The 133,422-nt window shown below is 43.1% G+C and overlaps 2 protein-coding genes across 4 annotated transcripts; one reads left to right on the top strand and one right to left on the bottom strand.

The window, feature by feature from the left end:
• The first annotated feature begins 16,442 nt into the window (after positions 1 to 16,442).
• Positions 16,443 to 27,119, top strand: LOC125686722 (protein NipSnap homolog 3A-like). Its single transcript, XM_048931075.1, has 6 exons — positions 16,443 to 16,591; positions 17,631 to 17,838; positions 21,807 to 21,968; positions 22,725 to 22,874; positions 23,266 to 23,352; positions 23,463 to 27,119. Exons 1-6 carry the CDS (start codon positions 16,523 to 16,525, stop codon positions 23,537 to 23,539), a joined length of 753 nt encoding a protein of 250 aa, XP_048787032.1. The 5' UTR covers positions 16,443 to 16,522; the 3' UTR covers positions 23,540 to 27,119.
• On the bottom strand, positions 24,976 to 116,847 carry ABCA1 (ATP binding cassette subfamily A member 1). Of its 3 annotated transcripts, none has more exons than XM_048931043.1 (50): positions 116,654 to 116,847; positions 101,338 to 101,478; positions 95,882 to 95,975; positions 92,108 to 92,249; positions 91,243 to 91,364; positions 73,380 to 73,501; positions 70,174 to 70,365; positions 63,232 to 63,318; positions 58,525 to 58,765; positions 57,791 to 57,930; positions 56,999 to 57,115; positions 53,884 to 54,072; positions 52,850 to 53,055; positions 52,591 to 52,767; positions 51,896 to 52,118; positions 51,447 to 51,668; positions 50,642 to 50,846; positions 49,995 to 50,108; positions 49,375 to 49,546; positions 48,705 to 48,836; positions 48,054 to 48,193; positions 46,586 to 46,723; positions 45,821 to 46,041; positions 45,288 to 45,360; positions 44,597 to 44,799; positions 43,836 to 43,884; positions 42,851 to 42,964; positions 42,352 to 42,503; positions 41,550 to 41,674; positions 41,036 to 41,134; positions 39,796 to 39,982; positions 39,547 to 39,641; positions 39,094 to 39,126; positions 38,418 to 38,523; positions 37,587 to 37,661; positions 36,974 to 37,143; positions 35,582 to 35,759; positions 34,913 to 35,028; positions 34,681 to 34,825; positions 33,329 to 33,452; positions 32,625 to 32,754; positions 32,378 to 32,498; positions 32,142 to 32,204; positions 31,569 to 31,675; positions 31,030 to 31,171; positions 29,782 to 29,916; positions 29,075 to 29,178; positions 28,843 to 28,935; positions 28,413 to 28,656; positions 24,976 to 28,207 (listed from the first exon to the last, which is right to left on the bottom strand). In XM_048931043.1, the coding sequence occupies exons 2-50, from the start codon at positions 101,404 to 101,406 to the stop codon at positions 28,067 to 28,069; spliced, it is 6,789 nt and encodes a 2,262-aa protein (XP_048787000.1). In that variant the 5' UTR covers positions 101,407 to 101,478; positions 116,654 to 116,847; the 3' UTR covers positions 24,976 to 28,066. The 3 variants fall into 3 exon arrangements, with proteins under 3 accessions (XP_048787000.1, XP_048787003.1, XP_048787002.1); XM_048931046.1 differs by having other exon boundaries at positions 42,352 to 42,500; positions 116,654 to 116,846; XM_048931045.1 differs by lacking the exon at positions 116,654 to 116,847 and adding an exon at positions 107,186 to 107,314.
• Positions 116,848 to 133,422: the final 16,575 nt, after the last annotated feature.

Below are 133,422 nucleotides of genomic sequence, written 5' to 3'. Positions count from 1 at the left end.
GAAGTTGTCTCAAAGCTTCGGGTTTCTGAGCATACAATTGCGTGCTGGGGCTCTCCAACCAGAAACTACAACCCGTCCCTTCAGTGAGAGCTGAGTTTCCCCATGAGAAGCTGCATTATAAAATATGCACAGATGTCATGGGCTTTGTGGCAGAAGCTAGGCAAGAGGCTAGCAGAGTGGAGGAAGGAGGATGCTCATTTCCTCACTTACATTTTGTTCTGCAGCATTTGAAAGCTTCCATTTCTTTAACCCAACAGAACTTCTCTGGGCTTTCTACTGGGCATCTGCAGGGTTTGATGGAGGTGGAAATATGATTGAAAGTTCTTTCCAACTCGTAGTCAGCATATGCAGCTCTGCTAGGATATCTTCACAGCTAGTGACACCTTACCTATCATCTACAGTTCTGGGATTGTCGTGGGCTGTGGGCAGAGTGGTGGTGCAGTATCAGAGAATCATAGAATCATTAGGGCTGGAAAAGACCTCTAAGGTCATCACATCCAACCACCAGCCCGTCCCCACTACACCCACCAACAGTGACACATCCACATGGTTCTTGAACACCTCCAGGGACAGTGGGTAGCCTGCTCCAATGCCTCAGCACTCTTTCTGAGAAGTTTTTCCTTCTATCCAAGCTGAGCCTCCCTTGGCACAACTTGAGGCCATTTGAGCTTGTCCTGTTGCTGTCACCTGGGAGAAGAAGCCAACACTCATCTCGCCACAACCTCCTGTCAGGGAGTTGTAGAAAGTGATAAGGTTTCTCCTAAGCCTTCTCCAGACTGAACAATCCCAGTTTTCTCAGCGTAAGACTTGTGCTCCAGACCTTTCACAGCTTTGTTGCCCTTCTCTGGACATGCTTCATGGTCACAATGCCTTGTAGTGAGGGGCTCTGCCTTTGGGGACATACCTGCATGTGCAGGACATAGGGCATCCCAGCATGGACAGCCATCACAGCTTTGGCACTTGGTCGCATCTGTGGGCATTGTGCTTTGCAGATCAGGCCATGGTCTGTGTATACCATCCCTTTGCTCTTCCACCCAGTCTGGAAGCTCCATCCACAGCATGGCCCTGCGCTTCTCCCATCATGGCCACATGGCTTGCAGTGCTCTTCTAAGCCCAAAACCCTCTTCCAACCACCTTCAGCTCTGTATCCACCCGGACACTGCCATGTTTGCTTCCTACCTGTGCCACCTGAAGAAGGCAGGCCACCTGGTGCCTTTGCTGCCTGGTCCCTCAGACCAGAGGTAACTTATAGCCATCTCTCTTCTCTACGAACAGCCAGCTGTAAACATGGCTTTCCCATCCTCTGAGTGGCTGGCATGGATCCTGAGGGTGTGATGTGTTGTGCTGGAGCTGCAGCCTGCAGCTGAGCCCTGTGCCCAAAGGAGTAAGGAGGTAAGACCCTCACCCACTCATCCATGGTTGGCAGGGAGCAGAGCTGTCGGCCTTCACCCCTCTCCCAGCCAAGTCTAAGGATCCACACGCCTTTCTACCCTGGTGCCATTTTGTCCCATCTGCTGTGTGTTCCCCAGAGGTCCTGAGACCTTCAGGCCACAGATCCCCATCTGTGCCACATCTGAGCTGGCTGACGCAGCAGAAAAAAAAAACAAAAAACACCCAGTATCTGGATCTCTGAGAAGGCGATTTGCTCCATCTGGCTTCTCTCTGGCCAGGCTGAGGTAATGTTGGTGCTGGCCAGGAGGCAGCTGGAAGCAAAAGATGCTTTTTTGAGGGGTTTGGTGTGTTGGCACTACTCTGTGCAACACAGCTGGCCATGGCCCAGCCCTAGATGCATAGGTGGCCGCTGCACTTTGATTTGCTTTTTTTCCTATTTGTGTTCCGTTGATAAGAATTTGACCCTTTCTCTCTGGCCATGGCACCTGGCCTGAGTCACTCAGACATGGGCTGCTGGGAATATGCTGTCTGCCATTGGGCTAGGAGATGAGAATATTTACTGGCTTGGAAAAGGATGATCCACAGGCCTCTGTCATGCTGACATCTGGGTAAGTTTACTTCAGTGCGAAGGAGGATGATAGGTTCTGGCATCAACCACCCTGAGATTTGCACAGGGAAAGGTGATATTTCTTACACTACTGATCATCGCTTATGGCATGAAGGCAATAATAAATCCCAAAACATTGCTATAGACAAGCAGTTCTCAGGGAAGTTGGATGGGTTTAGTGCATTCATGAGGAAAATCTTAGTATTTTTTTTCCAAAAACTTGATTTCAGTTGGTTATATCAAAAAATTATTTCAGCAAAAGGCTTGCACAAAAACTGGTTGCTTGCTAAGCACTTATGAAGGCCATCCTATCTACAGAGTGCTCTGAATTGCCACCTGACTGAGTGGCATGTTGTATAACCAAGATGTTATAATCACAATACAATTGTGTATAATCAATAGATATCAAGATGTTATAATTGCAATATAATCAAAAGAGTAAGGCAAAGCAAACAAGGATCACAAAAGAGAATAAGTAGAAGAGCTTACCCTTGGGTTGAGCTCACTAGAAGATACCAAAAAGGAGGATCTCCAGAAGAGATCCTTCCCCTCTGGTAGCCAGCTCTTAAATAGGTCCAGGAGGGGTGCAGCCAGGCTCCACCCCTTCCAGCAGCACAGGTGAATTGCCTTCACCTGTGCTCCTCTGGCTGACTCATGGCTCACCTCAGGTGATCAATCAGAGGTTCAGGCCGTGACTCAGCAGTTCCCATACACATGTATTTTAACACAGCCCAATGTAGGTTTAAAAAAAAAAAAAAAGAGAGAAGGAGAGGAGAGGAGAGGAGAGGAGAGGAGAGGAGAGGAGAGGAAGAAAAAAAGGGTGGCAGAAATCCAGTAGTCAACTTTGGTGAAAGTAGCAAGCTCAGCAGGAATGTCCAGCCTGTTCCAGAGACTAAGGTGCTGCAGATCTCAGAGTCAAGGTCACTGCCAGCACCATGGATTCCACAGCAGCACAGGTGAGTTGGAACTGATAGTAAGCATGGTTTGAGGACAAAAGGCAGGTGATCTGGTTGTCAGCAGGAGCAAGCAGGATGCAGGGAACTGGAGGTGATACCGGGAACTACTGGACACGACAAGCAGTTGTGAGAGGCAGGGAAAGGCAACAGAAGGGACAGATATAATATTTTGGCTATAAACATGCTCTCTTACTCATTATTCTCTAACAAGGAGATGAGAGGAGTACAGGAAACTAACTTCCAATTTATTCCTCTTCATTCAAAGGTGGAAGGAACACATCATCCAGGTGTTTGCCAGAAAACAGCTCAGGACACTGCACTTCAAATCAAACAGAAAATGCCTCTTTCCATGGGGGAAAGAAAAGGCTAACAATAAACAAAACAAAACAACAACAAAAACCACAAAAACACCAGAGACACTATTATCCGCAGATGGAAAGACTGAGTTAATCATTTATTGGATTTTCTTCTGCGTGTCTGGTCTTTTCTGGAAACAGCTGCAAAAACATTTTTTTTCTTATTTTACTCAGAAAAACAGAGTAACTGTCAGAACCCTTTCACTCTTACGTAAGAGTGGAAAAGTTGCTCTACCAGCACACGGGGAACAGTAGATATAGAGGTAAGGTCCACAAGCTGGGCATGTGTAAAGAGAGCATAACCTTTCTGTTATTTCTTAAGCGACAGTAATAATAAATCATTACAGTAAAGCCCTGAGTGACAGTGGAGCCATGGCAAGGGATGGGTTGGTGTGCCTATGAGCTGGCTAGCAGGCATTACTATGGCAGTGATACTGCAAGCCATGCCAGGGCCACTGAACTTCCTCTAGTGCTTTCCTTGCAGATTCTCTTACCTGTACTGGCATTTCACACCAGACTGCTGGAAATCTCTTTCAGGGGTTAACTGATTCTTGTTTTGCTTCTTCCTCTGTTGACAACTCCCTAGAGTCTTGCCATACTCAGGACTCTGGGAAACATAATTTTTCCAGATTCTCCATCTCTTCTCTACTCTAGAGATTTCACTTTGCTTCCTCCTCCATCTCATCTGTTCCTTGGGAAGAAATGGAATGACAGACATTCCCTGCCTGTGGAGACAAATAATGGTATTTGCCCTGTAGCTGGCCAAAATTAAAACATTTGATGGAAATCTCATCAGTCCTCTTTACAGATCTCCAACCTGACATTTATCTCTGAAACATCTGAAATCTTCAGAACATAGGTATCTCCCCTTTTGTTACTCTCTCTGTCCTTTAGTAATCTCTTTCATAGCCACATTCAAATGGGACAATTTTTCAGGAAATCCTGATGAATGCCTCTGCTCTGTAAGACCTCTCCTGGATCTCTTGATAAGAGGAATAATCTCTATTATTCCTCTCTAAATCATTTCCCTTCCTCATCTCTTTCTGGCCTTCTCTGTAGCAGATTCTGCAGAGTCCCAAAATCAGCTGATTTGCAGCATGTCTGTGCTTCTGATCATGTCACCAATGACAGACAAGAGCTTCCTTTACTTCCCTAGCAAACTGCCAGGAGCCTCTAAGGACCACAGATCCTGGCAATTTATGTGGAACAATGAGACCACAACAGAGGCAGATCACTAAGTCCTTCCCTCGCAGCACCATCTACAAGTGGCAGTCCCATGCATGCTGGTGACCAAGGAAACCCTTCTGAATGATCTGCAGGGTGCAGAATCCAGGGATCAGTCCTAGTCAGACTGAGGTTTTCAGTGTTCTTTCCAGACAGCTCTGGAAGTGATAGAGAAGTGGTTGGTTACCCCTGGCTTCCAGGTCCTCCTCAGCTCTGCTCTGGCTGTTTCCCGGGGCTGAGAGTGCAAGGTAGCCATCCCTCGGAGTAGAGAAATCCTTCCATCTTGCTTCTGAGCAGGAAGCAAGGAGCCAGGTCCATGAGTCCAGCATACTTCAGCAACAGGAACGCCAACACTGGGGACAGGGAAAAGCAAATTTCAGCTATTTCCTAGGATCTCAGTATTATATCCACGGCTGGATCTGTGTTAATGAGGGAGATTTCTAAAATCACTAAAAGCCCTTCCCTTCCTCAAACCTGTTATATAATGGGTAAAAGAAAGAATCACAGGTTGGTTTATTTGCTCTGTCATCCATACGGCAAGGGGAGGCTTCAACCTGGAGAGGTTATGGGGGAAGGGTCTTTTCACCTGCCATCTAGTACAGATCATGCATCACCCCATATATCTGAAACATACATCCTGAGCTCTGTCCCAAAGGAAACACGAGCTGGCAGCAGAAAAGCAAAGGAAGGATGTAAGGAAGAAGAAACCTTTCACAGAATCACAGAAACACCAAGGTTGGAAAAGACCTACAAGATCATCCAGTCCAACCATCCACCTAGCACCAATAGTACTCACTAGAGCATATCCCTCAACACAAAATCCAAATGTTCCTTGAACACTTCCAGGGTCGGTGACTCCACCACTTCCCTGTGCAGCCCATTCCAGTGCCTGACCACTCTTTCAGAAAAATAGTATTTCCTAATATCTAGTCTAAATCTCCCCTGGCGCAGCTTGAAACCAGTCCCTCTAGCCATTCCCTTTCGTCCTCAGATTGTAGCACCCAGGCAGATGTTCATCATGTCAGTGCATTGTCTATATGCTTTATTTAATCTAACCTACCAATCGCAGACCATCTCAAAATAATTCTGGAAGAACTTTGCTAAGCATGATTACTCTAAAGGGCCTTCTACTCAGAATCCCATCTATCCTAGATCCCTCTGGTTTCCCTGCCTTGTATCTGAGTATGGTAATGCTGAACGTTTGCTCAGAGGCAAAGCAAAGTAGCATATCTGGACTAACAACCAAGAGAAGAAAAAGTTTTGCATGAACAACAGTAGCACATTAAACAAATCTTTGGCACTAAGGAAAGTACAGAGGTGTTCAAAAGTGCAATCAGTGCAATGCACAGGGGAGGAGACCAAACTGCATTCGAACAGAAGAGAAACGCTCCAGGTGGTATTTTCACAGGCTGTTCTTTTCCCTCCAGAGTAGCATATTGGATTCTACAAAATGGCATCCTTTCCAGGGAAACCTTAGTCAGTCTTACGTAAATCATTCTGGTCTTGACCTCCAAAAAAGGATGCTAAATACTGCAACTGTGTAGTATGCTGTGATCAAAGGAAACTTACATTTCAAGCCAAGATACTGTGGCTTTGTGTTTTTGGCTTCCTGAGACACTGGAATTCTCCAAAATCCCCCTGTGTGGTTTTCCCCATGTGCCTTTTTCTTTCCTGCCACAGATTATTCAGACTGGACTGAGACTGTACTTCAGATGCCAAGCTACAGAGCTACAGAGAGCTGAGGGAATGAGTGTGACGTGCTTAATGGCATCTTTTTTTTTTTTGGTAGAATAAGTAGTACCTTCTAACAGTGCTACCAGTGTATGGAAAACCAGAGTCAGAGGAACAGAGGAAGATTGCTGCAGTTATAGCTATGACTTCATTGGTATGCAGCAAACAGCCTTCAGAGTCAGGTAAACATAACACTTTACTGTCTTCCAAAAAATAGGATCATTATGGCTTGCAACGCTGGGACATTCATGCAGCAGCTTAGTAAATGAAATGCTGCAGCTGCAGAGGAAATTAACACCATTAAGAATAAAACTACTAAACCCAACTAAATAAAGCAACCTCACTACGTTGGAAAGGTAGTCAGAAGAAATGGGGTTAGCCATCTACACTGCATTTCACTGTCTGTTCTCAACATAAGTAGCAGGACTGTACTTGGCATGAGAAATTCTTCCATGTGCAGGTTTTTCCTCTCATTTTGCTTCTTTGGTCCAGTGAGCACAATGGAGCCCCTTAGGCAAGTGAGATGTCAAGCAGCCATGCTCAGCTTTCCAGTGAGGGACATAGTGTTTCCTTGTGTCTGCCTGCATACTTAGGAGAACAGCATTGGCTTAGGTCCCAACAATGTGTACGATAAAGACCACGTTTACAGCATTTTCAGTCTCCTACACAGTTCACATCCATTCTCCACTTCCTAAATCTCTCCCCTCCTCACATCTGATATTGTAAAATCTTTCCAGGAATGCAGTTTCCATGCTGGAAGACATGCAGTCACAGGAACAAAATCTGCTTCCTTACACAAAATGGTAGTGGATGTAGGTAACATATGGCTAGAAAAGACTGCATACGTTGATATCTCCCCTCTGATCTTTCAGTTTATTGAACACATGAGACACAAACAATAGATGCAAGTTCACATGCAGAAAACAGCACATTTCACTCAGACAGAGCAAGCTCATCCAATGTGAGCAAACTGGTAATGACTTCATCTGAAAGTGAAAGGTTTCTGCAGCCAGTATTCTTGACATGTTTTCTCAACAAAGACACAGTTCCCACAGCAGAGAACAGGAGCCAAAACCAAAAAAGATCTGAGCTGAGGATATCATGTGTCCTGTCAGAGAGTGACACCAGAGACACATCAGTCTTCAGGTACAACACTATGGCAACAGATTCCAGCTTGCATCTTAGAAGGTTCTGTTGTCAGCTTGGGGGGAAGGAGAGGTCAAAATATTTTCTTCACTCTAAGGCTGGTTTTCTGGAAGCAGCTTGACAAACAAGGGCCTGCAGAGCCTCATGGACTAACGTCAACCTTAAAGAGTCTCATAAAGAGATGGAAAGCTTGTCCAACAAGATCATTCTTGGGAGGATGTAGTAAGAAGGAAGGCAATATCTTTGTATCAGATAACTGGGAGTATATGTCTAGAGTTACTGCATGTAGAAAAAGAGGTTCTAGTAGAAGGCATGTACCCTGCCCTGCCCACTCTTCTCGTATAAGTCTCCTATAACAAACCAAGACCTAGATCGCCTTTTAAACTCTTCCACACTCTTTCTTCCCTCCCCATGTATCAAGTTCAGCAAACATCCTCTAAATGTTTAGCCTCTCTTGTACCTCCCCATTTTCTCAATAGAAATCTCATCTCTTGCTCCTCACAGCCCTGGTCTCCTAACAGCACCCAACAGCAGATGCCAGCACAAGAGCTTCAGTTCCCCTGTCCTTCTGCTGTTTACCACTGCTGCCTCCTTAAAGAAAGGTCCCAGTTCCGTAGACATATGTTCACAGTCTCCCATCCCCTATCTCTCAAGCAACCATTTATACGCTTTTTACTGCTTCCTCCCCAGAAAGTTGTTTATTCCCAGCCTGCCCCTGCCAGCAATCAACCCTGCATCAGTGGGATGGGTATACAGTCTTGACATTCAACATCACTTGCAGTGTGAGCAGCAGGAAAGCTGGAGGAAGTCCCCACCCACACTATTCTCAATCCTGCCTACCATCTGGAAGTTGTGCCCAATGCCAGATCTTGTGAGGCCAACTCTGTGCAAACAGAATGCTCTAGCCAAGAAGCATCACTTTCCATTAGCTTTTCTTCTACATTTTTCATCAAATGAACTGCTATTATCTTTACGCTTACCCTACTATCTTGTACCAATAACCTTAATTTTTCATTAGTAACTGGATAAAACACTTCCTGCCTTTTCTTCTGCTAGCTCTCAGGATTAGTTTTCATGATTTTCATACATATTCCTCCACACCATAGGTGGCTGCACTGAAATCAAGGCTAGTAGGCCATATAGCATCTATCTCTTTTAATCCTCTTACTTTCAGGAAGTTCTTACCTGGAATTCAGAAGGCATGAGATTAATTACATAAACATTTCTCTAGCATAGAGATCTGATTTCCCATAAAGCAGGTTTTATCTCTACAGCTGAGTGTGTTGGTAGACACTGTCTGTCATTTCCGAATCCATATGGATGGAGTCACCATCTCCATGTGGATCCAGAATCTGTAGATGAAACTGATGTGCTGCTCCTGGCTCCCTTGAATCCAAAAATCCTTCTTTACTCCATTTTTTGAGAGTTTGAATTTTTCTCCTTCAACATCATGCTGAGTTTTTACAGCTCCATAAAACCAGCTTTACAATTCTGTAACTATCTCAGGACCAAATCCAATTCCAAATTCAGCCCCAGGGAAAAAGCCACTCAATCCCATAAGTATGTGTCCCATTCCTTCAGAATTCTTTTCCATTTAAATTTTTAATTAGGATACTACATTTTTTGATAGCTGATGCAAAAGCAACATTCTGTTTTCCTCCTTTTCTGCTGCAAGAGAGAGAGACTTGCCTCTTGGCGAGAAGAGCACATTGGATTCCTGTTTTCTGAGCAAAGTAGAAGATGAAGAGGTAGACTTGGTGATGAGAAGTACCTGAGTCAGTTGCGGAAGGTAGAAAATTAGGTTCAAAGCCTGTTGGAGTCAATGGAAAGCTATCACTGACTGCACTGGCCTCTGAAGTCTACTGTGGTTCTAAAAATGTTAGGTTCTTCCCAAATGTTGGATTTCCACTGTCAGTCTTAAGTTTTCAGTCTGACTCCAATCCTGCTGAGCACAGTGAATTGCCTTCAGCAGTAGCAGCAGTCAGCTCTGCTCAGGATCTGGGTGCTGTGCAAGTGCTTTCAAGTGCAAGACAAACAATTCTGAGTTATACTTTTTCATACTGACAGACTCCTCTGAAGTCCATGGCACACACTTACAAATTAGTCTTCCTACATTACCTGGTAAAAGGTCAAGCTCCAGCATTCTTCTCAGATGAAACAACTGAGGTAAAGCAGTTAAATGACACGATCAGAGCACAGATGCAAATAAATGTTAGAGTCAACATGAAAGATCTCTTCTTTACATAGTAATAAACCAGATGTCTTTCACAGCACCTCTCAATCCCAATGTGCTGAAGATGATTAAATGCAGGATATTCACCAAGCATGTAAGTGCATTATAATACTGGAACCCAAATATCCCAGATTTATATTCACATTTTCAGACATTGTTCAAGCAGAATGCTAAGGCAAGAGCTGCAGCATGTTTACCCATTCGTAGTCCCTACAAAATTGTCAGCTAGAACGAGTATCTCAGGAGTAAGCCTTGCTCAGCTGAGCCTTCAAGGAGAGCTTAGGTTTCCCTATGTTCTTGAGTCTGAACTGTTGGAACTGCATGGAGAAAGGAGATATATGTCGCAATATACTGCATCACTCAGGCTTGTCCTTCCTCCCTCACTGCCTGAGTAAGGAACACTTTTCCATCAGTAACCTCAAACTAAAAATCTAACTCACATCTTGGAATTGAATTTGAAGTGATTATCTGAGTTGGATGGGAGCTCTTAACCTCTTTACGTAAGTCAGTACTTGTTGATATGTTAGCTGCTCTCTTGAAACAAAGATCAGTTTCCTATATGTCAAATAAAAAAGTACATCTTTTCCAAAGAACTTGTCATGCAACAACTCTTTAGACATACCTATGATATACAGCCAGGTTTATACTGGAGGCTAGAAATGGCCAAGAAAACAAAGGAAAATCCTTCTCCTTTACATATTGGGAAAGTCGTTATTGATAAAGTGACTTGCTTAAATGAAGGACTAGTTTAATTAATGTTTTTATATCCAAAGAAAACAAATACTACAGGCTTGTGATGATGCAAAATGACTGTACCACATAGTGGCATGACAAGAATCCTTTTCCCTCCAGGAAATGCAGGTAATATGTTTTGAAATGTAAAATGAACATTGCTAGAGGCAATCTTTATATCAAAGCTATGGGCCTCAAGCCATGCAGTGGTACCTCATGAAGCCTAAGGAATTTCAATTACCTCACCAAGTATGTCTTCTGAATTGAAAGACATTAAAAGAAGAATTATGGTATATACAAGGTTACATTGCAAAAAGAGGTTGCCAAAGACTCTGTTTTCATCTCCTTTGCCTAAAGGCTGCTGATGCAGTAGTGACAGCAGTACTGAACTTTGGGCAGAGGCTATTCCCTCAGACCAACCAGATCAATTGGGTTGGGCTTTAATATTCACTGTGTGTGCCTGGGCTTGTACTGGATTAGACCTCCTGGTTGTTGTTTCTTTTTTGAAGTTAAGACTTTCTCTTGAGTGTCAGACTTCACTAATACACAGGCAGCAACAGCCTCATAAAGGAGCACTCTTTTTAGTTCAGTTGTCTAAGAAATTGGAGCTTATGAGATTATGCCACCCATTATCTGTTTGTTCATCTGCCTGTCTCCTGAAGTACCTTTTGAATTGGATAGCTAATTTCAAACAGAAGTAGGATAGAGGTCTCAGGGAAAATTAGGTTAATGGAAATCAGAACTAGATTAATGCTTGTTTTGAGACATGGAAAAGCACATCCCTTATGCAGCAGTCAGGACTAGCAAGTGGTGTATACAAATTCAGGCACTTTTTGGCTTGCTAGAGCTATCCAATAGAACACAAATGGGAAATATTGATAGAATTGCATAGGGCAGAGGCAAAAGAGCAAATCAACAGGAAATGAGATTTTGCAAAATATCACACTTTTTGTTACCATTGGTGGAAGTTCCACATTATTGACGTGCGCTGTTAGCACGGACTCATTATTGGTCACTGAACACCAGCACACAGTGGGTCTTTTTGAAACACTACTGGTGCTAACTAGAGGACTCCATTTTCTTCTCTGGCTAACTGGCCTGACAATCAAAGCACAACACATTAACAGTTAAACAAGTTGCTGCCCCAAAGCTTGATGGTGCTTAGGAAGGTTGGCCATAAGTGAATACATTACTTACAAAAGGGTTGAACAAACGGTTACCATTTTACAGAAAGGTATCTTTACTGTTAATGCTCCCCAGTTTTTGGAGTAATTCCTCAGAGCAGAGGGAAGAGATCTGTCATATCCCTGTTGTCACTGCCTGGGAGTGTGAGCGCTGCACATCTCATGGACTGTTACTCTGTGTCGACAGTTCAGTTTAAAATGCTAATCTGACCCATACCAGCTATGCAAATGCATGAACGCCATGTAACCATCCCCAACATTTCCAAACCTGGGTATCCTACTTTGTCCCAGGCAATCTTTGCAAATGTTTCACCGTCTTAAGAAGTGGAAAACATCTAATTGAAATTTCCCTTCCTGTAATTTCATCCTGTGGTTCTTATCTTATCCACCATGGACAGAGAGAACAGATTACACTGCCTTGAAGCACTCTTGTAATTACCTGCAGAAGGATCACGTGATCTCTCAGTAGTATCTTCTCTAACTTAAAACAGTGCTGGCTTTTGCTCAGCCTTTCCCGTAAGTCCTGCTGCCTGTGTCAAGACGGGTCTACCTGCTGGATAAAGCAAAACCACAGAAGTCTATGTCCTCACTAGAGGTGAGCAGTGATTACTGGAGCTGCCTGTCACCAGTATGAGGAAAATGTTCTAGTTTCACAGACCATGTATTTGAACAGAAATTGAACTAGAAATACTTAGTTTCAAAAACCCAAGTTCTTCTTTTGCCTCTGTCTGGTCCTAGGCAAACCAAATTGCAGTCCACAGCTCTTTCACTTGACAGACAAGTCTGTTTAACTTGTTTATCTTATCATATTGTGACCAATGTAATATGAAGTTAGAGACTGGGCAGATGTTGTAAAGTGTGATGGATGACAGGCTTCCACGTGGATAGATATTCTGTCTTTTTTATAACTGCATTAGAGGTCTACATGGAATCACTGAAATATGTACTGCCATTCAAGACTTGCCCTTCAGAGTGAAACTTTGCGTATTATCAATTTTCTTTAGCAATATTGGTCAACAGACTTTTAAACAAAGATTCCCAAAGAATTTTATCCACTTCCTAACTTAAAAGAAGACTTAGTTTACCACAGTTTTAAAGCACTAAATTGTTAGAGATACCTATCTACAGTAACAATCACAGAGGCTGTCATTTCAGAGCATTTTCTGAAATATTAGTGAAGGTATATATTAAAAGACTGCAGCACTTCTTGGTTTTTCTGTTTTTTGAAAGAATGAGTCTCACATGGGTTAGCTGATAAAAAGAAGTCAGTACTTTTTTGTAAACAGAGTGGGTGCTGATGTACTTCAGAGTACCCAGGTAAGCCAAGCCTACTTGTAAATGTTCTTCACACTGTGTTTTCACTCAGTTCATACCTGCCTACCTATAGTTTATTCAGGCTACCACAGTTGCTCCTGCAATACCAGGAATGCTGTGATGTGTCTCAGAGCCCTTGTTGTCTAATACTATAGGGATTGCTTTGAGGAGAACAGCAGCAGAACTTGTCTGCTCTGTTCCTGGTTTTCATCTTCTTAGACTATCAATTTATTTAACCAAGTTACATCCTGCTCAGCACGTTCAACCTGCGTTCACCATAGCTCTCTCAGAGGTAGATGAAGTCATCCAGGTTTCAGCTGCATCTCAGGATGCAGTTGGAAGGAGTGATGTGGTAAAGAGACCAAGCTGGCCACATGCGGAGGTAGCAAACAACTACTGCAACAGCTGCAGATTTCCAATGTGCAATTAATAGACCTACAACTTATTACCATAAACAACAGCAGTGCCTACTGAATTTTGGCAAAAAACATTGTAATACAGGGGTGTTTCTCATCCTGCAGTACCAAGATAAGCAAGTTTTCTAGGGTGTCAGGTAAGAGCAATGAGGGCAGAAAAAGAAGTCTATAATCAGTACTCATTTCAAAGCAACTACAGGCAAAGGAAACTTTGAAAGAAGTTATTTTGTGCAGACTGAAAGAAGGAACTACCTTTACAGGTATGTGAAACAAGACTTTTTCTACAGGAAACAGATCTTTATCTAAGCATTGCATTAAGAAAAGTAGAAGGGAGAGTTGAGTTGTTGGAGTAGTTGATTCAGCCTTGCTCATAACTCTCATCCATTATTTTGGGGTCTTTTTGTAGATTAAAAACTCTCCAGGACTTACTTCCAAACTCAGGATATGAATTAGGGCAGAGGAGTTTGCTTACAAGAAAACAACTGGCTGTCTTTAAACCCAGGGAAGCCAAACAGGCATTACAGAGTTCCTTTCATTAATGCAGCCACTGGTATTTGTGCTACAGGCTGTGTGGGACAGTGTCATTAAGGAGTACTGCTGGTATTTCAACGAGACACAAAGAACAGAATGCCTAAAAATTGCATGTTTGCTGTGCGCTGCCATGGGTAGTTCTCCACTCAAATTAACTAGGCCTACATTAAATCAGCAGCACTCTCATCTCGCACTGGGCATTGAAGGGGTCAGGCTTAGCTGAGCAACAGGTGTAACAGTGATGAGTGGGACAGCCAGGGCTTCCCAGCAGCACAGGCTTCCCATGGCACAGCAGCAAGGCTGTGAGGGGATGCGCTTCTCTGAGAGCAGCCTCCTGGTATTCATCTTGGGTCATCAAGGGGGAAACAAGCCATCCAAGAACTTATTAGCCTCTCCCACCCTGACAACATCCTTGCTTCTTCTCTGGGCTGGAAAAGGCATGGCATAGCAAGGTAGGAATGAATGAACGTTGCTTTCCCCAGGAAGATGTCTTGTGTTAGAATTCATCTTCCTCTGTCAAATCTGATGTGATGAGCAAACATGATTTCAGAATAAAAGTGCAGCCTGTGTTTGGCCAAATCCTGGAGAAACACTCACTTTGCACCTCCAAAAGTGAGTTTATTATATACCGAAAGAAAGGCAAATAACTAACAGTAACTAACAGCAATAGAGAGGTGTAGCCTAAGAAAGAGGAAGAGGATCTGGCTTCCTCCCTCCCTCCCCCTCCCCCATTCTTTTTCAGCTTTAATTTTACAGGGGAAAATGTTAATTGAGATAATATCTGTGAAGTCAAAAGTCAACCCAGCTGGGTCTTCCCCATGTAAACCTTTATCTGCATAATCATGTCAACTCTTTTCCTTCACAGACCTTACAGTTCTCAGCTGCATTGCGTTTGAAATACCCACAGTGAGAGAAGCCACCATATGTTGCCCCATCTGTGAAAATGTGCAAGCAGACATTGTTTTTTTCTTGTATAATTAACTAAAAGGGGATTAACTAAAAGGAATATTTCACTCTCAAGTTTTAAAAATATTCTGTGGAGATATTCTAAGGTGAATAATCAAAATTACAATGGTCTAATAAGCACAAGCAATTAATAATGTCTTTGAACATAATATTCAAGAGCTGTTGATACAAAAGATTGGGTTGTTTTTTGCTGTTGTGGTGGTGGTAGTGGTGTTTTTTTTTTTTTCTTTTAATCAGAGGTCTGGAATAAGACTATTTTACTGGACAAAAAAAATTAAGGCAATTAGAGGATTTGAGGCATGTGTTGTCTTTAACATGTCTCTTCCACTGGAATCATTACAGATTTCACAGGGGAAAAAAATAAAGGAAAAATCTTTTAATCAAGCTTTTAAAAAACATGCCTTTAAAAAGGACAGGGAATACTTGAATACTTTCTTTTGGACTTTGAATTCAAAGAGGCATTGAAGCCTGCTGCACAGTTCATGATGTAGCTACCTGTGGGATGAGTGGAGACTGTGTTTGATACAGTAGAATTTCCTTCCTCCTGGTGCTTATAAAGATTAACACAATGGGCTGCGATAAACAGCATCAGGCTCCAGTGCTTTTAAAAATGTAGCAGAGTAAAGCATCTCTCTAATTCATTTCAAGATACTACGTGCCCTTACTCTCCCCTTTGTCTTCTTCCAATGAGGCCCTAAGCCAGGTTGGACAGCTGTGGGCTGTAGTCAGGAGTTGTGTCAAAACTCAGCCTGTATTTACGGTGTGGAGCGGATAAATGCAAGCAGACCTGCTTCCCAGAGAGGGGAAGCACAGTGTCACTATCACACGGCCTTCTCCAGCAGAGGGAAAACATGACAGCAGGTGTCTCGTTTTCCATTCCCTGTCTGGTAGGGCATCTGAACACAAACAACTGTGGCTTAAGCACATCCCCATGTGCAAAGAACGCAACCATGACTCTCCTTGGTGTAATGGCAGAGATGGCACTGGTTCCAGTGGTTGCCACTGAATAAATGTTTGCGAACAGTACAGATTGTTTAGATGAGGTGAGAAATACAAAGTGGCCAGGAAAAACCTGGAGGAGAATGTTGAGTTTGGTAAGATGTTTCTCAGATTTTCATATGGAACAGCTGGGGAGATGGAAACAAGAGGCTATTTACATGTTCAGGCCTAATGGGAACAGACGGAGAGGGTACATCTCATGCAGGAATGCTGCCTTGTGCGTACGCCAGGAAACCACTGACTGCTTGCTCACCCAGCAGCAGAGCTAGCGAGGTGATGAGCAGCACGTAGCACGGAGACTCGTGGAAGCACAGTGACAGAAAGCCAAGGGGGAACGGCTTTGAACTAAAAGAAGGGATAGTTGGGTTAGATGTTAGGCACAAATTCTTTACCCAGAGGATGGTGAGGCCCTGGCACAGCTGCCCAGAGAAGCTGTGGTGCCTCATCCCTGGAGGCGCTCAAGGCCAGGTTGGATGGGGCCCTGGGCAGCTGAGCTGGTGGGGGGCAGCCCTGCCCGCGGCACGGGTTGGGGCTGGGCGGGCTTTGGATGCCCTTCCAACCCACAGAGGGAGGATTACCTTCCACTGCGCACACACACGCCGACACGACACCACTCGGTGTAGCACCGCACTTCCTCGCGACGAGCTTTGTCTCCGCACAGCCGCCACTCCCTCCCGTCCCACCCCGCGAGCCACGCGCTGTCAGCTCCCAGCCGCCCCGCCTCCCGCCGCCGCCATGCTTTCCCCTTCGGCCCTCCGCCGGCCCCTCGCCGCCGCCGCCCGCCTCGCCCGAGGCAGTCCTCAGGTGCCGGGCGGGGCGGGGGCTGCGGGGCGGCCGGCCGGGCTCCATTTTCCACTCCGGAGCACGGTGCCGAGCGGGCAAGGGCGGGCGGTCAGCAGAGATGCGCGGTTGTCGGGATGGAAGTGCGAGGGGGCGGCGGGGCAGGGCTGGACCGCGGGGTGCGCGGCGCGGTATGGAGAGCTCCTAAGTCGGAGCGCGATGCGCGGCATCGGTGGCGTCCGAAGCCGACACGGGGCCGAGTGCTGCTGTTTCCTCATCGCGGAGATGGGTGCCGTGTCTGTTCGGCTGGGACAGTGAGCGAGCTCCGGGACTCCCGTGCAGCGTTGTGCGAGGAGGAGCTGTGGTGGGGAAGCTGAGCCCCGCGCCGAGGGGGCTGTTCTGCTTTCCCTCTGTCGTCGGCAATTTGTGTTTTCAGTTCTGACCTAAGGCAGTGATTCGAAAACGTTCTGAAGTAGTTAGTCACGCTTCCCTAGCGCTGGTTTAGTCTGACCAAGCGCTGGGCCAAACAGGGCCAGGAGGAGCTTCGTCTCCTTGAATCTGAAGGTAATGAAGGTATATTAAGAGGCAGATTTCAAAGGGCAATCATCAGGATGCCTGGCTTGCTTTTGTACCCAAATGCTGTCATGGTAAGAACACATCCTGCAAATAATGACACTAAGAAAGTCGTGAGATCAGCGCTTATCCCACTCCCTTTGCTCTGTTTTGATTTCTTTAGCATCTTTTCTGTGCTGGGGTCTGTCTGTCCCAGCAGTTCTGGGAAGCTCCTGCTTTGGTACAGGGTAATAATTAATGGGAAAGGTAGAGGGCACATTGTGGTTTGTTGCACTGCCAGAAAGGATTGCAGTGAATAATACACACAGGAAGTATTTCCAAAGTAAAAAGTCACAAGATACTCTTGCAGCAGAGGTTTCCTAGCATTCTCAGCCTGTAGTAAAACAACACCTTTTTGTGAAACAAACGAAAACAGTCTAGTAGGTGGACAGAAGATAGTTTTCTGATTTGAGAATTAGTTCTACTTACTTTTCTTAACATTTTCTTCTAGGTACTCGCATCTCTTGCTACAGGACCCAGACAGAATAATGGCATTTTCTATGAAATTCGCACGTATGATGTTAAGCCATCAAAGATGAAGGAGTTTGTGGAACTGGTTCATAAGTGCCTGCACCTCCGCACAGCTCACTCAGAGCTAGTGGGATTCTGGACAGCAGAGCTGGGATCAATGAACAAAGCTGTGCACGTCTGGAAGTATGGTATGCTCAGCACTGCTCAGAGTGTCAGAAGGCAGTACCATGAGTACAAAAGCTGAAAAAATCCCCACCGTAGTGCAATTTTGGTCTGGTGGATTGATTACGGCTGTTCTTGAAAGTGGTCTTTCCTCTGAGCAGGTGTATAGCATCATAGAATCACCAGTGTTGGAAAAGACCTCCATGATCATCCAGTCCAGCCGTGCACATACTATTTTCCTCACTAAACCATGTCCCTTAATACAACATCTGAACATTTCTTGAACACCTCCAGGAATAGCAACTCCACCACCTCCCTGCACAGGCCATTCTAGCTCCTGACCACTCTTTCTGAGAAGTTTATCCTGATGTCCACCTTGTATCTCCCCTGGCACAACTTGAGGCCATTCCCTCTAGACCTGTCACTAGTTATGTGAGAGAAGAGTTGCAGAGAGCGATAAGGTCTCCCCTGAGCCTTGTCTTGTCCAGACTGAACAAATCCTGTTCCTTTAGTCGCCCCCCATAAAACTTGTGCTCCAGACCCTTCGTCAGATTTGTTGCTCTTCTCTGAACATGCTCCAAGGACTCACTGTCTTGTAATGAGGGGCCCAAAATTGAACACTTGAGATTCACCCTCACCAGTGAAGAGCACAGTGGGATGATCGCTTCCCCACTCCTGCTAGCTATTTCTACAAGGCAGGAAGCCATTGGCCTTCTTGGCCACACTACTGACTCACATTCAGCCAGGTGTTGACCAACATGCCCAGGTCCATTTTTTCCACATTCTTCCAGCCACTCTGCCCCAAGCCTGTAGCATTGCCTGGGGTTCTTGTGGCCAAAGTGCAGGACCTAGCACTTGTTCTTATTGAACTTCATCCCATTGGCCTCAGCCCAGTGATCCAGCCTGTCCCGATCACACTGTAGGGCCTTCCTACCTCAAGGCAGATCAACACATCCCAGAGACCTGGTGTCATCTGCAAACTTACTGAGGGTGCACTCAATGCCATCACCCAGGTCATCAGTAAAGATATTGAACAGGACAGGCCCCAGTACTGATCCCTTAGGAAACACCACTTGTGACCAGTCACCATCTGGCTTTAATTCCATTCACCATCACTCTCTGGGCCCAGCAAAGAGTGTACCTGTCCAAGCCTCAAACTGGTCTAGGTAGACTATGTCCCTCATCCACCAAGTGGGTCACTTGATCATAGAAGGAGATCGGGTTGGTCAGGCGGAACCTGCCTTTCATGAGCCCATGCTGTCTGGGCTTCATCCCCTGGTTGTTCTGCATGTGCCGTGTGATCTCACTCAAGATGATCTGCACCATAACCTTTCCTGACTGAGGTCAGGCTGACAGGCTTGCAGTTGCCTGGTTTCCCCTTATGACCCTTCTTGTAGATAGGTGTCACACTGGAAAGCCTCCATTCTTCTGAGACCTCTCAGTTGACCAGGAATGCCAATAGATGGTAGAAAGCAGCTTGACTGTCATCTCTGCCAGCTTCCTCAGCACCCTCAAATGTATTCTCAAGGATCCCTGTGGACTTACAGCAGTTCAGGTGGAGTAGTAGGTCTCTTAACTGCTTCCACCTGAATCATGGGGAGTTTATTCTGCTCCCCATCCCAGACTTCCAGGTCAGGGTAGAGTATCCCAGGGATAATTGGTCTGACTTTTAAAGACAGATGTAAAGAAGGCATTGAGAACTTCAGCTTTTTTCTTATCCTTGTCAGTCACATTCCCTGCTACATCTGGTAAAGGATGGAGATTCTCCTTAGCCCTGTTACTGTTAATATATTTGTAAAAATGTTTTTTGTTCTCTTTTAGCTCAGTAGCCAAGCTGAGTTCAAGCTGGGCATTTTCCTTTCTAGTTTTCTCCCTGCACATCTTAACAAATTCTTTGTGCTCTCCCTGATTGCCCGTCCCTTCTTCCACAGGAGGTAGATTCTCTATTCTGGAGACTCAGGAAAATCTCCCTGTTCATCCACACTGGTGTTCTTCCCTTCTGGCTCATTATATGGCACAGAGGGACAACCTGCTCCTGTGCCTTTAAGACTTCCTTCTTGAAGAGCAACCAGCCTTCCTGGAACCACCTTCTCTTCATGATTGAATCCCAAGGGACCCTCCTTACCACGATCCTGAATAGTTCCAGATCCTGAATAGACCCCCAGAAGTCCAAGGTAGAAGTTTTGTTTCCACCCCCACCCCCTGACTCTACCATTTCATGGTCATTCTGCCCAAGGCAGCTCCCAAACTCCTCATCTATCAGTCTCCCACCAGTCCTTCTCTGTGAACAGCAGATGTAGTGGGACACCGTCCCTGGTAGGCTCTCTTACCAGCTTCTGTACAATCCGGAACCCCCTAGGCTGCTCCTTCTGCACTACACTGTATTTCCAACATGTATCAGGAAAGTTGAAGTCTCCCAAGAGAACAAGGGCTGGCGATTGCATAACTTCTGCCAGCTGCTTGTAGAACACCTCATCTGTCTCTTCATCCTGGTTAGGAGGTCTATAACAGACCCCCACTAGGATGTCTGCCTTGTTGGCCCTTACCCTGATCCTTATCCATAGAGATTCAACGTTATCATTCCCGCTCTCAAGCCAAACAACACTGAAACGCTCTTCTAACATAGAAAGCCAGCATGAGATGAGCTGCATGAGTGCTTTGTTTATAGTCCAGCTCCTGAACAACACATCTTCCGAGTCTCAGAACAGATGGGAAAAGAATTGAGACTTCCTCAATAGGATCACAGAGTTATAAAATCACTTGAGTTGGAAGCGCCATCTAGTTCAAGTCCTCTGCAGTTAATATGGACAGCTATACTTGGATCAGGTGCTCAGCTCCCCGTGCAGCCTGACCCTGAGTGTCTCCAGAGATGGGGCATCCACCACCTCTCTGGGAAACCTGTTGCAGTGCCTGATCACTTATTGTATAAAAACTTGTTTACAGCCAATATAAATCTTCCCTTTTACTTTAAAACCATTTCCACTTGTCCTATCACAGCAGTCCCTTCTAATGATTCTGTCCCCTTCTTTCTTATATCCTCCCCTTACATTATGCATATGCAAATTATGTAAGTGCAGATCATATTTATGCAAATGCCTGTGTTTGTTTATATGTATGTATAATCGCTCACAAATTCTAGTACAGCATAGCATCAGCCCTATAAAACAAAACAGCATGCAGTTTGTGTGGTTGAACTCCTGAAGCTACACTGTGCTGAGCTGGAAGGCTGTTCCACAAGTGTGATTATCCCACATGCGTGGAGTGCTGTGTTGCTGCTTCAGCATTGAGAGCAACAGGCTTCTGACACTGTAGTCAACTTTCTGAGCTGGAAGGTGCTGCTGAACCATGAAAAAAAAGCTGAGAAAGGGTGTGCTGGCTGTGTTCTCTGAACCCAAGGGTTTATGGAGACATGGGAAGGCACACTCCTGTCATTTCTTTGTGTATCTGTAGGGGGGGCTTACCTGTATACTCAGAACTTTTTTTTACAAAGGTAGCAGTCTGCTCTTTGAAATGAAATATTTCACAGTGCCTTCTTAAAGTGGTGGCTCATCCTTCTGTCCTCAGGGGGAAGGGAGTTGCTATGTGCAGACAGGAGTGAGTTTACATGCATCTGTGGTTCAGAAGATGTTCTCCTGCTTCTCAGGAATTTTTACTTTGTTCTTTCATTTCTTTTTGTTGAAAAATAGTTTATCAGAAACATTTAAGATGGGAAACTAAGGAAAAATCCCATTACTTTTGTTTCCTATTCCATAACATATATGTATATATGTATGTTACATACATATATGTTAGGTGTGATAGCATTCTTTCTCCTTGTTTTCATCATCCCTCTTCTTAACTTCTGCTTAATAGCTAAGAATAATTGTTGCATTTTTCTCTCGATTTCGAGACACTGATATTTCTTGAGGTTCTTTCCAATCTCAGATGCTGTATTTTTCTCTTACTGGCTGATGTGGTAATAAATTTTCTTTTTTTTTTCCTTTCTGTCTTACAGATAATTTTGCCCACAGAACAGCTGTCCGGCAGGCACTAGCCAATGACAAGGAGTGGCAGGGACAATTCATCTCTCCAGCTCTTCCCCTGATAGAAAAGCAGCACAATGAAGTTGCTTATCTGGTACCCTGGTGTCAGCTTGGGAAACCTCCAAAGGAAGGGGGTGAGCTTATCTTCTTTTTCTGATTAAAGCTACAGATACTGACTGATTACAAAACATGGCTTAAAGTTTAAACCAGGTATTACACGACTTTACGACCCTTTATGTAACAAGCGCTTGTGTATTAAAAAAACTATCTGGAGCTGTAAGATTTGAAACAAAGTGTGAACTAACAAACAAAAATGCAAAATGACCACCACACAGTAGTGCTCTGAGTGATCATCCTGGCTTGGTTTGTCCACCATCAGTGAGAGGATGCTTCCCAGAAACATTAAAAAAAAAATGTTTTTCTGTTTCACAGAGGTTTGTCTCATTTGTCACTTTATTTTGTTGCAACTCCTTGTCCATAATAGTTTAAATAACCGAACCCCCCAAATCTGCTTTCTAAGGTACACAGAAGGCAAGTAGATCATAGCTTGGTTGTAGACTTCCTGTCTTTATATATTTTGTTTCTCTTTTTAGCAACTGTGATACTAGGAGTATTGACTATACACTGACTTAGGAAAATCTTTCTACTGGGGTGTGTGGGAGTCTTTCTGTACTGCTGGGTCCTGGTGCTTCTGTGTACACCCAGTTGTGCTCCTGTGATTCTTTTTGAGGTGCTGTGCAGGCTGGGCAGGAGGCAAATTCGTGGCCTTCTCTCCTCTAGTAGCAAGGTTACCAGTACTGGTTTCACAGTAATGAAAGCATGGCTGTGAAAAGACTGAAAAATGATATTTAATTTCCTTCCTTGAGGTCTTCTTTTGTCTTTTCCTCTAGGTGTGTATGAATGGGTTACTTTTCAAATGAAGCCTGGTGGGCCAGCTCTGTGGGGTGAGGCATTTCAAGCTGCAATCAATGCTCATATCAACACAGGCTACACCAAGCTAATTGGTGTTTTCCACACAGAGTATGGGTTACTTAACACAGGTAACACTACTTCTCTGTTTCTAATACAGACTTTGGTATAGGAATGGGGAGGGAAGGTGAAAAACTTCTTGTCCTGGTTCAGGGTTGGATGGCCTGATAAAAAATGTTGCTGTGGATCATGGAAGTCCTGTAAACAATCCTTGAACCCAGCTTTGTGTATTCTGTTATATGTTTAAGCCAAGTGGTGCAATTTTAAAATATTCTCTGATCTGTTGTTAGAGTCAAATCTTTTAAAGGCTCAGCAAAGGATCATCTCAACACATTCTTGCTTGGTGAACTGTTTCTGCTCGTTACAAGGCATCTAACACACGAGGGTGAACAGCAAGGACTTGCATACTGCATTACAGCATAACAGCAACAGCGACAAGCTGACTTTATTTGTACTTTTCAGTCCATGTGATCTGGTGGAACGAGAGCCCAGATCACCGGGCAGCGGGAAGGCACAGGGCCCATGAAGATGCCAGAGTGGTAGCAGCTGGTAAGAGATGATGGGTTTAGAGAACTCAGTAGTGTTACTTGCATGCATGCTGAGAAAAGTATTATTATTCACTGGATTTCTTTCTTAATTAAACGTGCATTTAATTTCAGTACGGGACAGTGTCAGATTCTTGGAATCCCAGCAGAATATGCTCCTGACTCCTCTGGCATGCTCACCACTGAAGTAGCCTAATGAATGACGGTGGAAAAGCTGAGATGGATGCACCATTGGCAAGAACCATTGCGTGGATCATCACAGTCATACCCTCACAAACTGTATGGATTTTCTTCAGAGTGGATGCAAAATGCTGATCACCAGCACAGTAAAGTTCTGCACCCCTATAGTTCACGGTGATGGTCTGACGTCTGTAGAAGTAGAATTCAGGTCGTATCACTTCCAACATGAAACTTAACTTTACAGATCTTTAATTTAACCCCTTCACTTTTTAATATTTTTCTGCATAGCTGCTAGGGCCCGGTTAGAGGTTTTCCAAGGTTATAGCTCAGGGCAGGTGACTTTTGTAATCATTGCATCAATCGTATTACGTACTGGCTCAAGGAGTGCCCCCACGCATCCTCATAACACAATTACATTTTAATCAAGCTTCTCATTGGGATGCTTTGTATTAATTCTTAGTAATGTAAAACTTCATTGTGCCTGGAATTGTGTCAAGCAGGTGCTACAGTGTAGCTGGTTAGGTGGTGTTCTGATTGAGTCTTTCCTAACCCCAACCCTTTAATTTTATATCCTGTAAACACTTCTTTAACAACTGTAGTTTTGCTTATTTTAATACTTCTTCAGAGTGCTAAACTTGTGTATCTCAAATTCACCTCATCTATGCATCTTTGAAATACAGTCTGCCAGACTGTTGAAAACCAAATAAATTTGTATAAAGTGAAAGTTACGGTGTTTACCAGTCAAGCTCTTCCTGTTTTGGACATCCAGTAAAAACTATTCTGCAAGTACAGGCTTCTGCAGGCTTTGCATTTTGGGCATCGTGGTCATGGAGCCCTTAAGGTGTTTTTTGATTTGCTACATCGTGTAGCAGCAGAACAGAGGCTGCACAGGCTGTGAAGTTGGTTACACTGTGTGTATACTGGTACGAAAGCACCCCCTGCTGAGGGGCTGTCCTTTAATCTGATGTTAGCTAAGATTAAGGGTATTTCAAACCTTTATGCTCAAACACAACATTTTGCCTTGGCAGTGAAATTAGGTGTTGAATATTTATAGCAAAGAGCAGTTATCAATATGGCTGCATCTCTGTGACAGAAACATTCTGGGGCAGGTACCTGACTTTGGGTTTAATATCCAGATAGGTCTGCGATGCCTACAAGCTCTGTAGCTGAATTTGACAGTTGCACAGATTATCTTCTGCTGGATTTGTTAGAGACCTTTTTCATTTAAGTAAATGTAGAAGCTTGAAGCAGTGCTTGCCTTTCAAATCTTGGACCACCTCACTTACCTACCTGAAAAACACATGCCCCATGTTAATCTGTGGTGATGCTGGAACCTGCGCATACATTATGCATGAAAGTTCACACCAAACGAAAACGGGGCCACATGAACTTCTGAACAGCACTCTTCAAAAAAGTACATGCATAAATGACACTTTGCAGACCAAGGGTTCCAGAACAGCTTTATTTTTTACTTAATACAAGGCAATTAGAGTGCCTCTTAATACTTCACATAACAGTTATTAGCAAATACAAATATAGATACTTTTTTTTTTTTTTTTTCCTTTAATGAAAATGTCCACGTAAGGATTTAACTCAGAAATTTCAGTTGTGAAATCTCACTCGATTTTTGCAAAGTTAACAGATATTCCAGTGCAAAAATAGATCCCATTACAGATAGCATAAAGTGCTTGGAATGAAGGACCAACTACAGTTCAGGAGGCAAAGATAAGCACAAAGTGGTGGTTTAACCATGGGGGAAAAGTGTAACAACTCCATACTGAAATACAAATGTACTATAAAGAAGGGTGCAATATTTCAACAGTAACACAGTTTAAAATAAGTTAACACCTCAGTGCAGTTCCATTATCCAGAGTGGTTGACAATCATACTGTACGTGACTCGAGTGATTTTTCCCTATGCAGAACTATAAGAATAGGCAAATGGTTGTCTGAGGTTATCCATGACAAATCTGCACAAGAGCTGTTTTATGCTGTCTGTTCAGTATGACTACAAGTAACAAACAAGATGGACTAAAGCTGTGAAACAGTTCAGGTAACATCCACGTCTTTCTTTTTGTCACAGATATCAAACTTGACCTGTGAGAGACTATGAGCAAGACACTCACAGGACACAGGAACCAAGAATCTCTTTTTGGCCAGCTAAGCTAAAAAAGACACCGTTGTTTCCTGCAAAATTAGTCATTTAATATGAGCAGTTGCAAAGAGCAAACTACACCTCTTTTAAGACCAAATATGAATCCTCCTAGAACTCGCTGTAGTTCTACATGCACTAGATCCGTGCACTGCAAAACTTAAGCCCTTCACTTCTGTCTCTATGCTGAGATTTTCACTTAATTCTGATTTGCAATAATGATTTCTAGCAGTGGTAAGTATTCACTACATGCCATTTGTCTCACTGATGGCTTAACATACGAGCAGCCTGCTGTTGAAAAGTCATGGCTGTAGCTCAGCTGCTTGGTAATAGTTCTGCACATAGAAGTTTGGTGCAGACATCCTCATGGGGGTAAGGGTGCCACAAAGGTAAAAACAAAGCATGTTTTATGTGAGGTATACCAATCCCCATCACTCTCCTTTCTATCCCCGTAGCAATGTAATAGACAGATAAAAAATAATTAGTATGAAAAAGGCACTTCAGCAGAACATGTAGTAAGCTATTATGTTATCCAAAAGTAGGGCACAGCAGGGACAGGGGACTTGTGCTAAATATTTAACTGTCCGTGCATTAAAAATGCTGAATTGGTCAGTGTTATCAAGTACACCTAGAAATATGTACTCAACCTTCTTAAGGCTCACTCCAGCCTCTTCACCACTGTTGTGCTGCTATGGGCATTCAAAGAAGAAAATGGTCCATGACGCATTCATGGTGGAGCATTAAAATTGAGTGCAGAGCTTGCACAGGTACTTAAGGCAGAGGCATGACACACAGGAATTGCCCAGGAACTATGCTTGGGTTCATACCACATTACTGAACCTATTTCTGAATGCAAAAGCGAGACAGAAGGGCACATAAGTTTATTAACGAAAGCGTACTCTCCAATGGCTGTTGTACAAGATGAACAAGAACTGCTTGTTCTCACCATGTAATCTTTCCTCTACCATTATTCTGGCCTTGTAAAACTTTACAACTTGATTGCTGTCATTTGTGGCTCTCCTACTCGCAGTTTCTCACATGAATTAAGAGTGTGTGCTCCAGTTAGGGATTGCCTGCCAACTGACACTACACTGCACAATGGAAGCAGAAACTTGCACATTAATCTAATATTATACCAGCTTCCATGACAGAAAATTTTACGTGAACAACTCGTAATACAGATAGTGGCTAATTGCAAGAGAGTGAAACCTGCCTGCATCACGAATGGAGCTGTTGCTGAATAGAGAACGAAAGCACAGCATTGCAGGCATAAAGAAATACTTGGGTTACAAAGATCAACTGAAAGCACTTTCAATCCCTAATTATGCTACCAACCTATTCAAAGTCATATAAATAATACTGTTAAAAAAAAAAAAAATCTACATTTCTAGTTTTATCTGGCAAAGCCAGAAATGGCAACACTCTTTTGCTAAGCAGTAACTATAGATGATGGGTACCTTTCTGTTGCAAAGCAGGGGTTAAAGAGCGGACATTACATATCTGAGTGGCATATCATGATTTAGAATTTGCTCTTGGTATTAGCAGCTGGTACAACTACTGAGTTTGCTGCTGTGGTCTGCTTTCTCACCCACTCCCTTCTGCCAGGTGTTCATGCAGCTGCTGCAGTACCTCAAAGGAGCAGGAGAGTACTTAACTACAAGAAAACCCAGTCAGAGTAGGTTAATGGTTGTGATGCTGGTGGGACAATCCTGTGCATTTGTAGGGTTCACAGTTCTGCATATCTCCACTCTGAAGTAGATGCACAGACACAATGGCCCATGTCTTGCCATCCCATCTGCACAGCACTGCTTCATGACCCCAGATGTCACCAACTGACCTACACCAGCCTAGGAAAGGCAGCTGGTCAGGTATGCTTTCACAAACAAAGGTCACAATGCTGGTGACTTCTCTTGCCACTGACTGTCTTGGTGCATTCATTGCCAGCAATGGACGTAGCACCAGGAAATTCCCACTCCTGACATGCATGTTTTCAGGAGTAAAACATACACGTCTTTAATATATCAATAAATAACCACTGGCCATTATTCCTTAATGAACTGTTTTTGCAACCCTAACAAAAAGATACTGTACAGGACAAGATGCAGTGTGGTTGAAAGTCCACAGCATCTGGTGGGTGCTTTACCACAGCTTCACAGAGTTGTACTGTAATGAGCTAAATTCAAGTCTTTCACTTGAGAACAGTACAAGACGACTCCATGAGGCACTGCCCCTAAAATGGAATTTTGTTTTCATTGCATTGAATTGCATTGCATTGAATGGTTATCAGTAGAGTGTCCAGTTTCTCTCCCTCTAGCTTCTTTGGGAGTAACCTATCCCCAGGCAAAGGAAATTTGCATTCTGCTCATTATTTCCTGGCTGAAATTGGCTCACACGCAACTTTCTTTTACCTTCTCATCTTGCAGAAAGGAATTAAGGATTGCAATGTCTACCAGAGTCTGGTTTTTGTGCAATGACAGGTCCTTGGTGTGGTCATCGTCACTTTGGTCCTTAGCAAAATTTACGAATACCTGCAAGAAAAAGGCCATGTCACACACTTACTCTGGATTTTCACTAATTTAGAACATTCTATATACTGAGTCCATTCTGGACTAGTCCTGGAATTCTGTACCTAGCTTGCTGAAATGCCCTTACAAGATAGGTCAGGTAAGTTGACTCATTTATTCCTACCTCACCAGAATCATGGTTTTGGCACACAGGCTACTAAAAACTTACTTGGTCAAGTGTGGTCTGAGAAACAGAGTAGTCTTCTATGTGGAGTCTCTTTTTGTTCTGGGAGAGAATACTGAATATTCTGGCCAGTGAAGACTGCGAAGAGGGAAGTTGGTACTGCAGCATATTGCGATGCTTCTCCTTCAAGACACTTCCAGGAAAGGCGTGCCCAAAGAATTCCTCAACTGGCTTCAAGTCTGGGTTAGCCCCTGCAATTCGCACCACTATGGTATAACCATCTCCAAACCTGTACACAAGAAGGCCAGCAGAGGAGTTCATATAAGTGGCACTGAAACAGAAGTACAGCTTAGAATTCAGCATTTTTTCCCACAGCCAGAAAATCAGTGGGAATGCTGCATGAGGAATTAAGTCGGACTGTATCGCTCTAAAAACGCAGACAACTCTGTGATGTAAATTATAACAAAATAGTTACCTGTTCTTTAGATGCTGGACACTGCCCAGACACCTGAATCGCCCATTGACCATTATCGCCATTCGAGTGCACAATGCTTCACACTCTTCCATGCTGTAGAAAGAATTAAATTCCTTAGCGCTGGAAGGAGCGTTGGAGGGCCAAGCAGCTGGGCCAAGCTTTGCATCCAGCCCCAGCAGATGCAATAGCTGCAGTATGATACCTGCAGTATGATACAAGGGTTGATACTTGCCTGTGAGATGTAAGAACCACCGATCTCCCCTCTTTGATAACACTCAGAGCACAGTTCCACAAGAAACGGCGTGCTTTGGGATCCATCCCTGTTGTTGGCTCATCCTGCAAAATGCATACAAAAAATAGGATACGCTGTTCCATGCTGCCAACAAATACCTCATCTCTGAAATGACCTCACCATTCTGATTATGCGTACTGCGAAAGATGACAGTAAGGGATTCGATACATTTTTTAAAATGGGAAAACAACTTGTGCTCAAAAGCACGTTTGCTAATATAAAATTTGAAGAACTGAGAAGCACTATTTATTCTGCAATTGTAACATATCGAAAAAGTCAGTTCTAAAACAAGCTAAATTCAGTTCAAGTTTAAATTGAGCTAGAAAATGCTGGAGGGCCGTAATGTTCTGCATGTAAAAATATTTGTGCAAGTGGTGAAGATGCTTTAACTGTTTGGCATCATGTTTGAGATCTCCACTTCTCCACTGATTTTTCATGAACAGAAACCATGAGACACATTATAGTTTGAGTATACATTCAAATAGGCTCAAGCAGTCCCAAATAAAGGTTCCCTGTGTTCTTTGCTTATATTTAGGCGACTGATGACATTTTTAGACTTTGTTGGTCACAAAATAGGCAGTCTTCATCTGAGCCCAGTTTTTCTGTTTTTAGAGGAAAACATTAATGAGTTAAGGTTGCAGACTCACCAGGAATACCACAGGTGGCCCTCCAATGAGGGCTATTGCTGTGGAGAGCTTGCGCCTGTTCCCTCCACTGTAGTTGCCCGCATATTTTTCTCCATATTTCACAAGGCCCAGTTTCCGAATTGCCCATTCGCCAACCTACAAGAGGACAGTATCTTCATGAGTCACTCACAGCAACATCTACACAGTGAGATTTTCCTTACAAGCTTTGGCTTTGAGATGATTTTTCAGAAGGGCCACTCACTCAAGGCTTTAATCTGGCATAGCTCCAGGTTTTGGAACACCCCATTCACCCTCAGATCAAGGTGTATAAATACCAGCCCCTCAGGGCCCAGACAATCAGACAGCTGCAGCCTAGTTAGCATAGATTCACAGAATCACAGAATATCTTGAGTTGGCAGGGACCCACAAAGATCATCAAATTCAACTCCTGGCCTCACAGGATCACACAAAATCCAAACCCTGTGAGCGAGGGCAGTGTTCAAACACTCCTGGAACTACTGCAGCTTGAAGCTGTGCCCACTGCACTGGGCAGTCAGTGCCCACGCCAGAAGTGACCATGCAGTTCAGCATCAGCCTAGTCCTGCTAACTACTAGTGTAGTGGTCTCAGCAGTACATGCTTTATCTAGCTTTTTAGTAGCTATAGGCTTGCAGCAAGGACACCGTCTCTCCTGACCCACAGCAACTGGCACTACAGTGCATTTCAGCCCTTCAGATATATTGGGAAGATCTGATTCGTTATTCAGTAGTACATACACTGCAACTGTCAGCCACTTGTTGCTTTAGTTTAAGAACTAAAAAGTGTTTAGCAAAGAGATTCAGTTACTATTTGCACCATAACTAGAACCAGGTCCCTGTGCTTGGAGCAAAGCATAGAGGAGCCCGCAACCTCAAAGGAGCTTGCAGTTTTCACTTGCCACTGCTCTCAGGGCTGTATAGGCATACTTTGGACACTGGATCTGGAAACAGTTCTACAGAATCCAAGACACAAATGGTGAAAGCTGCTGCCAACCCAAGGAACTGAAATTGAGAAGTGTGCTGTATGCTACTGTAAAACTGTTACTAATTGACTTACACTGTTAGTGTAAGCCTGTGTGTGAATGCTGAAACAGGAGCAATTTAATGATACAGTGTGATCACTCAGAAAGAAGCAGATCACTATAATACTATGTGTACTGTGGGATATGAGGAAGCAGCTGTGGAAGCAGCAACAGTTTGTCACTGGGGTAGTTTTATGGTGTTTCATTTACCTTGCAAACTTCTTTCTCAGGAACACCTCTGAGGAGTGCAAAGAACTCCAAGTGTTCTCGCCCTGTCAGCAGTTCATTAATAGCATCAAACTGTGGACAGTAGCCCATGTTCTGATGGACTTCTTGGATGTTCGACAGGATACTGTAAAATAAGAACACCATTAGTTATGATTTTACAAGTACACAACATTGAGATGATAAAAAGAGGAAGGTGGATCAATGGATCTGGAATCACTGGACTAATAACGAGTCCTGAAGTCTGTTTTCACCAAACTCTTTTTCTTTTCTTTTTATAAATATGACATTGAAACATGGTAGAGTAGGTACTCAGAAGCGACTACCAGACTAAACCCACTGTGCTAAATGGCTGCAGTACTTTAGCAGACTCAGCAAAAGGCCAAGGCCCAAGAGTTGAGATAGAAAAAAGTGGGGTAGCATTTAGATTTGTTGGAAGTGGAACAAAGACCAAGAAAGTTGAAGGAGGAAGCAGCAAAGATGCTTCTTTAAGACAGAGCAGTGAAAGATGTATCATCTTTTACCTGTTTCCTTTGAGAAAAGCTTCTCCTCCTGTCACATCTGTATCACCAGTTAGCATCTTGAAAGTGGATGACTTGCCAGCACCATTTACTCCCAGAAGTCCAAAGCACTGGGGATATAAAAAAGCAAATAAGCACTGAGAACAGGATCCAGCCCTATAGTTTTCATCACTGAGAAGTCTGGAGGCAACAGCCTTGACTCTCAAGATAACCTGGAAGAAGTCAGTGCATTTTCTGAATAAACTGGGCTTTCATTTTCAGTGTAAATCTTCACACTGGGAAAAAGCATCAGCTATAGCATTATCTTGGTGCAGTGCCAGCTTAGTGTGTCTGTGCTAAGCTTTAGAGAGTGCCATGCTTTGACCTCTAGCCCTAAAAGGTTGCAGAGTTCTCTCAGAGTTCTACCATCTTCAAAGGCAGAGAGAGACTGAGACATAAACCGCTTCAACTTCCAGGCCATTCGCTTTTGTGTAATTTGAACACCACCTGCTCCTAATTTCACTCTACTATGTGTTGTGCGTTGCTCTTAGATAGCTGAAAAATACTGAAGCAGTAAGAATGACAAAATAAGCCTACCTCTCCAGGAGGGATTCCAACACATATCCTGTCAACTGCTGGTTTTCGTTTCATTCTGTAAATCTGAAACCAGAAAAAAAAAAACAACAATGCAAATGAAAACAATAACTAGACCTGCACATATTTAACACTACAAATATTCTTCCCTTTTGATTCCATCACACTTTTCTTAATGAGACTTCTGCTAAACTGCACAGTTTTGCACAAACGGGTCTTAGAAATGCAAAACCTGTTACCTTGGTCAGCTCCTTGATTTCCAGTATGTCACTCTGTCCTCCTCCGCTTATTATTCTCTGCCTTTCTCTGTTTACATCTTCATCTTCTTCATTCACAGGAGGTAACTTGGCATAGACAGGCCTGCAGAGAGTAACATGGTAAAGCCTTGGGAGAAGATGATGGATCTTAATCTTTCTCCCCACTTCATGGCAAATACCAAGGAAAACTTTACTTGCTTGCCGTGGGAAAGTGAAGCAGACAACCTACCTGGGTTTGATGAAGAATCTGTACTGGATGAGCACAGTAATGAGGAAGAAGACTACACCCTCCACTGCCATGGCAAACAAGTTCCTTCCCACCAGGTCCCACGACAGAGGGGACACGAAACGATTCTCGCCTGCCAAGATGAGAAGACGAGCACAGTCACCCTTCCAGAGCAACGGGAGATTGATACCATTTCTTCCTGTAGAGCTCATCAATTCAGGCAGTGGGAGAACTGAGAGCAATCAGCTAGAGGAGACTGGGGACAAGCTATACAAGTTGTGACTGTGTAAACATCTCTCACTGTAGCAAAGTTGGGTCTGAGCATGCTCTCTTGGGAGGAGTTGACTGGACACTAAGAATGTGGTCTACCAAAGAAGAGCTGGCCCATATTCTCAAGAAGCACAAGGCAACTGACTCACACCCCTCATCTGCATTCCAGAAAAAAATAAACCACAGCAGCTCTCAGAATGCTAGCCACTCCTTCCACTTAGCCCAGCGATCTTCCCCCCATGCATCTGGACTCTAACTCAAAGTTCTGGGATCCATGTGCCTGATTTCTTTGGTGTTTGAAACAGCTTGAAGAGGACAGCTGAGAATACCTGCCAGCTCTGATAAGCTCTGTGCTGCAAACCGTGTACTCTGAACTCCTGAAAAGTCAGAAGAACAAAGGGTGTTAGTTCAGAGCAGGCTCTCACAATTTCACTTACCAAACCTCTCCAGAGCATCTGCCATAGCCTGATTTTTCACCATGTCAATGAGACCCCGCCCCAGGCAGAAGTGAGGGAAGATGAGAAAGACAGACTTCAAGATGTCATTGATGTTGTTCAGCTTCTGTTAAGACAAAATTAAGTTCCAGTGAGTTGCTTGAGCAGAGAAAAGCCACCACCTGCTGGATGTGATGTCATGCTGTGAATGACCACCTGCAGCCAGCTGGCAGCATTGCAATCCCACAAAAAAACAGGGATTAGAAATATTCTGCCAAGAGACAGCCCCACAGCTCTTCCAGACAGTCAGTGTTCCTGCTTTGCTCAAGATGCTATTAAAGCAAGCGATCTACACCAAATAAGAGATTTCTCCAAATGTTCAGTCTAAAAGGCAAGGCCTGCAAAAGGCAACATGCAGAAAGTCTACAGGTTGAGAAGGTGGGAAACTTGCGGTTACACACACTGGTGATCTCACTGGCTGTAGGTAGCCCCTCCATAGCCAATACTGGATGCTGTAATCTTTTTCCAGGTGGTTTAGTTCATAGGTCAGACTGGCAACAGAATCACAGAATTGGAGGTGTTGGAAGTGACCTCTGGAGATCATTAAGTCCAACCTCCTGCTAAAGCAGGTTCCCTACAATAGATTACATAGGAAAGCATCCAGATGGGTTTTGAATATCTCCAGAGAAAAAGATTTCACAACCTCTCTGGGCTCTGTCACCCTCAGAACAGAGTTCTTTCTCATGCTCGTATGGAACTTCCTGTGTTCCAGTTAGTGCACATTGCCCCCTGTCCTGATGAGTGGTTACTTTACTGTTCTGCCAGGCACTTATCTTTAAGAAAGTGCATGTTTCTATGAGATAAAATAGGCCTTATAGCAAAAGGGATCACCATCAAGGAGTGCTGCCTCATGCCCACAGGCAGGTGGTGCAATCAACAAGTTAATCCCACAGGGCTCCCTCTGTACTCCCTTAGTACTTTCCACTAAGGTGTCAAACAGGGCCTGCTAAGGCATCTTGTGTTACATACAGGCATGAGAGACACTTGGACCTTCCCCAACAGGCATCTGGCCTTGGAAAAAACTGAAGTGAGATGCAAAAGGGAAGTCAGTGAGATATTTATCTCCGAAAGCAAAACTGAGGACAACTAACCAGAGTGCTTGAAATGCCCTGCAGTAGATAGAAACTGCCCCCCAATGAAGAACATGTAAGAAATTCAAATTAAACATATTTAAACACATTTAAAACACTGCAGTAAGGGTAACAAGCTGGGAGTTTGTCAGGGCAACATGGTACCAACGTGGAATTCTGCTCTACATCAGCACAAGACAGTGAAGAGCTTCTGGGAAGACTTACGTTGTTGGTGAAGAGTTCCAGGACAAAGGTGGCCACACTACCATTGATGCCAATGAAGAGATTCACACTGGTCAGCACAACATATGCTGTGCTGGGGATTTTGAACACAAAGGAGGCTGGATACATCAGAGGAGTGATAGACCAACTGCAAGACAAAAGGCAACAACATCAGGTAAGTAATTTCCAAACTTAAATGTTTCCCTCATCATCCTGCAGAGAAGGAATCCCTTACCCATAGAGAAACAGAAGAAGAGCGAGCACAGGCAAGTTGGAAGAGGATACATAGGACTTCTGTTGGAAGCAGATGAAGATGATGATGACGAGTGTGGCTGGAACGATGTAGTTGCACTGGAAGGTGAAAAATACAGCTTTAGATTCATTTCCAGATGACAAAAACTAACACATCTTTCTGCTCTGCACCAGTGTTCTTCAACATCCTTCAGAGCTCCCAAGTGTACTCACAAGGGGAAATTCATAGTAGCATTACACATGTAAGCAACAGTGTGGTATACAAGAATTCACACTTCTTGGTCCTCTAGAAGTAGCTGATAAGGCTCTCACAGGTTCTGGACATAACAGATTGAAAAGGCTAAGCAGAGCAAGGGGCTATGCAAGCCAACATTTTGGGTCACATATTTTCAAGTGACATTAAAAATGTCACTGATGCCTAATAGTGGAGCTTATGGTTGCCCTCCCATCCTCAGTCCAGCCTTTTTTGTCCCATCTAGGTGCACTACTGCCCAAGAGAGCAAAGGCAGAAGTCAAAGGCAGAACAGTTATCACATGATGAATTAATGTAGTGCCTACTGGCCCTAGCTACACTCTACACTTCAGCAGACACCTTGCAACCACAGGATGGAGGACAGTTTAGAACAGCCATGGAGTACAGACCAGCCCTTACCATATCCCAGACAAAGTTGGCCAGCCAGTAGATCACAGGCTTCACACCACTGATAAACTGCAAGTGCTTAGCCTTGCTGACACGCTCCTGGATAAGGAACACCACAAAGCTGGCAGGAACAAAGGACATGGCAAAGATCACACAGATGGAGACTAGGACATCCACAGACGTGGTCATCCTGGACAAAAAGAAGGAAAGCAAAGTGTTTGTATGCTGGTGCTGTCTCCCTTGAGATGAAATGAGGCAGTTCATGTGGGCAATGCAGAAACTCATTCTCCTTTTGCTGTTCTCATTTTGCAGGGTAAAGGATGACCATACCAGGCCATGTTAACTGCAGGGATGCTCTCCATCTGTACAGTGAAGGCAATATGAACAGCCTGTCAGTGTATCAAAAACAGTACCACAACCTGCAGAAGGTTTGGTCACATCAACACAGTAGTCCTTCTCCTTTCCTCACCACTGTCCTACATAACTTTGTTTCCCACATAATGTATTCCCACACAATGTATTCCCACATAATGTATTTATTAACGTCAGGATTTGTTGTTGTTTCTGCATGGTTTCGTTTCAATGTTCAAAGGTATCTCTGTCATCAGCCACTGCTGTGCTGAAAGTTTGCACACAGTTTATGAGTTCTGGTTCAGTCTGTAATAGTGAAGAACTTGTCAGTATCTCAGTAATTTGGTCTAAGACCCCAAGGCTGAGACAGTGAGCAAAACTAAACAGCATCTATCAATCTTAGTCAAATAGTCATACTGAAGGACAAAAGAATGACCATATCCATGGTGAGTCAAGAAGGAGAAAATGAGAGGACTTCATTTATTCTCATAAGCTCAGTTTTAGGTACACAGACACAGAAAGCTTGCACAGCACTGAGAAACCACATTCATACAAAAAAAATTTCTTTTCTCTCTGTGAAACTTGGCTGCCTACAGATTCTTTGGAGAGAAACTACTGCAGATCTGAGAACACAGCAGAGTGAAAACAGCGTGAAACAGCAGTAGTGATAGGCTGTTTCATATCACAGAATCACAGATATTTACTTATACATTGACACCCAATCATATTTACTACAAGCTACATAATAAGAATAAGCAATTTCTATATTCCTTACTTAACTGGTGCTGACTCCTATGTTTTGGTTACTCATCCTCCTTGAGTAGTAAGGAGTTAAACTAGAGTCAAAAAGTAGTGCTGGTTTATGAGCAAGTGCTTAATAGCACATGCTGCAGCTTGTCCAGAATGCAGGCATTAAGGCCAACATAGTAAAATCTCAGTGCCATCAGCTACTGACTTGCCCATCAATGACACAACAGCATTTCTCGCATTGCCAGGTTCCAGCAATCACCAGCTGATTATCCCAAACCCAACTGTATTCACATTAGGACTTACAGGGCCACTTCAGAGAGCTGTTGCTTCGTCAAGTTGAGTGGGTGGTTGAAGGCGGTGATCCCATAAGCACTAGGGTTTTTGCCCTGCTGCAGGTTGGCCCGAAGAATGGCATTGTTGATCACATTCAGGAAGGAGGCAATGGCATGCCAACCCTTGTTGTTGAACCACACCTGCAAGAGACCACATCAGTGTCAGAAAGGCATTAGGTATACCAGTTTTCCCTCTTGAAGCTCTATCTTTTAATTTCTATCTTATAATTTCTTTCTATCTATTTCCAGGTACTTTGCTCAGGGACTGCACATATAGTTTGACCAATAACCATCAGAGGCTTCTAGAAGGAAAAGTACGCCCCTCGAAACAAAAGCACTGATTCTGCACAGAACTCCTTTCGGACTTCTGACTTTTGGACTTCTGACTTCAAAGTAGAAACAGATTTCAGGGAAACCAAGAATAATAAAATCTGTATTTTCTCCACTAGCAAATAACTGAAATGTAGAGAGCTCTAGCCTGCACAATTGCCTATGGCAAACTGCTGGGGCTTGGCTACTTAAAAATAACCCAAGGTTATCAGAGCTTAAAACAGAAGGCAGAGCAGTGAGGGTGGCTGATTTACCTTCACATTGTTCTTTGTGTCCAGTCCTTTCATGAAACTTGCCAAGTTGTTGAGAAACCGATCGCCAGAACTCCCCTGTAAAACAGTAAAAAGACAGTTACTTCTTCTTTAATAGTACCTTCCCTGTTGTCCTGGACTCTGGGAATCAGACTAGGTTTTTCACAGCTCTAACAGTATTCTTTCAAATCTGCAGCCAGAATCTTCAAAGACAGAGGTGGTAAGAAGGCTAAGAAAGCACAGCTTTCTTCTTCCCCTATACCTTTCTGCAATCCCAGTAGCAGAGGTCAGCCTTAGGCCTGTTCTTTTTTTTGTTGTTGTTGTTTTTTTCTCTTCTGCCCCAGGGACAAATATTAACCAGGACTGCAGGTAACCTCCAGAGACAATGGAGCTTAGAGGCAGTCTCAGAAGAAAGCAGTGGCCCAGATTATTTTCTGAGGTAGGACAGACTCAGCACAGAAGCACTGAAATGAGGTTTTAAAAGAGCTAGCAACAACTTATTAATTCCCTTAAGACAGCCCTCCCCATCCTGCCAAAAAACACTTGGAGGTGGCCGTTATTTCCACTGTTACTTCTTTTGGCTTTCAACTGGTGTCAGGGAGAACCTGCTCTTTAAAAGGAAAGGTTGTGCAAGTGTCAGACAAGTGTGGTCCTGAGCCTTTTGCTGCTCTCAAACACTCAGACTGGAAAACCTCACCTCAGTGCTGATGGGCAGAAGCCACTGGAATTCTAACTAACATACACACTCTTCTCCTCTTACAGTTTTCAAGTCATCTCCCAAATAACAGAATTTTGTCATGAGTGCAATCTGGATTTATGGAAACAGCTACTCACCTGTGCTAGCTCCAAGATCTTCTTCACCTGTTTAATGGCATCAGTGACTTCGTTGCTTGGAGGAAGCACATGGGAACTTCTGGCTCCCAAGGAAAAGCCTCCATACCTAGGAGCACAGATAGAGTTGAAGCACAGACCAAACTACACATTCAGCTCCAGAAAAGACCACTTCTCCCTCTCTTGTTGTCTCCTTTTTTTGCACCATAACTGAGGCAAATGTCTCCAGTCTTACAAAAAGAGCGAAGTATAATCTTTCCACACTGCTGTTGAGCCCTGCTGTCTCCTGCTCCTTATTTCTGAGGTTAAATACTCAGCTTATGACTACAGTGCTCTGTCTGCAATGACACAGACAGTCTTTATTGAATGCAGCTGTCCTGCTGCCTGTGCAGGCAAAGCAGGGCATCTTCCCGTTTCCCTTGGTTGGAAAAACAGTACCTCCTATGGGACAATATTGCTATTGCAAATCTTTTCAAGCCGGTACTGCTCTCCACATAAGGCAGCAGGCTTTTCAGCAATGTTCATTGGGGTTGTTCCAGCTTATCCTTAACAGTGCCCCCCAGACATTGAACAATTGAGAGCCACATATAATGAACTATGAAGCAGAGCGAATCTGTCTTGAGCACACTGCTTAGTGGCTAGTGGACATATACAAGTTAGAGAAAAAGCAGTAACTCACCTGAACTCATTCACCCAGATTTTGTTCTTTAAACTGCCAGGAGAGAAAAGAAAGCAGATGTTATGTATGGAAAAAGAGACAACTGCTACTAGTGCTTCACGCACAGCCAGGGAAAAGAGTGCAGTACACCCTCACATCTGGCACATGCATTTATCACTCTACGTCCCACCTGGGTAGGACTCTGCGTCTCTGGGTATGCACCCAAACTTATCCATCACTCTGCCAGCAAGGCTCAGGACATGCCATCTCTGCTCCCCAGAGCTGCCATGTCATCACTATAAAGCAAGAACACTTGAACTATGTGTGGATTACGATAGTTTCAGCTGAGTAAGTCTGGCCAACTGCTGGAAAGTATGCACTGCCCAGGACTATTTGTCTGAGTTATGCAGAATCCTATTGACAGCAAGCTCTATTTGTTGCAGATGTAGGAGACACGATGTGTTTATCAGTTACCTTTTCCCAATGATCTGTGCGTAGGTCTTCACTAGATAGTCTGATATATTGCGACCTGTGAGATTCTGGAGGATGTCAGCAGTGTCTTGTTCTCGCTGGCATCACCAGGGAAACAGAGATAAATGCCCATTAGAAAATAAAGCAACAAAATCAGATAGACTGTGCTCAGTGCTGCCCACAGTAACCAGACCCAGCCACTCAGCTCTCCAGAACCATCTCTCACTTCAGGACCACTAAGATCCATCCTACCTGTGGGGGTGGCAGCCCGCCTGCACCAGGGGGACACACAGGAAGCATCTTCTTGATCTTCTCATTGCTGCACTCGCAAGATGGAGAAGGGTTCTCCATGCTCCAGTTGCCGCTCAAGATTTCCAGGACTGAGTCTGGGACTGAAGCAGTGGTCCACTCCTTCTGTCCCACAGTGCAAGGAGTGTCTCTGTGGTAGGACAAAAGCAAGGCAAATGCACTTTTAAAAACAACAGTGGTGGCTTTTGCTTAATAATAATTTAAGTAACAGATGCCACTGTACTCAGGACAAGAAGCAGGCTGCAGTTCAAACAATGCTTGATTTCACTGAAACAGCTCAGAACAAAAGACCAGGTTCTAACAAATCCTAGTGTTAAAGTGATTGAGTCTGCTCATACTGAGCTGTACTGGATACTCTCCCCAGTCTTACAGCAAACAGAGTGCTTTACTTCAGTCCCAGCACACATTGCATTTAGAGCTGAGAGAAGATCACAGCAAACAGCTGCTTCTTGGACGGCTTCTCTGCCCTAGGGACATCAAAACATAGCTGTCCCTCAAGGCAGCCTCAGAGGGCAGATGAGTTGCAGCTTTCTCCTAGAACCCACAGCCAAATAATTCAGCTCCTATGTCTGACAAACTACTTCTCCGCAACTGGTCAACGTTTAGGGCAAAGGGTTCCAACGTCCTTCTCCACTGACCTAAGATGATGAGCAGTGGTTCTTCCAGCCTAAGCACAGACTATCCCAGGCTGTATATTCTATCTGCACAAGCAACCCAGATCTTCAGTTATTTGCCCAAGGCCATGCAGCAAGACAGTGTCAGAGCTTGGAAGTAATGCAAACGCTGCTGGCTCTCCATGCTGTCTGCTGGCATTTGTGGGGGTGTTAACCAGGGTTTGTAGTGCACTCAGAAATAGGACTGTGTGAATAGCTAGTCAAAAGCATACAGTAACACTATTAGGTCCTATTCTTAATTCAGAACCAAACAGTAATTTGAGGGAGAGACTATCATCTTTGCTCCTTCTCTGTCAGTGAGGACTTGCACTCAGATCTCACTTTCTTGCCCTGTGCCAGCAACTTTCCTGAAGGTTCCAGATAGAAAAAAAGGGGAATGCAAATATAGGCCTTTTGGTTTAAATCTTGCCCTGGCTATGCTTAAGTATCAAATCCTGAAGCTGGCTTAATCCACTGAATGACCAGAAGCCAAGGCTTGGCTTCTCCTGGGAGCACTGACTTCTACTTACGGGATGGAGTGTCCTTGCATACAGCGTGTTCCAAAGCCGGGTTTATTGAGAAGGGCATCCAAAAGCTTCTGAGTGCCTGCATCTTCTGGAGCATCATTACTATGGATACAGCAGAGAAATATCACCAGGTCAGTAGGATAACGGGCACGCAATAAAAACAGCAGCAGAGCAAAGCTGAGAACACAGTGAAAAGCCACAAGAAAAGAACATCGGTAGAAATCAAAGCATACAGGACACTTAGTCTATGAGCACTCGTCTTTGTTTTTTGTGTGTGCACAGTATCACTAGACTCATAACACCATGCAGAAATTGAAATGGCCTTGCTAGTAGTTAGGACAGGTATTAAAAGGTTTAAGAAAAAAATACTATGATACCTTTAAAATGTACTCCTGCACTAATCACAGAAAGCAAGTTTAAGCAATCAGATAAGGAATTCAGTACTCAGTAATTCAATTCAGCAGAGGAGAAAAGAATTTTAGGATTTAGCATCAATTCTGAGCCACAAGGAACATACCTAATAAAAGTATACTGCTCATCGTACATCCAGGGCTGTAATTCCAGGCTGGGATACTTTCCAAAGGGAGGAACAATCAGACTGAACATGAGAGCAATACACACAAAGACAGCTGGCAGCACAATCTGAAATTACAATCAGAGAGTGAGCCTATTTTATTAAGGTGAACATTCCAGAGGCATCATTAGCTTCAAGCGATTCAATTGCTCAAGACTTTTCCAGCTTCCAAATAAAATCTTTGCTACAGGACTAGAGGGAATGCCCTCAAGTTGAGTCAGGGGAGGTTCAGGATGTCACAAAACGTTTAATCTCTGAATGAGCAGTCAGGCACTGGAATGAGCTGCCCAGGTTGGTGGTAAAGTCACTGTCCTTGGAGGTGTTTCAGAAACATTTAGACGTTGTAATAAGGGACATCGGTTAGTGGGGAAATATTATTGATGGGTGGATGGTTGGACTGGATGGTCTTTGAGGTCTTTTCCAACCTTAGTGATTCTGTGACTTACCAAGGGCATCTCTAGACATCAAGGCAAGGTTTATCCTCAGCCCTGAACAACTCAGCCTCCACATGCTAGAGACTTTGGATCTGAACCTCACCCGCATCTTTCCTGTGCAGGAATAGCAGGCAACCATTTGGTTGTAAGATTTTCACTTGCACAAGCCCTTTTTGTTCAGATATGTCAGTGCAGACCAGTTTTGGTGATGGGATCTTCTGAGGTTTTCTTTCTGCTTTCAACCCTTAACAAAGCATGTGGTCCAGAGCTGTCCCCTTTGAGGGAACCTTGCACATGTTGGATGATTTTACCTGAGCAAAGAAGCCCTTCCGGCTTCTCTTGGCAATAAGCAGTCTCTTCCACAACAGAGCCACGAACTGTTGCTGGGAGAGCTTCCAGCCCTTCATCTGGTAGGAACCTTTCCCATCCATGCCACTGAGAAGGTCAGTCTCTCTGGATTCTGCTAGCAAGAAGCAAGAAAGAACTCTTAATTGCAAGCCCACAAAGATATTCCCTCAGAACTTCTGTACTGAATTAACAAAGTGAAGGCTGGACCAACAACTCTCATTTATCAAAAAAGAGAGCAACAAGCAGAGAAAGCAACAGAAATTCATAGAACAGCATTTACATCTTTATCTTTCTGAGTCTTAACAAGAGGATGGAACAGGCACTGCTGGATACTGTATTGCCCATGATTTCTGAAGGCAAATAAAACACTACTCCTTTGTCACTCTCAGCCTTGTAATCTGCACTATTTGTAATGTGAAAGAATGTTCACAAGAAGAAAATAGGCTCGAGAACCAGCAATACCTGGATCAATGTCTGAATCATTAGGGTCAAATGCATCATCTTCTGTAAATGGACGAAGGCAGCTCTGTCTGTCTCCAAAGGCACGCCTGTTCCTTCTGGCAGGCAATGTCCCATCTGAAAATAAAGCAGTAATGGTTAGCTGAACTGCATCCATTTATCTCCAATTAGTACCAGAAAAAGCAAAGCAATATCATTTTCATTTTACATGACCTTCCATCTGTGGACCGAGAAGCTGAGTTGGAGTGGTTCCACTCAGGAAAAGCTAAAACCATGACTGCTACTCTGCGAGGTCATATGCTTTATGCAACTTTCACATTCTGTCCTAGAAGTTTCTTCCAGTGCTGTGGACACTTATTTATTTACTGTTATTTAGCCATGGAAACTCGAGGCTGCTCTCACTCAAGGAAAATACTTGCTTAATATGCATGTGTCGCCAATTATAGTTTACTAGCATTAGTATTTCAGGAAATGCTCAAGAGCACTGAGCTACCCTCAGAAAAAAGTCAGACAGCACTGTGATTTGGCCCTGTCAGTAATTTTTCCTACTCTTCAGAGTAGATGGCGTCACTCAAATTCACAATACCTCAAACACTAGAACCTCTCCATGTGAGTAGGCAGAAAGCAACAGTACACAAATGCACTTAAAACGTACTAAGAACAGCTGTTTTAGGTCATTAAAAAAAAATCTCACTGCAGAAGAGTTCCAGTTCAGCCACAAATAAGGACTGTCACACCAAAGCACGTGTCACTGTAAAGCTGGACACACCTCTATGTAAAGGTCACTCACCTGTTCAAATCTAGTTACCGAGGCCAGGAACACTCCTCATTTGATACATCCATTAGATTCTTTCCTGCCCAGGAAGCTAAAGCCTCCACTGTGACCTTACTGCTGTGATTTCTGAACTTTGTCAGCCATGTGCTTAAACAAGTGACAGTATCTCCCCCTTAAATCTCCTTCAACCCCATAAGAAACAACAACACTCACCTGAGGTTTCTGCATCCACACCACTATCATCAGCCACTTTGAGGAAGATCTGAAAGACCATGGTAAGTCTCAGTTAAAATTAGAAGAGAAGCAATACTGTGATGACTCCTTCAGGAAATGCCATGAGAGAGCCCAAGATTGATGTGTGCAGCATGAGAACAGATACAGGGTTTATTCCCTGGGTTATGGGAGCATGAACTTCCTCTCTGGCTTTCAAAAGCATAGCCTGAAACCACATAGCAGCTGTTTCTCCTTTCCAAAATCAGTTCTCAGTATATCTTTAATACAAGCTATTTCCTATGTCTGAAAGAGATTTCAGTGCTAAATTTGTCAGTTAAAACAGTCACAAGTAACAGTCCTACACATTCCTCTGACAAGGGCCTACAGCTATTGGGTTTCTCTAAAGAACAATCTCGAGTATCAAAAATGCATGCTTTCAGCTAAGTGCAGTATAAAGCACCCCTAAAAATACCTCAAAAGTGTTTACACAGTCATTACAAACCAATCTGGGGCTAACCTTCACATAACATCTCAGCAGTGTGCAACTGAGTACAAAGGACTTATGCTTGCCTGTATTACATTTCCATTTTTAATGCACACACCTTAATGGTACAGAAGAGAATCCATTTTGGAGAGGAGCACAGAGCTGCCTGCTCCACAACAAACAGGCAGATATTTACAGGAAGACAGCCTTCTTCTTACTTTTGCCATGATTCATTTTCCCTAGTTCAACTGGAAAAAAGAAGCCTAAGCTCACTCACCTCCTCCAAAGTGGTCTCAGAAATGCCATAGCTGGAAATCCCAAGATCAGAAAGACGGTCATCAATTTCATGGAACAGCTCAACAAAAGCTCCCTCTTTAGCAGCTTTGTATGGCAAGACATAGGTTAACTCATGACCAATGTCCTCAACCAGTCTTGCCTCAGGGACGTGTTTTGTAATCAGATTTGAAATTGCAGAGACATCTAGAAGAAACAAAGGAAAAGGTAATGTTCATCTTTTTACTCTGTTCATCACTTGGAAAAAGAGCTCGGTCTGAAAAAGCCCTGTCAGAAGGAAAGGAGGCAAAATGGGACAACTTTGGAAAGCAGCTCATTTCTATGGAAAATATGGGTTCTTCTTACATTCAGCAAAGGCTTGGACCCAAGCCTGGCTATTGCTTTTATATGAAGAATTTGAGAGATCTTTTACATGCTACTGGCAGCCCTACAAGTCATGCTGATGGCAGGTGTAGTAACTATACCATCTTCAATAGTCAAAATGAACTCAAAGTGGCTTATTAGACAAAAATGTTACAATATTTATGGATTTAAAATTACTGTGTCTGTGATCTTGATAAATAAGCCTCTGCATTGCTACAATAATTGGACAAAATTAAGGCTATTGTTAAAGGTCAAAGAAAGAACAATGTTATCACAGGGACTGAATACCATACTCTTTTTCCAAGCCTCACCTATCGTCAGGGTGTCACTTTCATGGTCACTGCCAAGGCCTGCATCAGAGCTGCTCTGGGAGACGCTGTCATCCTGGTCACAAAAGAGGAGATAACCAGTAAGAAATGTTAGTTTAGTTAGAAAATAGGCATGTCTGGATGCTATGATCTTTGTAACTCTAAGCAAATGTTGCAGCATGCCAGATACTCTACAGAAGAGTCTGAAAGAAAACTCCTTTACACAGCACTAAAATACATACAAGAAGTGCCAGCAGTAGGCATAAGTGTTAGAGAAGTGCACATTTCATCTATCCTGTCTCTCTCAAACAGCTTTGGAAACAATGGCTTTGAAAGAAACTATAATGGAGGCATGCATTCCACACAACTGTTTAAGTAGATGTGGTCTGCCATAGTACCTACGAAAGAAAGCAAACCTTCTTTTAAAGAGATTTCTCTTCAGTACATTCTGGTATGTAAAATCTTAACTGCTGCTTCCTATAAGTCTAAAATTTCACACATGAAAGACCAATATAACCAGGAAGAGTTTGCTGTACCTTCTTCAGATAGGACACTGTGCTGCTGCTGTTTCGACAGGAGCTCAGAGAGGAATCCACATCTTTCTTGACAAGGGTCAAGTAATAGCCTGTTCCCAGTTGGTTCTTCAGGAAAAGAGACGAACCAACGCAGCAGAGCTTGCCATGAGAAATGATAGCAATTCGATCCCCCAGAATGTCTGCCTCATCCATGTGGTGTGTGGAAAGAATGATAGTGCGGCCTGGAAGAAAGCAAAGGAAGACACTACTGTCAAGTCAACTACACTTGTGTTTCCAAGCCAAGAAAGGCCATTACCATCTGGGTTTTGTCATGAAGGTGAATGGGAGGTTTGTTTCCAAGTTGTAGTTTGTTTGAACAAGGTTAGTCATATGGAAAAGAGTCACAACTGCTGTCACAAGTATATTTTCCCCACTATTTGCACATCATTGCCACACTCAGCTGAAGTAGGTTAACTCCATATCAGCAATCATGGCTACAGTAAAACAGGACAGTGCTGCACATAAGGCATGGATTTGTCTTTAAGTACCCTGACAATCCAGTGAGGAGTTTTGTTCAGTGAGCTCTGACCTGAACTGGATGAAAAATGAGGACAGATGAGAGCAGAATGTGCTTATCCCACAAACTCTCTGTTCCTTTCTCAGTGCAGGCAACAATGGATTTGCAAAGACAAACTGCTACTTTGGGAACAGTTGTGAATCAGAGATTCATTTTCTTTTGCTTTTCACAACACTGTTTCACTAGGAGTACAAAAAAACCCCACATACCTTGCCTATACTTCAGAAGCAGCTCCCATATCCCTCTCCGAGAATAAGGATCCACTCCAGCTGTGGGCTCATCCAGAATGACAACTTTGGAGCCACCAACAAAGGCTAAGGCAACTGAGAGCTTCCTCTGCATGCCACCTGAAAAACGCAACAAGAAAGAGGGGTTCAGGCTGATGCAAAGAACAGAACTGAGAGCAACACAGTGGAAATTGAGCTCTCCAGGAAAAAGCAAAATAAAGCACTGAGAAGACTGAGTGCTGATACTGTTTTATGCCTTCAGAGTCTCATCACCTGCAGGAAAAAGATTAATTCATCAGGATAGTTTTTCCCAGTGGAGCACAATTTCTCACAGGAAACCACATTACAACCCCTTTATAAATGAATCATACGTATCTTAACATTGGCAGTACCACATTCCTCACTCAGAGGAAATTTTGAGGATCTGGAGCATGTCTCTAGAAGCTTGAGCTGAATGAATAGGTGCCCAAGAGATTCCCCTCCAGTGGGAGTGTGTCAGAGGCAGCAGTGACATTATACTTCATATTATACTCTTCAATATGAATCCAACCTGTGACAATCTGCTCTCCCTTACTAAAGCCAAATATGTTGATAGTTGAGTCAGAGACAAAACAGTTCCAGTCCTCAGATACCTGGGACAGATTGATACACAAATCCTGGTATTCCTAACAAAGGGAAAGGACATCAACTGAAAAAAAAAGCCAACGTAAGAAGTGCATGGTGTTCAGAAGGCAGGTAGCAGCAGAATGAGGGGAAATTGCTTTAAACAGCAAGAGGGTACATTTAGACTAGATATTAGGAAGAGATTCTTTGCTGTAAGGGTGGCGGAACTCTGGAACAGGTTGCCCAGAGAGGCTGTGAATTCCCCCTCCCTGGAAGCATTCAAGCCTAGGCTGGATGGGGCTTTGAGCTACCAGGTCTACCAGGAAGTGTCCCTGCCTTTAGCAGAGGGGTTGGAATTAGATGATCTTCAACGCTCCTCTCAACCCAAATCATTCTAGGATTCTATGAAATAGGGGTCAAATTATTTGAAGTTTAGGGTTTGAGCCACCTTCACCTAAGCATGTAAAACCCAAATATTCTAGTTAGCATTTGGAGAACATATATAATGGGTAGCTATATTACAGGTACATAGATTCAGATTCCATGGTATGAGGGAATGCCCCCTGTCAAGATTGAAACAAATACAGAATACTCAGAAAAAGTGATTGTTTTTTTACAGTATTAGATAGCATAAATATGATAAGGATTGTTAAGTTTACAAACATGTATGATGATTAGATATTTAATAAATAGCTGATTTTTTCAAATGCCTAATTGTGCAGTAGCCAGTATATCTGATTGGAGGATCCAAACAAGACCAGTGATGCAGCCTCTATCAGGCCCTCCCTGATAGAGCCTTTCTGAAGCTGAGGGAGCTGCTGACAAATGTAAAAGCTGATGAACCTACCAGAGAGTTTGCTTGTCCTGGCTTTCAATTTGTGAGGCAAACCAACATCCATTGCCATTTGCTCCATTTCCTCTTTTACCTTCTTTTCTGGCAACCCTTTGAGCCGAGCATAGAACCAGATGTGCTCTTCCACAGTCAGCCTAGGGAACAAGAGCAAATTCAGGGCACAGATGTGAGCTGGAATTCATCCTTGCATTAGCACTACACAAAGCATATTTGTTTGCTTAGGTAAACATCTTTTAAGATTGAGTTTGTTGAAAGCAGCTACAGATTGGGTACGTTCAAGTCTGGGCTTGATTTCAGAATGCTGCTATTCAGCACTAGTGCAAATAATACTCCTTTTAAAAGGCTCAACAAAGTAACCATAACACCCCAGTTCAGCAGGCAGTGTTAAACCAAGTTAACTTTAGTGCAGTGGATTGCTTTGAAGAGAGGAGAAAGATGAGATTGAATGCTCATGTTAATAATTCATAGGCACATATGAACCAACTAACGATTAGAACACTCTTATTCCAATCTCACACCACCCTGCTGTCTGTCACCATTCACACAGCTAAAGATACAGCTGTCTTAGCTCAAATAACACTAGTGTTTCCTAAGGAACCCAAACTTTCAGTAGCAGCAGCCCTGCATCATATAGATGCTACTCACAAGTCAAACAGCACGTTGTGTTGTGGACAGACACCCAAGTTTTGCCTGATGGTGCTGAGCTCCGAGCGGATATCTTTACCCAGGATGAAGGCAGTACCAGAAGTAGGGGGGAATAAGCCAGTCAAGATGGACCTGAGGAACAAAAACAGATTCCAGCACTAAGAAGTGGCTGCTGTACTTGATACAACGGATGAGTGAAGAATGAGAGAAAGCCTTTGGGAGCTCCCCCATCAGGGAAGTAGTCCAAGAGATACATATTACTAATGGATGAAAAATTGGCTCCAGTGGTTTTAATGCAGTGATCAAAGCACACCCCATGGTGGTGCTTGAAGGAAGTATCTTTTTTTCCTCTAAAAGCTTCCCATCCTTTCAAGCTCAACTCATTTCCTTTCACTGGTAAGTCAGAATCACAAATGAGATTACTAAAAAATGCTGCCAGCAAACGCATTCAGGCACAGCCTCAACCTGAATGACCTCCAGTTTCAATCCTCTGTATCTGTGCATCTTCTAAACAGTTGCACAATTGGAGAAAGTCAGCAAAGCTCCTCTGAAATCAGTGAAGCACCTTCAGTGGAGCTGCACTTCACTTGTACAGTAGTTACATCGTACTGAGAGGAACAGTAATATTTAGAGGCAGTTCCACCAGATTAAGGTATTACATTAATCTTACATGGTAGTGGTTTTCCCTGCTCCATTATGTCCCAGAAATGATGTGATCTGCCCTTCGTAGAAATTCAGTGTGAGACCATCCACAGCAACCTTCTTGCCATCACGATAAACCTTCACCAGGTTCTGAATGGAGACACCAAGACTCAGATGCATAGGCTCTTCCTCCTTGCAGACTAAAAGGAAAACAGAGCAAAGTAGAAGGGGATATGATGGGTTTTAAAAACATCATTTAACTGTGTGGGAGTTCTAAGAAACATCACACTCCCCTAAGCCTGTGGAGGTCCATGCAAATGGAAATGAGCAATGTGAGTAATTGACCACATTTCTTACTCAGTAACAGAAATATTCCACATAATATCCTTTTAGTTCCTTTCACTCTACAGATTGCACCAGGAGCACAGGAATCTCCAGTGTCACTACAGTCAACAGAAACTAGAGGAATTCATAGATCCGAGGCTGGGGTTCCTGCTTGGCTAAGTATCTTGGCTTTCTCTAAACACTTGATCCCAAACTGAGAACAAATGGATAACCAATTTCCACCTTAGCCAGGCTGGTACATCTGCCCTTAAACTCTCCCTCCAAAACAGGAGACCTGCAGCTTCCTTCAAATCCAGTACTTACCTTCTGAGGGCCCCTTCTGGTCAGGATGAAGGTGATGCCTGTCCTGGGATTCTTCACCAAACCAATAGGATTTTGTCAAAGGAAAGTACCAGGGTCTGGGAATTCCATACTGGCCTAAAGAGAGATAAGCATTACAAGAACTCAGCTGCAGCTGGTCATTTTTTCATCCTAGTTTTCAAAGCAAGGGAAGCATTCCACCTTCCACAAGCCTCTAGGCTAGGCAGGGCTAAGATGATCTTTACTGCCAGCCTTTAGAGTATACGCAATCTCTTCTCTGGAATTTTCATTTTAGGGTTAGAGGTTCTATTCTAGAACTAATATCACCAATGCTCACCCCTCTCCACCCTCCCACACCCAGCCAGCAGTGTCTGAAGTATTAGGAGTTCATAGAAAAGAAGAGCTGAAATGCACCAAACTTCCTGGGACTAGCTTAGCCATCAGCACAATAGGGCACAGCTTCTGTGATGGGAAACAGGGGCAACAGTCACTGATAGAAGCTGCAACAACAGGTTTGTGCTAGTGGTATGGGATTTTAATCCATGATCTTTCTGCAGCTCTGCTTAAAAAAGCATTTGTTTTGCATCTTGTCAAAGTAGTAGGACATGAAAGTGTGAAGTTATAACCTTTCCCACTGAAGCAAACCTCACCTGGGAAGACAGACTCAATGTACCAGGTCATGACCCCATAGAGGAATGTGTCAAACAACATCATCACAGCAGATGTGGTGATGCTAAAGCCATCTTCTTCTAGTGGGCTCTCAAAGAAGTTGTCCCACTGAACACCAACTCCCTGTTCTTCAAACAGTGCAAAGTACTCGCAACCAAAGCCAAAGGCTACAGGTGACAACAGGCTCTGCAAATGAGAGGCACGAACAAGACACATGTTTTTCACAGCTACTCAATAACTGGGCACCTCATCTCTAGTGCAGGGCTCAAGGACACGGTTGAGAGGCCCTAGAGGAAAGGTCAAAAGTCTGAAGATCATGCCTAGATCTGCACAGAGGAACTGCAAAGCTGTTTTTGTTCTATTCAAGAAAGTAAAGTTTGAAACTTTTGGTGGACCGCTCTCTAGAAATTAGTTTGTTTTCCTACTCCTTCCATTATGCTTGGACTTTCACACAAGGCAAGATACCACTAGGTCACCCTTCCCAAGCAGATAAGAAGCACTGAGGAAAAGGAAGTCAGATAACTCCTGCAATCTTGCATATCTAGTCCTGTAACACCACAGCATACAGAGAGACCAAGGGAGCTTAATGTAGCAGAATTACTTTCCTACCTAAAGCAACAAAATCCTCCCTGCCAGTTCTATCGTCTCTTCACACAACTTTGGTAGACTCTTACAAGGTAAATCACCTTCCCATTGCTCCCTACCCACTACTTATTAGTGTCCAACTAAGAGTGATTCAGTGCCACATAGAGGCCCAGTGCCCTGGACAGTCTCCTTAAGACTTACCGCAAAGATCTTGAGTGAGAAGCTGACATAGTCCTGCCAGGCAACACACAGCACATAGGGTAGGTATAGTGTGAAATACACAATGCCTCCACAGGCAGCTGCCAGGTTAGCCCTGGAGAACACGGTGCTGATAAGAAAGCACTGCAGGATGGTCACAATGCCAAAGATCGAGAGGAAAACGAACACCACACTAGGGTCACTGTAGGGTAGCAGATTCCCCATCTGGAACAGAACAACAGGTACATCAGGCATTGAAAGGGCTTTCTGATATGGCTCTAGTACAAGGAGGCCCACAGCACTACTTGCTAAGAGGACTCTGGACTTGCTGCAATTTGCACAACAGTTGCTGACCAGCCAGCATCCACCACCTCCTCCCCAGTGTGCCAACAGAGGCCACTGTATACCAGTGCTCTGGATTCTGCTGTCAGAGATCAAACTAGGGAGCTCACCTTGAGGATCAGCACCAGCAAACCCGCACTCATGAGGAGAGGGATGAGGCTGCTAATGAACCAGCTTAGCCAAAGGATGCCATTGTCAAGGCCCATAATCCTCATCGTTTCCTTTAGCCGGGCTTCTTTCTCATACACAATGCCCTTAATTATCACAGCCACTGAATAGATCCAGGCCAGAGTCATGAAGAGAGGCATAGAACGGCTCATGACACGCAGAAATCTGAGAACAAGAAGGAAAGGGGCCAGGAGAACAAAGTGAGAAACACTAATGTGACTGTGGGTATCTCTCAAGGGCTAGTGAAGTATAGCAATTGATAAGGCTTCACTGCACAAAGCAGCCTAAGTGCATGCAGATTATGACACAGCATCAGTGTCTCACAACAGTGTGAGGCTGATGGGTCTACAGCACAACACTGGCCCCAAGCAGGAGCCACTTGTAGTTCCAACTCCCTGGAGCCGGTGTAAAGAGCTGCTTTTCCTGGGGACTACTCTGAACTGTCTATAAATCACGACATATCCTAAATCCTCAGTGTACCATACCAAAGCCCAAATTCCAGAAGCCCACTGATTAGGGAAGATGAGATCTGCTCCCACACTAATAACACAGTAAGTCATGCCTGAAGAGTGACTAAAGCCCATGCCTCCCAACCCAGAATGATCCTGTAAGCTTCTGAAGCAGCCTGTATACATACATGTCATCCACATAACATGGATAAGGCATCTGCTGCACATAAACTCCTGTCTTCTTTTCTGTGCCTGTTTGCACCCTGATGATGGCCTGCTCTACCACGTCCTGCAAGTAGGTAAAACCTCCCCACACATAGCGCATGTCCTCAAAGGGGTCAGCACGGGGACCAGGATCCCAGTACCTGCCAAGAGAAAAAGATGTTTCAGTTAGAAATCATCAAACCCTGTAAGAAATTCTTCGCAAAGCAGCCTGTCATGTCTCACCCATCCTTAATCTTGTTGGTCCTTTCCACATTGTCAATGTCCATGCGTATTTTGTATTTCACGTGCTGAGGGAGCTCTGTGCTGTTAGGAGCTATTTCAGTGAAGACAACACCAGCCCAGAACCTCCTTTCATCCAGAAGCTCCAAAGACTTATTTATAAGCCGGACTTCTGTGGCCACAGGCTCCAGTTTGTCCAAGTTGACACACTAGAAAGGGACAGATTTGGAAGTGTTTATGGGATCAGGTTAAACCAGAACATACTGTAGGAAGGACAAAGAACTCTGTAATACAATGCCACACCCAAGAAAAGGCTGCAGTGCTGAACTACTTTGCAATGGTTCACACTAGCCCAACAAGTTGCTAGAGATGTCATCTTATACTGCATACTGGTCACCCACCAGGCAAACAAGTGTCACTGGCATATAATCCAAAGGTCTTTTCTGGACAAGCAGTTAGGAAGCATTATAATGGTAGCTATAGGATCCAACCCAAACATCCACTTTCATATTATTTTCCTCTGTTAACGATAATCAAGGTGTGACTCAAAGCCTCTAAAAAGTCAGTGGAGAGATTACCAAAGCCTTTGGACCAGGCTTCTAACACACCAAGTTCTGTTTTTTTTTGCACTCCTCTGCCAAGGTGACTGAAGAACAAGCAGATAAGTTTCATTACAAGCTACATCTTCCTCAGCTTCAGCTGCTAGCTCCACTGTGGGCCCCAGCAAAAGAAGTACGAGCTGATACATGCAGCCATTTTCAGTTGCTCAGTAACAACAGAGTGGGAAACCACATGCCACAGCCAAAGCAAGAGCTTCAAGAACAAACTCTAAAGTTAGGTTCCCACATCTATATTAAGATACCTGAATAAATGGTATTTTCTAACACACTGTGCACTCAGCCCCACCAAGACTGGTAATTTTCAGAACAGGGACTGACGAGCACTGACCTTCCCTTCCCTGGAGCCACCCTTCCCAGTGAGCAGAATTCCAGCTGCAGCTGTCCCCAGCTCCCTGCCACACCACAGCACAATCTTACCTCCATGAAGCGGGAGATGGTCTGAATAGCTCTATCTGTCTCATTGAAAGCATCCACCCAGGTGTACACCATTCCATTATCTGTCTCAAACTCTTCTGGATGCTTTGACAGGAAATGGGCAACATCCTCTACTGTCCAGTTGGAAGCTGGCAAGTGCAGGTCCCAGAGATCCTTGCTTTTCAGCAGCGTCTGTAGTTGTTTTTGTCAAAGGGGAAATAGTTATGTTAAGAATTACTGTTGGATCTCCCATCTTGTCATGAAAACGATTATTACTGTCTTTTGAAAAAGTACAGGAAGCCTTGACATTACACTGGAGGTGTCCCAGCAGACAGGTAGTCTAATTTTTGCTGTCTGCTTTGTCTCCTTGCATTGCTACTTATACTATTATTTCATAGTGTGAGTCTCTTTCTCCAGAGTATTTCTCCGCAGTAGGTCAGCCTCCGGGGACCGACAGCTCTGGGTACCTCTTGGTCTTGCACGCCACGAACAAGCTGTTAGGCACGCTTTGCAGGCTGGCTTGCTCAGTGTCCTGCCTCGCCTTTTCCATGGAGAGGGCAGCAGAGAGCCACGCACAACCCTGCGCCGCCCAGGCCCTGCTCTGCCCTAGGTGGCAGCCTTGAACCGGGCTCATCGGGCAGGAGAGAGCTGAAGCAGAAAAAAAGCCCCATCCATGCTTTCCCCACTTCTCACACTCTTTGAAAACCAACCGGTTTTCAAAGGCAAGTTACAGAGAACCAAGAAATATCTTCAGAGATGCGTTTGGCTGACCAGTGATTGCCAAGCTCTGCTCGCCTCTTTGAGCAAGTCTCTGCTCCCCACTGGGATGGATATGGGGAAGGCACAGAGGGGCTGAATCCTTCAGCTCCTAAACAGAAATACCAGCACCAAAGGCCAGGTGGCTTTCTTATTTGTTTTTCTGTTGTGTCACTGACACCAGCTAAAACAGCCTCCAACAGCAATGATGACCTGCCTCTCAGCTCTCCCACTGTGAATAGTGATGTTTTTATCTGTTTTAGCTGCCAGTTTTTCAGAGGATGAGGTCCCACCACACGTAGATGCAACACTCTGAAGTCTGAGCTGGAGCGCTTGGCACTAAAGCAGAACTGAGACCTGTCAGCAGCAATGTAACAGCATATAGGAAGGCAGCACTAACTGTAAGGACTACAGCTGAACTAAAGGAGAGGAAAAAAGTCAGCACAATACAGAAAACTAAAAACTGTAACCAATAAAAACAGGAAATTGAATTTTTTGCCAGAGTAAAGAAGAAAATGGAGAGGTGAGGGAGCTTCCCCATGAGCAGCTGTTAGTAAGGAGCCAGAAGGCACCAGGTCACATGGTTACAAAAACAGAATCACAAATTGGGAAAACAGATCAGGCCAAGCTGACAGAGAAGAGCATACAAAGAGGAAATCCGAACAAACAGGATAGGCCACATGAGCTCCCTTCTTTGCACTCATCTCTGGAGGCTCTCACTCTACTCTGACTTGCAGTGAGGGCACCACACTTGCAGCCAAGAGGCTCAGCCTCATCATCCCTGAAGCAGCAACAAAAATGAACATCAGCTTGAGATGGGGGCACACGTTGTTCTCCCTGGAGTTAGCATCAGGCTGCAAATGCCTGAGATCAGTGAGAAAAGCAATTTCCCCTACTTCTACAGAATGAAACATACCCAACCATTTCCACAGTCCAGAAAGCTAGGAACTGACAATCACCCAGCAGTACAGCAGCCTCAGGGACTTGCAAACAACAGACAAGAGCAGCCCTAAACAGGCTGCTGTATGTTTTGGCCTATCCATGTACAAGTGACCCATGCTGCATCTCTAAACCTAGCAGTATGCTGCCTGGGTACTGCTGAATCCATCAGCTGCAGCAGACAACTGCAAAGAGACCCCTACCACTGTAACAACAAGCAAAAAAAAAACCAACATTATCAGTCAAGTCTGGACTCATTTGAAAAAATTAAATCAATAAAACCCTCAAACAAGTAGGAATATTGATGCAATTGCAAACCAGTAACTGAATCCTGACTCTGTGACCACACCCTTCAGCAAACAGTTTGGGTTTGATTCTCACCTCTCTTGATGCCAGCATCTACAGAACTAAATTTCATAAGTCTAGCAGAGGCACAGCAGTAAGGAAAATGATGTCACTGTTATCCCTAGTATGTCCCATTCAAGGGGAATTGCAATGGGACCAGTCAGAGACTATTCTGCCCATCATCACGATTGGAATAAAGAATGAACTTCAAGGCTTAAGACCTAGAGAGATCTTTGTGTAATACCCACCCAGCACAGAAGTGCAAAGACTCACTCCTCAGAATTACAACCGAGGGAAGGAGTGTGAACACAGCTTCTTGTACTTTTAACAAATAATACATACTTTACACCAACCGCAATGCTCTGGGGAGCCAACAGGCAAGCAGAAAGCATGTCAAATCCAAACAAGACTCTCAACCCCTTGTTCATGATCTTGTAAGCATGGCATACTGTGAAGCGATAAGTCATAGGGTGATGTTTCGTCTTTCCCTGTGACACCCAACTATTACTAAAGTGTACTATGCTAACCCAAAAAAAGTTTTCACAAGGTTTGTGCCAGATGATCACCAGGCATCTAGGTTCAGTTCTGGAACAATAACTATTCAAATCTTATTGCACTCAGTAAAGCCTGAGGCCACACGACACTTTCTAGGATCTGATCTAGGCATACGGTAGCTCACTTTGCTGCTATCATGAGAGCAGCTGCTGTAGAGAGCATTTTTTACAGAGGAGTGCACAGCATTGGCAGCTGAACCTGTCACCAACTCCACAGGTCCACAGTTTACAAAAATACCATCGGCCAGATATTTATAGAACATCAGAGCAACAGTGTGGAAGAAACAACACATTTCCCCACAGAGGTAGGTTAGAAACAGCTGTTAAACACACTCTGCTCCTGACTGTGGAAAGTTGTTAAATGGAGGAGTGCTCAGCACAACACAAGAATGGTACAGTCACAGCTTGTTTCAAAAAGAGGGTCACATGCATACTATCAACAAAGAAGCATTATCTACAATAAATATTTTATCACTGACTGCAGAAAACGATGCTTGTGTTTCTGGTAAGAACAGCATACTGACCCGAATCAGATCCATTTCCTGACTACTTTCCATAAATGTCCAGATCTTTGGGCTTATCTCCTCCCACATCCCCCCGAGGTCACGAAACACTCCCAGCTCCTGGAATGTCCTGTTCACCTGTTGGCAAAGAAGAGAGGAAGGTTATTTCCAAAACGTGGCTCAGATCCACTGTGGCTGAAAGGGTGTGTTGACCTACCAAGTACTGAGTGTTGCTTATACTCAAACAGCAATTCAGCTTCAGCAAGGATGGGAGTAAGAAAAATCTTGTGCACAGGGAAGGAAAAATACAAAGAGAAGTGCCTGTGACTGAGTAGGGCTTAAGGCTTGGTGGAGAATGTTTCCTGCTTGGAGATGAAGGGCACACAGAGGCAGCCTCTTCCCATTTAATAAAAGAGGGTCTGAGGATGTTTGGGGAATTAGAGAGAATATTAGGTAAGCCACTATCAGAAATGATTAAGGATCAGCTGTTAAGCAGGCAGTGGAGAAGACCCCTCATAGTTTACCAACGTCCTTCCCAGTCCCATATCCCACATTAGAGTTGCAAAGTCTGCGAGAAATCAAAAAGCACCACTAGAAATATTTCCAGCAAGATGCAGAAACAGATTTCAGCCTGGCTTTTTCTCCTTGAGCCTTTGACAGCAAATGCATGGGAGGTGAGAGACTAGGGACACTGTGCTTTGTGGACAATCCTTTCTAGGCTTGCATTTGGACTGAATTTAACACAGAGCAGCTTAGCTGTACAGTCAGAGCACATATCTCACACTACATATCAGAGGACAGAGTTAGAGTTACCTCAGCCATGATCTTCCTTATGGCTGGTGTGTCTGGAGTGTACAAGACCTTCCCAATCAGCAAAGGCTTCAAAGCCCTCCAAATAATTCTGGAAAGTGGGCTGGATTCCAGATTCTTCATCAGCTCATTGCAATAGGGTGCTGAGGAGGAGAGGAAGGGGTGAGCAGCTGAGAAGCACTGTGACAACTGCAGGAGGCACATGCCCCATTTGTGTGCACTTTAAAGTTCTGCTGACAGCAGAATAGCAGAACAAAAAACTTCTGCTGCTGCTGCACAAACCCACAAAATGCCCTTTTCACCCTAAACTTTCACAGTTTGCTCAGCAAGTGCAGAGAATCTGCACAGTCTCTACCAATAACACCCATACTCATTTGCACAGCTTATGAAATCCATTCATTGCATGACAGAGGCAAAATCTGCATAGAAAAATGACACATTTTCAAAGGCTGCATGTGACAGTGGACCCCATTTCACAGAAAGTGTCCAAACAGCCTTTCTGGATTCTACACAAGACCCTTGAGAATCCCCTGCATCTTGATACCCTCCCTGTCCCTAAGAGTACATGCAGAGAGCAACAGCTGGCTGCTCAGACAGCACGTATATAGTCTTCTGAAACAATAGGGTATATGCTGACCCTCAAGATCACTTGCTTTCATTAGTGCAAGTTTGGAAAATAGTAGTCATTGCAGCCATGGAGTAGATGGGATGTTATGCCATGACAGGGTTACACTTACTTGTGGAGTTATCATAGAAATTAGTTACATCATCTTCAGTGCTGTTGCCTCCAAAAAGTGCTTTGTAATTGTTGTCCTCATACCAGTTGAGCGATTTAATCTTGAGCCCTCCACCTTCAGGGTGGCCACACACAATACGTGACACAGCCTGGTAGATCTGTGTAGAGGAGTTTGAGGCATTCACATTGGTCAGGAACATCACCTCTTGTCTCATGTCACTCCAACTCTTCATGCTCAGCAGCTGGAGAATAAGGGGGAGAAGAATGGAAATGGGGATAGGAACTGGATTACTGAAGGGAAAAAATCCTGTCATTTTCCTTCAAATTACCCATCTGTTCTTCAACCTTACTGGATGCCGTACTAAAAAGGAGAGACCAGGGAAAGCATGTTTCCCTCCATTACAGTGGGAAAATGTAAAGTCTCTTCTTTATTCTAAGTTTTCTCACACAATTTTCTGCGCGATTCCTGCTCTCCCTGAGCTCTCACATCAAAGTTACTTCTTTGGTTGCACAACAGCTCACATTCCAGCAGGGTCCCTTCAATCCAGGGTGGAGTGAGGCAGAAAAGGGAATAAGGAAATAACATGGAGCAAATGCAGCTAATCAGACCCAGCCTCATTGAGCTGCAGGCCCTGGATTGCTGGTGGCATCACTTGGCACAATGCCACCGAGGTCAGCAAGCCTCCCCTGATATACACCAGGCAGAAAGTTTGACCACCTAGGTCAGTAATGCTGCCCCTGCCCCAGTACCTCTCTCTCCTCTGTCAACTGCATTTACAGAAAGCCCTGAAAACAAGCCCAGCTTGCAGCCTCAGATCTGATTGCAGTGTAAGCCTTTTCTCCACACCATATGCAGTCAACCACAGTGAGAAGCCTTCTCTAGTCCTGTTTGCATGACACCTGGCACAGAGATGAAACGCACTCATAGCTAGGAAGATGCACATTATGGGACTCATTTATCTGGCACAGAAACGACCTGAAGAAGCTGTCCTGAACAAAAGCAGCAGGTATTGGCCTCAGACATTGTATTAACATCTCCATACTCAGGGATATGGCCTGGCTAACCACAAGGAAAAAGACAATGCAAGTCCACAAACAGTGTTTTTATGCTACCCTGAACTTCCATTCTCAGACTGGCAGGGGATGTAAGAAAACAGAGGTGTGCCCACACACACTCAAAGTCTATTTAGCTCAGTATCTCTGTGATGGTGACAGCAAGCGGATGTCAGGAAATAGGCAGGGCAAAGAACAGATACTTCCTGAGGTAACCTTCCAGATTCCAGTATTTTCATCTCAGAGAATTTCTGTCTATTTGCTAATGCACAGTAAACATGAATGTTTGCAAATATTTAGCATCTAGCACAACACTGGAAAGAACCTCCTCTCCCTCTCCTAAACTTGGCTGTTGTTAGCTTCATTCAGTGCCATACTTTTTGCACTGGCACAGAGTGAATATTTCTACTCTTTTTCTATTCTCAACTCTACACATCTCTGTCCTGTCCCCAGCTCATCTCTTTAACAGGCTGGTGAGTCCCCACATATTTCTTGTTCTGTATGTGGAAGTGATTCCACTTCTTCATGTCTCCGTTGTCCTTTTCTGAACTGCCAGTTCTTCTGCTGCTTTCCAGAAGCGAAGTGCCTACGTCGGTACTCCATACTGAACACAAGGGCAACCCATGGATTTACACGGTGTTGTGGTAACATATTCCACAGGTGGTTCTCTATTCTTACCTAAATCTTTTCCAGCATTTGATCTGATTTCTTGCCTGCTACTGAATATCAGGTGACATGAACTGTGATGCTCTTGCTGTGTGGCCCAGAATAGCTACATGCACTAATAAGGGCAAGCAGAGCTGGTGAGACACCTATTTGCAATTACTCTTCAGATGCATCTTGGAAACAACTTCTGATGGCCCAATTGCTCTGTCTTCAGAGTCACTCAAAGCCCTGTTGCTAATTTTGCTGACTGTGCCTTGGTTTAGACACCTCAGTTTAAATAAAATGCAGATATTCAAAATCTAGGACAGCTGGCAAAGCCAGCCAGTGACAACCCAGAAAGCAATGGTGTCTCATAACAGATCAATCTCACTCCACCCAATGTAAGCAGAGCCAGTATTTCTGGCCTTACGCTGTAGGTAAGCCTGACCCTTTGTGTTCATCTGTAGTACTGCGTATGTTTCATATATGCCAACATCTGGACAAAAATTCTTGATGCTTAACAAAAGCTATTTTGTGTCACATACACAAGGAGTCTCTATTTTTAGCTGCCGAAAAACACATGACACATTGATATGATGAAAGACAGCTGTGAGAACAGCCAGAACCTGGGGATTTTGTGCTTGTGTCCAGACCTTGCTTCAGGCATCCTTTCATCTCCTCACTATTCGCCCCTGTCTTTGTCTGTACTCCAGTGCCAATCAGTTTGGCTCCACAGGTTCAGAATGACTGGCAGGATGCTAACATCAAGGACATGACAGAAAAAAACCTGAGCCAACAGCTGCAGTTAAATATGCTCATGTGGATTTTGGATTTGATGTTTTCTAACCAAGAAAGGCCAAGGCCACGCTTCAGGTGTGACACTTTGAGTCTCCAATTCAAATCATAGAATCACAAGGTTGGAAACGACCTACAAGATCATCTAGTCCAACCATCTTTTCATTACCACTGCTACCACAAGCACTAAGCCCTAGCTCGTAGCTCCTCATCCAGACGCCTCTTGAACACTGCCAGGGACAGCCACTCCACCACCTCCCTGGGCAGCCATTCCAGTGCCTGACCACTCTCCGAGAGAAAAAGGGTCACCTTGGAGACCTTCTGGTATTTTAGGCAGAGCAGACAATTCTTCCTCAGTAAAAAGTCAGCGGCTTTAGCTAAAGTGCCACCAACTCCTTAGGATAAGAAAAAGTACAGAAATAGAAAGCATAGTTAATTGCCACTGAGTGTAACTACCCAGCAGAGGGATTGCATTAATGAAGGTACTTTTGTGTGTAATTTTCAAAACAAAGTCTGAGCAAGCAGCTTTGTTTCATCTTTGGCACCAGCAATCTCATACTAAATATACAGAGCTGCTCTGTTCATGCCACTGGAAACGTTACTGAACTACTTCTCCCAGACATCAGAGCTGGCTGGGTGTTTCCTCACAGTTGCCCTTGCTCTCAGAGTTTAATCTGCTCTCCTGGGTTGATTTAAGGAGCAGAGGGACAAAGATCTAACCAGTCCTCACATAAAGAGACGAATATTTTCTTCAGACCAGTCCCTAATTAAAATTCCTTGCTAGAAAGGCTTCTAGACGTGGCACAAACAATAGCTCTCTCCACCCCCTCAAGCTGCTGCCCCATGAAACAAGCGAGTGAGTCCCTCTTTTTCATGCAGAAATCAGCCTGCCAGACAATAAGGAGTAACTTTCGGTCAAGCCATCTGGAGCAGCTCACACAGTACGCCAAGGAAAATGATGCCTTTGTTTGCACAGTAATGGGGCAGAATAAAAGGTAGACCTACCCAAAACAGCTGCCAAGCAAAAGGCACGCTATCCTAGGACATTTTCAGCCACATCAGCAAGCTGAGTATCACATGGTTTCAATTATTTTTATCCCAGGGAAAAAAAAAAAAAAAAAAAAAAAAAAAAAAGCAACACAAGGCAAGCTTAAGTGACGTAACGGGAAACAGCTGTAACCAAACTCTGAAGGGCAGCCTTCCCCCTCACCCCGGCAAGAGCTCTGCCATGGTCTTAACTGAAGCTGGTCCTGGAATCACCTTAATTTCCTAGCAGCTGAGAGCCAGCAGCAGGTTCTGAGCTGGCGTGGGACACGTGCCAGTGACTGCTGGCGGGCATGGTGCTGGCTCCGCAGCCAACCCTCCGTGGGAGGGCTGCACGCTAACCCTGAGTGACCTGCTCCTCCACATGCACGCGGGGTTACTGCCGTTCGCTGCGCGCTGCTGGCTTGACACAGGCTGGAAAGCTCGCGGAGGGGAGGAGGAGGCATAGTTTGGTTTAGATGGTTGCGATTTCTGCTAGAGGGAAAGAATGTTTTTGCCTAGTAGCAGTACTTCAGATTCAAAGTCAGAGCCAACCAAAAGCAACTAAGATATGCTTCTGGCTCTGAAAATAAAAAATGGTTTTGGACTTCTGACTCACACTAGGCATGCAGGGCTTTTGTCTTAATCCATCCTTTCACCTGCGAAAACAAATATAGTCTCTACGATGCCACTATGCCTCTGCAAACCAGTGTTTTGCTGGAGCCTTTCTCTGCCAGTGTTGTGATGCCATTGCATTGGGTGTCCCACAAATAGCAGAACATAGCCTCTGCCCCAAAATACTACTCTGAAGACAAATGGCAACGAGCACCCTGTAGCTGCTAAATTACATACATCACTTCTTCCACACACCATATTCTCAAAAAACCCAGAGGCCAGTAACAAACCCTGGCATGGCTTGCAACTGACTGAAAAAAACAGAAAGGAGACAAACCTCTCAGTGCAGTTTTGCAAAGCGCTGCTAGTCAGCAGATACATTGCAAAGGTAACTGCTGAGAAAGTAAGCCTCACAGAAAACTTAATTCCTGCACCCCTGGGAGGACCCAATAGAATACATAGAAAACAGCAAGGGATTTGACTGTTTTTGACTGCACCAAGGAGGAGCACACTCCTTGTACCTGATGACAGGTTAGGACATCTTGAGGTATTCTTCTGACACAAAAAAGCTACTTACCTCCTTGACAAGCTTTCCCAGGCTGTCCCTCAAAGCCTCCACAGTTTCTGACAGATCCCGCAAGGAGGAATTAAAGAAAAACTGTCTCTGCAAGAAGAGAGAAAAAGAAAGTGGAAGTCACTAGCAGCCAGCAGTAAGGAAATTGAATCACTGTAAACACCCTTGTAAAGAAAGGTGGTAAGGAATGTTTACAAGGCAAAGTGATTGATGGGGAAAACAGTGAGCTGGCTTTCTATGCAACCTTGAACTTAAGCTGTCACAGGCTTCAGTGCTCCATAATGCAACAGAGACACCTGTTCCATTCCCCACAGCCTGGGCACATAGATACCATGATAGCCATAGCCATCCCAGTAGGATGCTACGTGTATATATATATGCTTACAGCATAAATGATGGCTTTTATTTCAGGTCAGAGAACAAGGACAGCCTATAAGGCAATATGCCAACTGACCTGAAATCCTGTAAACCAGTCCTAGGAAGGGGAAATCAAGTATATAAAAAGGGAGGGAAATACCAATTGGTAGACAAGAGATTTCAGTGGGACTCCCCAGCTCAGATGCTCAGAAATCTTGCCACACAGTACATTTTACCTTCAGATAATATTAATCACCTAAATCCTCCCATCAAGCCTTGATATTTTCAGACTAAATCAAGGATATATTTTAAAAGAACCTGGTTTTGTAAAGTAACTGCCACCAGTACACCACCAAAAGAGAAATAGTCATAAGTTTCCAGAGATGGATAGCACACCTTTTTGAAACTGCACTGCTCTAGGATTTCCTTGCCTTAGGGGACCCACTGAAGACAGCTCTTTCTTTACAGTTGTTCTCCATATAACTGATATGCCTGGGTTTATCTCTCGTTCTTTCTACTATATTTCTGTGTGTTAAAGCACTACCACGTATGTGAAACATTTCATGCAAGAGAAGCATCAAGATCTTCTAGCCTAATAACATGGACACAATCCCTTTTTTCAGAGAAAAGAGGATTAAAATAATTTTCCAAGATTTCACATTCATAACGACATTTGAAAGCATGCTAAGGTTACAGCACTGTGACACAAAGGAATAGTGGAGACCCTTGATTTTAGCAGAAATCTTCTGGGCTGAAGCCTTCTATTTTCATATCTTCCCCATGGCAATCTCTGGAAGCAAAGTCTGGAGATGTTCATATGTTCTAGCTGATATGTTGAAGGGTAGTAAGCTGGTAAGTGTCACCTGGTGCAAATGGCACTGTTCCACTGATCTGCTGCTGAGGTCTTTATACCTAGCTAACAGGTGAGTGCTCAGTTCAAGCCTGCTTCAAAGGAAGCTGTAAATTCAGGGAGGCTCTCAGTAACTTTTACTGAACACAGGCATTAAGGTTCAGATGAACCATAACCCAATCCAGCTAGAAGAGAAGTAGTTCAAATTCCTGCAGGCTAAGACCTTCAAGACTTTTTTGAAGGAGTATAGCTAGCAAATAATCAAAGCTATGTAGCTACATTACCACTTTAGCAATGAGATGAGGGAGAACATCCTAGATTCATGCAGTAGACAAGCCTGGTCAGCTCCATTCACCTCATCCAGCTCTGCAAGGAATTTGTGCTGTTTATGATGATTCGGGGATGGGGCAGATGAGGAAGAGTTTTCTGATGATACTAATTGGTTCAGAGTAGTGAAAGTCAAAAGTGAATTGCAAAGGATTAGTGAAAGGATTCATGTTGACATGCTGTTATAATATGCCAAATAAAATTCAGTGCTGCAAAGTAAAGTACATGCAGAGGAGACAGTTCTACCTTGAAATATCCCTGGATATCTACTGTCACTCAAAAAAGAGATTTTAAAATTAGAATGAGATCTTAAGCATAGAATGATAAGACAGGTCAACATAAATATAAATCCACAATCCATTCCTATTTCTCAGGAACTAAGTGCCATTTTGGATCCTCCACCTCTAAAAGAATACAAGTACAGAAAAGGACTGCAAGCACAATTAAGATACAAATGGCTTCTGAAGGAAGAACAACAGCCCACAGTTCTTCCAAAAGAAACTGTAATGACAGATACAGGATATGACAGAGGTCTGCAGAATTACAAGTGGGATGGAGAGTGTGAATAGGAGATGATGGTTCACCGTGCCTCATCATACAGGAATAGAGGACTTCCATTCTGAAGATCAGTTTAAAACAAACCAATAGAACTACTTCATAGACAACTCAGCCAAAATGGAGAAATTATGCAGACGTTATGCAGTGCTGAAGAAAAAAGTTAACATGGTTTTGAAAAAGACTGAGAAAACTTCATAAAGAAAAAAAGCTTACCAAAACTACTGAACATTAAGATTCTAGTAGTAACTGAGGAAGTAGCACTGCTGGAGTAGCATTCAAGGGAAACAGAGCTGAACAGAATCTTAGTCCTATCCAGTATGCAAGACTCGTGTGAATTATGACACTCAAGGAGTTTTTAAATACACTAACGATATGACAAATGTCATCAGTTTCTCTGGAAAATAACTTTTTGTAGTGGCTCTCAGTAGTCTTCACATTCAAAAGTGCCCTCTAAATTCAGTATATTTAAAGTAAGATCACTCCCACTGTGACAGTGTATTTACTAGGTGGCTGCATTAAAACAGTGTGGGGGTAATGACATGTTGATGTCATTATGAAATGCTGGAAAACATCACCTGTCTTCTCTAGGCACATGGCAGAAAGAACATTCTTACAGGTTTTGAACAGAACTGCCCCCATACAATTACTGTGCTAGCAGCTGGTAAGTCTTGCCTTCATCTAGACCTGTCCTTTAGGGCATGCAAATCTCTCAGTACTCTGGAGTTACACACTGCATTGACTTCATTCTGTGCTTGCATGTGTGCACTTACAGGACTCAAATTAGGGAAATACTTCAGGTAACTACAGTTGATTGCAAAATCAAGAGAAGCACTGAATATACCTGTCCTCTCCTGCTCAAAGCGATACACAACTGTTTAATATGCAGGAGAATACATTTGTATTCAAAGTGTCAAAAGGTCATAACATAATCCAGTTATTTGTTACATCACAACACCTAAATGCCTTTGTTCAGCAACACCACTCTGCTGTGTTTGCTTTGAAATAGTTACCACAGTTTTACGCTGATCTTAGTGGAAAGTTAACACTGAACTTTGCAGAAAAATCACATGCTTTATGCTTCTGCTTTTGTTTCCTGGGAGTGGAAGTCCGAAAGTACAGCTGCTTGAAATCATGATGTCATTGTGCTCGACTGAAAACACTCAAAAGAGCAAGGAAAGCCACAAGCTCAACTACAGCATGTATTTACATTTTCTAAAGCCATTTTCTCAACTGAAATGCACTTATTATTCGATGCTTAGTTCACGCTAATCATATGACAAAATACCAACTGCATTATGAAGGGAAAAGAATGACTGGATTTTCATGTGCTCACCCATACTCCTTCCAGGACCACTACAGTACACGAGCCACAACATATTTATGACTTATTGCAAACCACTGGAAGTGAATGCAATGAAGCCCTTCTCAAGAAGCACTGCAGAGATGAAATCCCACAGGAGCAGTTTCAATTATCTCTGTCACTTAACTTCCTCCCCTCAAGTTGTTTACAAAACTGGAGAGGTTTGAGAAGGTAAAAGCTGTTGCACAGACAAGTAATTTTCTCTAAGAGCCCTTTCCCAGAACAACATCAGTCTGTTGGAATACCTCTGACTTATTGACACCATTCTTGGTAAGTATGGGATCCTGTAACCTTCCCCAAATTGCAGAGTTCTTCCACAGGATAACTTGCTGGTCAAGCACAGAGAGAAAGTTGAAAAGAAAAACTGCGTACATGGTATTAGGGGTTCTATTTCTCTGTTTTTTCCCCAAATAGCTTATCCTGCCTCAATTCATTTTCACTGAGCACATCCAGTGGAAGACAAACCTCAAGAAGACAAGCTTGCAATCATCCTTTACACAGTGTCCTAAGGTCTTCAGTTCTTATGTTGGGAACAAGGTCTTCGTGGATGAAAACTGGCACATGAGTCCTGGAAAACTGAATTTGGCTTTTATAAACACATGCTGCTTCCAGTGGAGTGAATAGTCCATCCAGAAGTGAAGTGGATCCTCTGCCATGCGGGTCTGTGATCACTTCCTAATTTAATTCCATGTTTCCACCAAAACAGCCCAGCCCAAATAAGTCCTTATGTAACAGAGAACAAGGAGGCACACCTGAACCTCCAAAGCCTATGCCATCTTGACTTTGTATTTTTACCCAAGAGAGCCAGCTAAATGAAAGTCACACAGAGGATGAACTGCAGAGCTAGAAAGCTTCATGTACAGTTTTAATTGGAAGTCCTTTATCTTTACTGTACTAGTCCAATTTGTGCAAAGTTCAGGCTGTTCTGGATAGAAGAGATGAGGAGGTATGCAAAGACAAATGTTCAGATTTTGCCTATTTTTTAAAACTTTCTTTGCATTGCTGTGACATTCAGAGCTCATGCAATTCACTGTGCAGCTGCAGTAATTTTCTTTTTAAAACTGTGCTCTGTTCAAAATTTGCCAATAATTACTGTCTTGCTATGAGTTACCTGAACACTTCTCCCTCAGGCTGCAAGTGCATAGAATGCTTACGGATGGTAGAAGCAAATGATGGCATAGGGGTCTCAATCCAAACATGCACACTCCAACTACCGGGCTCCCAGTCTTGTACCAACCCCTTCTTCATCCTTCACCACACACAGTCATGTTAGTCACTTATAATCCAGAACTGATTCCCTAATGCAATTTGCTGCACGGTCTTGCAGAGAGAACAGCAAAGAGGAATGTAGATAGGCAAGAACAAACACGTGGATGCTGCCTTGAGTTTTCCGGATGAAGTGTTCAAGAAACTACAGCCAGTCTACTTTCCAGATATTTAAGTGGAAAAAATTGAGTGTTACTGTTGAAGACCTCAGTACCACATTTATAGAATTCTTGTATGTTGTTGAAAGTCCCCATCACCCCAACAGTATCAACCTATTATTTTAAGATGCTTTTTCTCTGACTCTTCGAAAACCAGTAGAGATCATGTCTCATCACAAGCCACAAAACAACCTCTAAATTTCTGTACTACTTGCATCTGACTTGGCCCTTACTTTCACTTACTAACATCGAAGAGATTAAGCAAAAAATTAAAAACAAATCTCTGGGACAATCAACTTGCTACTTTTGGTTTGAAGGCTCTGCAGTGGATAGAGTGCATGCTAGCTTCAGTATGCTTTTCCAAGATTTGACCCCCAGTGCCTTTAATGATAATCTATTAATCAAAAGCATTCTTTGTTTAAGAACAGAAAGTCCATTCTTTGTTCCAAGATGTTACTGCAGGTCAAAGCAGTTTTTTTAGCCTTTAAAGCCACTAAGTTTCAAATGCGTTGACATGATCCTAGTAATATTTTATTCATTTTGCCATTTTGAAGCCTGTTGGTCTTATTTCACTAAGGCATTACAGTAGGTTTTACTAGCCTGTTAGACTTCTCTGAAGAAAACTATGGACCTTTATAAGATAGTGCACAATTCACAACAGGTTTACTGCTGGCTTCATGGCTTGGGCTTTTGTGAAGCCGAGATCATGAACAAGCTTCTCAGAAGTCAGCCAAATTTGCACATATTGTCTTTTATCTACATGGCTGTTGCCAGGAGACACAATCACAGCTGCTTATAACTGTTTTCTTTCAGCAGTAAACAATACAGATGTAATAACAGAGACACAGATAAGTTGTGTATCTGCTTTTGTAAAATGTAAAGACTTTCAAAAATGAGAAAAGTGATGCTCAGTCTTCTGGAGGGCCCAGAAGATCACCGCTGAGTGGTACTAACTGGCAACTTTTATTCCACTCAGTCTTAAAAATCTGAATGATTTAAAGTACATGCACAAATATACATATAACTGTACATAAGAAAATGCTTATAGCCGTCAATTTTCAAAATAGCTCATTTTTGTTTCAGGAACGATTTCAATATGGTTACCCCATCTCTCAATACTTTTGATCTTCTAGAAAGAAAGAACAAATGTGGATGGAGGACATATGGAAAACAGAAAATGAGCTGCAGAGAAAGGTAGATGACCACAGTGTACTGCACTGATCAGTAACGTGACTCCAGTACTTGTTAATGATCTCTCTTTGACTGGGGACAAAGCCAAACAAGTGGTACATGACTTTCTGATCTGAAAGGCTCATCGAAGCTGGAAAACTCCCACAGCTGAAGTTTATTTCTTCCAGTACAGACAAGAAAGTGTTTGTTTACGACTGAGTTCTGTGGTCCCTTCCCTCTGATATTTTCACCGCTAACCTCTAAAAACTTTTGCCTTTGTCCAGATATTGTGGACCTAATATAAAGCATCCTTTCTGTGCTTTGGATAAACAGCTAATTCTGCTCCAAACTCCAAATACCCCATAAATTATGTGTTTTCTTGAAATTCAATGAGTTTTGAAGCACTTGCTCCAAAATCCATTTAATTGTTCAACTTTTCAAACAGTACTTAAAAGCTGAATCTTCCTTTGAATTAAATCTGCTCAGAGGTTGTGGCCTGCTACTGGCTAGAACTTCTGCACTCAGTGACCCATTGGTAATTGCAGCGATGAATTTTCGGTACTCATCAGGAGTTGGTGTAACATCTGTGGTCACTTCAGCTGAGATACTACATTTGACCAAAACATAGTGACAATCAAGCATTTGTATGTTACTACACAACATAAATATTCTCCTCTTGACAAATTAAATATAGTTTACATGCATTTGCACTAAGCAAATAACACTGCAACAGAAGGGGCAGGAAATTCAAGCTTCAGAGTTAAAGACTACAGTTCTTCTTTCTCATACCAACAAAGAATTCACTCTGAAAATACAGTGATAAATTCCCAGATTGAAACCCCTGGAAAATATCACAGTGTCAATGACTGCATTCTCAGAAGTGTGACCAGCAGACTCACCTGAAGAGGCTTCAAAGGATTCAGGTTAGCACGGAAGGATTGCTCAGCTGCATGGAGTGTTTCCTTTGGTAAGGTGCAAAGGAAGGCTTCAGAGTCCATGGCCACTGAGCGATTTTGGACTGTAAGAAATTCAGACAGCGCTGAGCTATTGCAGAGATCTCGTAGCTGCATTCGGTAACCAGACACTATGACCTAGAAAAGCAAGAAAAGCACATGAATCTCCCCACGTGCAGGTTTCATTGCACAAAGCTGGTTATCACCTCTACAGAACTAACCATTCATCATAACAATTCCAGATAGAGGGAAGAGGGCATTTTTCTCTACAAGTTGCAAGACCTTGACCCATACGCAACTCTAAATTCCAAGAAAAACATGTTTCCCTTCATAGTACATGGAGAAAAAATGCTGGAGGAGGCAGGTCTTTCTCCACATTCCTGCACACGTGCACAGAGCAACAGTAATCCTGTCCTCCACAGCAGCCATCTCCTCCAACCAATGGCACATGCATTTCCCAATCTTCAGTCTTCTGGGAAGTGAGCCATAGAGACAAAAAAAAAAAAAAGAAAGGCTTGTGTCAAGACACAAGTCTGGCAAATATATGTGAAGGGCAACAGACCTATGTTCCAAAATCCTTAGCTATATGTATTTGCCAGTCACATTTTCTGTGTGGTCAGGATCAGGATCACCTTCTCCTGTAGCTCTGATACATCTCTTTACTAATAGCCAAGATAAGCATTTTGCAATGTTTTGGGGCAGATAATCTACTACCAAAATAAGAATTATTCTAGCAACTGCAAAAAAAAAAACAAGAGATAAGATCCTAGCGTCTTTTTTTAAGGCATATTTTTATTTAAGGTGATGGATTGCTAGTGGGTAAGTTTTACTCATCTGCAAGGAATCACCTTGTTTGTGAAGAAAATGCATTAAATTGTTCTGAATAATCACAAGTACCTTTCAGCCCTGATAGCCAAGTTTGTTACTTTACGAAGGTCAGTACAGCATCTGGATTTGCTGAACAAAAAAATATGTACCTGGCAAACAGATACAAACTTCATAAAGATGATGAACACAGGGAAAATCTGGAATCTTATTTTGAAAAGATTATTTGTTTGCCTTGGGGCTAGATGGAGTTAACAATTTTATTGTGAACACGCTGTGAACAACAGCTTTATGGTTCATATCTTCTGTTCTTCTGTAATACCCAACACGAATTGCCCAACCTCCAGCAACAAATAAAGAGAATTGATTTACATCCCAGAAGAGTTAACAATTCCTGAATCATGCTGGGTAAGTCTGAGAATTTTCTTGTCTTTCAAAACCAAAAGGGCACCAACAATCCAGGAGAAAAAAAGTGCACTATGTTCAGAAAACAAGCAGATGAGATTGAAATTTCTAACGCAACACTTATGCAAACTTTTAACTTTAGTCTGCATCCAGATGCCAAAAATAGGATGTTTCTACGCTGTGCACTGGGGTGAATAAACAGAATAGTTCCTGCATCAAGACAACTAGCCTTCTGAAATAGACCTTTTTTTTTTTATGCCAGCATTATTAGTATCACTTCATAATCATGCTCAAGAGAGGATATTTCTATGGAACTGGGATGAGTTTCAGGAGATGTGGGCTCAATGAAAAACAACTTCCCTGAGTGGACATACAGAAAATCAACGTGTCTCAGCGTTCACTCAGAAAACTACAGAACTGTAGAATCACCAAGTTTGGAAAAGACCTCCAAAATCATCCAGTCCAACCATTCACCAACATCAATATTTTCCACTGAACCATGTCCCTCACTGCAACATCTAAATGTTTCCTGAACACCTACAGGAGTAATAACTCCACCACTCCCTAGGCAGACTGTTCTAGAGCCTGTTTCAACACCTGATCACTCTTTCAAAGATGTTTTTCCTAATGTCCAATCTGAATCTCCACCGGCACAACATGAGTCCAAAACGAGGAGGAACAAATCCTTCTACCATCCTCAGTCACTGTTCATATTTTTGTCAGTTTTACCAGTACTAGCACAATCAAAATGGCAGTCACATGGCGCAAGATCAGAGCAAGCATTTCTGCCTGCTAAAAAATCTGTTTGCTTTTCCATCACTTGAGGGAGAATGAGTACCTAACCAGTTCAACTCTTTTGGTCACTCTTTTCCAGAACCATCCATAGCATGTTTTAATTTACTATAAATTTCAACCAAATTTGTTTCAAATAAAACAAAACCTGTTATTTAGAACAGGTACAACTAGTACAACTTATCTATAACTTTTATGTTTAGCTGTCAAACTGTGCTGAAACAGATGGCTTGACAGAAGCCACTGAAGGGTGAGACAATATGTGCAAGCAGGCAAGATCTGTAACTACATGAAAACAAAGTTTGAAAGAACTATTCATCACTCCATTTCAAAGAAGAGATCTGGTCTGGAGCTGGGAAGCACACTGGATGGTTTTCCTTCTCCTCCTGCACTCACAGTGACTTAAGAGGACCACAGGTCTTCTTTTGAAATCTGAAGCAACCAGATCTGATTCCTGCAGCAGAAAGGATGCTGCAAGAGGTGGACCAATTCATGCAGGCTAATAAAAAAAATACTCTGAGCTTGACAGTGATAGACAGGGCCTCCAGTCCAGTCACAGCAGCCTATGTCTAGAATAACAATCTAAGAATAACGAAAGAGTTTCACGTGAGATCACATGTGCTACACAACATATTGTCTTTCTTGAAGAGTTGGTCACAGAACAAAAAACATACTTCCCTCTGCTGCACAGGAATCCATGGCAGAGTGGCACACAAACCATAATCCAATCCATGCTCAGCAGCAGAACAAAAACAAGCACTTTTTTTTATTTCTAATCAAAGAAGAACAGTTCCAGCAGCACTACCAACACAACTAATGTTTCACTGGGTGGGGGGGAAAAAAAAAAGAAATGGGAAAGAGGAAATTCCATTTAACCTGAGGGATACGAGGCTACTTTCTAATGCTGATCAAAATACTTTTGTATGGGTCTTAGAGTCCTTTTACAGCTTACAAAAATAAGACAGTAAGTTGAGCATTAGGAGGAGGAGGAGGAGAGAAATGAGGATTACATATTCCTCTGTTTTTGTACAACACCTAGCACAGAGGGGTCCTGCGCTGTGGATTCTCAGCACAACAATTAAACAAACAATATAGTAACCATTATAATAGTGGTTGAAAGTGCTTTTTACCTTCTGGAGATTGACCTCTGCATTCAGTAGCTCCTCTACTGCAGAAGATGGCATGGACACATTACGATGGAGAAAGTCTGAGAATGTCTCATTTTCAACCAGGAAATCCCGAAGCTTCATGTCTGCAAGGTGACACAACAAAGCAACATTTTAGTCAGAGCAAAGCCAAAAGGAAATTAATGTGAGAGCATTGGACAGGAAAAGCAAAAGCTGACAAATAGGGGAGAGGGGATTACATAAACAATAGCACAGAGAAAGCAGGAGCTGCTTGCAAATGCTCTGTAAAGAACGGTAATTTTTAGAGATGTCAAACTATAATGCCTCTATCTAAAAAAATATAAAAGGAATTTTAAAGATCAATTTTGTTTACTGTGTGGAATCAATTTGCATGCGTGCTGATCAGAAACAGAAGCAATGGAGCAGACCAACCTGTTCCCCTGCTCTGGGGTGAAACCTATTCCAGTGTTAGCCTTGTACAAAGATGGAGCTTCTCTTAATCCCTATGTTGTTATTGAATGCAGGATCCAGCTGGTTCATGGACCTTGGAGGGATTTACTGACCTGTATTTAATGCTAATATTTAATGCTAATAGTAACTACTGGATGCACTCTACACAACTACTATTTGTACTCTACAATAAACTATGTCACAGTCTAACATATTCAGATACAAAGAAAACAGATAATATGGGAACACATGCAAATTTAAGAAACAACCATTCTGTCAGCATTTCTGCAAGCATTTTCTTATTTTGTTTTATTTCTCCAAGGCCTCACCTTCTGAAGCCACTGGCACTGGAGCTTTAAGCTTTAAAACAAATTTGTACCTCCCCCGCAGCAGAGGGGAATCATCTGGAAATTATAATCCATGTACAATATTAAAGTTCACAAACCTACAGCTTCAGCAACTGGCCCTCATGCTGTTTCATTCTTTCAAGAGACCAGCCCTTTCTTCACCATGCTTAAATAAGCTGGGATGAGGAAAGCACCTATACCAGAAGAGCTGAAAGAGGAGGCCTCGTGGGATTTACTGGGGTGAGGATATCAGGAGATGCCAAGCCGGCCAGCTGGGTGTTATGCTGCTTTTTCTGCTGGAGGAAGAGAGACAAGAACCCATAGCAAACAGCAGCAGAGAGCATGCTCTGACAGGGAAGTCACGCAGGCAGCCCCTCTGGCAGGAACATCAGCTGCCATTACACACCGCATTTTTTTCCCTCCTGCTGTGCTTTTCACTCCACTGGGCTGGCAATACCTGCATGAAAACCCACCCTGCGGAAGAACCCTCGCGAGGAGCTGGCTGCCATCCATGGAGCCAAGGTCACTGCCGCATGCCAGGGCCCGGGGCTGATGCAGGCCAGGCGGTGAGGCAGGCTGCTAGGCACTCAGCTCTGGCAGCGTAGCACGTGGGGTTACTGGCGGTCATTGCTCCCTCATCCACATCTCCGGTTACAAACGTCCTGTCGTCTTGTTCCGTGCGAGCAGCCACCGCCGCCACCGCCCTCCACCGAGGCGATGCAGAGGTTACTCTGGGACGAAGGCTTCTCTCTCCCCCGCCCTCTCCGCAGAGCAGCCTCACACGGAAACCAGCTGCCGCTGTAGGGACCACAGCATTCTGCTCCCCGGATTGCTCACCGAGGCCGAAAGAAACATCACCCCCAGCCCTGATTCCTCGGCTGTTTCCTAAGGGCACTGAGTTCCCCGAACACTTCTGGGCCTTGTTTGTTTTTTTTTTGGTGAGATCATCCGCAGTTCGGAAACTGTTGGGACAAAGGGGTAGCTGGCTGAAAGCACCCTGGCATGGGAAGATCAGATGTTTGCAAGCTTTTTTATTTATTCTGTCCTTGATCAGAGCACATTTTCGTGCTCCTCTTAAAGGGGCCATTCACTTTTAAAAACAAAGGCAGCAAAGCAATAATCTTCCTACTTTTCCATATCTTCCTTGCTGGTTGTTTACTTTTTGAGAGGAGAAAGCAGGGATGCTGAGCCTGTCCTGTGAAAGCAAGCAGTAGGTGTCTGCAGGCAAGCAACGTGAGCAGCACCACGACTGCTGCTGGCCTCTCCACAATTGTGATGGGAATGAACGACCTGCCATCTTCCACAGCTGTAATTAACCAATCCAGACTTAACTAGGCATTTTTCCCTTTCCTTTTTATCATGCCAAGTATTTCCAGACTTGCTCAGCACTACAATTTGCTGAAAATTAAAGCTGCCTTCTAAGGAAACTCCTACAAATGCCTGAAGGAGTTATCATCATCGTTTGGAAAAAAACATGACGGGAACAGAACATAAAGTTACCAGCATGTGAAGTGATCAGAACAGCTTGTGGGACGATACTTAGCTTCCAGCTGGCTGGGCATGATCCCATGTCATAACCCTTGTCCTCCTGAGACAACACATGGGAGCTCTGCAAGACCAAAGGACCAAACCCCAACACCATGGTCACGCTGCACCACCCACAGCAAACAGCCAGCCATCCGCACATCCTCCCTCACCCTATCCAATCCCACTTCTAGTGCTTGTGGCTCCATATCTCATGCAATCACTCTCAGACGTGGAGGCATGCATAATGACCTGCACGTGAAGCCACGCAAAAGCAACAGTCACTGGCATCAGTCTAAGTTCCTGCCCTGGATGTTTAAAAAATATGAGAGTTAATAGAGATTTCCTCTTGAAAACAATCATTCTCCCACAAGGTTGCTCACCCGCTAGGGCCTAAGGAAACATAAGAGCATTAGTTAAAAGAACCACGCTAAAAATAGTAAACAAAAGAAACAGATAAGTCTTTTGAAGGCTAATACTAAGCTTACCTAATAATGCAAAAGCTTGGAGTAGAAAAACACACTTTACAATCAAAGGATGACTACTGTAATACTTTCCTGATGTAAAAGCTGAGACACACTATCAAGTTACTCAAAAAATGCGAGGCAAAATGTGTCAGTTCAAACATGATTTAACCCATGCATCTTCTCTCCCACTAGAGATTGACAAAAAGCACTTGTCTGGTTGGCTACTGAAACCCAGCCAACACAGAGCAATGCAGCTGTAGCACTCATGGGGCACATAAGAAAGACATCCCCCATGCTCTGCTGCCATGAAAGGACAACCTCTCATCACCTACAAGAGAAAACCAGTCCCACAGGCTCTCCCCACCACCACCACATGGTACAGTCTCCTGTTAAGATCCCCAGGTCCCACAAACCAAGATGAGCCCCAGGCACAAAAGTGGGTACAAACTGAGGTCAGACTGAGCCACTGTGCTCAAACACAATCAGATCTGACGTCAACCATCTCTCTGGTGGGATGGCAATCAATGTCACTGTCTCACAGTGAAGAAATTGTGAGATAGATGGTATTTACAATAGACTGTGTTTGCAATTGCAGTCCTGACCCCAAAGGAAAAAAAGCTGACAGCAAAGAAAACAAACAAGGCCTGTGCTTATAAACCATGAATTAGCACCTTCACGCCAGCATGCCTAGTAGTACTGACATGCTTTTGTTCTGACTAGCTCCAACTCAGGTACTGTGCAGCAGCAAAGCAGGAGATAGTGACCATACACATGAAACAAGCAGGAAGACAGACCACTTCCCATGCAGGGCAGGAAGAAGCGTCTCCCCTCAGTCACGCAAGGAAGTCTCCAGCAGAAGTCTCCAGAGCTGGCAGTCTTGTGCCTTAACCACAAAACCGCCCTTCCTCTCTGAAATCACAGGTCAGGATTAGACAATCACACATGGCAGCATTTCACAAATGCAGGCTTCATGAAATACAGGGCAAGTCAGTTGTTTCAAATGAATGCAAAGGGCTGAGTTCAGGACAGTTTCCCAACAGCTCAGCTCTTTATGTACCTTCACTTCTGTGCACAGAGCTAGGCTGGTTGTTTCTAGCTTCAGAAACAAATAAGTGTGACGATAACAGAAAAAGAGGCTCAGTACATCTACATGAACTTGAGAAGAAGAACAGAACCTCCGCATTTGGCTACATTACTGGTTATGTTAAGGTGGAAAACAAAAGACGTTCACTATAAATAATAGCAAGTCACTGCTACGTGAGATCATGAGAAACATCATGGATAAAACAGTCTAACATCCTTGCAGATCAGAACTGCAATGATTGTGAAGTGAAGAAGGTGACTGTGGTTCACACATTCTCCAGAGTCAGAGGTTTTTACCTTCCTCACCCTGGAAACACATCACCAGCTACTTTTAGAGGCTCTTAACACAGTTGATGTGGAAGAGGAGAGCAAGAGAAGATAAAGTGAGTAACCAATTTTAAATTGCTGCTCTTAGTGTTTATATGACCATGACTAGTCCCACAGCAAACTGCTACTACTTCCAGCAATACTGAGAACATCTGCAGACAAGAAAGACAAAAAAAAAAGGTGGATATAGGTTAGAGAGCAGGAGTGTTCACCTAACTGTCCCTCCAATTCTTTCTTGCTTCTCTTGGAAGTGCAGTGGGCTCATATCTGCCTTCAGAAATGTAATGATGCAGTGTCTTTTAAAAATGAAACAATAGGGCAGAAAAACCTCACGGAAATTGTGGCTACAGTTTTCATATCCTGAACACTGCCTTCTAAAAATAAAAGGCACACAAATGTTATTTCAACATCTCTCAATGAGCTGTAAAGTACAAAGCTCACCAGGTCTGACTTCAATTTGTGAGTTTTGTGCTGAAAGGGTCTTTGCTTGTGATCTACAATAAGCCAGATTTTCAACCAGTTTTTAAAACTGACTTGAACCGACTGAAAACAGTCTGATAGTCAGATATCCTGTTTACTTCCCAGCTTCAGAGACTGCAAGTCCATACACAAAACTGGGAGAAGGAAGAGGAAAAAGGGGATTTGTGCCATTTAATTTAGAAACTAAAAAGAAAGCATGGCAGTGTGTTTCATCTACAAGCGTGCCTATTTATCTTCAGGGGATTTCAGTTTCTACTCACAGAACATTCAGGGCAGAAAACAATTATGCTATTTGGTGTGTATCCATTGCAGTTTGCAGGTCTACTACTCTTTGGCTAAGTCTGTGCTCCTTACATCCAAGCATCAAGACAACGGAGAAGCTTTTATGAAACTATGGCCCTTCATTTCTCATCTAATAAAGCCTTAGCATTATTAGGGACAGCAGGCTTCTGCAAGTACACAAAGAAGAAATCAGTGAGGGAAGAAGGTTCAGATCACAGTACCTGGTTCCCTGCTGGGACAAAACTACTATTCTATAGAGAGAGAGCTGTAGAGCATCTCCTCAGAGTTTTAATGCAATGCAATTTCATGTTAATTTTTCCATAGAAAATACAGGAAGTATTCCTCAGAAAGTGACAGGTGGACTTGTATGCCTCATCTGGTTTTCACACTCATTACCCACCACTGATTTATACACCAGAACTATCTGAGGCTACTTCCCATAAAAAGAGGCTTCTGAACAAAATAACAGTGTAACTGAAACCTGAATGACTCATGAATTGATGCTCATCCTAAGGAAATCATGATCTCCTAATAAATGAGTCTGTTACAGTGTTATACCCCACTGAGCCAACAGCCCACTGTGAAAAGTAGAGCTTCCAAATGACCTACTGTTGTGCTTTGGCAAGATAGCAAATCTTCATCCACCCTCATAACCCCAGCTTCAAGCAACACATCTGGAAAGCATGATTGAGTGACATATGATATACACGCACATACACACATATATATATATACACACACACACAGTTTTTTTTTAAAGCAGCTACTATGGTTTAAATTTCCCTTTTGTTGCAGGCATTCTTCACCCTATGTTGTGGGAATAGCTCTCAGAACTGCCTGTATCTCTACTGAGACTGACAGGAGCAAAAACTGCCCTCTGGACAAGTTAGAAGGCAGTGTCCTGGTTTGTTGATAAGAAGTCAAGCAGCTCAGCAGGCCTATTGTGCAGAATCTTCCCATGTGAAAACACAAGTCCAATTTGCTTGCAATCAAAGTGATGTTCCCTCTGCAGCCATGGCTTGATGTGTTTTCGTAGTAGGCTATAAGTCTCTGCCTTGTCCATCAGAAACGTGTGCTGTCTGTGGAGGCATTCCCTGACACCCAAGAGAGCATTCATTTAACAAAAGTCTTGTATTTTGATGTTTCTGTTATGTCCTCTGGTGAAGTGTATGGAGAGGTGGCAGCCTCCTGTCCACCTCCAGTAGCTAGGATGTCTCCTGGAATAAAGGAATGCACTGTTCCACAGGTACTCGCTTTCCTGCCCTTTCCTTCCCCCCTGTAGAGGGGGCTCACTACTCTTGTCCTTCCTGCTTGTTGTGATGAAAATTGTCAGAGGAGGTGAGTATGGAGAACTGAGAAGTGATTGGATAACCAAAGCTAACAGGCACATCAGAGTGGTTCCCCCTGCCAGAGGTTCACCTTGCTTGAGGTCCACCAGTCATGCTATTTTACTGTCATCAAGAGACAAGTCCCACTGCTGCAGCATGTCTATCTCTGGCACAAGGAGAGATTTCAACCTCATTTTTATGGTGTAGTAAAACAGCCACAGAGTTTAGAAGAAGATCAGGAGGAGAAACAGGGAACAGGGAATTGGAAGATGTGGGCAGGATGATCTTTTGATTTGTTGAACTTGCTGATCAGGAACTCCTGACACAGCACTCTCTCAGGCCATCTTTGGCACCTTCAGTAGAAGGTTGTTGCTTTGCTCACCATGAGCCAAATGTAAACACTGGACAAAACACTGCTGCATATTAAGAGAAGTACTGGGAGGTCAGCATGCAACTTGGGCCTGCAGGCTGCTCTGGAGCCAACTCCATTCCCCTTTAAGGTAGCATTTTTGCTTAGAAGGGCTTTAAAAAAGCAGCCAGCACAACCGCTCTGATAGAAAGTACAGCTGACACACTGCACTGATACAAGAGATTGGTTAGCTTTTATTCAGGGCATGTCGGCTTCAAGAATGCAGAGACAGTTTAAGGTAGCTTCAAACTTATATGGAAAGTCAGCAAGAAACACAAAGCTGTATCTTTGCTTAGGTACTACCTGAAGTCCCAAAAACCCTCGTGTGACAAAAATGGAATAGAAAGCCTCTCCATCAGTGAAGAAGTGAAAAGCCACGTGGTGCTCAGGAGCAGTTCTGTGAACAAATGCAGCCTCCAAAGCTTCTAGGAAGGGATGCATACCAGCTCCCACGCTCTCCAGGTCTTGCATAATACCACAGAAGATATTCTTGCCTATCCCCCTGCTGTGTTATCAGCACAGACAACAGCTTGCCTACTGAAAATAAAACAAAACAAAACCACAACTACTTGGGCTTCAAACAGCACAATAAATGAAGCAGGCTTTAAGAAAAGTCAAATACATTCACTGTTTTCAGAAGCAGATTGTAAGCAAAGCTCCGAATCACACGTCACTTAAAACGGGTTGAAAATTCTCTTGCTATTTTTCACAAAATAAGGATAAGCTACACATCTCCCAACCTATGAACTGGCTTGTCAACCCTGATAACATACCTCAGGTCCGACCAGATATAATGCTTCATTATTACAACAAACAAATGTTCAAAAGTGATATATAGAACATGTTTCAGGCTATGGAGAAGGTTTCTGACGTTCAAATCCAGCTCAGAAGTAAAAAATACATACTTGGCAATGCCACAGAAGTGCTTCTAAAGAGCCAGAAGGTAAGGGTTGGTTGCTAAAAATAAGGCTTAGATTTTGACTACACTAGGAACATTATGCCCTAGATAACATGCAGATTTTGAATACTCTGAAACATCAACTCAGAGACACAATAAAATACATTGAAATCAATAAATACAGACCGGAAAACAAATGGAATGGTCACATTCAGAAGAATAAAAACAACAAAACAAAACAAAGACCAGTATGCTAGTGGCAAACTGCTGTGAGAATGCATGGTGTAAAATTATGCTATTAAAAATCATGGATCTAAGTGGAAGTACTAGTTGTGACCAACAAGAACCCAGTCCAGCATTGCTTATACTTGGGCAAGTGACCTCAAATTCAAGTCATAGGAAAGAGCAGAACTGGACATTTTAATCAGATGACCATTACTAATAGTGGAAGGATTTTCATGAGTTGGATACGTGAGCAAGCATCTGGAAGACTGCTACTCAAAGACAGAAAATACCTGTATCAGAACAGCTGATACAGAGCAGCAGGCAGAATCACCCAAGCAACACCACACTACTCCAAACAGCAGCAGCCCAGCACCAGGTGTACAGTTTGAAAGACATTCCTTACAAAACCTGCATGGGTACTGGTGAACTGTAAGCAAAATAACAGGAAAAGCTGCCCAGGATCAAAGCAGCCTGGCCATCTTGCAAGGCCACTGCTTGGCTTTGCACTGTAAGAAAGAAGAAAAAAGCCACACCTTCTCTGAGTGTAAAGCTGCATCCTGCCACAGCTCCCTTCCTTGCTCTCAGAACAGATTTGGGGAAACTCAGCTCATATCTGGCTTAACATGATACCAGGTCTGATGTCAGCAGATCACAGTGCATCTTGTTTTCCCTACTGTTGGGAAACGACATAACTTCTAGATTGAGGGCAAAGTCCTCATGCTCCTCAAGCAAGCATACAACAGCAAAAGCTAGCTCCAGAACAAACTGCTTCCCAGACTCAAACCAATCCAAAAGAGAGCCAAAATACTGAAGATTTACAAGCATCAGCCAATCACCATAATTCAGTTAATTTAAGCAGGAGCACCATCTACTTATTCTGAACATATGCCTATGTCTAAAAGACTTCAACCCTCACGACTATTCCCTGCGTTTCAATTTAGATGAACATCAGAAAGCTAGTCATAACATAGCTCAGCTTTGTTTTTAAGGTTCAAGTCCAAAGGAAAATAGAATCAAGCTTCAGCACTGGAACAAGAAAATATGTTCTCTGACAAGTTTAGGGAAACCTTTGCAACCATTCAGCTCCTGATCGCTGAGCAGTAGCATTTCAAAATAGCTAGAAAAAAAAAACTTTTTCAGCCTTTGAAAAACACAGTTTGAAAAGCAGACGCACAGTGGAAGTGGCCTGCCCAAATTCACACACCAAGTCTTAGCCAAAGATCACGTCTATTGTATCTGAGGTACTATGCTGCATTGCTACTTACATCAGCATCAGCAAGCTCAGAAATGACCCTGCCTGGGTAGCCTGAGGAGCTTATTCTTCAGTTTAGCATCATTCTTGATGGAACATATACTGACCATTTTCTCTCTTCAGTACTGGTATCCTGCCTATTTAAAATGCATCATGGAGTACATTACTGCCACCTGTTTCATGCAGAGGACAAGAACATTACAAGTAAACACAGCATAGAGCAGTGCCACTTGTTGCTTTAGAAGCACAGTCCTATACATTTCAGAATCCATGACCTGCCCAATCAAGGGGAAGAAAAACATGTTCTATACAGGAACCTTGAGCATTACCTACATGGACATCTTAATAAAATTATTTCTTTTACTTTCACCAGCTACTAGTACAAAATAATGTGAAAAGAAAGGAAGCATGGATGAAGATGAAGACAATTGCAAGCTTAAAGAATTGATCCACTGTCTTGATTTCTGTTTCCTGGCTTTACAGCACCCTAATTAATGTTTTCCCAACTAGCTGGGCAGTAAGCAAGTGTGTGAAGAGAGAAGGGAATAACATAGATGAGAAGAGGTATCTGATGACTGCTGATGATGTCACACCTGTGCATGTACTACAAGAACAACTGTTGGGGCACCCTTCTTTCATGTACATACCTTGGCTGAGAGTGACAAAGGGCTTTGGTGGTGGCTTTTTCTTTTTTATGTTCTGAAGTGCCATTTTATTAGTTAGATAACAGCTGGTTCTTTACTAAGTATCTGGTTGATACAAATCAGAATAAGAATCCAGATTGAGATGCTGCTATTTTCACCATAAACTATCTTTGCCCCATCAACAAATCCACTTCTGATATGTGCGTGCTCAGTCAGCCTCAGATGTGGTCCAACTAGGTTTAAGGGGAATATGCTGAAATACATAGAGAACTACATGGAAGGGAGGTCTTGAGGTGTAACAGATTATGCTTGTTAAGTTCTGATTGCACTGACTGTAATCATGCAAACCCTCTACCACTGTCAACAGAAATCTAATGTTCAAGCATATTTGCCTCTAGAAAGTTACCTTTTTAGAAGAGCAGTAAAGCTAAGAAACCAACAGGAAAGGATGTTATAATTGGGTCTTTTATTGCATCATCCTTAAAATTGAAGCTGAACAGAAAGGAGAATGAACTTTGGTTGTTTATAGAGGATATATGTCACAGGTCAGCCCAAATATCGTTCACATGAACCTCAGTAATGCCAATGAAAAAAAAACAGGGCAAAGCCTGCAGTGGAGCTTATTTTTCCTCAGCTAAGGAATCTCATTCCACAGAGGCACAAGCAATACTCAGTTCTAACAAGCTCACTTAATTACTAAAATTCAGTTAACATAAAAACGTGTACCGTCTTTGTATTCTGCAACAATTTCACTCCATTTCAAAGGATTTTTCCAATTCTGTGAACAAGTAACTTGCAAAGTGTGATACAAGCAGAAAACACAACCTGAACTAGAAATTCATCTCCCAGAAAATGCAATCACTACTTGATAATATGTAGCTGCACTAAGAAAGTTAGGACTGGAGATAAACAATATTGCTGTTTGTTGAAGCAACAAAGAAGTTTGGCAGCTGGAGATAGAATATGATGTTTGATTTTAGTCAGAATCCCAACACTGACAGTCACTTATTTTAGAACAAAAATAAGTAAATCAAACTGAATGCTCATGAAAAAGGCAGCCTACAGAAATTTATTTTTTATGGACTTTCACAGGAAGTGATCAAACAGTGATGTTGCCTGGATAAAAATGAACCTTGATTCAACATCAACAGTATTTCCAAGCTAGCATCGTTTACTGCACCTTGACTACATTTAAAACTATGTCACATGTTACTATCTTGCAAAAGGAGAACTCCATTTCTTTGGCAGCTGTTTATTTACTTAACTCATAGGGATGCTGTAGAATTCGATAATAAATGTTTGCAGTGCACACTGAAGATTAAATGTATTACTACCTGAACAGGCTTCAGAATTAAATATTAACTTTGGAGATACAGTAGGTCTGATCAAAATCACATGCTCCATCCTCAGTACCAAGTCAGATACCAAGAAGATCAGGGATTTTTCCAGCTGTGGCAATTTCTTGACAGCCACTTTCATGTGAGAGTCTATGGAAATGCCCTGAGAATAGCTGAACCCAAGAGACTGCTTTCATATTGTGCTTGCTGTTAGCGCTCTGTTGCTCCTTCTCTCATCCAATCTCAGTTTGGCTACAAACACAATCTTCTACAAATTAGGCAGTCTACCAAGATCAGGAGTCATGAGAACAAACCCAGAAATTCTCAGATGGAAAATGGAGAATATAAACACAAAGTGGAGTTAGCACTGAGAATGCATTTTCAGCAACATACTTTTGTTAGGAAGCTTTGCTGATAAGGTTATTTCTACATGTGAGTGAGATAATAGGATAGCATGAAAGATGCAACTGTTTATTTAACACTTGATTTTATTTGCAGGGTATGGATAGCAGTCAGCATTGAAAAAACAGGCCTAAGAGAGTTTTAGGAGACTGAAGAAACCGCTCAGAAATCTCCTGCTGTCTTGCTTCTGCAGCTGATACCAAACATGCTGTGAAAAGCATGATAAGCAATTCTGGTTTTATCACTACTCTATATAGACAAATTAATGATAAGATAAACACAGTGCCTTTAAAGTATAATGATGTTTTAAATTTTTTTTTAGTCTGTTGTAAAAGCACTGTGGCAAATTTTAACTATGGGCACTGGTGGTTATGGTGCAGACAAATTATAAGCTGGCACCATCAGGATAGTGAGCCTTAAAGCAACCAAAATGCTAGTGCAGCCCTCTGCCAACATAGACCAATGCTGACATCCTTGTGATTTTCCTTGTATGTTTTTTTTTTTTTTTTTAACATGGAACATTGTTTTCTGTCACAGGATTCTGAATTATTTTACTCAAGCTCATCATTTACAGTGCATCATTTACAGGAAGGCCAGACATAATGTAATGCTGACTGGACATTCTGAATTCCACTTCCAAAGGTTCTTTAATGTTTCCCTCTTACATTCACACATACAGATATTCTACCTATGCCTCTCACTACAATAACATCTCAGCTGAAGGGAAGTTCAGACCAAAATCAGGCAACAAAGCCCAGTTCTGCAGAAACACAAGACACCAATGCATACTATTCTGTATCTGATTACCCATCCCAACCTGTAGGCATAGTCATGTAACCACAATGCTGTTACCAATAAAAATCTCTGTAAGTTCATGTAGGAAGCAAGAATGATGCTCTTAATAATAGTTAAACAGTAGAGTAGACCTTCATACCCAAACTTCTACCAGCAATATTTTATTACTTTAATCTCATCTTCACCTCTGAAATATTAAGAAAAGCACAAGCAGACTTCAGTGGAAGTGATAAGTGAGCCAACATGTAGTTCAGCAAATACTATGCCACGTCTCTAACAAAAAAGTTGCACAGCTAACTACAGAATGCAAAATTTGGGATGAATAATGCTGTAATAAGTCTTTTCAGTCTTGGTACCTCTTGACTGCTAGCCTGCCTGCTGGAGTTTAGAACAGAGAAAATGAACTCTCTGGATTGACACAGAGGCTTCAGTCACTACCTGTAGTAAGGGACTTCAACTGCTCTTCCAAGGCTTTGGAAAGGTTTTTCTACCAGATTCACAGTTGCCTGCACAATTCCAATTCACCTCAAAGAAGGAAAAGAAAAGTGTATCTAAGGACACTCACATATGTGCCTGCTGAGAGACTCAGAGATGTGAAAAAAAAGGTAAGGAGGTAGAAATGGGAAAACTGCTGTACGCATCTGAGTCTTCTAACTAACTAATCCACATGGCACATGACAGAACAATTTGAGTATCCAATGCTGGCAGCTTCTTCCATGCGCTCCATGCTGACAGACTGCACCTGACCAAAGCAGAATTACCTCTGTTTCCAAACAGATCTGGGCTGCCCTTGCTGGCTGCACGCGTTGAGCTGAGAGCAGCAGCATGGAGACTGCCAAAAACCTCCCAGGGTGCTCTGCTGAGGGTTAACACAAAGTAACACAAACCGAAAACACATTAAAAGTAAACCATGTTCAACAACTGGACTTCCTAGAACATCCCTGAGAGTCATGCTTGCTCCACCAGTACCATAGGGCAATATTTTTATGGCATTTCCCCAGCCTGAAGGAAAAGCAAGGATCCATGTGCCACTAATGGAGCACAGTATCAGGCCACCCAATTGTGTATTTACAACCTACCATGAGATACCAGGAATGCTACCCTGCAACCACTTGTATTTCTGGGCACAAAAGCCAGACATACGGTTTGTTAGTCCTCATTCTAGCCTGGCTGGTTTTTGCTAGGATCCTTCCAAATAAATCAAGGAGGGAACTTGCTTACTTATGGAGATGCAAGAAGGTGGAAGAACAGATTCAAATGTTTAGCTTGAGGGTGTGGAGTTATTTTTATTAGGGAGAAGACACTGAAGAGGGAGCTATCTATCACCTCAAAGTCATCTAGTAGATAATGCAGAACATCCTGTTTCCCTGAGCATCCTAATAATCATACAGCAGGTCACATACCACCAGAAAGCCTCTCCCAAGGCCACTGTTTAGCCCACACCCTTCATCACTCTTTACCTGTTGAAACAGAAGTAGCACCACTAGCCCTGACCAGACCTCCCGCAGACCCGTCAGCCTGTACATCTGTCTGTACAGGTCTTAGAGACATCAAGGCGCAACATCAGCAGATGATGCCATCCAGCTGACGTTTCTCCTAAACTGTGGGTGACAGTAATCTAGCAAACAACCAGGAAAGGGAGGGCACGTGTAGAATAACAGCCCAAGATCTGATGCAATTTCTTAGGCAATGTTTGTTTCCCCCTGCCTACTTCATTGCTCCCTTACTGTTTAGTTGGGTTGGATTCAAGGAAAATAAAAACGTGTCCTTTGGGATTACTGAAAACTAAGAGTCAATGAAGTAAACACCAGCTAAACAGCCTTCTATATGTAACTGCTAGCCACAACCACAGAAGATGCCTTTAACTTTACCTTTTGATTTTTATTATCTCATGGCATTGCTGAGCAAAATGTTTGGAAGCATTGTAAGGAAGAGGATAAAAAGAATGGATGCCTCAGAGCCAAAAGCAAGCAGTACCTCCACCTTCCAGAACAGAAGGAATGCTTATTGTACCACTTTATCCTCCACTAAAGCAGTGCTGAGGACAGTTACAAAGCCAGTGCCTGTTTCCAGTGTGCCAAGCCTATGGTAGGCTGCAATCCCAACAGCCATGTCATGCTCTTGGAGGAGCAGTCACCAAGGTCTTTGACTCTCTGTTCTGATCTGTAGTTCACCTTATCGTATTTATGTTGAAGACCTTGGTGACATTCTTGGACAGAAATGTAACAACTGCTAGCAAGGAGAGGGCATTGGCATCTGCCCGCAAAATCGATTGTGCTGCGGTATGTGTGCGCATCCGCATAGATTTCATGGCTTGCTGAAAGCAGCCATGAACAGAGTCCCCATACAGCTGCAGGTGCTGAAGTCCCTCTCATCACTGGTTAGCATTTTCTCTTGGCAAGAAAAGGTGTTGTACAGACAGCATGGCTGTTTCCAACTGAGCCCACCCTCCTTTCTTAACTGAAAAGCTCTGGAGCAGAGCAGATCATTTCTCTAGCTCCTGGAAGACTAACCTGCTCCGAGGGATCACCTCTCATCACACCAAGAAACAACAGACACAAAGGCTGTTGGCATGAGTGCAAAGCACTGCCTAAGAAAATCTCTGGGTCCTACCTTGTGTGTTTAACCAAGGCTCCCCCTGACTTCCTGGCGCCTGTGTAAGTGCCATGTTATGTTAAAGCAAGATCCCTTCCCAGGCCTTCAGAATCTGCTTCATTTCAGTTTAAACACCAACAGTCCCCGTTTGGACATTGGTTTATGAAAGTTGTTTTTGAAAACAAGTTTGAAGACAAAGGACTTTGACAAACTCTCTTCTCACCAATTCAAACATCTGAAAGAAATAGACCCATAGACTGCCTACATGGTGATCACGAAGCTTTTTTCAAAGCTTCAAGCAGCAATGGAAGCGTGTGGAAAATGGACATCAAACCAGCCTAAAAGAAGAGGGAGCTGCAGAGATTGCAGGTGAGTCCCTGTCACAACGGAGCATACTGTTAATCTCATTGGGAAAATTCAAGCTGCAAAGTTATACTTGTATACATCCAGGTATTACAAATTTAAAAAAAAAAAAAAAAAAAAAGATCAACTCATCAGGTAATCAGCCTTCCTACTAATTGCAGGAAATGACTGAACAAAAGTAGGCAAAGGAGTTTTACTCCTGTACACCAGATGGCTTTTAATTACTCAGGGCATCCCTTCAGTTTTGGAAGCATGCTCTCATCTGACATTCACCACTCCAGTCTGCTTAGGTTTTGCTTAGTGGGGGAAGTATCTCAGAGAGGAAGGGATTTAAGCCGTTCCTCACACCTTTCTGTGAAGAGCAGCACAACAGGGATCTAAGCACTGCTAAGGATAAACACAGACACTTTTAAGATTAGGGGTGCTGTCTTATGCATGCTGCCAGAGAGTGAATCAGCCAGCCTAAGAGTGGGCAGAAGGGACCTCCTGGCTGGAGGCTTTGTAAATGAGCATATCATGAGAAGGACAAACAAGCTTTGTTCCCTACAAGCCATACTAACAATGGACAGTCTGTCACCCTAATGACACAGAGCTTGATATAGGATTTTTTAAGCTACACATTTGAATTACTTTATTACAGTAATAGGATCTTTGATGACTTGTCAGACGCTTGTTTTTTTGCAGTCAGTACCCTAGTCTTTGTAGTATAAAGAAACACAAGCATTCTGACTTTTCTCCTGTACAATACTCCCTGTGAGAAATGTTTCTTGCAATCACTCCTCCCCCTCAAGCCTTCCCAGCAATGAGAGCTTCAGCTTACAGATTTGATCATGTTCTTACAGATGTCCATATTTGATGCTTACTGCATGTTTCAGTACAAAACACCATTATCTTCTCTCCTTGATAGATCTAACTTGCAGACAGCAATGCAGACACTGGTGACAACTTTTGCTGTTGCCAGAATACCACAGAGATAAACCAAGGGTTTGACAAGTCCCTTTTAAAGTGCTTTCAATCTCTCCTTCAGGAATACAGTCGCTGTAGCTGATTTTGATTATGTTTATTATCGTCTGTGTTCAGGTTCATCCCTGTGTTCACCACATACCCTTTCCTCCCCCCAAAACTCAGGTGAAAAAAAAGAATGATGGTGCTGCCTGGCACTGCAGATTTTGAGTCCTGCTATGAAGTGTGCTGTTTACACATTAGTAAACAACAAGTAATGCTGAAAGAAAGGCAGTAGCTCACGCCAACACCTGCACATCTGATCACATCAGGATTCTTCACAGCCCTGAAGGGGAGAGAGTTGTTGATCCACAACAAAGCCTTTGCACACCTGCCTGTACGTACAGCCAGCATACATCTGGCAACCTGTCAGTAACAAGACAATTTCAAAGTGACTCACAATGTACTGAGAAACACAGGAAAGAACATAAAAAGGATACCTCAGTCTTAAAAGTATGCTCAGATCACATTAGACACGTGAAACTATTCACAGCCCACCAGGTATTCTCCTTCATGGAGCATGAGTCATGCCCAGATGAAAAGAGCACTATAATGGTAAAACGAGGGACAACTTGCACAAAGCTCTGAAATGCCACTGACTGCTTTCACTGTAGATGAAAGCACTCAGTGGCTGTGCTCCACTAGGTATTTTTTTTCTAAATCATTCATTTCCATTGCTTCTGAAAGAAGCATGCAGCACCAACAAATTAGCCAAGAAAAATAATCTTTCAGAGAAAAGTACCCAAAAAATTCTAGCATGTTGCCATGTCAGAGAAACTTAGCAATAATGAGAAACCAGTTACATTCCCCAAGACTGGGTAAAGATGCTGCAAGTCCCAGATCTGCTGCAAGCTTTCTGTGTGATCTCACACTAGCCACCTTTTCATTTGGACAGATAAGAAAACATGGCAGATCTTCCTATGTCAGCTGAAAACAAAGATTTTCAGTTTTTATGACACATATTAAAGAACCTTCAAGACAAAACACTTTCTTTGGAATTTATAATTAAAAATCTTATTGGACAATAGCAGAGAATAAAGTATCCCACTCCAAATTGTCCCAGGGAAACTAAAAACCAAGAACGGAAATGAAGATTTAATTGTCATCTGACAGTGATAATAGTCAGCTTTCAGTCTGCAAACCATAAGCCAGCATTGGCTTCTGCTTATTTGCCCTCCATCACCAACTTAATCAGCTTATGTAGTAAAGGGGTAAATTCCAGCCATAAGGGATTTGTTGCTTCACTGACAAAACAGTAAAGTAAGTAGTGTTTTCCAAAACACCCACTACTTAAAGTTCTTTTAGAAAGAAAGCATTTTAATTCACTTCAACAAGTTTTAGGACTGTAATATCGCACCCAAAATAGCTGCTATCCTTGGCATCATTTCTCTTCCACAAAATAATCTAAAGAGCACACAAAGCTCTAACTTGGAGAAGTTTAAGCTACTTCTGAGAGATGGGAAAGAGACTGATGAGCAACCAGTTATAAGCATGCACCTTCCTGTTCTTGCACATTTCAGAAATCATAGAATGGCTTAGTTTGGAGGGGACCTTCCAGTCTCCCTGTCATGGGCAGAGATGCTGAATGTACACATGTGCAGAATTAGCTAGACAAAAAACATCAGATGTAGGTGACTCCTTCTGCCGAGCCATTACCTAAGCCAGAGAAGTTTCCCAGTTTCCGCAGTTTTGCCAAGACTGTCTGGACATCCTTTATGCTTGTGTCCTGTTGGCTGTACAAGAGTAACCTTTTGGCATCTGAAAATAGGCGGGAAACACTGGTGGAAAACAAACAAACAAACAACAACAACAAAAAAAGCACCAGTCATCAGTTCTGTAAGCCAGTATTCACAGACAAAATTTCACGTCCCAGTTTTAAACTTCAGTCCCTTCACTTATGACACTGCTCTCTCCACTACAACAAACCCTTTCTTTGGTGATGATTCCTGGGAAAATTAAGGAGCCTTATTAAAGATGACTGCTAAAGCAGGGTCAAACAAGTTAGGTCAGTAACCTCCAAGCATTTGAAAGCAGTTCAGACTAGGATGGATAGGGCCTCCTGCTGCTTGTTAACTGCTTCCACACAAAAGCTCAATATTTTAAATATGCCATTATCCCTTTTCAAGTGTTTTTCTGGGTTGAAGGCACTTTTTGTTCTGCATCAGCTTCAGCAGGCCTGACAGTACAAATTCAGCAAACAAGGCAGGGTGTAACAATGCTGACCGTAAGTGGAGCTTCCCGTAATACATTAGCCAGCAATAAACAAGAAGGAGAGTCCCATCAGATCCTTTTTCTCACTCCTACACCATTCATCTCAGAGGTCTGTTGGCCAGGGAAAAGGGCTCTCTGAAAAACAGACCTTGCATCTCACCTTTTTGTGGACTGAATTCACAATGATCACTAAGACAACAGACTTGGCTCTCAACAGCACAGGGTTACACAAAGAACTGGTGACTTCAAAATATGCCCTTCCCATATGCTCCCCAGAGAAAAGAGATAAGGAAAAAGCAGGCAGACTCACATGGATGCATTGAAGTTTCCAACAATACCAGGGGATTCCCCTGGTGTTGGGTAGCGGAAACAAGGGTTGTTGGCATTGCAGATGATCCCCTGTATCCAGGGCAATGTTCCTGCTGAGGGCATAGCTTTGTTTGGGAAGTGACCTAAAACCAAAACACAATAGTTAGGAGACAGACACAATACACATGACAGACATAACACTATGTAGTAGAGAAGGGCAATGGCAATTCTGTCCAGCTTACTGCCTCACACTGCTTTTAAGAGAGCATAATGGTCAACTTCAAAAAGGTTGAGTTGATGTTAACTTCTCTGCACAAACCTACCTCCTCCACTTAAAAATTACACTTTGTTAGGAACATTGCACCATTATTTCTGGTTATTTTGTTTTCAAAATTCTCTCCTCACTTGCATGCATCGTAAGTGCAAAAGCACAAGGTCAGCACTTGTGAGTTGCCTGTGTTGGTTTACCTGAGATAAGTATGTCACTGCTCTCCCATAACAGTTTGAGTTTCAGAGTTCCAACACTTATACACCTGCCCACCAATTACAAGTTTTCAACTCTTGCTATTGAAGACCTACTTAAGTCATATTTCAACATTCACATCCTGTTTACGTTACAAAATCTGGTGAGAGTTAAAGCAGTAATGAACTGCCCATGGCAGAACTCCACCAGTATGACATTTGTATCTGTGAATCGCATGGACTCCAGAAGAAAGGCTTCTATCATATAATCCCGCTTCTGAGATGACTTATCACTCTGCTTTCCACAAATGAACCTGCTTTCTTACCCCACCCAGGGAGTAGAAGGGATGTTACATTGTTCCTCACTATCTCTCATATAAGAACAGCTCCTCAAGACTTTGAGACTCATATTCCCCATCCACTGCTCCCAGAACCTTACACTATTGTGCCTGTTTCATCCTCACATGCCTGCAGTCAGATGAGGAGGTAGCTGGCTACCCCCACAGCCACAGCAGTACCAAGTCCTCAAAGGATGAGAAGTTAGAGCTGCTCAAACTCAACAAGGTTGGACAGTACAGATGGTGGAGAAGACAGCAGTGGGGAGAAGACAGGCAGATTGTCAGCCCTCCCTGGAGAAAGGCAAGGACTCTGTCCAGGAGAAAGATGAGGAAACCAAAAGGTTCATTGTTTCCAGTACCAAGGGGACTATTAGTTCCTAGTATTCTTTTCAAAATAGAAACACTATTTACCTGAATTATCTGGCTTTTGTTTCATTTCTGTTTTTGTAAGAAGAGTATGGGGAGGGTATGAAAGGAAAAATGCTTAAACATTTGGATTATTCTCCTAAAATTTCTCAAAGAAACACTTTCTCTCTTCTCAATGCCTTTTACTTCACATGGATAAAATTTTGCATGGATTAAAAAATAAAACTAAAAGCAACATGAAAACAAGAATTCATGGTAATTTTTCTAAACTCAGTGAAGCATGCAAATGCAGTTTCCTAAAGAAGAGTAAAGCAGGAATTACCTTGTTCTAAGACAGCTGTGTTAGTCAGAAGGCACAATTTATCAGAACAACCTTTCCAATTGTATCGCATCTAGCTCTTCTATATATTGGTCTTTTTTTTTTTTTTTTCTTCCAAATGAAGTGCATTTTGAACGTCTTGAAGGGTTCACAGGAATGGAAAAGTCAAGCTCAACAAGACACAGCAGCAGCCTCACTAGAAGTTCCTCTTGATAAAGATACTTATACACTACATTGAAACAAAACCCTAATGACATGAAAGTGACGACAGGCAGTTATCACAGTTTGAAATGTCTTCTCTGGCTGATCTGGTGAAAGCCACCTATCTATCTTTAAAGTTTTCAGGAAAAGGTTACTCATATGAGCAGGGAAAGAAAAGTCCTGTCTGGTAAGTCAGATTAGAAAAATGGCGCAACCCCTGGTTCTGCTGAAAGAGAGCTGAAATTCTTATCAGTTTATTAAACAAACTGTACCACTAAAATAACTAGGCTGTCTGGAGGTTGCAAAGCACTTGCATGAAGCTCTGTTACTGCTATGATTAAGCCTCACTTGTAAGCCATTTTGTAACAGCACACAGTACTGTCACCACAGATAACAATCCAGTTCCCCTAAAGGCATGCAATGTTGCCACAGGGTCCATCATGAACTCAAGGTTTCTTTCCAGCATCTCTGCTCACACGCAGCAAAAGAAAAGTTCTACTACACAACATATCCATTTCTGTCAGTGAGTGAATAATCAGTCAAACCAATCCAGACTTAAATGAAAGAATTTAGTTTCCATTTTTCTGAAAGCTTTTGAGAACAGGGGAGGAATTAACCAGAAAGTGTGAATTTAATTTAGTAGATACTCACCACTCTACTACTGTTGATGCCAACAGAGGGAGAAGACAAAACTTTAGTCAATAAAAATGGGAAGGAAAAAGGAATACAGGTGAGAGATAATTAAAATTCTTCTGACAACAGGTGCCAGACCAAAGGATGTACGAAGAGGCTAACAACTAACAGTCCCAATCCTGTATTACACTCACTCTGAACAGCTGAAAAAAACCAGATCTTGCTAGGGTTGAGTTTACATCCAGCACAGCCAAAGCTGGCAAGAAGTACCAAGAGACTGGTACAAGCTAGCAAGAGACTGCTGCAGTTCTTTGTATCAAATGAGCAAATGTGTATTGTTTCTCTCAAGCTCCACATCCTTTGTGCAGGCATTTCTTCTAGTTCTACTGTAACAGTCAGGAGGGGTAATTTGAATTTCTAGCACGAAAGTACAAGATTGCATTTAGAGAAATTTCAATTACCCTGCCAGCCACAAAACAAAGAGAGTTAGGTGGTGAGCGAGACCAGCAGGGTCCAAACCACATCAGGAAGTTGCAGACATTATTTGCACTTAAACTTTGAAAAGCTAGCTTTAAAGCCCAGTAAGCAACATAAAATATCCCAGATACTTTCAAAAAACCACAGGGTTAAGTGCTATAAGAGCTAGTTCTTTACCTATTTTAAGAATGAAACAATCCAGAGTGCCCTCCAGAAACATGCTGCGCTGACCCTTAGCCTTTACCTTGTAGTAATCAGGCAAAGGAAAGATAAACAAAGAGCTCCTCCATAGTCAGCTAATTGAAACATGAAATCACTACCAATCGCATTTAAGATTAAGCACATTGCTTCAGTGAGTTCTGCTTCCTAAATCAAATGGCTACCACCACAGTCATCTGCAGAGCAAGAATAAGCTCCCTTTGACAGAAAAGCTGAAATGTACCCATTTATGATGTAAAGAGAAAACTACAATGGTTTTTCCCATAAATGTGCGACTGCTCAATCTACTGAATAGAAAGTTGACACTGTACAGTTAGGAGTCAAATTGCTCTTCTGTTCTTTTATGTAATACATTAGCCCACGTTACTGTCTGAAAATGAGATTGCTTTCTTAGAGATCTGAACACCACTTTTTATACAGTCACATGCAGAACAAGAATGAGAAATAAAGCTTAGGTTCTGTGTGGGTTTTGCAGCCTTGTCACATTTCCACAGCAATTCCTTGGCTAATACATTATATATGCAAAAACAGCAAGGGCAAGAAAAACAGCAGCAAAATACAGTCATCGAGGAACATTAACTTGTCAGAACATGCTTCAGTTCCCAAGATTGAAGGAAAGCAGCCACTAAAACTTCTCTGAAGATTACAAAGAGGTATGCAACCATTACCCCTGATCTTTGTCTCCTGCCAGTTGGCACTGCTGCCTTCTAGCCTTGAAATAACAACCATTCTCTGTGCAGCTGCTGTGTTTGGTACTTACATTCATGTTGTTCGTAGGGCGGATATGAAAGTCTTACAGAGATCAGGATGAAGAAGATAAACAGAGGCCAAGCAACTTCGATCAGCAGCTGGAACTGGAAACAACAAAGCATTAAAATGTCATATCCAAAATACAGGGCAGAACAGAGTTTCCAGTACAATCCACTTCTAAGACAGCATAGTTTTGCAAGCACATTCTCACACCCCTTTGGTTATGCATTCCAGGACCAAAAAGTTTGTTCCTACAACTTCAGAGAACAGTGAAAAGTTACAGGTTTTTCGTTTGTTGTTGATACAGGCGAGTTGCAAGACTAAATTTGATGCATTTAACAAGGGTTATTTTTGGCTTTTTTTTAAGTTCTCCTCATCCCTTGAAAGAAAGAAATCCGAAAGAAATCTGAAGGAAATCTCCCTATGACTCTTCCCAGAAATCAGCTGGTTTTCTGGCCTCGTATTTTAGAGCTAGTGGGAAGCACTTCTATTCCATCTTCACAATAAACATCTCAGCTGTTACCCTAATATTAGAGATGAATATTGTGCCAGTGCATAGCTACGCTAAATCCTTTAATTTCTCTGCTAGATAAATATATTGTTATCAAGAGAGCAAAGCTACTAAGCTTACACCAATTACTGCTTGCTTCTAATGTATTTATACTCTCCAAGATAGGTAAACACCGCAAACACTGGAGTACTCATAGTTCAAGACAGAAAGAACTCAGTTGTTGAAGTAATCAGATAAGGATAGAAGAAAAGGTTTTACTATTAAAAATATATATATATATATTTTTTTTTTTTTAGGAAATTGAAGCACAGGGAAAATCACTAATAGTGCTATATCCTACAGAAGAACATGGACAAAGCAATAATTCAACTCAGAGCTTCTGAGATATAAGCAACAACACATAGCTTCACCTGCTATCCCTTTCTTTCCCATTCCAGAAAAACTGCCTAAATGCACTCGAGGTAAGCCTGATACAAGGAAAACACAGTTGCTTTTTTTTAATGCTGCAACATCTTGCACTTTTCCCCCTTGAGAGAAGGAAAAAAGTGTTTTCTTGGTCAAGTAAAGAGAAATCTTTTCACCCTCTCTGGAAAAAAGCATCTTTCAATAAGATACCCATGTTTTTCTTACCAAGCCAAATGGGATAAGATCTGCAACCCTGTGGAGGAGATAGTCCCCTCACAAATGTGTTTTCCTATTCTACACTGTTAACAGCTGAAACTAGTCTATTGACATTTAACACAGAGCACTCTAGGAAAATTTAAAGGTGAGATTTCTTGACTACTTTATCTTGAATAAATTTCACACCACAAAATCAAACGTCAAAACTAATGCCACAGTCCAGCAAAGGAAACCATTTATGTATCTTCACAGATACCCCAATGGCTGATATCCAGCCAAATGGCAACCATGACCAGAAATGAAAACTGAATGTCATTCTCACCAGCACTTCTGGCAATGGTATCAGATCCACAGGATGAATTCGGGGTACCAGTTCCCACCATTCTTGTGCACATACTGTGATCATTGGATAAGAAACTCCACTGAAACCATGCTAACAAAAAAATGCCTCCATTTTTATAATGGGCAATGACAGTGGCAGGCACACAGCCACTAACAGCAGCAAGCTGCACCTCTGAGTACCAAACCATTTGTCTGACTCCCAGAGGCCAGAGATGCTCAGCACTAGGACACCAACAGGCCAAGAAGCAGCACAAGACATTCCCTCTGCCGGCTCTGGTGGCTGTGCTCTGGTATGCCCTACAGCCCTCTGTGTCACCCTATCTGCTGGTAAGGAGCAGGCATCTTATACATGTCACCATGCTACGCTGGAGGCAGATTGATACCAGCTGGGTTTGCAGAGGCTGCCCAGGGTGCCCAAGCAGGCTCTCTCCTGCAGCTGCAGAGACAAAGCACTGGCCTCAGCCTTGGCTTGCACAGAGAAACATCCACCCCAGCTTCTCTGCTGCACAGCCAGAAATGGCTAATTGCATAACCCAGAAAGCGACCACGTGTATGCTGCATGCAAAGTGCTGTACACCTCTGCATATGCCTGCACACACACTTCCAGCCTTCCCAACTCACAGGCAAAAGGAGAACAGACGAGGGAGGCCATTTGGACTGGATCAGCTGCATATTTGCAGCTGAAGACCAATTTATCACAGCTGCACTGAAATGCTGCTCCACGAGACACAGCCAGAAACTGTTGAAACATGGGGTCAAACTTAATGCATATGTAGAACTTCAGTAGAGAGCTTGGACCTCTGGACAGCCCTTTACACTATTCAACAAAAAAACAAAGCCTCTTCCTTTCATTCCTAAAGGACAGAAGCTTCCTTTCCCTACCACTTCCTAGACTTCCCACAGCAGTAATTACACCACCACTCTTCATATGTTGCTGCCTTTGTAAAGACGGACACACCAACACCAAAAGGGATGTGCCTGACCCAGGCTCACACTAAAGACATAATGAAAATTGAGTCTCCTCACTTACTGCAGCCACTAAACCAGCATGGTGAACAGTGAATCCAAGCATCACCTCTCCGCCACCCCTGCCCCCCTTGGAAGAAAGGGAGGAACACGACCTCTGCAGACAACAGCATCTGGGCCAGAATAAGCTACTCATAACTTAACTGAGACTAGTTCCTGAAGCATGTCCAATCTGTATCAGTTGGCTGGTAATGGAAGATACCATTAAATATTGAGATCAATACTTTGTCAACAGGAAATCAGTTGAGCAAGAACTAATCCCATTTCATTTCCCGCCAGTGTCCTCATCTTCATGGTCCAGCTTCAATGCAAGGAGCTACCAGCTGGTAATCAGCCTTGCCATGCAAGCTTGAGAGGTCTTCTCACTTGCAAGACAGCAGGAAGAAAACAGTGCTTTTTCACAACAGTGAACCCTGCACATGATTTTTTTCCTGCTCTCCCCCTGTGTACCCCCTTCCCCCCACTCCAACACTGTTGGAAGTAATCCAGTACAAAGTAACGCTTGAATTGCACACGTCAGGCTGAGCTTTGGACCCAGCTTTCGCAACATAGCCCAAACTCACTGCAGCAGAAGAGAGAGTTCAGTCAGAAGCAAAGGAAATCAGACTTCTTGTGGGAAAAACAAGAGGAATCAAATTATTTCTGGGCTACACCTTCAGTAAGTACAAATGTCTGAGCAGCACTGCCAGAAAACTCAGGATGCTGGTCTCCTAATAGATGACAACTGCTCAACCATGAGACCAGCATGGCTAGAAGAGATGTTCTTGTAATTCCCTGTCTTTGTTTAATGAGCCTTCCCTTTTGATACCTGCAGATGAAGCTCAAATTAAAAACATTAGAGCAAAACTCTGGAGTCAAATTACAAAAACATGTGATGATAGGCTGCCTTTGCTATGAATTGACTAATAATACAGTACAGACTGTATGCAGTAGCCTTCGGGCTACTCAATAGGAAACTGATACAGAAGGTGCCAGAAGTACCAAAAAATAGCCAAACAGATCCAAGATCATGACAGAAGTACCAACAGAAAGGTCTCTTTCTGCTTACAAGTAGATGCCTTCTGCATTTTTGTGGCATTGCTGAAAATCTGAATGAACTTCTATTGCCCACCCTACAGCTACTTGGCAGGACGTGCTACGCTAGACTGCTTCAAATAACTTTCAGACTAGATGCATTAATTTCAGAGGACTCAGAGAAAAAAACCCAACTTCCTCAGCAGAGCACTCAGCTCCTCTGAAATCTCCTCCTGGTAGAACCAGTTCATGCATTGCCACACAGGCTCCATCAATCCCTATGGATTCCCAAAGTTCATAAAGCCAGTATGGGAGAGGACAAGAGTAAGACTGCTAGTACCAGGGGGAGAAGAAAGTATTTTCAGCTTTAAGAGCCTAGGATACATAGGCTTTTAGAGTAATTGAGAAAAGTATGTACTTTAAAGAGCTGTAGCCACTGTTGAGACTACTTCCTCCGATCCATTGCAACATTCTTATAAATTATGAAGCAGTTCGCAAGGTTAGGATATTAATCGCACCCCCCCCCTCCCTCCCCCCAGTACAAGAGAGCAAGCAGCATCACTCCTTACGGCTGATGTGGCACACAGCTTATAAGATGGGCTGCCTTGTCCTGGAGGATCAAGGCTTTTGGTTGGATAAGGACAAAAACATGCCACTTGCATAGAACTTCCCACCACCCTTGACAGCCCTGTAACCAGAGACATTGAGGTTAAAAAACAAACAAACAAAAAAACCCAAACAATCCTTTCTCTGGTTTTATTTGAGCACTTTAAGAATGGGACACATTCAGCTCTGAATTCGCAGGACACAAATTCAGTGACAAGTCTCAGACATTTCAGCAATGACTTCAGAGACTGCTTCCATCTCCACCAGTGAATATGATAGCCGTCTCTCCCTTGTGACTCTCAGTTTCTAAAGCAACCCAGCCCCAGACAGCTGGCAAACACCCTGACATTTGCAGGGTTCAGAAAGCTTATCAGAGACACCACTTACCACTCACCACCTCAGTAGCTAACGTTCCCTTCACATTCTCTGCTCATGCCTTCTCAAGGTCAGATCTAATGGGACAGCTCTTCTGCACAGTCCTGTTCCACAGAACATGGCCCAGTGTAACACAGTTACCCCTGAAACCCCTAGAGGGACTGTGCCTTCTTTGGCTTTAACTGTGTGCAGAAGTTACAGCATCTTGTGAGGTCTCTTTAATGTTAAGACAGAAGGCCTTGAGGAGAATGCACTGGATCCACGCTTCGCTGTTCCTGTCTCCACACGGAGAGACTCCTGCTGCTTACTGCTTACTGTAACAGCTATGTTCCATACTGATAACAGATGGTGAGGCCAGCATTGAGGCTAATCAGAATGCTCCTTGGAAGCAAAGTGTCAGTTGCCTGGATTTGTCTCTACACAAATGTGAGAGCATGTCTCATGCCAACCACTTAAAGTAAGCCTTCTGCTGAAAAGTTTCACAACAGGCTTGTGTGCCTCTCCTTGATTAGAGATCAAAAATGCTTGCTGTTGCCTCTAGCAGAGGTCCCAGCACTGGGAAAACAACCATTAGACCTTTGGCCACATTACGAAGTGGCTGAATTTCTCTGCTGTTGCTGCAGCTTACAGCAGTCAAAAGTGTTTAGAGTCCATGTCACAGAACCACAGCCTGACAGTACTCTTCCTGAGGAGCAGGCAGGTCACAACAGAGGCACTGGACTTACATCCCTCCCTGCCAGGTCGTAGAAGTATTTCAGTACTCTGACACAGCAGCATTCAGGAACAACTCCAAACCCCCTCACTTCTATCTGCTAAGGATTTGAGTCAGCTCTCTGAAAATGCAGATCAGCTGTTTTGCCAGGATCCTCTAAGATTTGAAACACTAATACACAGGAAATTTTCCCTTATTTCACTTGACAAGCAAGCCACAATGCTGTAACTTAGACCAAAAAACTCTGGCTAATACTTACAGTCTGTCTTCTTCTGTAGGTGAAGTTCTTCCATAGCAGCAATCCCAGCTGCGTCCAAAACGCCATCATTTTTCAACAATGCCTTCCTCCCTTTGTGCAGCAGCAACAGTACACAGCAAGGATGTTGTGGCTGGGCATTAACTAGAAAGCAAGAGTTCAAAGGGAGAAATGATGTGAGATGAGAAAAGGCAACAAGACAGAAAAAGGCATAGGCTGTGCTCCGTGAGCTCATGAAGCCTTGCAGCCAGCCCCTCACCGTATTTCCCATACATCTGCTCTCTTTCTCTGTGCACTCTAGTCAAGCCTCATAGGTTCAAGTCAGCTCAGATTTAAAGCAAAAAGCTTCTCTCCATATTTACTTTTCTAATGGTGAAAAACATGTTGCCAAATTAGGTATGTCTTTGTTTGGCATTCCAACTAATACATTTGCTTGTAGAAGAAAATGCTACACACTTAACATGCAAGGGAGAAAAGTGCATCTCCTTGGAAGCAAGTGACCCTGAAGCCATTCATATTTGGATAAAGTGAATGGACAATTGCTGTTGAGTCAGTGTAGGGTCTTGCAGACACCTGGTCTCCACAGCTGTTGTGAGCAGTGCGCATTCAGTATGCACCTTGCAAATGTATAAGAACGTAAAAAGGATTCAGAAACACATTAGCTTCTTTGGTGGTTTTTAATAATAACACAGCATAAGCTTGGGTACACAGAGACTTTCAGGAAGGCCCATATACAAAGATGAGCTTACAGTAGATTGAAAGCCATTAAATCTTTTATTATTATTATTATTATTATTTCAGAATTGATTTGGAATAGCTTAATTTCCTTTTGAGATTAAGCCACTTCAGATTAAGAGTACTTTCCTTCTGAGTAAGTGTCCATGCAGGGATTTAACTAATTCACAGCAAATTAATTCTGATTTATGCTCCTGAATACATTCTGTTGACAGGCTCAGTGTTAACAGGACAGCTAGCAACCAATCCAAGCACACTACCAGATAACCATTCCCCCTAACATCTGCTGAAGTGAGAACACATGCTTTTGATTCTCATGTCCCACATACCATTATCACAGACCTATTATTCAGAGTTGCATGCCTGACTGCAAACTGCATTGAAAATGTTTTCAAAACCCACAAACACACTATGAACTTAAGCCTTCTTCAGGAAATGCTCTGCCCATTCTCACACTGGAACAAGATTAGATTAGATATAGCAATTCTGGATGCCAGCTTTGAGTTAATGAGTATTTGCAGCTTTTAAGTTTTACCCACAACTACATCCATTATTACAACAGCAAATTAAAAAGTTGTCATATAGCACAGGTCTCTGCTACATGAAAGTCTCCCAAACACTACAAATGAAATAATTAAAGTCACCATGCTGAATTCCACAGAAAATTACACTGTAGGATCACAACAGCACAGCAGTGTTTTTCACACCACAATAAGGGAGCAAGAACAGTAACAGACAGTACAGTAACAGAACAGTAACCTACAAAAACCCACAAATTGAGCCTCATGTCTCTACACAGGCAGCTGAGCATACAGCCAATAGGGGCTCGCTGCTATAATTCACTGCAGTGAACAGTACTTGCAGATGCTGCTCTTCATGGAGAGATGCCCAGCTGATCTGGCAGGAGAGCTTTCCTCCCCCTACCCTGTGCTTCCTTCTGGCTGGAACTCCTGACATTAACACGTTCCAGCTGTGTGCACATCTACCTGGTAGACAGTGAACTCCCAGATGCACTCGAGTGAGGTACTGTAACAACTAATAGCATATCAACAACATAAAAATGCCACTCTGTAATACAATTAATGATCTGCAACAAACTACTTCCCAGTGTTTTCTACCAGATACAGCTAAAGACCAAATTCCACCAGGAAGACAGCAGGAAGGATCTTGCAGGGAGCAGCAAAGACCTTTGGCTTCTCAATGGAATTACGTTCAACTCTTTCACTTTAATACTCTTCATAAAGACAGCAGAATAGAATTTGAAGCAGTTTAGGGCTGTCTGAGCTAGTTACAGGGTAGCAGGCTTTATCCATGCCAGGTGAAATCCAAATATTAGTTCTTTGCAATTGCAGGCAGTCCCCAAGATCCAAAATGTGGAAAAAATGCTTTATAGACTTTGTAGGGCTCATACTGTGCTTTGCAGTGACATAAGGGCACATATTGATCATTTAGCACCCCCTCAGCTGATCAGCAGAAACATGTGCAACTAGGAAGACTTGGCTGTGCCTGCTTGGATTTCAGCTCTCTATAAAGTTCAGCTAAACATTACAGAGAACAAAGCAAATGTGCTGGCTTTCAAGCAAGGCCAGTTTGTCTGCACACAAGTTTTAAATAAGGCAAAAATATCCGTTTGTAAGGACTGTACCTGATGATTGTAAAACCTGTCCCATGTGTTGGCACGACAAGCTAAGTCTCTACATAAACCAAAGAGACAAGTCCTACCACCAGATGTTCACTGAGAGCACAAAAACTGAACCCAAAGTGCGCCCAGTTCCACTTCTTCCAGCCACGCTGGTTTTACAGCTTCAGAGACATTCAAGTTCCAGGGTCTCTCGCAGATGGGGTTACCCAGGTTTTGCTGATGCTTGTATCTGTCTCCAATTTTGATCTGTATCAGAGGCTGTCACATTTGGTTCACTGCTGATACAAGTTAACTAGGTTCACCTGAATTACTAATGCCTCAGGAAACGCTGCTCAAACTAAATCCCAGGCAAAAATGGGTTAGTGACATTTCAAATGTTCTTCTACCAGTCGGAAAGCAAGGATTACAAACCAGAAACACAGAAAACAGTGGCAGACCCAACTCTCTCAGCTCAGCTGGATCTGAAGTCCACCAGTATTTCACTTCAGGCTCATCTAGGATGTACAACACAACAGGGAAACCCAACTGTTTAGTAGTTGCTGTTCTAAAGTCCACAGATACCAGCTAGTTTTCCTTCTGTATCACACCTAAGGAAAATTTTTTTAGCCAGCAGTGAGCACCATGGATCACTCTCACCCTCTAAAAAAGCAGTAATATTTCTGTCTAGCACAAGAAAAGCTGCATGAATTTGCCACAGCAATACAAGTACCTTACATCTCAGGAAACAACACCTCCATTGAAGAGAGGGATTTATACCTGCCAAGACTGAACCTAACACCAAAAAAAAAAAAAAAAAGAAAGAAAACCCAAACAGAAAAACCCACTCATTTTTACAAGCAATGTGAAAGCTGGAACAATTTCCTAAGCTGTAATAGGTAGTGCAACCTAGCTGCATAAAGGTCTTTGCTGCAGATATCCAACTTGCACAGCCAACCTTTTCCACTGTGTGAACACTTCCTGTTTTCCAGTGCATTTACAACAGCAGTTGTAAGTTTAGAGGCAAGAGGTTTACTTCTATTCATCACTCAGAAAACTGTTCTTGTTTAGATCTGCTTCAGCATTCCTCCACCTCCTCAACGCAACTGCATAGCTTAGACAAAATGGAGGATACCAGGAGAGACTCAAATTGCCCACATCTTTGAGACACACCTGGTAGCTGTCTAGTATATCATAATGGATGTTTACAGCAACCTACTGAATCCAGACACATGCCCTGTGCAACATGCAGATAGAGCAACAAGAACTCAGTTGAACAGACAGCCAATTAAAAGGACCATGAGGCCATCTCACATCTAACCAGCCAATAAACTAGTACACAAGCTTCCTAGCATGCCCTACCAGCATGCCACTCAGATCTTCATATACATAACACACTATTTTTCTAAGCATTCCAAATCTTCTCAATTCACAGGTGCCATTGAGCAAAAGCAGCATCCAAATACTCCCCCAGATCTTCGGACAGAGTTGTCTCCATGTGCTTGTCCCATGGACTGTCCCTGCAGATGGCTTTTCTCCCCACCGCAGAAACTCCCCGTGAATTCCAGACCTATAAGTCTAAGACTCCATCTGAGTGTGCAATTCAAAAATCACTTTAGGAGAAAAATACATGAAGAGATGAATTCTGAAAATGCTGACAGTGAAACACTTTGACCAACCTTGTCTAGATAAGCACCATCACAATCATCAAGACTAAAACGGCTGCTGAAAAGTCCATTAGCTGGTACACAGAATCCTCAGACCCAATCAGTCTTAAACACAAAGCTATGTATTTTTACAGCTGTAGATTTTAAGAGGAAAAAAAGGTCAAGTGGAAGAGAACCAATTCCCCACCCCCATGCCTGGTGTCTGTACTAAATAAACATAAAACAGCTTTCAAAAGCAGCTTTCTGCAAACAATGCAGCTGTTTGCTTTCTTCTGGGGGCAAAAAAACCTTTCCCCTGGAGAAGAAATCACTATTTATACAGGGAACAAAGCAAACCTACCGAACCTTATGGGACTGGAACATTTCAGGATTCTGGCAAAAGGATACAGAACCTGTGAATCTCCAGCAATGACTTAAACCAAGCCCTGGTCAGCAGAGCTAAAACCTTGTACTAGTTTAAAAAGACTCACAGGCTGCTATGAAAGCAGTTAGAAGTCTTCCACCCCATTCTCTTGGCCAGATTTCCACATTACAAAAGCTACGACCACTGGCAGCTCTCCACAGACCAAGCAGCCATGAAGAATACTAATCCGATATCTAGAGATAATGCCTTCTGACAGAAAAACAAACAAACAAACAAACAAACAAAACATTGTTTGCTGGGTGCAACATACATCTACTACAGCCATTACTGTCCCTCTACTGCAAGCAAACATGGCGTAGCACATTACACACACAACCTCAAATGAAAAACTGTACATCTGCTTAACACCAACAGCCTTTCTTTATGTATCTACCAAATCAAACAGCCACTCTTCAAAAGAAATGGGACAGCTGAGGAAAAGAGCACTGGCTGTGAGCAGAAACACAGTCCTTTTGGTGAAGGCTGAGAAATGACTTTATTTCCTTTATGTAGAACCAAGCTGCACTTCATGGAGCAAACAGTGTCATGAGCCACCTCAACTCTGCAAAGCCCAGATCCAAGAGCAAAGTCCCTCCCAGTGCTCCATATGCCACCAACTGAGATCAGGTCACCATGACAGAAGGCGAGAGAGAAGTGTGTGCCTCAAATTGACAATTTGATTCAAACAAGACAAACTGTCAGAGAATTGTCTGGGCAATTTGGGAGTACAGGTACTGATTAGCGCCAGGAGTTGAACTACATCACCCAAATCAGGGTCTAACATCCCGGCTGCTTTCTTGCAGAATACTTGGATCTCAGCTTATAGTTTCTTTCCAACTAGCAGCTGTAGTCAGGAGACTCATACATCCACTTTTATTTCTTACAGCCTCAGGCTGTAAGAAGGAATAAGCAGCAAGACAAATATCAGAAAGAAACCTTTGTTTTAAACCTCCATGATTTCCAGAAAGAAAAAAGCACTTTTCTCTAAACTTCAATAAATAGGAGGTGGAAAAGGAGCATTAGTCCCAGAGCAGTTGAGATTATGCTTGACAAAGAGTGACTGAGGACAAATGCAAACAATCACTTATCCCACTGTTATGGACCTAATTAGAGATAATCTCCACAGCAGAAACAGACAATGCATGAAGAATTAAGAGTAGAGCCCATTTTACAATCAGAACAACTCACGTAAAGTCTGCAAGACTAATAGGAGCAAAATTGACATTCAAGTCTCTAAGTTTCACAAGAAGTCAAAAATCTCAAAATCTACTGGAGCTTCAGAGAAGAAGGGAAGCTGTACCCTAACAATAATACTCTTCTAGGAATAACAACACTGACCTTTTAAAGTTACCTTCTAAATCCAACATTCTGAACTAAGTTACAAAAAGATGCCTTCAAAAGCATTAGCAGCACGTTCAAACAACTCACCTGGAGTGCCAAGCAAAGCAAAGGCAAAGATAAAAGCACAACCAGTAGATGCTACACACTTGTCTCCTGGCTTAAGCACTGCTAGATTCTGCAGCAATAACGAGCAATGCAGGGTCAGCAGAGGAGGTGTGAGCTTTGAACCTGCAGCCTGATGCCTGGGATGCAAGATCATTATCAGGGAGGCCACACAGACACTGAAAAAAGCAATTCTTTCGTAACCTCCCCACAGAGGGCTTCCATTTCTTTTCCCATTTGCCAGACGAATATCAGGCCAAGTTTACTACCCTACCTAAGAGTTCATTCAGTGAGAAGGGCTTTCCTCTTCAAAATCACCCAGATCATGTTTACACCAACTGCTTGTTACTAATGATATGATTGGAAATCTTCCGGATCAGCAGGCAAGACTACAAACAACAATATTTGGTTGGCAGTCCTTGGCATGGACCTTGACTAATTTACATCACCTTACACAGATTGACTACCTGGCCTTAGGTTTGGTAGCAAACACATTCTGGCCTTGTTCTTCAACACCTACTAATACTGCAAACAACTAGCACATTGTTTTTATTGTGGCCATCTGCCCTATAAAATAACAATGATTTGTATGACAGAAGCACTTTCAGATTTAGCTTCATGGTAATCCACAACCAGTTTGACTCATTTTTCCTCCTGATGAGTGTGCCAAGCTTTCTACAACTCCCTAGGCTCCCATTAGGCACAGTGCCAAAATATTGGGAAGCTGATTGAACGTTTTCTTGAAATTCCACCAGCGCCCAAACAAAATGCAGGCACTGCATCTCACTTAGTCACAGGATCCTTACAGCACCATACACACAGCTACATAACACTGAACAGATGAATTCTCTTCATTTAAGGGGGCTGTGCTTCACAGAAGGTTAGAGACAGCTGGAAGAAAATGACTGCTCCTTTTAAGCACAACATGACAAGAAAATAGCTACTCATAATCTGCTTTAACTGCTGCTATTAAAACAATTAGTCACATAAAAGAGCCCAGTGCTAGGCTTTGCCTGTTGCAGTAGGAATTACAAGAGAAGAAAGCCCAGATCTTACTCTGACAAGAACTGGAACTAATACAACATGATGTTAAGGACAGAAATCTGGCATCCCAAGCATTTGGGCAAGGGGCTTCTAACGGTATCTAGTCCAGCCACCACGAACAAGCACTGATTTTTTAAAAAGTCAGCATATTCTGTGCTGAGTATCTCTGAAAGCCCAGCTATAAATAGCAGAGCAGAGACCATTTCGAAAGTCATACCCAGAATGAGTACCAAGAGCACTAAAAATGCTGGCCCTGAGCTCTTCAACAGCTCTCATTTCCTCCTTCTGACAAAGCGTAGGCCCCAGAATGCATTTGTGGGGCACAGGTGGGCGCATAGCAATGTATCAGAAATAAACCACAAGAGATAGTTTCCCAAAGACCTGAGCACCAGCCTACAGGAACTCCTTAATACAAATAGGACTACATTTTTCCAGTCAGCAGTGCCTCATTTTCAGAAAGGGATGATGTTTAGAAACTTCCCTTGTGACAGAACATGCCAAGCTGCTTTGAAAACCTGTCCCAGTTCACACTGGAGCACGCCTTCCTACCAGAATGACCACAACAACTGGTTCTCATTAATTCTAGCACGTTCAGAAGGTGAAATGGTGAAAACACGTGCGCTCCATTGCAATAGAAAAACTTGAGCTTGCATGTGCCACAGCTGGACTGATTCAAAGAAGGGCATGGGCAAGAGATTGTGTCACGCACTTCAGCAACAGGAATTACTCAAATGTCAAATATAACACTTAAGAAGAAATGCAGCCAATTATTTCAATATTAAAAAAAAAAAAAAAAAACAACACACCACTAAATTCCACTGGAAGACTTTGAAACACATGAAACATTCTGATATTCCTATTACAGTAAGCATCTCTACTTCTCTCTCACACACACACACAAAAATAAAGATGATTTACTTTATCACGGCCCATGTCCAAGATCCATAGTCCGTATTTGTTTGGTTCTGTGGGTTTTGTTTTTGTTTTTTGTTTTTGTTTTTTTTTGGTTGCTGTTGTTGGGTGGTTTTTTTTTTGTTTTTTGTTTTTTGTTTTTTAATCCCAAAGAATGAGCTTTTCTCTGCTGTGGAATCTGGAAGTAATAGAACAACCTGCTAAAATAATGACTGTGACATTCAAGCTCAATTCCATGCCATTAGGCTTTGATCTCTGAGCAACTGTAGTACTGTCGGCACAGTCGGCAAAAAGCTCTGTTGCACAGCATCAGCCACTTTTTTCTCCTGCTGATGCATCCTGTTTATGGACATTATCTTCTCAAACATGAAAAAGGATTAAGCATTTCACTTTACAGAAGACGGTTTTCTGCTTGGCAGCTGCCTCCAAGGACAGAAGAAACACAGAGCTCCCTCAAGAAAGTCATCACCCTTCTCAGCTTTTGGGAAAGGAAATCCATGAGCTCAGAGGGTGTTAGCTAGAAAAACTTTTGACCACCATCCCCCGCTCCATGCACCCTGATCACTGAATTACTTCATCTATGTGAATCAGTCATAGATCTGGCTTATGACTGTGCACACTGGTAGGCAATGCACATTCCCATCATGGAATGGCTGGGACATCACTGGGGTGCTTGTATCATCTCCGGAGCCAGGGTACCATGCCTCACAGCTTTGCCATCACTTCTGTAAGTTTTTTTGGTTGTTTGATTTGCCAAAGAGTGCCTTTACCTATATTTTATTTTTGTAGCTTGTTCTTCAGTCCTGGGGGAAGGTAAGGATGTAAGCAACCCAGCAAAGATTGGTACTGTAATTTGAGATGTATGTCTGCTCCATCCAAGGAAATTTTACTGTTATTCTCTTCTCAGTTTTTGCCATCTGGGACCAGCACGCCGTGAACCAGCACGTGTCCAAAAAACAAAACAGAACACAATATGGCTTTTGCTGTGTGAAATATCTTTCTGGTGTATTTAAGACTCTCTGCCATAAGGAATAAGCTCACTGTGAAGCCTGATATCTACACAACTGCACTGACACATGTCTCATAGATACAGGTTATGGAAGATAAAACGACAGAAATACCCCTCAACTATGCAGAAAAGCCTCAGCCAAGAAAAAGCCTGCAGCACAATGCAAGGAAATGATGTTGTCAGAAGAAAGTTGGCAAAGGCTGTATTTTATGTCAGTGTGAGTAGAGTTTAATCCTTGAAACTCTACAACAGGCAGACCCAAACACGATTTCAGCTCTCATGCTGCTAACCACCTAACTGCACAGACCTAAAAGCTAGTATTTCAACACAGGAGTAAACAGGAATCCAGGTGCTTTTGAAAGTAATGACTGCTCACTTTAAAGAGAAATAAATTTCTGCTCAATCTTGGCAAATGATAAGATTCAATAACCACTTATCTCTAATGTTACTCATAGAACAAAACAAAAATAATTGACATGCACAGTAAGAATGAAAGCAGCACACCTGTTGTGACAGGTGTGGCACTGGGCACCTAGCTGGGTGTGCTGCCAGAATGCTGTGTGCAAACCTCTCTCTTTGCCTAATCCACAAGAAACAAGTTGTTCCACACAGATTATATTGTTCACTTCCAATCGTTCAACTCATACTCCCATAAGGGTCAACAAGCTAGTGAACAGATGTGAAATAAGCTACAGTGTGGTTATTTTAACATCACACATGCTGATGGAATGAGCTAAAGGTGACAATCTGTTCAAACCTAAGCTACACTTCTTCATGCGGGCTTCAGGATGGAGATCCACTAGACTGCTCCAACAATATCAAGGGACTAAGCACAAAAGTGAAGAACTGGTCTACTCAATTTCAGGCAAAAGCACTCAGAATGGAAAATGCTTTGGGAGGGTGCAGAAGTGGCACTAAATACCAGAAGGAAGAGAGTAAGCTTGTAAGAGAAGTGTAAACAAAACAATTCTGCAAGTTGTTAATGGATATAAGTTCCAAGCCATACATTTTCTGTTGAGCTTATGAAGTCCTAAATGATGCAGAGAAAGTTTCACTGGATTCAGAGCACATTCCCACAGAGAATCCACTTGACAGAAGTTATGTCTGGTTTTACATGTGAACACAACTGGGAAGACAGCTACAGTGGTGAAGACTAAGACTAATGTTAAAAGAGCTGTGAACAAAGCTCTGGAAGACGCAGTAAAGGGGGGATGGAAAAAAAAAAAAAAAGAAAGAAAAAAACAAGGGAAAAACAAGATCCGAAGAAATCTGGTGACAGCTGGTATACAAGTGAATATATATATATATATATATATATATATATAAATATATATATATTTATATAAATCCAAATTCCTCCAAATATACCTACTACTTTCTTAGAAGGAATATCTCCATAGGTTTGTGAGACCTGGTAAGCAAGGTTGTAGGAACTGCTACTCCAATTTAGCAGAGTACAGAACAATTAAAATATCAAAAATACTTTAAAACAAATGAATTAGATAAAAAGTACATTACTCAGTGATAGCATAAATTCTGAAATGCAAGATCAATTTAGTTTAACAAATTTGGTTTAAAACCAAATTTGTCTGTTCAAATTCACCTAGTTCACCTAGAAGAGAACTAGATTTTGAACTTTGACTCCACCAGAAAGAAATGTCCATACTGCACACACCAAAGCTTGCTGCTGTTTTATTGTGTGAGCAAAGGGAGATTTGTTGGTTTTTTGTTGTTGTTGTTGTTGTTTTTAAATCCAATCAAACTTGATTCTAAATTCTGCTTTCCACTAGCAATTATACCAGACTCCTGTTATGGCAGCATAATTACAATACAGGGAAGAGAAAAAGAGCCAATGACATATCCATAAACATATTCCCCACAAATACATCTCTCAGAGAAAATATATGTATAATAATTTGTTTGTTTCTTCTGAAGGCGTAAGAATGCACCTGCAAAAGCAGCAGCAACATCTAAAAAGCTGGGCTTTAAATCTGGTTGCTGACGTGACCAACTCAGCTAATAGTCTTTACCAAAAAATAAAAATGCTGCAGCTGAGAAGAAAAAAAAAAAAACACTTTCACTTTTTCATTGTGGAATATAAGCTTTTATGATCTCATACTTATAACAACATTGAATCAGGGAACAGAAGCATGTCATCATGAGACAGGTGCTGCTGCTAGAAAACAGATTATCCTGGTCCCTGGGTCTTGTTGGTCACCTTGACCGCCACCACTGTTGCTCTGAGACCTTACACATAGCTTAATTTTGGCTATTACTAAACTAACAGCCAAGAATGCTAATGAATATTAATTGCACAGCTTGCCTTCCAGCTTCCAGTAATAGCCTTTCACTGGGAAATGGGCAAATAAAATTTCAGATTGTTTCAGAAAATTTCAGAGCCAAGAAAACAGGGTGGTGGCTGGTTTGGGCCACTTCTTTATCTTCCATACAACACTGCCTGCCTTCTGCCTGATAGAAAGGAAGACAGACCTCCAGAATGATCTCTGAACCGTGTGGTCAGAGGCTCTGGCTTTGTTTGCTCTTTCCAAAAGACTGACCTTGCTATCTAGCTCAAACCAGAACAGTCTTGGAAAGGCTCTCCTGCTCTCCTCTTTCTGGCTAAGGACAATCATTCCCTAACAAAGTTAGCACAACACAAACGGATCTCTTATTGGATTAGATAGAGCTCTGCTAAGCAATACTCCTCCAGAAAATAACAGAAGAGGAAAAAGGTCAGCTTGTATATGGATGTTTATACCATTCAGACTGATGTACATTCTTCTTATAATCCATGATCAAGCCCTTTCACTAATAACTCAATAAATCTTAAGACCTGAATGCTCCTATTTTTCCTACAGCATTAGTTTGTTGTCTGAGAAAAGCTGCATCAACAGCTTTCCATCCTACTCTGTCTCACCCTCACTCCTTGAGGCAAACTCACATCTTTCCTTCCCTAAGACAAGCGATAAAAAAGACAGGTCTGGCTTTACTGTTACCTTTCATTAGAAAAGGAGACCCGAAAAATGAAGAGAAAGAGGGTATTCTGGTCAGTGGTTCAATTCATGCTAATTCTTCTGAGCTGATCTGTACAGGCCTCCTATAGCCAGCAGCATTATAGGACATACAGCAACAGAATACGAAATGTTTTGAGTTTTTAAAATGAACATTTCAACACCACAAGTAGAGTCTTATCACGGTATTTATAATCCTTATCCTTAGTAACCACAACTGTTCTAGATAACTACATAGCAAACTTTCAAGAATTCAGGATTCAAATATTCAGCAGATACAAAAACGATAATCTCAAAGACAACAATTCAGCAACTTTCTACCATGTTAGACCTGGAGAAAGAGTCTTATTTCAGGATTTGGAGCGCCACCCAGCCTAGGAGACCTACACAGACACCACGGTTCCTGCTCCAAGGTTACTTAAACAAATTAGTAGTCTGATTCCCCTTCTGTTCCACTCCTGTCACCATCTTTGTGCCAGCACCAGCATTCACAAACCCACAATCTGAGCACAGGATGCTAAAGAATCACCTAGGTAAAAATGTTTTCAACCCTTCCATCCCTCAGTGAAAGAACTCCCTCATCTGGAAGTTCAGAAAGAAAAGTTAATTTTAAGCTTGGTCACCCTGGGTTGGTGAACTTTAGCATCAGCCCAGAGAACAAAACATGGACAGACAGAGACCCAGCTCTTGGAGGAGGTGAAGTAGGGCCATTAGCAGCTCAGCAGCAACCCCCAATTACACTGGATTAAAGTTCTGAAGAAACCACACCCTAAGGAGCACTGTACCTGCCTGGTACAGCCTGCATTGATAAACAGAAGTAGAGCTCATCCCATCCAGCAAGAGGACAGGCTGGGGACTGGCCTTGCTCCTGCCCTGGTTCTGCAGGCCCCCCTCTGCCAGCAAGCTCTGCAGGGAGGCAGGCAAGAGAGAACCCACATCCCGAGTTGTACCTATCACACCTGATTCACACATGAGACATTGTGTACGTCACTTACATAGAAGGTCCAGAGCTGCTTTCCTCAAGCCACAGAGGTGTTATTACAGCATCTGTGGACTGCTTTAGGCTCACATGGTGAGGGTGAGGCCCAGGAAGTAGAGAACAGGCTATTTCCAGAACAAAGGCCACAGTAACATTGTCCTTTTTCTATCTTTGAAAATAAGCTCAAGTCTTTCCAACTTCAGCAGTTCAGCACCTCACCAGGGACCAGTCCCACTCACCCTGTGATATAGGATGGAGAGGGGCCAGACCAGATCTCTGCTCACATCAGCAGAATCGAGCTGAAGAGGTTTCCGAAGACGAAACTGGCATTACCAAACAGGTTGGCCAGCATCAGCCCATGACAAACTCATCTATAAGCATACCCCAGTCCCACTGGGTAAGGAGACCACCAGGAGGCTCTCACCATGCCTGCCTGTACCGCTGCTCAGTTTGGAGGAAAGCCAAGACTGATAGCCAAACGTTGCCAAGACTCCTGCAAACGCCACAGTCTTACAAAGAATGGCACCTGAGGTACTTGTTTCACACAAAATACTATTCAGGCACGTGAGCTTCAATAATAATGCATCAAGGAGAAGTTACTGCGAGCAGTTGGGGCCAGACACAACACTGCAATTGCAAACATGGACAGCCACAATCTCTCAAAAATAGCAAATACCCCACAGAACACCTCCAACAAACATATTTTTATCATCTTCTAGCATGAGATATTCCCAACTTCCAAAGTTAAACAAAAGTATTGAAGCCTGGGGCCCTTAAGGCTTCCACTATCCAGCTGTTAGAGGTCCATGGTGGCCTCTGCCCCTCTTCCCCTAGGAGTCTTTACGATAATGCTAACATCAGCAAGACTTAACAGCTCTCCCTCTCCATAATCCCAAGGAGGTGGGAGAATGAAGGTTTTCAAGAAGTGTGTAGATATGGTACTTATGGACACAGCTTAGTGTGCAATATTAGTGGTAGGCAGCCAGTTGGACTAGATGACCTCAGAAGTCTTTACCAACCTTAATGCTTCTATGATTCTAAAGTTCAATTTGAGTTCTACTGTGCAACTTCTGCTTTCCAGGCAGAATCAAAAAAATTTTCCAGGCAATCCTCTACCCACAGTTTGGAATGAGCGGACCTGTAACACTTGCCCCATAACCAACCCACCCAAACTACAAGTGCCAGACAAACAAGGCAGTGAAGCACTGCTAGTGAAGGCAGCGGGCTCCTTGCTGGCCAAGCAGACCACACCAGGCTGAGCTCCACAGCCTGCAGGGACGTGGCAGAACCACACTGTGCTGCACAAGAACATCTCGGCACACAACACTGCTCCCAGTCCGTGGCACAACAAACAGAAAGCACCCGCACCATGTGTCTAATTACATTACCCCTCTTCAAAATTCAGCAGGATTGCTCACTTAGGAAAAGCCTCAAGACAGCAAGCGTGGCCATCTGTTGCTAATGGAGCATGCCCAAGACACGGCTGTTCCCTGCTGTACAAGCACGGACATATCTCTACATGCTGCCTCCTAACTGCACCTTAATGTATTAATTTATACCAGTAATTTTCAAAACCAACTCAAATTCAGCTAGGCGCGTAAGCACAGGTTTACATCTCTCAGGCTCCAGTAACATCTATTCCAACAGATTAAAGCTCAGCCTCTGATCCTCCAAATTGATCTACACAGCCACGAAGTCTCCATGCCTAACAGCTCGGGGGGGGGGGGGGGGGGGGGGGGGGGGGGGGGGGCGGGAGAGGGGCATGCGATGAATAGTTTAAGACAGACAGAAATAGCGCTTAATAGGAACTTTCAGTCTATAATCAGAGTATCTTTCTTGATGGACCTAAGAATCCGAGCAGTCACGCACGCCCAAAACCAAGCAGTAGCGCTTTGCAGGGGGCTGACGATAGGCTGTAACGAAGCAGTTCAAGCTTCTCAACAGCCTGGCACGCAGAGGTGAGATCTGTTGCATGCAGTCGTGCCTCCTGCCCATCACAAAAGCAGCAGGATCGAATTGTTATTATTTTTACACACCCGCTCCCCACTCCCCGCTCAGCGACATCGATTTCCGCGTAGGTGCAAAGGGGATCGGAGCCCCCCGCTAGTCTCCGGCGCCCGCCAGCGCTGGGGCGGGCGGCGGGTCGCTGGAGCCGCCCTACGCGAGCGCTGCCAAGACAGAGCTGCTCTGTTCGGATCAGCTAGAATAAAATAACGACAAAATTATAAACACACACTCTGGTGGGAGAAGGGGGGAGGAGGGGGGGAACAAACAAAGCGCATCAGCCCTCTACCGATCCCCTACCGCCCCTCAAGCCATTCCCAGTAAAGTTACGTACACTAAGGGGAAAAAAAAGAAAAAAAGAAAAAAAGAAAAAAAAGAATTAAAAAAAAGTTAATCGCTTTTTCCCCCCTGCCCCGTGACGCTGCTCCAGGCGGAGCGCGGACGAGCGGTGCCGCTAACCCAACGCAACCGCTGCCGTGCTGTGCCGAGCCTACCTTCGGGCCGGGGAGCCCTGGGCAGCCGCCCTCGGTCCCGCACCGAGCCGAGCCGCCTCGCCTCGCTTCGCTCCACTTCTCCCGAGCTCAGCTCTGCCACGCACCGAGCAGACACCGGCCCCGACGCCGGCCCCGCTCCCGAGCACCCGCGTCCCTCGACGTGTCTTTATAGGGCGGCGCGGGGCAGCCCGAGGCGGGGCGTTACCGCCCGCCCCTTCCACAGCCGGGCAGCGCCTGGAATCGTTTTTCCTTTCCCCTTTTCTCCCTGTTCTCTATTTTCCTCTTTCTTTCTTTATTTCCCCCCGACCTTCCACGTTACACTTTTTGTTTTTCCCGTCTCCTTCGTCTTTTTCCTTCTGTTTTTTTCACTCTCCTCCCGCAGCAAGGGACGCCGCCAATGTTTGGGAGGCGGAAGTCGCGTCGATTTGCATGTGGGTGTGCTCGCTGCAGCCGAAAACAAACGGCGGTGCTGTGCCCACCTCACACCGCACGCTGCTTGGGGGACCCACGGCAAGGCATGGGTTGCACGGCACCCCCTATGGTTACTGCTGGGCTGAGGTCAGTGCGGCTCCCGCACATCGCGGCCGGCTGCTAACCGGTCTGTGGAAATCACAGAATCATTAGGGTTGGAAAGGCCACTAAGATCACCAAGTCCAACAAGCAGCCCATTCCACCATGCCCTCGGTGCCACATCCATGCAGTTCTTGAGCACCCACAGGGACGGTGACTCCACCACCTCCCTGGGCAGCCCGTGCCACTGCAGCACCGCTCTTTGGGAGAAGGAATTTTTGCTAACATTCAAAGTGAAAGGGAGGACAAAGGCCAAGGGAGAGCCCTGTGCTCTCACCAGACTCAGCTCCTCACCTGCACTGGCCCCTGCATCAGGTGCCACCAGACAGCACGAGGTGGGCACTGGTTGCATCCTCAGGTGCCCAGCTAACACATCACTACCAGCAACAGCAGTTTCAGGAGAATCAGAACTTCTGGTCCGTGTCACTTGGTCAGGAAACAGCAAGGAGCCATGAAAGTGGATGCTTGATTCTTCATCCATCAAGAGTCAGTTTCTGAGGCAGTTCTTGGACAAAGTAAGTTCACAAACTTTAAAAAAACAAGCTGATCCCAGCTTAAACATTCGCACTGCCCAACTGCACCTGCTCCAATCACGAACACACAAATGGCCACCTGAGAAGCAGCATATGCAATTACCAATTTCAAGGTTCCTTGTTCTCCCAGCTGGGCTCTTTCCCCAGAAAAACAGCAACCTTCATCAGACCCACTCTAAAGTTTCCGCTCAGTACATGTCAAGGGCACTCGGAAGCTCTGCTCTGCAATCTATGAAAACATAGAAGTGCATTTCCATTGCATAAGACAGTCTATGAATGACAACAATGCACAAAAGACAGACAATTATGGTTCCCTCCGAGGACATAATGCACTGCCATTGCTCATCCACAGTGAAGTCAATTATGTTATTGAACATGCTGTTGTTAATGCTCTGCCTCATTACGAGCAACCTGGATGATCCACGGTTACTGAGGAAACTGCATGTTCTTAGAGGAGCACAGAAATAGGAATACCTGACATCAACCTCCAGAGATCTTGGACTGACTGTGATCTGAAGTAATGCTATTCACTGGAATGTCTTATACAGCAGAAAATATTCAGACTAACAATGCATGTCCTTCTGCACTGAATGGAAGCTGACATTCATTTCAACAGCAATGTATGCTCCTTCCCTCAACCACCATCATAATGAGGAGCTTTGGACTGGAAACACAAAACTAGACCACATTTCTGATCCGAAGTTCCCCAGTGCAGCTGCAGCCCAACTGCACTGATCGAAAGAGACATATACTGGCTATGCATTCACCTGGTTACAAAACTGAAACAAGCACTAGGTCTTTAATCTGTAGGTCTTTAATCGGTAAGTGCAGCTTACAGATTTCACTATATACTATAGCTTTCAATCTTTGCACTTTTTCCAAACATTTACTGGATCATAGTTTTAAATTGTAGCATAATCTCAGCATATTTGCTCAGAACACAGGGAGGAAGCGTATAGTTACTTTAATTATCAGTACGATGTTAGGACTCATCCCATGCAATGAAGCATTTGAAACAGAGTGGAGCACACTGGGTAGGGCTTTCAAAACACTTAGTGGCCTTACTGCTGATATGAGTGCTGAAAACGGACTGGAAATTGTCCTGGTGATGGTGGCTCCTTAAATCAGATTCCTCCACAGAAAGTGAGTTGGTGTTTTGAACATCATCAGAAGGGATGACTTCCTTTAATTTTGGAAATCAGCATCTGTGTCAACTGTTAAAGCATTTAGATATCCATCTTCCAGTAAAGCATTGGAAGAAAATGGAGTACTTAATTGAGTTTGCTAAATACCTGGTCCAAAAGCATCTTTGTGTGCCACTGGACAGCATTTATCAAATTTACATTTTCTTGGTTGTCTGACAGCAGAGTCAAGTCACTATAAACAATTAAACACTTCGGGGAACACCCTCCTGACCTTTCCACAAATCCTGTTCCTATTAAACACCACTCTTACCTGCTCTCCAGCCCCAATACCTTTTGCTTTCCATTGATGTTATGTTCAGTCCTTCTCAATTCTTTCCATGAGGCAATGAGGGACATTAGGCTCTGTGCAACTGTTTCTTTCTACTGCCTCTTGTTTTCTACTCAACTTCCTCCACCACTCCTTGCCTTCCACTGCTCTTCAGCTTCTCTATGGGTCCTTCACAGCCAGCAGACCTTTGAGGGCCCATCATCAGCCATTTCAGAGCCTGCCAATATTGCCCAAAGCACAGCTCCCATGACATGCCTTTCCAGATCACACATGACCTGTTCTTTTCCAGAGGCTAGTTTTCTCACTCACTTTCACTGCAATCTTCTTTTTGCAGGTCCGAAAATTTGAGAACATGCTGTGTTCTTTCTGAGGGGAAGTTGTTTCTCCTTACTGGTAACTTCTACAAGGCAAAACACAATTGTTGAGCCTGCAAGACTGATGGCTCTGCCACCTAGATGCTAGAGGAGACAGACGATTCAGCCAGTCACACCAAGAGCTGCCTTGCTGTGAACACAAGAGCTCTAAGGCAGAGCTCAGAAATAAAGAATGCCACTGTTTGATACACCCTTTGCAGTCAGCTGTTGAGATGAAACATCTCACCTGGAAATCTTTTAAATCTAGGTGAACTAGTTAAGGCTTAGTTCAGGAAGGAGGGAAGATAACAGATTAGTAGGATGTCTGTTTAAAAAGCGTACTTTTTGAAGAGTTTTGATCTCCTCTTCTTGAGCACAACATTAGCTTCCAGAATCTTCTGTGTTGTTTTCTGGGGTACACAGTGAAGGTTAGTCAGCATTTCAAGCATCTGTTCTGTGTTGTTTTATTCTTTCCCTTGATTAGCAGTATCTGAGTCAGCTGAGGTGACAGTTTTCATAAGGCCTTCCTGGAAAGAGACTCCTAATTTTTAGTAAGAAATAGCTGCACAGTTATTATTTTATAGCAAATTAAACTCTCACTGAGCATCTCATCTTCAATTTATACTTCCTAACATGGGAGTTAGTCACTCTAGCCTGATTTACAGTCCAGTGAGTACAAATGACTGCATCAGGCTTTTCAGTGCATCCTGCTATGCTCGCATTTTTCCCCTCATCTTATTAACACAAAATGAGGCAATATTCAGTCTACAAGACACACCGTTCCAGCTGGAAAGAAGGAAAAGCACCTGCAAAGGCTTCATGACCTGTCTGTTCTCCACCATGCAGGGAGGAAGCCTTGAGGTGCTTATCTGTACCATATCAAGTGCTGAACCTGGGAAGACTGTGCCCTCTGAACAAAGTACGCTGCAGGCTGTTCCAGTGCCTGATGGAGGACAGAACCTTCTCTCTATCCTTCTGTACAAACGTATGTTTCGATCTGCTTTCAGTAATTAATAAGATATTTCTAAATCTTTTTAGTACAACGTAAATATATTGAATTTCACACAAATCCAAGTCACAACTGAAGTAGTATGAGTAACATTTCTTAATGCAACATATTTTGTGTTGAAGAAGGGTGATTTAAAAACTGTCTCTGGCAAAGGTTAGTTGCCAAATTACTGCTGTTATTTTAAGAAGAGGTCCCATTCCCACAAACACAGCTTTGCCATTTCTCATAAGTGCTTAGCATTAAATACAAGCACGTGCAAAATTACATCTATAGTTATCTGTATACACAGTAAAGAAGAGTGAGATTCACTCTTAACAAAATTACTACATTTTGGATGTAAAATATACATGTGGCCAAATACTTAGTGGTAAAAATCTTTCAGTTTGCCAAAAACAAGCTGATTTTCCCAAATCACAGGTCTAACCTATAGTTTGAAGAGCAAAGAAAATATATAGTGTTGCCAACTAAAATATACCTGACACAGCAATTCTAATTTTATACTAAGTTTATTCCTTTCTCATATTCCCCAGAGGTACACCTTATAATGGCAAGCAGCATGTGTACATTTTTCTGTTAACGTTTCAGTATTCCTTTGTGCAACTGTCCACATTTCAAATAAATGCTATTCCTTCAGAAAAATGCTTCAGAGGGCTTTACGTGTACATCGCCATACAACTTCCATAGGGACAGTCTGGCCTGTACAAGCTAGTGTTTCTGTGTAATTAATGCAATTGAATGGTTAGTTATGGACAGCATAAAAATGCAATGTGAACAAAGCCCATGCTTGAAAATTTCTGTGCTTTAACCCAGTGAAAAATGTTCATTCTAGTAACATCCTCAGTGGATAGAACAAGGAAGCCAAGCTCCATCACAAAACAGAAGTGAAGTCTAGCAGATACAGGACCAAGTCAAATGCAAAGAAAGCTGAATAAAAGGATGCCGTATGGCTTCGAAATTGATGGACAAATCTTATGTGAAATCAATGAACTGGTTTAAACTTCAGCAACTTAGCCCTTGAAATATAAGTTAAAGTGGTTACTTTCAAATGTTTCCTCGTGGCCAGCCAAATGCTATTTCATATTAGTTGTAGTTGTCCGTTTTCTTAAACAATGATTTTAGAGAGATAAAGAATTAGATGATCAAAAATCTTTATTTAAATCAGTGCTCAGGAAGCTCAGTGAACTGTTTGCCTGATAAGGATTCCTGAACTGGAGCTATAAGAGATTCTGCCCTTTATATAGGGAGGATGTATTAGGGCACCTCCATAAGCCAGTGGAGATGTGCATTTGGGAATTTGATGGCAGAAGCCACCGGTGCTCCCTCTAAGCTGTAAGTGGAGACAGGTTAGTTCCTGATTACCACATTTCCCATGATCTGGAGCTGCAGACCACAGCACTCAGTGCAAGTCCTCGTGGTGGGGGGGTTTAGTCTCAGGAAGTGAGGTTTTTCCTTCACTAGATAGCAAACTCAAGAAGAGAAGGAAGGGCACTGTCAAGTGTTGAAACCCACCTTGTGAACCAGAAGGAAAGGGAGGAGGGACTGCCCCATACCCATTCTGCCCGCTTCAGCAACAAAAGGCCATGGAGGAACGCACGCCATACCTTGGCTCTGGTCCTTTCAAAGGACTTATACACAGAACAGGCCATCCTCAGACCCTGACAGGTTTTATTTTGCTGAACTGCAATATATAGACTAGCAAGCCCCTTGGCCTCCACCCAAGAAGAGTCGTGCTTTTAGGCTCACAACAGCCTCTTCCAGCTTGCTCTGTTCCCATCAAACCTGCAGCGTGGAGCTGAAAAAGTGCCTCACTCCTTAACCTGACAGTGTCTTCATGTCTTTGTGAAGGGAAGATACAGAATTCTTGCTTGCTATGAAATTCAGCACCCTTGAAGAAGAAATCACATTTTTTGTCAGACCTGTTTCCTCCCCTTTTCACACCTCTGCCTTTAAGTGCCCATAAGTACCCAGTTTTAGCAAACTTTTGAGCATCCACACCATCCCGCAGGGGTCTTGCTTTCCAAGAGACAAGAGACACCTCTCCTACCCTTCCTTTACCTGGGGCAACTGTTCTCAGAGACAGAGTGGAGGCTACCTTTTACTTCTGTTCATCCATCTGGAGAAGCACCTCCTGCAATTGAGCCTTAAAGGAGTTTTTTCAATTCAGCCACTTCCCTGGACATCAAGCTGAAGTCACATTGGAGAATGAAGGATCTCTATTCAAACCCATATCTTTCCAGAGCTGCTCAGAATGTCCAGCTGACTTCCACACTTACTGACAGACACTGCAGTCTGCTTTGTACAGCCTAACTTGTTTTCCTCTCACTAGATTATGTGCTTGCTCAGCGTGGGCTGAGCACTCTGCACTGTGCTTCCACATTAAAAAAAAAAAAACAGGGCCACTTTCAAGTTCTGACATTATATTTTGCCCTTTTGAAGTAGCCTCACTTTCTGAATGTTCTGAGCTCTTTTATCAAGGCAGCAGGCTTGACCTCTGCATACTCTAGCTACTTGCAGGCATCCGGGGCCGGATCTAGGGTGTAGCCAACATGTGCTGCAGACACTGTCTCCTTCTTGGCTCTGAGAAGAGTCAGTTCCTGATTATTTGGTCTGAATCTGAATAAAAGGTATTTATCCCCCTTGCCTCTTAATTCTCTCAATAGCATCTGTAGCAAAAGGGGATAGTTGAGCTTAAGCTTGTCTTGAGCACCCCTCTCTGTTACTGAGTGAGTGGGTAGCTGTAGGGACTAGTCCTATTGCTGCAAGTGCTGTTTCTAACTTGCTTTGCATATTTGTACAAGCAACTGTGCAGTTGCTGGTCAGGATACCAGCAACCTTCCTGGAGGCTGCTGGAGGAACATCTATGGCACATTTCCAGAAGGGCTCTAGAACATGATCCACATACTCTCTTATTATCCCAGATAGTTTTCCTCTTTATCCCCACATGGTGTGCCCAAGTGTGAAATGCTGTCTACTGTCCAGTATTAAAACTCTGACTTTGGTATCCCAGATGACCAGGGACAAATGTTTTGACTGACATTTCCAGGACTGCTCTTTGTTCATGCATGGGATAAGGAATCACTGTAGCCTACCAAAAAGAAATCTGCTGTGCAAATGATTCCTAATCACGTCAATTTTGGTTAATCCACCCAAAAATATTAATTGCCAAAGAGCTATGTAAAAGAATAGAAGGCTGGTGCATATGGCACACTAAAGGAAGGGGAAGATACAAGTAGCTGCAAGGCAAATTTAACACATATGCTATCATTTAAAGCCCTCCCACAGTTTACCACCAGATCAACAAGCATTTTAAGTTTTGCTAGATTTTTTTTTTCTTAATTATTATTAAAATACATGAAATACCACCTTGCCAAGTTCTCGCAGTGCAGGAGTCCAAAATGGTACTAACTCCTAAGAAGCTGCCATCAGAAAAACCATATAGGAAACATACACTATCTCATTTCTGTAAAAACATTTTTTCCATTAGTGCTTCTAGTAGGTCAGTCATTACATGTTGCTATAATCATAGGGAGTAAGGAGCCGATGTATCTTTGTAGACGTATGTCAGTGTTCATATGCTGTAAGAGATTTGGTTGCAATCACTGGAGATTAATCTGAGGGGTTCCAGGTCTCACCCATTCATGCAGGATTGTATTTCCTGTAAACACACTGGGTTCATTAACTGAGTACTACAATATTTCCCCTGCAAATATACAGTTTCTCTGCAAATAATTTTTCACTGAGAACTAGGCATATGTGATCATTGTTCTTTTCCTTTCCACATAACCACTTTTTGGTCTTAGAAAGCCAAGGAACCATATGGATGTCTATTAACAAATAGGTGAGATCTCGTTTACAATAAATGCTTATCGTCAATAGATTCCTTCCACAGAAGAAGTTCAGTCTTCTTCAGACTCACCGTCTATTGATTAGGTTTTCCCTGTTTATCTCTGACAGAGATTTGGTGCAGTCCAACTGCATGTTCTGTGGTTTTGCTACATGGAGGTAAAGCTGCTCTCGGACTCCACAAGTTAGCTAAGTGGCTGCCCAAGTTTCTGAAGCAACTTTAAATAATCCACTCAAATTTTCTCAAAGACTGCCTTTGAAATTTTGGGGTTTGTCTTTCAGTTTTGATTTTCCTACTTTGTTGTCCTTTTTAATGGACGACTGAGTCAGCTCCTCACACACTACCTTCAAAGTTGCCAGTACTCTCTGAAATGTCTTTGGGACACAGCAGTGACAGGTCTGTAGTCACAACACCTTACCACTTATCCTTGTTTACTTCTAAACATTGCACACAATAATTAGGGTACTGTTTGAAGGACGTATTAATGGTCTGTTTGTATACGCTTCAGTATTCATGATAAATAAATCTCTACAGGCAGAAAGCTTATGCAAACTCCTCTCTATGCAATTACAGTTCAGGCATATGAGCAGTGGGAAGAGAAGAGAGATGTATGCAAGTAACATTGCGTAAATAAAGAAATACTGTGCCCAAGATGGATTCCTGCATAGCAGATCATATGTAGCAACACGAGCTGAAGGGCGTTATAGCTGAGAAATCTGAGACTGCATGGATGGAGCAACGGTTGGAGAGCGAACTGGGAAAGTCATTTAGACTCTTCTGTCTCCAGAATTGGCCTATCAAAATAAAAATGAAAACATCTGCTGTCTACAGAATAAAAAACAAATACTTTCTTAACCTAAACTATAACACAAAAGTACTCTATTTTCGTTCTTTCTTTCCCTTGCTCTTGCTACCATTCTTTCAGTTGAAAGGAAAAAAAATCTAAGACTTTAAACAAACACATAAAACATACAAACGTTTCAGTTTTGTACCAACCATAAATCAAAGCATAATTATCAATGTTTTCATCAGTTCTCTCTGACCACAAAGCTCATTACACATGGACAAAAAAAACAGCAGTGATTTGTGGATGCATTCTCCTCCTGCCTACACAAGAACAAACTCCATCCAGAGGGAAAAAAAACTAAATGTTCTTTCAGGGGTTTCTTTGGGTCAGTTTTAAGAATTAAGGATCCTGTCTGCATTAAGCAGCTTATCTGCTCTTGCCCCAGTGCAGGTGTGTCCCTGTGGGCTGCAGCTGGAACATAACCTCTCTTACACACCAGCTTACAAACTGAGCGCAACCTACCAGTGAATGGCAGCAGGAAGCAGGAATCCATTTTGATTTACATGATATCTTTACTCTGATACACCTTTAATTTCCTGGATGATAACCCATGGCATTTTAATGCAGAATCCTGTTAAGAAAAGCTTAAATTTTCATTGATCCTGGCTGGAAAAAATGACTTCCAAAGGGATTTTCCCACCATCTTCCACACTGCTCTCCCCATGAAGGGAAGGAACAGAGCTGTAAAGCATACCTGAACAGATCTGCGCTGCAAGTGTGCTCAGCTGCACACACCGCAGTGCTCTGCCACAGGGAAGCTGCAGAAGGGCTTGGGGGCCCTATAAAGCATTGCTGGAGCCCTACTCTCACAGGAGATCCCATCATGCTGTAGCTGCTTGGAATAAGTCCACTGGTGAGGAATTTTCAGGTGCTTTTTCCTTTTGCACAGTATAAGCCATCTTGGAAATGACAGAGTGAGTGTACTGCCCATACGATAACCACTACTAGTGCTCTGTGCAAGCTTCTGCATTTCAGGTCTCAAGACATCCCAGCAGGGCAGGAGTTGTTGGCTCCTCTACCAAGTGGAACAGGCTCTGGAGACTTGAATGACTCACCGCTGTCCGTAGATGTGCTTCCTGCTTGATAGGTTACATGCACAAAAAGATGTTTCAAGCATGGAGTTTTTCTCCTTGGAATTGGCAAGTGAAAGGAGTGGGACAGACACAGTTAACATATCCCCTTGCAATTTATACTGCGCTTTCAGAGAACATTCTTACTAGTCATTTTTCTGGCATGCGTCTAAGATTTGAGAGTATGTGGGCCTGTGCACCTAAGCCATTTGCTGAGGAAAAGCAGTGAAGACAATCAAAGACAATCAAGGAAAAAGCAAAGCTGATTTTATGAAAAAGAGAAACTAAACTCTAGTTTTAACCCATGCCTTTACATATCAACCTAACTGCATGTTGCCTTCTGTACCATGCATTATCAGAACCACATATGTAAACCTAATCTATTTGAATCATACTTTCCTGAGAATCTCAGAATCACGTCCCTTTCAGTTTTTTGTTCCTGGCATTGATTTGCAGAGTTTTTGTATTTGCATCTTTTCATTTGTGCTCCCTGGTGCTTCCTAGATGGAGACTGCCGGCAGCTAGGCTTTGTCTCGCTGTTAATATTCCAAGGAATCTTGGCAGCAGCAGTACACGGCAGATGGCCAGCCTTTCCCAGTTCTTTAAGATGTGCAGACTGACTCAGGGCTGCGTATGACCATGAAGTAGAGGCTGAATTGCAAGACTACATCAAAATAATGGTATAGAAGAGAGGCATTGCAAACCAATACATAGAATGACCCCACTGCTGGCACTTTCACAAATCACTGTCACTCACCTTTGACTCAAGTTCCTCCCTACTGCTCTGTATAAGATGAGTGATTATTTTCTATCAGTGGAGACTGGCTACAGTCAAAGCCTTTTTTTCAGCTCTATATAAATGCAGAATAAAGGAGAGTACTCAGTAACGAATAGGACATAATCAGTCCTCATCTTTCCTCCCACATCAGTTCAAGAGCAGATGGTAAAAGGAAGGAGGGGACGCTTCATTTCAGCTTTTTATGTAATCACAGGTCAAGATGGCTGTACTTTCTGCTAATCAAAGATTCCAGTTAGAGCAGTTCCAGGAACACTAACAATTTATATGGAACTGCATTAGACCAGGGCCCTGCATGCAAGTACTAAAGGAAAATGTTGCCAAACTCTTCTGTTAGGAAAACTTATGTGAGAAGCACCCCTCTACCACATGAAAATCGCACCTAAGTCCTGCACACCTTCAACCAGACTGCAAGGCAGCATCAGGGTGGCTGAAATCACACAGTTCTTCATAGCGAAGTTTGCACTCTTCAAATTCTCACAAGCTTAATTAATTACTCCCAAACACAATGAGTTTTAAGCAAATGGATGAATCCTCATCTGCTGGTTTTAATGAAAGTATGTAAGTTATACAAGGGTGAGAATCTAGTTGGAGTGCACTGTTACGTCTCTTTCTCTCTGACAAGACTGGGTTCTAAACCATTTCATCCATATTTGTCCCAAGGAAAAACTATAGTAAAAAGCAGTTATCGATGAGCTTCCATGCTGGAATGAAAGAAAAATACTGTCAGAATAAGTACTGTGTTTTAGTGTTAATATCAGTTCAAACCTCATCTGCTCTCATCCTTTCCTCCCAACTTCTTCCCCATAAGAAGACAACCTTTATTTCTCACCATCCCCAGCCTGTACTAACATTCCTTGCTTTCACTGAGCTGAGATCTGTCGTGGAATAAACTAGGGCACATGTGATGCTCCCAGCTAGGTTACACCAGTGCAAGAGCATGATGAAAGCCTGGCACATACAGACAGGAAGTTTGCTTTTTCAAATTGCTGAATTGCTGGGACATGTTTTAAATACGACTAATTCCTCCTTTTCCATGTGCCATTGTATCACCACTTCAAACTCAACATGACTTAGAGCTGCCCTACACTGTAAGGAAAAAAACAAATTTACAACATGGACACACACAGTGTGCATGAAGTAAACTACCATTTGGCCAAGCTTTGAGAGAATATATGCCCAGGAATTATTTATTCATTGAAGGGCTGTCCAGTGCTTTAATGGCTGAGAGGTTTAACTCCTCATCTCCTGGGCAAAGGATCTCACTGCATCACACAAATATGCTCACACAAGTCCTCACTGGAAAACTGTGATGGTGGAAAAGTCGAGCACTCAAAACTGATGAAATGCCAGGATATAGGCTATCTTCATTCATATGTGCCTTGTATTGGTCTTTGAATAAAGGCTCATGTAATTGTTTTCCCACTTGCGTTTGATTTTCTTGTATAAAACCACAAGAAGATTGGCCGCAGTAGAGAACAAACACCATGCCTCGAGAACAGAAATCAAGCCAAAAACAGTCCCAAAAGCCATCGTTCTGGGCCTCCAGCTTAAGCTGCTGTAGAGGTTATTACAACTGCATGTAAGCCAGTATATTTTTGCTAGGTCTTGTCTTTAGAGTCTTCACGGAGACTGCCAGCTAACATTGTTTCTAACTATAGCATAGCCCTAGCGTCATCAGCAAGTGCAGGGAAGTGATCCTCCCTCTCTACTTTGCCCTGGTGAGGACACATCTGGAGCACCAGTGTGCAGATCTGGGCTCACCAGTTCAAGAAAGGCAGAGAACTACTAGAGGGAGTCCATTAAAGGGTCTGAAGCATCTCCTGTACGAGGAAAGGCTGAGAGATCTGGGACTGTTCAACCTGGAGAAGCTTGAGGGGGGATCTTATCAACACTTATCAATATCTGAAGGGTGGGTGTCCAGTGGACTGAGCCAGGCTCCTTTTGGCGGTGGGCACAAACTGGAACACAGGAAGTTACCCACAAACATGAGAAAGAACTTCTTCACTGTGAGGGTGACAGAGCTGGACTGGCAGAGACTGGAACACATTGCCCAGCGATACTGTGGAAATTCCTCCTCTGGAGATACTCAAAACTTACCTGGACACTTTCCTGTGCAATCTGCTATAGGGAACCTGCATCAGCAGGGGTTGGACTTGATGATCTCCAGAGGTCCCTTCCAACCCCAACACTCTCTGATTCTGTAATATTTAAAGAGTTTTTGCCAGGTGACTTCTCCTTTTACTGTAACAGCTGTTAACAAACAATCACGTTTTAAAAGGAAAATGAAACTTCCCTGATATTTCATTTCCTTTTCTGTACTGTGCTGAAAAATCCTCTTGTCTTCTATCCTTCTCCTAAAACTTATCCCAAGAGGTCTTTACCAACAAGCCTCTTCTTACTGGCCTGGCTCTTCTATTTTCAACCAAGATGTTTTCCCCATCAGATCTAACTCTGCCCTATTTAACATACAGTTCTTTCTCCTCTACTTTTCTACCCTTCCCTGCTGTTTATTAGCACTGACGAAGAAAGAAAGTTAAGCCTTCGTGAAACCAGGCCACAAAGCAGAAGCACTTCTCAGTAGGAGGGTGGTTGTTTTGAGACATAGCAGTGTACTCTGAGAATATCCCCCATCCAGCTGAAGATAAATCCAAAGAAATGTGTACAATATTAGGTCACAGCTTTTTTAAATTAGCAGAAACTTTGGCATCACATTTTTTGTCCCTGCATATCCATCACATGAGGGTATATGTCAGGCTGAGCTCCTGTGCTTCCAGGATTTTCATGTAATTTTAGATGCAGGAAGACTGTCTGAAGGAACTGTCAGTTACAAATTACGACGTACAACACACAATTTTTTTTTCTGCCACAAAAGCCATACACAAACTGAGCTTTGCACAGAGTGCTGATCACCCAGCACTGTGTAAAACGTGAAGTTTGGGTCTCTTCTTTATAAAAAACCCTTAGCCCCCTCTTGCTCCAATGAACACTTTGCATAGGCTCAACAAAGGAAATTTAAAAATAATGTGAAGAAACTCTTCCAAATAAGTTATGGGAAGAAATTAAGAAATGAAAGGACACGTGGTGGGATTTTTTGTTTACCTCTAACAACCTTTTTTGTTGTTATTCTGACAGCACAGCAGCAGAAATGGGTTGAATGTTTCCTGACTTGAGCAGAGATATGCAAACCAAAGGACCTAATTGCTTTTGTCTGGTGTGTGTATGGACCAAAACTGTCAGGCTGTAAAATGCTAAGGGTAACTGCCACTGAAGATATGGGCATCACTTAATTCAAAATACCCTAATGGTGTAGAACTATGGTTAAAACAGAACTTCTCTTTCAAAGTGTGTATGGATACTAACAAACCAAAACTTTTTGTCAGCAGTGAATTAGCCTGACAGATACCATTTGTAACCAGTGTCACCCATATCCACAGCCAGAAGTCAGTGATCACAGGAAAAGCAAGTCAGGATGAGACAGGTTTCTCTGATAGCGGAAGACTCCCACAGAATCCTCTTCTTTTTCCCTCCAGAAGAAGGACTTATCATTGCACCCTGCAAAATGACCCAGATGTCCCCAGGGGGGTACACAATTCTAAACTTTCCTTCCACTCTTGGCTGTGACTCCTCCTGTCAGGTTAGAGACCAATTCAAAGAAATTCTTAAGTAATAATAAGTAGAGAATTTCAACAATTACTCATGATTAGAGCATCTCTCTAGTGTGTGTGCAGTTTTGCAGTCCAACACAGAGCCTGTTTGCACTGGGGTTTGTATCTTGGCTACTGTTAATATCATGTCTGGAAAAATGCATGTACTGCATACTCACTGAATGGCACCAACTTGAAAACATCAAGCAGTCCTCCTGGACAACACCTACCCCAGACTGCACCAAGCAGCATGCTTAGGATTCATGGGCTGTACGATGAGGTCATGTAAAAGCTGGAACGACATGTATTCCTCCCCATGTCAACTGAATAGAAAAAGGAGGAAGGAACATTAAGCCCATAAATCTTATAAATTCAAAGCATGTGTCTGAGGTATGGGCATTCTCCCTCCATCTCCCCTCTCCACTATTTCCCTTGGAAATGGCTGAACTTAATGCAACCTCTGGTAGGATATGAGAAGCTGCAGTGAGTTCACAGGAGAATCACCCATGATGGAAATCAGGCAAACAAAGGGAAGGCGTGGGGCTGCTTGATTCAGCCTGCATTGTAGTGCAGGCTCCGGTGTGAAGTCCAGGAACAAGGGATTCAGCCATATGATTTAGAGTTTTATTCAATTCCACACTAAATTGTCACATTTGTGATTTTTTATGGCAATCAGAAGGATTATTCAGGAAAATATTCTTGTAGAAAGTTCTTGTAGAAATTTCCCAGTGATTTCCTGTATGTTTCTAACTCCTAGATGGCTGCATTTATTGTCTATGTGCTACTTCGTCTCTTCAACAAGCTGCAGTTATAAAGCCAAAACTCAGACCCAGGCAGAAAACTGTAAGTTATTGCTAACAGATAATTACACGTAAAGAAAGGAATGTGCTTCTGTTGCACAGAAAGAATTGTTATTTCCACAGTGCCCAGAGCATGTTACAGGCTCTGAAGGGAAAATGAAATAAGCAGCATGTGATGGAAAGCAATAATCATGCTCTCACTAACAAAAATTTAATTTGCTCACTTCCCCAGATAAGAAGGCTCTGTTCCACGTTTGATTCAACATAGAACTATCTGCTTCTAAATTGCCCTGCTGTAGATATCTTGGTGTTTGTTTTCTTTTTAATATTAAACCTCTCAATTCCTCAGATGTTGAACAGGAAGAGATTATTGAGCTCAGCGCAGTTCTTGAAGTTGAAGGGAGTTACTTCTCCAATAGGAAAGCTTTTGTTCGCAGCACAAGGCTGTTTAGATGCAGTGTAGATCTGTAAGCTGTAAGGAACTGTTGGTGCCAGAGAATTCATTTTGTTCATTATGCTCAACGCTCTGTGGTACCGTTTTGGAATGGAAAAAATAAAAGAAAGATGCACAGCCTTGCTAGAACACTTTTCACAGCCAAACTTCTGCTGCTGAATGCTGTTTCAGACACGTACAGTGCTGACCACTGCGCTGACAATCCCCAGGCTGTACTGGGCAGGACCACCAGAGATGGCTTGAAATCCCCTCTCCTTGCAATCAAGTGCATGTGGTTGCATGAGTGTGAGCCTCCCAGTACCTGTGTGCACACTGTGGGACACAGGCTGATTATTTAGCAAGAATTTAGAAGGAGAAAAATACGAGGTTTCTCTCACACACAGAAACGTTCACCACTTACTTTAAGATACGTTGAACATCTACTTGAAAACAAAGAAGCTCAGAAGTCAGTATTGCTTGGAGAGAGAAGCTTGTGGTACGACAACTAATTTCCACTTCTCTTTTTGACTTTGCATTCTTAGTGATAGTTTGCTTCAGGACCTTATCTCCAGCTGACACAAAGCATTTACTATCATTATCATTTACTGCCTATGACAATTCCTACATTTTGATGTTTGTACTGCAGTAATGTGTAAGACTTCTAGCCAGTAACTTGGCAAATAGTCCTCTAAGTTCTATTTAAAACCGAGTATGAAGACAGTTCCTGAAGCATAGAAACATTATTACACACCTGGCCCACTGTGTATGCTCGCTGTGTATGCTGTGAACATCTCGCGATAAATTAATTCCCTTAATTCACATAATTCCCTTAATAGCCATCTTCTTCATCACATGTACAATTTGGTTAAATCTTTCTGGAACTCTACTCATGAAATCCCTGCTAGATGGCCAAAGTCTTAACTTGACCATAACAACCACCTGCCTGGAAGCATTCAAGGCCAGGCTGGATGGTGCTTTGAACAATCTGATCTACTGGGAGGTGTCCCAGTAGAACTAGATGATCCGAAAAGTCCTTTCCAACCCAAACCATTCTATGATTCTATGATTCTGCGATATTCCTGCTAATGAGGAAAACAAATCTGACCAAAAACTCCCTAGTGTGAGATGAAGTAACTCTAGTTCCTTACAGATATGCTTTCTGATTCCAAAAGGGAAGACAGAAATGAACACTTGAAGTTCCTAGCTGCTGTCTTGAGTGTATTGGACTTGTGAGGACATCTCGACATATAAGACGAGTTCTTGACTTTGTGGGCCAGATAGTGAAAATTCCATTAAACAAAGCTCCAATTACACTTCCAAGGAAATTCACTTGGATCCCCATGCTATTTTTAAAGGAACTCAGTTTACAGCAGGCCCCAGTTTAGTTTCCCAGC

The sequence above is a fragment of the Lagopus muta genome, chromosome Z, assembly GCF_023343835.1.
Source record: "Lagopus muta isolate bLagMut1 chromosome Z, bLagMut1 primary, whole genome shotgun sequence".
Lineage (NCBI taxonomy): Eukaryota > Metazoa > Chordata > Aves > Galliformes > Phasianidae > Lagopus > Lagopus muta.
Note: the sequence above shows the minus strand (reverse complement) of the source record. Positions and strands in the feature narration are given on the sequence as shown.

What these genes read in the sequence shown, in the direction of transcription:
- LOC125686722 (XM_048931075.1), top strand. Translation starts at nt 16,523, where the DNA reads ATGCTTTCCCCTTCGGCCCTCCGCCGGCCCCTCGCCGCCGCCGCCCGC. An exon ending in TGTGCACGTCTGGAAGTATG is followed by an intron (nt 17,839 to 21,806) that starts GTATGCTCAGCA and finishes TCTGTCTTACAG; the next exon opens with ATAATTTTGCCCACAGAACA. An exon ending in GTATGGGTTACTTAACACAG is followed by an intron (nt 22,875 to 23,265) that starts GTAACACTACTT and finishes TGTACTTTTCAG; the next exon opens with TCCATGTGATCTGGTGGAAC.
- ABCA1 (XM_048931043.1), bottom strand. Translation starts at nt 101,406, where the DNA reads ATGATGGCGTTTTGGACGCAGCTGGGATTGCTGCTATGGAAGAACTTC. An exon ending in AAGTGACACCCTGACGATAG is followed by an intron (nt 44,800 to 45,287) that starts GTGAGGCTTGGA and finishes TGTTTCTTCTAG; the next exon opens with ATGTCTCTGCAATTTCAAAT. An exon ending in GAGCAGTATACTTTTATTAG is followed by an intron (nt 41,135 to 41,549) that starts GTATGTTCCTTG and finishes CTGTATCCATAG; the next exon opens with TAATGATGCTCCAGAAGATG.